At 48.0% G+C, this 143,341-nt stretch overlaps 1 protein-coding gene, 1 long non-coding RNA gene and 2 pseudogenes across 3 annotated transcripts; 2 read left to right on the top strand and 2 right to left on the bottom strand.

Annotated features, from left to right (window-relative positions):
- Positions 1 to 24,806: 24,806 nt before the first annotated feature.
- LOC147003847 (NADH dehydrogenase [ubiquinone] 1 alpha subcomplex subunit 1 pseudogene) lies at positions 24,807 to 25,208 on the bottom strand (annotated as a pseudogene).
- A 22,221-nt stretch (positions 25,209 to 47,429) lies between these two features.
- LOC147003846 (LIM and SH3 domain protein 1 pseudogene) lies at positions 47,430 to 48,352 on the top strand (annotated as a pseudogene).
- Positions 48,353 to 58,755: 10,403 nt separating this feature from the next.
- Positions 58,756 to 68,183, bottom strand: LOC147003845 (uncharacterized). Its single transcript, XR_015047572.1, has 3 exons — positions 68,120 to 68,183; positions 66,172 to 66,307; positions 58,756 to 58,807 (listed from the first exon to the last, which is right to left on the bottom strand). It is a non-coding gene; the product is annotated as an uncharacterized LOC147003845 (long non-coding RNA).
- On the top strand, positions 64,351 to 142,203 carry Rasgef1a (RasGEF domain family member 1A). Of its 2 annotated transcripts, none has more exons than XM_085840104.1 (13): positions 64,351 to 64,416; positions 132,446 to 132,649; positions 135,095 to 135,217; positions 136,458 to 136,595; positions 137,302 to 137,523; positions 137,805 to 137,879; positions 138,249 to 138,341; positions 139,356 to 139,458; positions 139,536 to 139,615; positions 140,428 to 140,619; positions 141,419 to 141,542; positions 141,748 to 141,820; positions 142,095 to 142,203. In XM_085840104.1, exons 2-13 carry the CDS (start codon positions 132,452 to 132,454, stop codon positions 142,117 to 142,119), a joined length of 1,446 nt encoding a protein of 481 aa, XP_085696230.1. In that variant the 5' UTR covers positions 64,351 to 64,416; positions 132,446 to 132,451; the 3' UTR covers positions 142,120 to 142,203. The 2 variants fall into 2 exon arrangements, with proteins under 2 accessions (XP_085696230.1, XP_085696229.1); XM_085840103.1 differs by lacking the exon at positions 64,351 to 64,416 and adding an exon at positions 118,421 to 118,508.
- The last annotated feature ends 1,138 nt before the right edge of the window (positions 142,204 to 143,341 follow it).

Here is a 143,341-nt window from a genome sequence, read left to right as displayed (position 1 = left end):
ATTTTTTTCTTTCTGTCTTTCTTTTTTTGTTTCTTTCTTTTTTAAAGATTTATTTATTTATTATATGTAAGTACACTGTTGCTGTCTTCAGACACCCCAGAAGAGGGCATCAGATTCCATTACAGATGGCTGTGAGCCACCATGTAGTTGCTGGGATTTGAACTCAGGACCTCCAGAAGAGCAGTCATTGCTCTTAACTGCTGAGCCATGTCTCCAGCCCCCATTTTTCTTTTCTTTTTAAAATAATATTTTTATATTATAAAAATATAATAATATCTTTATTGTGTGTGTGTGTGTCTGAGAACCAAAAAATATAATAATATCTTTAATATATATTAATATTTTCCCCTTCCTGGATGTCTGTGTATCACAAACCTGCCGTGACCACAGGGGCCGGAAGAGGGCGTTAGGTCCTCTGGAACTGGACTTACAGACAGTTGTGAGTTAGGATGTGGGTGCTGGGAACTGAACTCTGGTCTGCTGCGAAAGCAGCGAGTACTCTTAGCCACTGAGCCATCTCCCTCCCTCCTGATTTACTGTCCCTTCCTCCCCTTCCCTACACAGAGACTTACTGTGCATTCCAAGCTGGTTCTAGAGTCTCCATTTTCACACTTAAACTCTGAGTTGTGGGGTGGCAGGTGTTTATTGCCTTGCCCAGTTATTTCGTTTTGTTGTTCTTCAAAGACTTTTATTAGCTACCACTCATAATTCTCTGTCCTTTCCTATCTCCTCCCTCCCTTCCTCCTTCCCTTCCTCTTCCTCCCCTCCCCACTCTCAAATAATTTCTCTTATATTGTAGCCCTGGCTGCCCTGGAACTGGATATGCCCAGGATGGCCTCCAACGCACAGAGATCCACCTGCCTCTGCCTCCACAGTGCTGGGATTGCAGGCGTGCGCCACCACCTGGCACCAGTCGTAATTTATCACTGCATCTGTGTGTCTCTTAGCACAGGAGGATATTCTCCTGTTTACCAAGTGCTCGCTCTCTGATGGCTATTTCCCAGCACTGTCCTCATGTTAATACATGTCATCTTTACAGCTGATACTGTTATTCAGGGTGGCCTGCCTCTCAGAGGCCAACATCTGAGCGATGGGAGTTGTGAGAAAGGAATCTTGAGAAGGATTTTTCCCCATCAAGACTCCATCTTGGAGGTCTAGGGGCACAAGAGGTTTTCAAAGGGAAAGAGAAGAAGAGAGACGATTACTGTGAGCGCTTTATCGTTCATGCTGGCGTGTGGTTTCTTCCTTGTACTGGGTCAGGAAATGACCATAGCAATGGAATTCAGACCCCTTTAGCGTCTTGCCATATTTCCCTTCAGACAGAAGAACTAAAGGCTAAAAAGGTGTTTCAAAGGTTGGCAGGCGTCCTGGGTTTGTATGGCTGCATCTAAAGAAAGATTAACAGATGCATCTCTTTTGGTTTTTAAAGATCAGGCTTTTATTTTCTGGGTCTGGGTGTTTTGACCACATGTGTGCATTGCCCGAGAAAGCCAGTAGAGGGCAGCAGACCCCTGGACTGGAGTTACAGACATCTCGTGAGCCACCTGTGTGAGTGCTGGGAATGGAATCCAGGTCCTCTGGGAAGAGCAGCCGGGTGCTCACAGCATCCGGTCCTCTCCCCAGCCTAGCCATACACCATATCCATTTAGGTGAGCATTCATGCCCTTTAGAATCTAGAATGCTGGGCCAGAGGAAGGGCTAAGTAAAGCGGCTTCCAGATACAACTTTCCAGAAGGAGAGCCATCATCCCAGATCTAGGGTAAGAAAATGTGTTGGGGCCAGGCGGTGGTGGCGCACGCCTTTAATCCCAGCACTTGGGAGGCAGAGGCAGGCAGATTTCTGAGTTCGAGGCCAGCCTGGTCTGCAAAGTGAGTTCCAGGACAGCCAGAGCTATACAGAGAAACCCTGTCTCGAAAAACCAAAAAAAAAAAAAAAAAAAAAAGAAAATGTGTTGGAAAGGTTGACTGTTGCACCCAAGGCACATAGCTGCCTGACCCCAGAGGTGGCTTTGTGACCAGTACATGTACACTTGCACATGTAGCTTGTTTTTATTCCTTTAAAAAGATTTAAAACGTGCGTGTGTGTGTGTGTGTGTGTGTGTTGTATTGACACATCCTGAAGACAGACGTTATCAGATTCCTCTGGGGATGGACTTCCAGGTTGTTATGTGATGTGAACATTGAAACTCCAGTCCCTCGAAAGGGCAGCACACACTCTTTTGTTTGCTTCTTTTGTTTTGTTTTGGAAACAGAGTCTCATTGTGTAGCTCTAGCTGTCCTGTAGACCAGGCTGGTCTACAGGACTCTGCCCCAGAGAACCATCTTTCCAGCCCCTCTTTTAAAAAATATTTATTTATGCCGGGCGGTGGTGGCACATGCCTTTAATCCCAGCACTCGGGAGGCAGAGGCAGGCGGATCTCTGAGTTCGAGGCCAGCCTCGTCTACAGAGTGAGTTCCAGGACAGCCAGGGCTACACAGAGAAACCCTGTCTCGAAAAACCAAAAAAAAAAAAAAAAAAAATTATTTATTTACTTATTGTGTGTGTTCATGCACGCGTGTATTCAAGTATGTTTTTTGTGTGGTGGTCAGAAAGACAGCCTGTGAGTGCTCACAATATGGGTCCTGGGAATTGAACTCGGATCATTGGATTAGTGGCAAGTACTTTAACATGCTGAACCATCTCACCGTCTCTAGTTTATCTTTTTGAGACAGAGTCTCTCTAATAGCCTTGTCTCCAGTTTAACTATTTATTTGTTTCTTCCTTAACTTCGTACTGGTTCTTTGTGAGTTTCACACCACACACCCCAGTCCTGCTCACCTCCCTGTCCCCACATATCTGTTCTCTGCCTTTGCAACCACCCCACCAAAAGAAAATAAAAACATACATACAAACAAAAAAATAAATGCAACAAAGCAAAGCATAGAAAACATCTCATTGTGGAAGCTGGAGTGTGTCACAGTGTGTCCCACAGTACTTCCCTCTGTCCACACATCTTCACTTGCAAATGTTCATTGCAATGAATCATTGGTGTGGTTTGAGGTCTCTGGCTTCTGTCACACTCTCACTCCTGCATGGATCCTCACGGGGACTCTTGGTTATCCTGTTGTTGCCCTTTGTAGTGGAGATCCCGTAGCTTTGGATCAGCAGGACTGTCCCTTTCACAGGATTCAACAGTTCACAGATGGTATAGATTTTGGGGTGGGCCAACTCAAAGCCCTGGATCTGGGCCTAGGTGGTAGCTGAGCTGGTCGGCCTGCTGGATCTCCTGCCTCCGCACCACCAGGGTGAGCTCTCCAGCACTGCTCTGGCTAGGCCCCCCAGGGCCACTCTTAGCAGGAGGCAGGGTCAGCTCTCTCACTCTCATGCCTCCAGGGCAGGCTCACCTACTCCCATGCCTCCACAGCCAGTCTCACTGCACTGCCCCATTGCATGGGGCCCACTCTCCCAAGTGCTGCAACTGGGTCAGTCCGCTCATGTGTATGCCTCTTCCACCAGGGACAGCTCTACTGTGCTGTCCAGGCAAGGTGCAGGGCCAATTCCCCAAGCGTCACAGCCAGTGAGGAGCAGGGCCAGCTCACCTGTTCTCATGAGGAGCCAGGGAGTGGAGGGCATCACCCTTGTGCCCAAGCCACTTCTTGATGGATGAATGGTAGAGCCAGCTCATCTGCTCTCATGACCCCAGGGCCATGACGGCCTCAGGTGGCGAGGGGTGAGGGGGAAGAGGGCATCGCCTCCCTACCTGCACCACCCCACAGCAGATGGGTGGTGGGGTCCACTCTCTCACATTCATGCTCTTGTGGCTGGCTCTCATGTGCCCCTGCCACCAAAGCCAGGAGCTCCACTGTGCTGCCCAGACAAGGTGCAGGGCCAGGAGGGGTCAGTTCTCCAGCTTGTTGAAGCCAGTGAGGGACAGGGCCAATCCTGCATAGACCTTGGCCATTTATGTGGTCCCAGGTGGCTGCTCCAACCAGTGCCGTCCCCGTGATCTCTAGTGGTAGTATGAGCCATGCCATCGACACCAGCCCTCTCCTGCTGCATGGCTCTCAGTGGTAGCACAGGCTGGCCCTCTCCATGGCTTCAGGTGGCAGGACTGGCTACTCACAACAGGCTGCTCCTCTCCACCCTCATGTTTCTAGTTCCATCTCTCTCCATAATGCTCAACCTGTTAACGCTTCTTTTTTTCCATCTGTCCACTACATACTTGCACATTGTAGTGGCTTCTGCTGGTGGGTCTCTGGGTGACTTCCTCTGCCCTCGCAGCATGATGTGGTGGCAAGGGGCCTCTAGGTATCTACAAACTGCCTGTGTGGCATGGTGATGGGCAGGCGGGTCTATGGACTTATTCCCCCTCCCATGTCACCTGGTGTCTTCTGTGAGTCTACTGGCCTGTCCATGCTGGGTGGTAGCAGGCAGGTCTCGGACTTCTCACCTGCGCTGTCCCCAATTTATTTTTAATGTGACATAAAGACAGTTTTATTGAAATGTGATTCTAGTTGGGTGTGGCTGCACATGCCGTACTACTGGGAAGGCTGAGGCAAGAGTGCCAAAAGATCAAGGCCTGACCTGTATAGCAAGCACTAGGCTAGTACATCGTATATAGAAAGTGCCAGGCTAGTACTCTGTACACAGCAGGTGCCATGCTAGTACACTGTACACAGCAGGTGACAGGCTAGTACACTGTACACAGCAGGTGCCATGCTAGTACACTGTACACAGCAGGTGCCAGGCTAGTACACTGTACACAGCAGGTGCCAGGCTAATACACAGTAAGTAGCAAGACTTGTCTCAACAAACAACAGCCCTAAAGAAATAGAAAAATGCCTGATTCTCTCACCATGACATCACTCATTTAAACTATACAGTTCAGCCTGGAGTGATGCCATGCATTTATACTTGAGAGACTGCAGCAGGAGAATTGCTGCAAGTTTGGGGCCAGCCTGGGCTCCACGAGTTCTTGGTCAACTGGAGCAACACAGTGAGACCCTGCTTTTGAAATCAATAAATCGGACTGGGTGGGGACGCAGCTTGGTCAGTCCTCCACGCAGAACATTCCACGCAATGGGACTTTCTCCAGGAATCTCATGTTAAAAAAGGAAAAGGTGCCAGCCAGAGGTTTCCCACAGTTCTAACTGCTTGTCCAACCACCTTGCAGAATGAGGCTGGAGCCCAGACAATGAGGTGTTAATGGTGGGTGCAGCTTGAGTTGGAGTGCAGAGGTGTGGGTATCCCAGGCCCTCTGTTTAAACTGTAATCTCACGTTAGGACAGCCTGGGGTGGGTCACTGCAGCTCCGGCCTTTTCCCCAGTGTGTCCGCACCAGGCAGATCCTCCCCTTCCTGCTTTTTACAGAATTGGGCTTTTAAAATTGGCTTCTTAAGGAGGATGGGTAACGTGGCTTCTTGGTACACACTGTACAAGTCCTTAAGGAGTGGTGCAAGCCGGATACAACATTCAGGAGGTGGAGGCGGGAAGATCAGAAGTTCAGGGTTATCATTCCAGACTGCACAGTGAGGCTGAGGCCAGCCAGGGTTACACATGACCTTGTCTCAAACAATAAAAAGAGAGAAGGAAAGAAAAGTCATGGCTTTTAAGTTAGGAGCCAAGGAAGCAGGCAGACTCAGCAATGGAAGTCTTGTTGTGTGTGGGGAGGGTTGAGGGGAAAGGCTTCTACAAAGAAAATGAGAAATGGGGTGTTTAGGCAGATATTGGTTGCGGGGGTGGGGGGGTGGGGTGGGGTGGGGAGTTGGAAAGAGAAAAGAAAAGGCTGTTGTGGGTTTAGCAGGGAGTGTCTGTCAGCCCTGCATTGTGGAAGGGGCTTCTGGGGTGTCCAAGTACATAGCTCTTTAAAAGGGGATCGCTATGGGTCCTGGCTCCTTAACACCTCCTGCTTCTTTCACCTGGCTTCAGACTGTCCTTGTGAGGTTGTGAAATACAATTTATTCTTTAAAATCCTGGGCCTTGCCTGGCCAAGGGAAACCCTGGCCGTTTCTTATCAAAAGGAATGATCTAATCCCTGAGCAGGCCATTTGTAAAAGGGGTCACCGATGAATGACCATGGAATTTTAAGTTGTAAGTCAGGGCAATTCTGATACTTCCTCCTTCCTCAAAAATTAGTGTGTTGCCAAGGATACCAGGGCTGGGGAGGGAACTCATTCTCAATGGTCTCCAAGCTCGCTGGCATCTGACTAGCTAAGGACTGTCAGTGGGTAGATAAGGGACTAATAAGTCACCTGGAAAGCAGCTGCGATTGGCAGAGGCAGACCAAGTCTCAGAAGCAAGGACTGGGGCCAGATGGGTGGGGAGGGACAACCTCAAGCCACGTCAAGCATGACCTAACGCTCCAGAGATGATGGTGAGTTTCTGTCTGTCACTCCCTCCACACATCAAATAGCAGATTACAGGTGGGTAGGTGTCAGGTAAGCCTCCTCTTGGGAGTCCAGGTGAGGGCGCTATACTCTTCACTGGCCTGATGTGCTGGGCCTGTTTTGTCTGATAAGGTTGAAATGTGCTCACGGATTGCAAAGCGCCCTGCTGTGTGCCTGTGGTACCTCTCCCTTGCAGATGGGAGACCGCTTTCAGTCCGTGTCTCATGGTTGGCACTAGATAGCTTGCAGTTTCAATCGGCACAACCAGACCCAGGATCTTTGGGCCTCCGCATTTTGCATTCAGAATGGAATCGTTTGTGGCTTGTAAAACTGGAGTCTCCGCTGGGCGTGGTGGCGCACGCCTTTAATCCCAGCACTCGGGAGGCAGAGGCAGGCGGATTTCTGAGTTCGAGGCCAGCCTGGTCTACAAAGTGAGTTCCAGGACAGCCAGGGCTATACAGAGAAACCCTGTCTCGAAAAACCAAAACCAAAACAAAACAAAACAAAAAAAACAAAAAAAAAAAAACTGGAGTCTCTCGGGAATGGCCTGATTAGCATAAGCACTGTCCCACCCTGGAGGGCGGGGGTGGGGGTGTGTGTGGAGAGGGCCCAGCCTGGCTCTACTGTCCTCTGCCTTCTCTTTCTTCAGTTTTAGTTTCTGTTTTCTTTAGTTATCATCTGTGCTTGCAATTAATCCCAGAGCCAAGTATGTGCTTTACCAATGAGCCGCCCGCCCCATACCTGCAGCTTCCGATTTACAAACGTTTTAAACTCATTTTTTTTCCTTAAACACAAAATAAAACAAAAACTCCTGATTTTTCAGCAGAATGTGGGATTAAAGGCTCATGCAAAGGCAAGAGGAGCTCTGTGTGTGTGTTAGGTTAGCCTGGAACTCTGTGTGTGTGTGTGTCTGTCTGTCTGTCTGTCTGTCTGGGGATTGGGCCTAGTACCTCCTGCATGTGCTCTGCCACTGTGTTATAGAACAGAATTTGTTCTAGAGCTTCTGACTCAGGGTTTCTCTTTGTTGCCCTGGCTGTCCTGGAACTGTGTAGACCCAGCCTCAGAGATCGCCCTGCCTCTCCAGTGCTAGGATTGAAGGCACGTACCACCATGCCCAGCTGTGAAAAAGCTTTCTTATTTCAGAGCAGTGTCTTTCCTTCCAAGTACCATTCCCTAGACTTCCTTATCTACATGTAGCTTTCAGAATACATTAATTCTGAAGAGAGGCAGGGTCTGGAGTATCACCTACTTTAAGTTGACGGTCAAGAGACCTGTTTGTGTAGAAACTGCAGTGAAGAGCCAGTCTTGGTGTTCATGCCTGCAAAGCCAGGGCCGTGGACTGCACAGTGAGTTCTGTGTAAAACCCTTCCTCTCCATCCCACTCCCCCTCTCCCCTTCCCCTTCCCCTCTCCCTCTCCCTCCCCCCGCCCCCCCCCAGAGAGAGAGGTGGTAATGAATAAATGTCTATAGTTCTTTGTTAATTTTTTGTTGTTTACATTTAATTAATTAATTAAGCATGTGGAGTACAACAGACATAAGGTCAGAGGGTAATTTAATGGAGTTCTCTCCTCCCACCATAATTAATTAATTAAATGTGTGGAAGGCAACAGAGGCCGAGGGTAACTTGCAGGAGTTGATTCTCTCCTTCCACCATGTGTGCCTTGGGGATTGAACTCAGGTCTTAAGCCTTGCTGTCAGACACCCTTACCCACGAGTCATTTTGCCAGTTCTTCGGTTTCATAGTTTCTAGAAGCTTGTCGAATAAGCTAATTACACATTAACTTGTGGCCACTTGAAATCTGGACACAAGTGTAATCGGCTTGACTTTGTCAAAATTTATATTACTTTCCTAGTAGTAGCTCATTAAAAACAACAACAACAACAAAAACCCACCACCACCATAAAAAAAAAAAAGGGTGTAGCATACACCTTTAATCTCAGCACTCAGAAGGCAGAGGCAGTCAGATCTTTGAGTTTGAGGCCAGCTTGGTCTACAGAGTGAGTTCCAGGACAGAGAAACCCTGCCTCAAAAAACAAACAAAACAAAAAACCCCAAAACAAAACTGAAGGATCTTTAGTCATTTGTTTTCCTGCTTTACAATAAACAAAGGGAACAGTGTTATGTTCTCTACTTAAATCACCAAAGTGGCCCACGGGCTTCTCAAACTGCAGTTACCAACTAAAAAGACTTACTGAAGAGTTGACATTTAGTAAAGTGTGTGTGTGTGTGTCCAGTTTTGTAGCAATGGTGCTCAGCTGTGATGGAGCACTTGGGAGGTGGAGGGGCAGGGGCATCAGACTGAAGGTTGTCCTTCTCATACAGGTACAGGTTGGTCCCACCCTCATCATCCTTCTGCCTTTTTTTTTTTTTTTTTTTTTTTTTGGTTTTTCGAGACAGTGTTTCTCTGTGTAGCCCAGCTGTCCTGGAACTCACTCTGTAGACCAGGCTGGCCTCGAACTCAGAAATCCGCCTGCCTCTGCCTCCCAAGTGCTGGGATTAAAGGCGTGCTCCACCACGCCGGGCCTTTATCCTTCTGCCTTTTGAGTGCAGGGATTACAGGTATGTTCCTGGCTAACATTTTGTTTTTTGTTTTTTTGTTTTTTTTGTTTTTTGTTTTTGAGACAGGTCACAAGGTGCACGAGATGTCCTTGAACTTGCTCTGTAGCTGAAGTTGACTTTGACTTCCTGACCTTGTCACCTTTACTCCCAAATGCTGGGATTACTTCTTGTGTGCAGTGTCTCCTTCCTTCCTCCTCTTTCTCTTCCTCATGTGTGTGTGTGTGCGTGTGTGCATGTGCATGCGTGCCCATGAGTGCAGGTACACTCCCAGTGCCTGCATGTGTGCCCATGCAGACGCACTCCCAGGCCAGGGGCATTGGATCCTTTGGAGCTGCATTACAGACAGCTAGCTGAGATCCACCTGCTATGGAGGCTGGGAATTGAACTTGGGTCTTCTATAAGAGTACTCTGTGCACTTGGCCCCACAGCCATTACTCTAGCCCCATCACCTTATCCTGAGACAGTCTTTTCACTGAACCTGAGCTTGCTGTTTATGTTGGACTGGCTGACTGGTCCGAGGTCAGGCCTCAGGACCAACCTGCCTCTGCATCCCCAGGGCTCCAGTGCCCTGTCACTGGCTTTTTCATGGGTGTGATGGATCAGAACCCAGGGCCAGAGCTTCTATGGCTAACAGTTTACCCACGGACCCATCTCTCTTTTTAAAAGATAAAATCAAATACAAATATTTTGTAGTTCTTAATATATGTGGTACTTTTTGGAGAAATGATCATTATGATTTTTTGTTTTGTTTTTGAGACAGGGTTTCTCTGTGTAGCCCTGGCTGTCCTGGAACTCACTCTGTAGACCAGGCTGGCTTCTAACTCACAGAGCTCTGCCTGCCCCTGCCTCTCGAGGTGCTGGGATTAAAGGCGTGTGCTACTACCTACCACTTGGCTGGCTGCTATGTGCTCAAGCTGTCCTTGAGCCCCTGTGCTCAATATCCTTCTACCTCAGCCTTCTGATTAGTTAAGCCAATATGTGTACCACTTCATCCAGCTGACATGTAAATTCTCGAGAGCTACTAGTTGTTTATAACAAAAGAGTCAAACTTAATATCTCAACTCCTAATGAGCAGCGCTGTGGTCTTCCACGCTGAGGCTCGGAAGCTTCAGCACAGGACTGGAGAGCCATTTCTCCTGGGGAGATGGGACGAGCCCATCTTTTTCTGTTTCTTTGCTGTTTTCTTTGGCTTGAGCACAGGGTCCACAAGCCTCAGGTCCACTTCTAAGTTGGGGCACCTGCCTTGGAGAGAACAAACCAGCATTGCACCTGAAAGCTTGATGTGTTTAGACACTGTGCCCCGCATCCTCATCCCCTGTGCCCCTCAGTAACACAGTGAGGCCCGGAAGTGGGAACTGAACCTTCAGTCAGTCAAGAAGAACCTTAATAATCAACTGCCTAGCACATTATTAACTTTGTTGCCAAGGTTGACTGTGTGCTGACTGCTTCATGGGGGAGAGACTTAGAACGTGAGTGTAATTTCTACAAGAAATTATGAAAGAGAAATAGAAGTCCCAGGGTTATTCCTTTAAAAGTTTGGGTTTTGTTTGTTTGTTTGTTTGGTTGTTTGGTTTTTTGTTTTTGTTTTTGTTTTTCGAGACAGGGTTTCTCTGTATGGCCCTGACTGTCCTGGAACTCACTCTGTAGACCAGGCTAGGTTCGAACTCAGAAATCCACCTGCCTCTGCCTTCCAAGTGCTAGGATTAAAGGCATGCGCCACCACTGCCCTGCCCTTTAAAAGTTTTATTGATGGATTAGGAAATGTGTTTTTGGATTATCATTTATTATTGCTAACATGTAAAATGTTTGAATGTGGTCAGATTCAGAAAAACTAGCCCCCGGATGGTGGTGGCGTATGCCTTTAATCCCAGCACTTGGGAGGCAGAGGCAGGCAGATTTCTGAGTTCGAGACCAGCCTGGTCTACAAAGTGAGTTCCAGGACAGCCAGGGCTACACAGAGAAACCCTGTTTCAAAACAAAACAAACAAACTAAAAAACAACAACAAAAAAAGAAAAACTAGCCAAATACTGTAGAAATATAAGAAGCAAGATTCCAGGGTACTCCATGTGTGTCTGTGTAGTGCTTAGTCTAGTAGGAGATGGTCTTTAAGCATATTATTTATATCAATCCTTCATTGACCTTGGAAGAGTCCTGGAGTTTGAAGCTGGTCCAACCTGCAGAGGAGGTCTAGGCTTGGGGCCTCCACATCTGTCATTTATCAGGAAAATGCCACACAGATTTGCCGACAGGCCGGTCTTGTGAAGGCAATGTGCCAGTTGGCATCCCCCTCTTTCTAGGTGACTCTTGCTTGTGTCACTTTGACCAAACAAACGAGCCATCACAGTACCTGAGCTGGGGGAAGGGCAGCTGAGGGGTAGGTCCGGAGCTTGGGGAGTGGCCAGAGTGTGGGAAGGTCATATCCGGGGAGCTGGGATGGCAGGGGAAATGGCCTGGGTTGGAGGCTTAGGGGTCTAGAATACAGGATAGGACATTGGGGAGTGAAGGCCCTAGGCATGGAGGAGGGTGGGGTTAGGGAGGGATCAGGCCATCAGGTTGGGAGGTGGCTTTGGGGAGAGACTCTTCATGAGGGGTGAGCAAGTCTGGGAAAGGGCCTTAATGAGAGCAGAGCTTCCTGGACGCTGCCCCAGAAGCTCATGCCACAGAAAACTGATGTCCCAGAGTTATGCAGTGGCTAAAGAACAGAGTGGAGGGGCCTTTGCACACAGGTCACCTCTGTTTTAGGAGTTTAGGAGTCTCCAGATACAGGGCAGAGATAATGTGGGAGTGGAATGGGCTTAGAGAGAAGAATATTCTCGTCTTTTCTGGGACCAGGTGGGTATCTTCTAGGAACTGGGTGTTGTCTCTTTTCTTTTCATGGTTTGTTTTTAGTCATGGTGGCTGGTGGGTGTCTGCAGTCTTAAAGGGGAGAGAGAAAGAGCAGGCAAATCCAGGTTAAGTTAACCCTGCATTACAGTACTGGAGACGGGCAGTCCTTAGTGATCATTGAGTCTCCATAAGAGCTGAAGAGCTGAATTAGAGGTTAAGGCAGGGCTGGCGATGGGGCTCAGTGGATAAAGGCACTTGTCTTCAAGCCTGATAACTTGACTCCACAGTGGAGAGAACTGGCTCCTCTAAGGTGTTCTCTGACCTCCACAGGTATCTCTTGTGTGCAAACCCTCTACACTCTACACTCTATACACCCACTCACTCAATCAGTCAATCAATCAATCAATCAAATGACTTTGAAACATGGAACAAACATATTTTTTTGTTTGTTCTTAAATTTTTTATTTTACTCTTTTATCTATATGGGTATTTTGCCTCCAAGTGTATATCTGTGAACCACTTTTGTGCTTGGTGTCCACAGAGACCAGAAGAGGGTGTCAGATCTCTTGGGTCTGGAGTTACATACAGGTGAGCCGCCATGTGACTGCTGGGATTTGAACCCAAGTCCTTTGGAAGAGCAGCCAGTGCTCTTTTTTTTTTTTTTTTTTTTTTTGGCTTTTCGAGACAGGGTTTCTCTGTGTAGCCCTGGCTGTCCTGGCACTCACTTTGTAGACCAGGCTGGCCTCGAACTCAGAAATCCGCCTGCCTCTGCCTCCCAAGTGCTGGGCTTAAAGGCGTGCGCCACCACGCCGGCAAGCCAGTGCTCTTAACAACTGAACTATCTTTCCATCCCCTGCTTTTTTTTTTTTTTTTTTTTTTGCTTGTTTGGTTTTGTTTGTTTTTGAGTGCTAGAGAGGTGGCTCAGAGTTAACAGCACTTCCTGCTCTTTGTAGGACTCAGTGCTCTTTGTAGCACTGAACACTGGGCTGCTCATAACCATCTATAACTGCAACTCCAGGGGATCTATCGCCCTCTTCTGGCCTCTGTTAGCAACTGCACTTACATGCACATACCACCTCCACAAAAATATGCATAGTTAAAAAAAATAAGGCAAAGGCAGCAAAAAGGACAGACTGTGAAAACAAAAGTTGTTCAGCCTTCACGTCTTGTCCCAGGCACCCTCTGGATATCTGCAAGCTCATTGACGAGTCAGTGTGGGCCCCACAGGATGGCCTAGGTCTTTGATCCCAGCCTTCTGGGAATGGAGTCTGGCCAGCTTGGTGTACATAAGGAGTTCCAGGCCAGCCAGGGGCAACCCCATCTTCAAACAAAAAACCAAAGACTGAAGAGATGGCTCAGTGGTTAAGAGAACTGGCTACTCTTCCAGAGGACTCCAGTTCAATTCCCAGCACCCACATGGTAGCTTACACCTGCCTGTACTCCAGTGCCGGGGCTTCTGACACCCTCACATGGACATACAGGCAGGCAAAACACCAATGCACAGAAAAGAAAAATAAATTAACAAAACAAAAACAACCAACCAATTCCTAAAACAACAACAACAGCACTGTATTCCACAGAAGTGGCCTTCAAGACCATGAGAATAACCATCATAACACCTATTTTCCACCAAGCATGGGACTTACAAGTTAACTCATCTTTAAGCCAGCTAAGAGCTAGTGAGCCTGGGAGGTGCACTTAAGTTTCTCTTTAGTAACTCGGAGGGAGAGAGGTTGATTAGAAAAGCCCGCGATTCAGCTCTGATGCGCTGCATAACATCAGAGGCGATTTAGGAGCCACACCAAAAGCAGTTCATGGAGTGAGATTCCCCATCCATCCCTCGGTAACAGAACTAGGGTGTTGTCTAGCTATGTAAAGTGGCCAAGTGTAAGGGTCTGGTTGTGGGACAAGGGCTTGGCTTGGGTATGGAGGAGGATCAGGGCATGGATGTGTGTGCAAATGTGGGGGCAGACACAGAGTTTAAACTACAGAAATGTCAGCAGTATAGAAATGTTCCTACAGGGTCGGAGAGATGGATCAGCTGTTAAGAGCACCGACTGCTCTTCCAGAGGTCCTGAGTTCAAATCCTAGCAACCACATGGTGGCTCACAACCATCCGTAAAGAGATCTGATGCCCTCTTCTGGTGTGTCTGAAGACAGTTACAGTGTACTTACATATAGCAAATACATCTTTAAAAAAATCTTCCTACAAAGGGCTAGTTTGAATAGAAAAAAAGACAAACAAATAAACAGCTAAAACAATGTAAATGTGCACTAAAAGAGTGTCCGCACTGACCAGAAAAAAGATAGTCATAACTTGTCTTAGGCTAGGAGCTTATTTAACTATGAAGCAAATGGGTTGTTTCCCTATGTATTTATGGACTGAATGTATTTTAACTCTTATGTATTGATAAGGGTTAATGAAGGCGGCAGAGCATGGATGGGAAGCAGGGTGCTAACGTACCACCTATGTGGAGTTAAGACTGTCTATAGTAAAACTACCTGAAGGACTGAATAGACACAAGTTTTGTGCACAGTTGAAACTGGGTTTACCTTGATCTGCAAAAGCTGGGACGAGCGATGGTGTTACACGCCTCCACACACCTGCCACAGTGGGTCGTTCTGTCTACCGCTGCAGCCTCTTTGCCTGACTGCAGGTTAGGATGTAGGAGAAACAGAGCCAAGGCACTGTTGGCATAGCTAAGATTCTTCCAACTTTCTTACCATTTGAAGAAGCAACAGCATGACTAATTTGAGAAAAGCACAGGGCGAGGCGGGGCCATTGATGGGCAACCAGTTGGGAAGGGGGAGTGCTGGTGGTTGGAGATTTGCTGGTTGTGTGGGGAGGGGTAAGGAGGTCTCTGAAAAGCCTCCTCCCTGCTTCACATCTTCCAGGGGCTCTCAGTGCCTCTAATTAGCTGCACACACCCCAAGGGCTTAGAATACCTGTGTTGTTTAATGGAACAGAACTTGAAATTTGGACAGGATAGATTTTGAGAGGCTCATCTGGCTCCACAGCCCCAGTTCTGTGAAGGGGAGCCAGTGCTATCTACAAAGAGAGGTGCAGAGTGGCAAAGTCACCTGTTGGAAAGTGGTCAAAACACAGCTGGAATGTGGGTAGCTGGTTCCAGAAGCTGATGGTGGCAGTGTTTGTGGAGGAAGCCTGAATGTGAGCCAGGTGAATGAGGCAAATGGGTTCATGCAGGAATCTCTCCCATGAAGAATACATGGGGTTGCACTTAAGTCATTCCTCCTATGCTCCTGGTATGCATCAGAGCATGAAAGTACTCATGGGTCACCACCCCATGGGGGCACAGGAAGGCTGGAACAGCTCCTGCAGGCTGTGAGGCCTGCAGAGGTCTTTAGTCAAGCCCAGGAAGGACCTCTAGCTCACCTCCAACTTCTTCTGTCTCTGACTCATGAAGCCCAGGTTAGTCTCAAGCTCATCTTTAGTTGAAACTGGTCTTGAACTCCTGATGCTTCTGCTTCTGTCTTCTAGCTGTTGGAACTGTCGGTGTGTGATACCAAACCAGCCCCCTTCCTTTGAGACTGGATCTCACAATGTAGACCAGGCTGGCTTCAAAATCACAGAGATCCAACTGCCCCCATCTCCCAGGTGTGTGCTGTGTAACACACCTGGCAAGCCCAGCTTCTTAAAAAAAAATTCTAGTTTTTTTTCTTTCTTTCTAGAAACTAGTTGTAGGCCAGGGGTCAACACACAGTATAAGCAGGTACTCTTCCAGGTCCATAGCTCTGTTTTCTCCTGAATATGACTAACGTGATGGATATTTGTATTTCCTATAATAGAGAAGAGGCAAAGCAATACACATCTGTATCTCTTGTATGGAAAAACGGTTAAATGATGCACATCTGTATTTCTTGTACCAAGAAGAGGTAGAGCAGTGCACATTTGCATTTCCTACAACAGAGAAGAAATAAGCAATATATATATATATATATATATATATATATATATATATATATATATATATATATATATCAAGGAGAGACCAGAGGCTTGGTGCAGAGTCTGGGAAATGTATGACTGGACTTACTATACAGAGAGACAGCCTTGCTCAGTCTGGGGAAGGTCCTACAAGGCCATTTATAACAACCTGTCATCAGAGCCTGTCTCTCCTGGAGCTAGCTGTTCAGATAGGGGTGAGGATTTCCTGGAGAAAAGCTGATGGGGCTCTCCTGGCTGGAATGCAGCCTGGGGCTTGTGGTCCTGAAGTCCTGTATCTCTCTCTGCCTTCATGTCTGAGTCTCTGCTCCTCTGCCTTTCTGTGTGTCTGTTTTTTGTCTCTGTCTTCCTCTCCTGTCTTTGCATGACTTCTATCTTCATCCTACCTCTACAATATCCAGGTTTTATGGTGCCTACCTGTATTTGTTTGTTTTTTGAATTTTCTGACTCTTGATGCCCTGATCCTCTAAGCTAGTTTTAGCAACACTCTATCTCTGGCCACTCACAGTTCTACTCCTGGAGAGGAGTGCAGGACTGCCCTCTGTGGGCTGGTCTCTGAGGGAAGTGGTTCCACTTCTGGTAACCGGAATGGGGACAGTTAACAGACACAGCTTCATTCCCAGCCACTGCTGTGCTCTAGCAGGGGAAATACCCACTCCCAGGTTAGGGGGAGTAAATTCAGTGTTTACAGATGTGTCCATGCCCACAGAAAGCGCCATAGCCTCCTTTCCTTGCCGCTTTCCCGGCCATTGAACATCTTTAATTGAAAGTCTGTCTTAAGTCAGGACTAGCCTGTTGTTTTAAGATAGGGTCTGGGTAACTCTGGATGGCCTGAATCTCACTATATAGCCCAGGCTGACCTCCACGTCAGTCATGGCAATCCTCTGGTCCCAGCCTCCTGAGTGTTGGAGTTAGTTCTGTTTCTTCACTCCTCTGCTGCATCTTTGCAATTCCCATCCATCGCCCCCCTGACCGCCATCTGCTGCTGCTCCTCCTTGCCTGAAGACTGGCATGGGCTCAGCTTTCCCAAAGGACTGGATGGGACCACTCACAGCTCAATCCAATTGAAGTCTTTAGTGGGACAGGCATGTTTTCACACTATCCAGGTGCCTTAACCACTAAATGTAATTAAATATGAGGTATCGTGTTATATATTCATTGAATCATGATATATATCATTTGTATTAAAAAAATGCAAGGGCTGGAAAGATGGCTCAGAAGTTAGGAGCACTTGTTGCTCTTTCAGAGGACCTGAAATACCCAGCACCCACACGGTGGCTCACAACTATCCATAACACCAGTGCCAGGGGATCTGATGCCCTCTTCTGGCTTCAATGGGTCATGAACACATGTGGTGCACATATACAGGCGAAACACTCATAAACAGTCATACACATAAAATAAGTCTAAAAAGAAAGGAGTGGGGCCCGATGTAGTCAGTGGTAGAGACCTTGTGTCTTAGGGTTTCTTTTTTTTTTTTTTAAAACTGTCATTTTATTTTTTTCTCTCTTTTTTAAATTGGATATTTTATTTCTTTACATTTCAAATGTTATCCCCCTTTTCAGTTTCCCCTCCACAAAGCCCCTATCTTACCTCCCCCTGCTTCTATGGGGGTGCTCCACCACCCACTCACCCACTTTCTCCTCACTAAGCTGGCAATCCCCTACATTGGGGCATCAAGCCTTCACAGGACCAATGGCCTCTTCTCCCATTGATGCCAGATAAGGCCATCTTCTGCTACGTATGCAGCTAGAGCCATGGGTCCTTCCATGTGTACTCCTTGGTTGGTGATTTAGACCCTAGGAGTTCTGGTTGGCTCATACTGTTTTTCTTCCTATGGGGTTGCAAACCCCTTCAGCTCCTTCAGTCCTTTTTCTAACTCCTCCACTGGGGTCCCCGTGCTCAGTCCGATGGTTGGCTGCAAGCATCCGCCGCTGTATTTGTTAGGCTCTGGCACAGCCTCTCAGAAGACAGTTATATCAGGCTCCTGTCAGCAAACACTTCTTGGCATCTGTAATAGTGTCTGGGTTTAGTGTCTGCATGTGGGATGGATCCCCAGGTGGGGCAGTCTCTGGATGGCCTTCCCTTCAGTCTCTGCTCCACACTTTGTCCCTGTATTTTCTTTAGACAGGAGCCATTCTGGGTTAAAAATTTGGAGATGAGTGGGTGGCCCCATTCTCCAACCGGGGACCTTGCCTAACCTCTGGATATGATCTCTACAGGTCTCTCTTCCCTTTGTTGGGGATTTCAGCTAATCTTATCCCTGTTGGAGGGTTTCTTTTGTTGCAACAAAACACCATGACCAAAAAGCAATTTGGGAAGGAAAGGGTTTATGTGGCTAACACTTCCATATTTCTGTTAGTCATCGAAGGATGTCAAGACAGGAACTCAATCAGAGCAGGAACCTGGAGACAGGAGCTGATGCAGAGGCCATGGGGGGCAGTGCTGCTTACTGGCTTGCTTCCTATTTCTTTGTCAGTCTGCTTTCTTATAGAATCCAGTATTACTAGCCTAGGGATTGCACCACCCATAATGGGCTGGTCCCTCTCCCATCAATCACTAATTAAGAAAATGCCTTACAGTTGGATCTTATGGAGGCATTTTCTCAACTGAGATTCCTTCATTTCAGATAACCCTGTGTTAAGTTGATATAAGATTAGCCAGCACACCTTGCCTAGTGTGGACTATACCATATGTTCCATCCTGAGCATTGTTTTTATAAGACAAATATATATATGAGCGCGCGCACACACACACACACACACAAAATACATGCACATTCAATTCCTAGAAAGGCACTGTATTTATCTAGTCACTGTATATGCAAATGTATAGCTTTGCTAAATACAATGTATATATGTTTGCATATCTCTATATCTCTATAATTTCTCCACTTAGGATTAATTTAAGCACTAATTTATAGTTTTGTTTTTGTTTTTTGTTTTGTTTTTTAAAGATTCATTTATTTATTATATGTAAGTACACTTGTAGCTGTCTTCAGACACCTCAGAAGTGGGCATCAGATCTCATTATGGATGGTTGTGAGCCACCATGTGGCTGCTGGGATTTGAACTCTGGACCTCTGAAGGAGCACTCAGTGCTCTTAACCGCTGAGCCATTTCTCCAGCCCTGTTTTTTGTTCTTTTGATACAGGGTTTCTCTGTGTAGCACTGGCTGTCCTGGAATTCACCTTGTAGACTAGGCTGGCCTCAAAGTCAGAGATCTGCCTGCCTTTGCCTCCCAAGTGCTGGGATTAAAGGCTACCACTGCCTGGCTTCTTTGTTTTCAATATTTTTATAAACACAATTTGTCTATGATATGTATGTATTGAAAAATATATTTTAACTACTGTTGTAGTGCTGTGAAGAGGCACCATGACCAAAGCAACTCATAAGAGAGCATTTATTTGAGGGCTTGTTTACAGCTTAGGCTAGGGGATAGACAGACATCTACTTAACCATGTAGCCTCTTACAGAGCTCTTGACTACAATCTGCAGCACCCACATGGTTGTAACTTTAATTTTTTCAAACCTTATTTTTTAATAATAGGTCTTTCTTTCTTTCTTTCTTTCTTTCTTTCTTTCTTTCTTTCTTTCTTTCTTTCTTTCTTTCTTTCTTTTGGTTTTTCAAGACAGGGTTTCTCTGTGTAGCCTTGGCAGTCCTGGAACTCACTCTGTAGACCAGGCTGGCCTAGAACTCAGACATCCGACTGCCTACCAAGTGTTGGGATTAAAGGTGTGTACCGCCACTGCCCGGCGTTAATGATGGTTCTTAAACACTTTAACCTCCCTGGTAGCCCACCACCCACCAGAGATAGTGGAAAAGAAAGGATATGGAGGTGGGGGTGAGGGTGAGGGAAGTAGACCTGTTTAGAAAGGTTCTTTGGAACTCACAAACACTTCACAGATCCACCAGCAGTCCAGTTCAGTAGAATCGGGTTAGCAGTAGCAGTGACACGACTTAGCAGAGACAGCTATGCCTCAGCCTTGGCTTGAGTCAGCAGGAGGAACCAGCAGGAACACCAGGAGAAAGAAGTTCTCAGCTGTGTCTCTTTCTGGGAAGTGAAGATCAGTGAAGGCCTACAAGCGTTGCACAGCTAGCTGTGCCAGCAAGCCAAGTTCTGTCTCCATCTCTTTGTGGAGTCCTATTTATACCCTCCAAACATCACGTTTCTTCCACGTGCCTTCCTTCAGCACAGGTCTTGCCAATCAGCCCAAGATCATGGAGTCCTAACAAACGCAGCTCAACTATGCAATGTAGGGCAGACCAATACATGCATGTTGTTAGCAAAGAATCCTTCATCACGTGTCCTTTCATGTGCTTGCTTTAGCGGAACACGTCTCTCCTGTGTCTGCTTCAGTGGAAATGTTCCTTCAAGAGTTTACCTTAGCCTTTCACACCTGTGTCCACTTTAACAAAATGTTCCTTCACATGTTTGCCCCAGCAAAACATCACTCAACTGATTTCCCAAAGAACCCTTATGTTGCCACTTCACATGGTAGCTCACAACTATCCATAACTCTAATTCCAGAGGATCTGATGTCCTTTTCTGACCTCACAGGTACTAGGTAAGGTACTAGGTACATATGTGATACACATACATACATGCAGATACCACCCCCCACAACACATATGTGCACAGGTCTATCCATCCATCCATCCATCTATCTATGCTGTCAACAGTTGGCTGCTCTTTTGCTTGCTTGCTTGTTTTCGGGGTTCTTCAGCCCACCATCAGTTTCTGTAGTATAGCATCACTTGCTGAGCACCCAGACCAGCCCTTCCCACTCTGGTACTCTAACATTTGTTGGAGATACAGTTGTTGACTTGTCTTCAGCTGGAGGCATAATTCGGGGGTAGAACCTGGTATGTGTTAAGCCTGGGTTCCATCTACAGAATCAGGAAAAAAAATGGTGAATCAGGCTGAGTGGCCTGATTAAATGCATCCAGGAACCAGCCACTGAAGAAGGGAAGCAAGCAATCGTCCCTTCTGGGGTTTGATACAGAACTATTTCATAATGACGTCCTCAGGGAGCAAAACCGTGAGGACACTAACAGCCCGGGGCCCTCTAGTCACCCTGAAGAGTAAGGATTCTAGGTCATTTTTATTAATATCCTATTCTATTAATACTCTGTACATTTGCACATATAGTTAATCTTTGGACTTCACTTTCACATTTTAGAGCATCCTTCTAGCCTGTGGACCAGATAAACAGGTCAGCAGGTCAGCTCTTGAATAGTAAGCAGATCAAAGCTGTGGACCTAATTAAATGCAAAGGGTGCCACTGTGCCTGTCATTTCTAGGACTTCGTTTATGTGGGATTGCCATGCCGTGGTGGTAAGATAAAGGACAAGTTTCTGGGGTCTTTGACTGTCCAGGAGGCACCAAAATGGCTTAGAGCAGTAGTTCTCACCCTTTAATACAGTTCTTCATGTTGTGGTGACCCCCAACCATACAGTTATTTTCATTGCTACTTCATAACTGTAATTTTGCTACTGTTATGGACTGTAATGTAAATATATGATGTACAAGATATCTGATATGTGACCTCTGTGAAAGGGTCATTCGCCCCCATAGTGGGCGAGACTCACAGGTTGAAAACCACTGGCTTAGCCCATGATTTCCCTCTCTGAACTTTAATGTCTGGTCATAAGACATTAAAGTGTTTGTTGGAATAGACTGGACTCATGCCAGAATCATAAGCAGCTGGGGAGACACAAGATAGGTAGAGAGACTGGTAAAGGGCATGTAGAGGCAGCTGATGGTACATTCCTCAAGGATGTAGCATAGATGCAGGGACACAGCAAAGGTAAGAGGGAGATGATTACAAATAAGGATTAGCACAGAGCTCAGGAGTGGGTCAAAGGGCTGTACGCCCTCAAAGTGTAGGTCTAGGGACATAGGTTACATCAGAAGGAATGTGTGCTCTGCCGTAGGTATTCACTGGGAATTTATTAAAGCTTTTATGGTTTTTTCCTCATTAATAATTAATTTTTTAGCCAGGCCTGGTGATATATACATGTAATCCCAGCTACACAGGAGGCTGAGGCAGGAGAACGGAAACTTCAAGGCCTGTAGGCTTCCGAGTGAGTTCAAGGCCAGCCTGGGCAATTTAGCAGGATTGTCTCAAAATAAAAAGTGAAAAACAGTGCTTGCCTTTAACCCCAGCACCTAGGAGGTAGGAGGGAGGGGGTCTGTGGGTTCAAGGCAAGTCTGGTTTTCATACAGATTCCAGAACAGTCAGGACTATAGAGAGAGACCCTGTCACAAAAACAAAAAAAATGCTCGTAGTGTCAGTCAGTAGTACAGACCTTGCTTACCACGTGCAAGGGTCCTGGGTTCCCCTGTCTGTCTGTCTGTCTATCTGTTTGTCTGTCTCTCACACACACATATTCACATATGTTTTTTGTTTTTGTTTTTTTTTTTTTTTAATTCTGAGGATGATACCCAGTTCTTCGCACACACTAGTAAGTACTCTGTCACTGAGATCTCCGATGCTTGAGCTCTGCCCAGTGTGGAACACAGTCTCCCTCTGGCTGCCTGCCAATCAAGATGTAGAGCTCCTCCAGCATCATGTCTGCCTGAACACTGCCATGTTTCCCGCCATGATAATGGCTTGAACCTCTGAAACTGTAAGCCAGCCCCAGTGAAATGTTTTCTTTTTTAAGCTTTGCCTTGGTCATGGTGTCTCTTCACAGCAATAAAACCCTAACTAAGACAAGAATTGAAGACAGCATTACAGGGACTCTACATTGTACAGGGACTCTACATTGTATGGCCCTTCCTTAGGGGTGGTCCTTCTCCCTCCTAACAAGTCCCTCCAGCTCTGTTTTCTGAGGAACTCTGTAAGCCTCTTGGATTCTTCTCATGGATTTCCAATTGTTGCCTCTAACTTAAGCTCTTTTTTTTTTTTTTTTTTTTTTTTTTTGGTTTTTCAAGACAGAGTTTCTCTGTGTTCATAGGTTCAGAAGGCACAGAGATTTTCCTGTATACTCCCTGAACACTGTCTTTTTCCATTAAAAGCCCCACTAAGAGGGAATAGTCATTACAACTGATAGTCCTACATTGATACCTAATTATCACACAGGCTAAAGTTTGCATTAGGGAACATTGTGACATTGTGTGTTCAGGGGGTTTGGGCTTGTTTATTATGGTATCTATCCATATCACAGCATATTTTCATAGCTATGTTTTGCCTATTTGTCCCCCACTTCTCCCAATCTCTGGCAATTGCTGGTCTTTTTTCTTTCTTTCTTTCTTTCTTTCTTTCTTTCTTTCTTTCTTTCTTTCTTTCTTTCTTTTTTTTTAAGATTTATTTATTTATTATATGTAAGTACACTGTAGCTGTCTTCAGACACTCCAGAAGAGGGCGTCAGATCTCGTTACGGATGGTTGTGAGCCACCATGTGGTTGCTGGGATTTGAACTCTGGACCTTCGGAAGAGCAATCGGGTGCTCTTACCCACTGAGCCATCTCACCAGCCCCCCCTTTTTTTTTTAAGATTTATTTATTTATTATATCTTTCTTTCTTTTAAAGATTTATTTATTATTATACATTAAGTACACTGTAGCTGTCTTCAGATGTGCCAGAAGAGGGCATCAGATTTCATTATGGGTGGTTGTGAGCCACCACCATGTGGTTGCTGGGATTTGAACTCAGGACCTTTGGAAGAGCAGTCAGTACTCTTACCCACCAAGCCATCTGACCACCCCCTGCTGGTCTTTTTTCTGTCTCCAGATTTTTGCCTTTTTTTAAAGAATGCTATGTACTTGAAATCATGCAGGTACCCTTTCAGATTGACTTCTTTTGGTGAGTAAAACCCTTCTAAGTTTCCCCTCTATTTCCCTCTCCCTTCCTCACCTCTCTCTGGGACAGGGTCTCACTAGTCCTGGTGGCCTGGAACTCACTATGTAAACCAGGCTGACTTCAAACTCATAGAGATCCACTTGCCTCTATTCATACTCATGACCCATGGGAGTTGTGGGACACCAAGCAGGTGATGGCTTGGAGCATTCCTTGTAGGACACAGCTGACTTTCCTTATGAGTCAGGTTTTGGGGCTGCAAGGGTCTGGAGAGAGTAGGGGGCATGTAACCTGCCTAGGTTGTAGGAGATAAGTGGGCTGGGTCACTAGAGGGAGCCTGGTGCCTCCCTTAGCCTGAGCTGGATTTTTCAAAATGCATGTGTCTCTGTGTGGGCATGTGCATGGGACTGTAGGTACCAGTTGAGGCCAGAGGCATCTGTGAGCCACCTGATGGGTTTGGGGAACACCTTCCTCCTGCCTTGGGGTATGGGAGGTGGGTGGTCATCTTCTCTCACTACTACCCCAAACCTACTTTTGTTTGTAAGTCTTCAACCAATTCTATTCAGACAAGGTTGGCCGGACCACTGGAATGTGCACAGGCTTTCTCAGAAACAACGTGTTCAAGGGCAGGTAAGTGACAGAGTGGCATTCTCAGAGGCACAAATGCTTCGTTGGCAATTGTTTTCTTTTAAAGGTTTTAAAGTTAGGTTCATTCATCTGAGTTTATGTGAATGTTTTGCCTACATGTCTGTATGTGCACTGTGTACTTGCTTGGTGTCCACAGAGGTCCGAGTACAGGATGGGTGTGAGCCATTGTGAAGGTAGTGGAAGTTGAACCTTGGTCCTCTGCAAGAACAGCATGTGCTCTTGATGGCTGAGCTATCTTTCTAGCCCCTAGATGGCTATCTTAATGACTTAGTATATTCTATAGGGCTCAGAGCATGTGCGTTTGAGAGACGTTCTCACTCCTATTGGGTCTCCTATGGGCTGGATGAACTTGGACTCAACTCCTGGTCCCACAAGCCTCAGGGTGGCTCATGGACTCAACTCCTGGTCCCACAAGCCTCAGGGTGGCTTATGCATCCGAATTCACAGGTGCTTGAGAAACAGACAGAAGGATGATTGGAGGCCAAGATAGTTATGGCCTGCATGGGCACATTTATGTTCAACATCGAAATCTCTCTACTATCTGAATATATTCTATTGCAGGAACTCTGCTGTGGGTGGCAAATGACGCTGGTTTTTATTGTATTTTGTTTTTTTTGCTTTTGTTTGTTTGATTTTTTTTAAATTTTTTTATTATGCATTTCATAACATGCGCATAGTATATAATACGCTGCATAGCCTTCTAACAGGAACAGATGACCATAGCTGAGTAATTTTTTTCATCAGCCAGGAAAATGCTTCCTTAGTCAATGTTTTCCAGGCCCTTGGACACATAGTAGCGATTGACTCCAGAGATACGTCTATCGCGTTCCATCAGATACCACTGGTACTGAACACGAGCAACTCGTTTTTCCTTGTCCCCGTTGGTGAATTTGTGGATGTACGCAGTGGACACCCCGGGGATGACCAAGCACACCCCCATAATGGCGAGGCCAGGGAGAATCTCGAACCACATCTCCGCACCGTTACTCGCACGCCAACCCGTCACCGGCTCCTCAGAGGTGACCCGGCTTTACCTTTCTTCCGGCAGCACACCGTTTGTTTGATTTTTGTTTTTGTTTCTTTTTGTTTTGTTTTGTTTTCCAGTAAAATATGGATTGCGAGGAGACTACTTCTCCTGCTGTCAACATTTCTTAGTTAATTGTAGTTCTTTAGATTGGTGTGGGACCCTGTGAGATTTCACCTCCATGTCGTAGAACATCCACTGCTGTTGTCCTTGTTACAAAACCAGATTACTTGGAGTATCACGAGTGAAATTGCTGATTTCACATCATTCTTTAAAATTATTACATTTATTTATTGATCATTCATGTGCTTGAATTTACCTGCATATTTGTATGTGTATGTACATTTGCCTGATGTTTATAGAGATCAGAAGAGATGTTGGATCTCCTAGAACTGGAGTTATGGATGGTTGTGAACCACAATGTGGATTCTGGGAACTGAACCTAAGTTTTCTGTAAGAACAACAAGTGCTCTTACCTGCTGAGTCATGTCTCTAGCCCCAGGGAACAGCTGGGGTCAGATCTCCCTTTCCATCTCCTGGGACCAAACTTATGGTGGCAAATGCCTTTACCTACTAAGCCATCTCAGTAGCCTGAAACCTCCATCTCTTAAAAAATAAGTACAGTGTAAGTGATAGAGCTGTTCCTTTAAAGAGATTTACTGACTGCCTCCTGTGTGTGCCAGGCCTTATTCCAGATGCCTGGCTGTGCCCATGAACTTCTCATTCTGGACAGATGTGCCTCACCAGTTCTTGAGAGAATCTGGAGACAATACACAAACTGCACACAGCCCAGCCTGGCCCCACTGCTTCCTCATCATTCTCTTCTCTCTAGTGTCTGCCATGACAACAAAAATAAACTTGTTCTCATAAAGGAGGGAGCCTTTATGTGTATCCTTGAACTTATTGGCAAGAGTCGAACCTTTGGAATAAAGACAGAGGAGAAAGGCTGGGGAAGGAAGGGCTTCGGAGTGCACAATCACAGGGGGTTAAGTCAGCCATGAAATTAGCAAGGGGCTCATCAGACTTCCTTCCATTCAGATCTCTGTGTCTGGGCTTCACATTGGCTGAGATAAATGTCTCCCATGGGGGTTGCCCCATGTCTTCAAGGGAAGGATTCTTTCTTGGAGTCACTGTTGTCAATGCTAAACAGAATACAGGATGCTGCTGCAGAGCCAGCCCTAATGCCCTCTACCCCTCCCTGCACCAGAGATGCAGTCTCCCCTCCAGATCAAGAACACAGATCAACTCTTCTACCGAGCACCAAGCACAACCTGGCCTCACCCAGTTGCTCCTGTGAAAGAGCCCGAGACAAGGGACAGAACTCTTTAAGTGGCCCTGTGTCGCCCCCACCTATTGCACTTGTCCCTGATCATTGTGTCCAGCCTCAGCCTCGGACTAGAAAGCAGGCTCCTAGTTCATGTCCAAATAGCACCCTCAGCTTCCACCTTCCCCAATGGGTGCCTGAACAATCTCATCTGTATCTAACAGCCCAGAAGAGGAGGCCAGCAACTGAATTTGTTGGAAACAGCCAAGAAGCCCACTTCCATCAGCTAACTCTTTGGAGGTCTCCAGATGTGCTGATTATCTTCCTCTTGCTAGAGGGTGATGGAGTCATAGGGTCTGAGCCTCTTGGCCTGACATCCCAGCATCTTTTCCTCACCACCCCTGCACTGCATCATCCCCAGATCATGGCCTTTCTCCTCCCACTCCCGAAGGTCTTATCGCCCTGACTCTGCTGCACCTTGGGGCTTGGGTGCTTTCTCTCCCCCTCTCTGTCTCTGTCTCTGTCCCTGTCCCCGTTCCTCTCTTCCTCCCCTTCTCTCCCTCCCCCCCCCTCAGTTTTTTGAGACAAGGTTTCTTCTGCTCTCTGTAGCTGACTCTGTAGACCAGGCTGACCTCAACTCTGCCTGCCATTGCTGGGATTAAAAGCCCCCAACCCCGCCTTGGGCTTGTGCTTTCTTTTTGTTGTTGTTGTTTTTAAAGATTTATTTATTTATTTATTTACTTATAATTTATAGGAGTACACGGCAGCTGTCTTCAGACACACCAGAAAAGGGCATCAGATCCCCATTACAGATGGTTGTGAGCCACCACGTGGTTGCTGGGATTTGAACTCAGGACCTCTGGAAGAGCAGCAGTCAGTGCTCTTAACCGCTGAGCCATCTCACCAGCCCGGGCTTGTGTTTTCTAATTGCTCTCACGGAAGCACAATACGCATCCCATCCCTTAAGCAGAGGTGGAAGGAGCCTTGTACTCACACAATTCAGCCAAGGCTTGCTGATGGAACAAATGCCCTGCACTTCAGCAGCTTCTGGCCTGCAGGAATGATCTCTGCCCACATGTCCATGTCTCAGGAGACTGGAACAGTCTCAGCTCTGCCCAAGTCTGCAGTATCAGAGGCTCAAGGTGGAGATGCAGGCCACACCCAGGGCCAACGGGGCTTGTGGGAAAGGTTGGAGACCAATGGGTGACATCACCTTATTTCTTCACATTCTGCTCAGAGGAGGAAGAGGCCATCTTGTGTCTTTGGCTAAAGCAACCTTATCATCACCGTCTGTGTGGGTACGATGTTGATCCTGATGGGGAGGGGCTGCTAGGAGAATGGCAGCAACACAGATCTACTGTGTACTTCAGAGCAGGCCATTCTTGGATAAAAAAATCACCCATTATGAAGGCTTAGACACAGCTCAGGGACCAGGGGAACACTCATCCATTCCTGAGTAGTTGGAAGCAAAGTGATCTGGCCATTTCATAGTAATCAACGCTCCTTCTGGGGATATCACAGAGCTGTATCTCTGGAGGCTCTCAGAGACCCTGGGTCCATCAAGAAGGTAGGGTGGCTTCAGTGGGGGTAGGGGAAGGTCTGATGCAAGATCATGAGCAGAAGGGGACTACGACAGTTCTAATCAAGTCCCTGTAACACAGCTTGGGGTTCATCCCATGGCCCCGATAGCATCACTTCCTGACTCTACGCAGGGAGAAGTGTGCTGGGCCCTCAGGATGTCATAGGGGATGGTAAGCACTTTTCATGTGTCTCAGGGTAGCCGCAGGTCTTAAGTTCAAACCCTGCCTCTGCATTTCATGACTTTCTGTCCCTGAGGATCTGACTCATCTGAGCTTCTGTGAAATTGGGGTGACCTGCCTTCATTACACAACAGGGGGGCAAGAAGGCTCTTCCTGACCCCCGGATTCTCTACACACTGGACATTGGGTCCTGACTGAATGTTTCACACTCGTGTTTCAGGAAGGAGCATGCAGCTCTCCACAGCTATGTGGAGAGTCCTGAGGGATGCCTTTGACGGACTTGTCCTTCCTTGACCTAAGAGCCTCGACATTTTCCTCGGCAGACCCCCCCCCCCCCCAGGACAGTGAGGAAGCGAGAGTAGAGCAAGAGTACTAAGAAGTCTTGGGAATATTCTGCTGACCCTTCCTGGTCCCACAGAGGTCAGGAAAGCATGGCATCTGGCCCTCCTGAGGGGTGGGAAGAGTCAGGAGACCCCAGGGTAGGCTCCACAGTGGAGCCTTACTCCACACTCCTGCACATAGCATCGTGTGCAAAGACGCGGACACCAATGTCTCAGAGTTAGGAAGTAAGCATCAGGCTGGGTGTGGTAGCTGGGTCAAGAGGGTCATGGGTTCAAGACCAGGTCGGGCTGCACTGTGAGACCCTGCCTCAAAACACAATAAAATTACCCCCCCCACACACACACCACAATCAAGCAAAGATATAAAGTAGACACCTCCCATCCCCCATGCCCCACACCTACCCCCCCTGCTGATATTAAGAAAGTGAAACACATCTTTGGGGAAAGACAAAGTGACCAATTCTTTTTTTTTTTTTTTTTTTTTGTAGGTTTTTTTTTTGTTTTTGTTTTTGTTTTTTTTTTTATTTATTTTATTTATTATATGTAAGTACACTGTAGCTGTCCTCAGACAGACCAGAAGAGGGAGTCAGATCTCGTTATGGATGGTTGTGAGCCACCATGTGGTTGCTGGGAATTGAACTCCTGACCTTTGGAAGAGCAGTCGGGTGCTCTTAACCGCTGAGCCATCTCACCAGCCCCAAAGTGACCAATTCTTAAGCTCCAGGACAAAGTGGCTCCTGAGAGCAGACAGAACACTTCAGCTGACTCATTTCAATGCTTCCTGGGGAGTTTATGGCCTGGGAACATATCCCAGGACCCCATGTGACACACCAAGGCATGGGAGGTGCTTTGATGTTACAACCTGCATGGCTTTGGTCGTGACAAGACTGAGGTGACAGGGAATGAAGAAAAGACAGACACAGGTGATATAAAGCTGGGGCCAGTGAGCCATGTGCTCAGATGGAACAGCAGCAGCAGCAGCAGCAGCAGCAGCAGCCTGGACTGGAGACTCAGTACATTATTATATATGGCCGGATGAGGAGGCCAGTGAGCGACTCTTGGTAGGGAAGCAGTCTCAGGCTGTAGCCATCTTGGAGATGTGCACTTGGACACTGGGACTGATACTTCCTGCACACGCTGGAAGTATCCGTGCTTGGACTTGGGGAAGACCGTGCTAACCCCATAGGTCTGAGGCATTAGAATTCTTAACATGGCTGAGCTCATACCAACAACAGGCATCCACTCAGGACTTCATCAGTTCCCCACGCTTTCAAGTGTATGTTTATCCTTGGCTCCAAACCAAATCGAATCCTTTCTGCTTTCACTTGGCCATGAACAAATTGCATCGCTAATACAGGAACATCTGTTAATTAAAGGGAGGAACTTGAATAGCTGCAGAAGCCCTGCTGCATGGCCACCTGCCCCTTGACTGAGCATGAAGGGGACAAGGCCCTCCCTGAGGGGGTCAGGTGGGAGTGTACCTCCTTCTTGATGGCTTTCTGTTTAATTTGCTTTTGCATATTTTGGGCTTCATGTGTGAGTTAACACAAATGGTGTCCTACATATCCACGCTTCTGCAATATGCTCTCCCTGCTTAATATAATCAGGGAGGAGCTTTCTATCTTAGTACATATAGGGCAACTTCATTCCTAAGGAGACGAATACTGATCATTCATTTGCACTTTTCCATGTTAATAGGCATAGGGGTTATTTTATCTTATATATTCACGTTGTGATTACAGACAGTTCTAAAAGGAGCATCCTTTGTACCTCTGTGTAAGAGGTGAGAACTCTTGGTCTAGGGTTTGTACACTTTGATTTTAATAGCTATGCTCAGTTTTCCTTCAAACTCTGCCCCGACTATATCCTCACTAGTGTGCATCCACTGACAGGTCAACACTTTCTTTGTATGTTGTCGTTGCCCATGTTTTAGTGGCTCAGTGTCGGGAATTCTTCTCGAAGTCACCTGTTCTCCACTGAGCTGTTGGTTTTCCTCACTGGCATGTCAGGGTGCACTTTGTCTGACAAGTGCTCCTGTGTGGCCTCCCCGTGACTTCCCTTTTCTTACTGTAAAATTTGAAGTTAGCATTCAAAGTAATGAGTTTCATTATGGTGGCCTCATAAATATATCACTGTACTTCTTTAATTTTTAAATTTGATGTGTTAGGTGTTTTGCCTGCATGTATATCTGTGCACCACATGTGTGCCTGGTGCCTGCAGAGGCAGAAGAGGGCATAAGATCCTCTGAGACTGGAGTTACAGATGATTGTAGGCTGCCATGTGGGTACTGAGACTTGAGCCCCAACCCTCTGGAGAGGAGCCGATGCTTGTAATTGCGGAGCCATCTCTCAGCCCCTGTATACTTGACTCTTACTGTCCCCACCCTCCTGCTCCCCCTTGCTTTCCCTGTCCTTTCCCCAAATAGTCCCTCGCACTGGGATATCCTCTACTACATTCTATGTTCTCCTTGCCTTTCTCCCATCGCTCTTCCCTCGCTCGTTTGGTCTCCTTTTAAATTCCACCCAACAGTTGAATAAAACCCCCTTGTGCTTATGGATCACATTTTCTTTATACATTCACCCATTGCTGGATGGCTACCCTTGTTCTGTTTCTTCGTTATTGTGAGTAGTATTATAGTAAACATGGCTCTGGGACCATCTCTGTGGTATGTTGACTTAAGTTCTCCAGGTATGCACTGGATTGCCACATGATGAGGGAACTGATCATCATGTGGCGATCGTTCTATTTTTAGTTTTTTTGAGGCACATCCATACAGAGTTCTATAGTGGCTGCGTGTGATGGTTAGTGTTCTCCACTTGACAGAATCTAGACTCACTTGGGAGATGGGCCTCTGGCAAGCCTATGGGGATTAACTCAATTCACTGATGTAGGAAGACCTATCTTATATTTTTTAAATTTTATTCATTTTTAAGTGTGTGTGTGTGTGTGTTCACTGCCCATCTATGCTAGAAGAGGGCATCAGATTCTCTGGAGCTGGAGTTACTGATGGTTATGAGCCACCATGTAGATGTTGGGAATCAAACTTGGGTCCTCTGCAAGAGCAGCCAGTGTTCATAACCACTCAACCATTTTTCAAGCTCGCCCTGTTGTAAAACTTTATATTACTCTCTCTCTCTCTCTCTCTCTCTCTCTCTCTCTCTCTCTCTCTCTCTCTCTCTCTCTCTCTCTCTCTGTGCGTGTATGTGTGTGTTTAGGTTTGGGTGCTGTGGGGTTTGTGTGGAAGTCTGAAGACAACTTGATGGAGTTAGTTCTCTCCTTGGATCCTCGGACCAGTCCCAGCTGCTGTGGCTGAGATGTGATGAGCCATGTGAATTGAGGGCAAGACCATCCCTGGGCAGGGAATTCTGGGGATGGGCAGTTGTGTTCATTCATCACTGACTTCTGATCTCAGCCATAATGTGGCCACCTGATTCCACGTGCCTTGACTTCCCCATGATGGGTGATGGTTTGATTGTACTGTGAGCTAAAACACCCCTCCCTTCCCAAAGCTGGTTTTGTTGGAGTATTTTATCACAACAACAGAAGAGGAGCAGACTTTTGCATTTCTCCCAGTCACAGTGAGTGAGGACTCCCTTTCTTCTGTGTCTTCTTTGGCACTCGTTGCCATCTGTGGTCTTGAGGACAGTCATTTTGAGCGGTGTGAGATGGGATGCTGAAGCAGCTTTAGTTTGCATTTCCTGGATGGCTGATCACACTGAACACCTTCCCAAGTGTGTGCCCGTCATTTGTACTTTGAAGAGTTGTGTATCCACTTTACAAGGCCATTTATTGATCGGATGATAGTTTTTGAGGGTACTTACTTACATTTTGCAGTATATATATATATATATATATATATATATATATATATATAATATAAATGCCGTCCCTGATATGTAGCTAGCAAAGATTAGTTTCTCATTCTATAATCATTTCAGTGATTATTATTATTATTATTGTTATTATTATTTGCTGTGCAGAAGACTTTCAAATTCATGTCATCTCATTTGTTGATTCTTGGAATTACTTCTTGTGTTATTGAGTCTTTCAAAAAGTTCTTACCTACCATTCTACCTTTGTGCTGCTCTAGTGGCTTCCGGTCTTCAGGTCTGTCTCTAACAGTCCAGTATGTTTTAAACTGTTTTTTTGGAGGCTGTCAGGTATAGATGGAGTCTCACTCTTCTACAGAGACAATCCAGATCTCCCAGCAACCTTAGTCAAGACAGCATCATTACATCTCACAATGCTGGCCTTTCTACCTCAATTACAGTCTCTTCACTTACAAATACATTTAAACATCCTTTCTTTAATTTTACACTTTATAGCTTACCTTAAAATTGCCATAGATTTTTGTTGTTGTTGTTTGTTTTTGAGACAGAGTCTTTTTTTCTTTTTTTCTTTTCTTTATTGAGACAGGGTTTCTCTGTGTAGCCCTGGCTGTCCTGGAACTCACTCTGTAGACCAGGCTGGCCTCGAACTCAGAAATCTGCCTACCTCTGCCTCCCAAGTGCTGGGATTAAAGGCATGTGCCACCACTGCCCGGCTGAGACAGTCTTTACATATCCCTTTCTGTCCTGGAACTCACTATGTAGACCACGTTGGCATCAACCTCACAGAGATCCACCTGCCTCCATCCCCCAAGTGCTGGGGTTTAAAGTGTGGGCCACTAGGCCTAGCTTGCCATAGTCTTGTAAAACTTTAATTGGTTGTTTCTTCTTCTTCTTTTTTTTTTTTTTTGTTTTTTTGTTTTTGTTTTTTGAGACAGGGTTTCTCTGTATAGCCCTGGCTGTCCTGGAACTCACTCTGTAGACCAGGCTGGCCTCGAACTCAGAAATCCGCCCCACTCTGCCTCCCGAGTGCTGGGATTAAAGGTGTGCGCCACCACGCCCAGCTTGGTTGTTTCTTTCTTTTTTTTTCATATTTTATTTTATTTTTTTTTAATTAGGTATTTTCCTCAATTACATTTCCAATGCTATCCAAAAAGTCCCCAATACACTCCCCCCCCCAGTCCCTCACCCACCCACCCCCACCCCTTGTCCCTGGCATTCCCCTGTACTGGGGCATATAAAGTTGGCAAGTCCAATGGGCCTCTCTTTCCAGTGATGGCCGACTAGGCCATCTTTTGATACAAATGCAGCTAGAGTCAAGAGCTCTGGGGTACTGGTTAGTTCATAATAATGATCCACCTATGGGGTTGCAGTTCCCTTTAGCTCCTTGGGTACTTTCTCTAGCTCCTCCATTGGGGGCCCTGTGATCCATCCAATAGCTGACTGTGAGCATCCACTTCTGTGTTTGCTAGGCCCCGGCATTGTCTCAGGCTGTTTCTTTTTAAAAAATATGTTTTTAATTGAAATAGAATCACCTCTCCTTTTCCTCTCTTCAATTCTACCCATGTTTCTTCCACTCTTGATAGTCTCTTTTTCTTAATTATTTTTGTTACATGTGTCCATATGTATATGCGTGCACACACACACACAAACACATACACACATATAACTATGAGTATGTTTTGTTGTTAGTGTGTATATTGTGTCAGGGCTGACCAGTATGCACTGGACAACCAGTAAGGGGGCTGGTCCCTGGGAGAGCTTAACTCTCCTCCCAGAAGTCATTAGTCGCTTGTAACTCTTTGTCTAGGAGTGGGACCCTGTGAGAAATTTTCTCTTCCAGTCTTACTTATGCAACCATTTCCACGAAAGCTTGTTTCACAGCAGACTTCCTGGTATTCTGACTTTTACAGTCTTTCAGGCTCCTGACCCACAACAATATTCCTTGAACCACAGATGCAGGAGCTGTAATCTACAGAGGCATCTATTAGGACTGGGCTCCTAATGACCCATTGATCTCTGTATTGTGTCCGGCTGTGGTTTGCTGTGGAGGACTCCATTTGTTGCAAAGACAGGCTTCTTTGATGAGGGGTGGGAGCTGTACTTATCTGTGGGCGTAAGGACAAGATTAAGAATGAATTACACCCTTACACTTAGCTGCCGCAGCGAAGTGGCAGTGGTAGATTCTTTTCTAAGGCCCAATGACTACACTAGCCCCGGGGAGCTAGGGAATCTAAACGAGCTAGGGAATATAAACAGAGATCTGAAAAGAATAAATAAAAATGGTTAAGAATTAACTCAAAAAAGTGGTCATCATTCTTGCAATTAGGGAAATACAAATTTTAAAAATCCAGGCCTGATTTCTCTCCTGTTGAGTATGCCTTTAAGTTGTATTAGACAGCTGTTGAGTACCGCTGACATGTGAGTGTCACATCGCTTTATGGATACCTTGTCATGCTGGTCATTGCTGGGGTTTGTAGGGATTCTGGCTGGACTGAACTGTTTAAGTACTCCCTTGGTAACTTGCCTAGTATTTTCTGGTACCATAGAAACTAGACCACGGGAAAGAGGCTTTCAGGTTAGATCCACCTTAAATCATCCGAGACCTGTGGACCAAGTGTGTGGTACCTTCAGCAGTACGCCACCAACCAAGCTTCCCAGAGGTAGCGTCTATATTGTTTTGGGAAGGCCTTGAATTACCCTGACCAACCACTAGAAAGGAGGTTTGTCATGCCTGGTACGGGGGACCTTCTGAACAGGACTTTGCCAGAGAATTAAGGTCAGTGATTGACAACCGGGACTTCAAAAACCTCAAAAGCTTCTGTACAGCTAAGGGAATGGTCAAGGTCAGCTGTGTGGGGAAGACAGCCAGCGGAATAGGAGAGAGTCCTTGGCAGCTGGACATATGACAGAGGGTTAATATCAACAGAGAAAGGGAGGGGGAGGGGGAGGGAGAAGGGGAGGGGGAGGGGGAGGGGGAAGGAGAGGGGGAGGGAGAATGTTTATGTGTTAAAGAGTCAAATGACCCAATTAATAAATAGGATAGGGAATCTAAACCAATTTTCAATAGAGTAAATAAAGATGGTTAAGAAATACCTCAAAAAGAATTCATCTGTTTGTCATAATTAGGGAAATGGAAATGAAAAAGGTTTTGAGAGGTCATCTCATCCTGGTCAGAACGGCTAAGGTCAATAGAACAACTGGCAAGCGATGCAGCTGAGACTGTGAGGAAGGGGCCTCGCCCCCTGTGAGGAAGGAGCCTCGCTCACTGTTGGGGGTTTAAACTGGTGCAGTCACTCTGATAATCAACATGGAGAATCCTCAAAGAATATATCTACATAAGACCCACCTAGACCATTCCTTGTCACGTGCCCAAAAGGACTCCACATCCTACTCCACAGACACTTGCTCAGCCGTGGTCATAGCTGCTCTATTCACAATAGCCAAGACACGGAAACACTCTAAATATCCTTCAGCAGGTGAGTGGACAGTGGAAATGTGCTACGTGCACTCTATCGAACACCATTTGGCTGTAGGGGAACCAAACTCTGAAATGGGCAGGTAAGTGGATGGAACTGTGTGAGGTAACACAGACCCAAAAGGACAAAAGCCACATGTTCCCGCTCAGCTGCAAATCCTCCGTTGTGAGTGTATAGTATGGAGTGACCACAGAAACCAGGAAAATATAAAGGGACCATAAGTGGGGGTGAGGTGGGAGCTGGGGGGAGTTGGGGGCTGAGAAGGGAATAGCAATACACGATGATATGAGAGGTGGGAAATGGAAAAATGGGGAGGGAGGTCAATACAGAAGGAGAGAGATGAGGCCCAAGAAAAACCAAGGCTGTCTGATAAAGCCACGAGGGGGGAGAGAGAGAGAGAGAGAGAGAGAGAGAGAGAGAGAGAGAGAGAGAGAGAGAGAGAGAGAGTTAAGCTAGTTGGGCTAACAGTGCTCCTCACAATAGCCATAGACTAATTTATCTATTTGATCTGTGTACATGTTTTGCCTGCATGTATGTCTCTGTACCATCTACATACCTGATACCTCTGAAGGCAAGAAGAGGTTACCAGATCTCCTGGAACTAATTACAGATGTTTGTGGGCTGCCATGTGGGTGCTGGGAATTGAACCAGGGTCCTCTGTGATAGAAGCCAGTCTTCTTAACCTCTGACCCATCTCTCCAGCTCCAATTTGCCATAGTTTTGGTGGACACATTGAATTTTTTAGTGCTGCAAGATAGCTGTTTATTTATGGTATTACAAATGTAGTCAGTCAGTGCAGACTTTTTTTAGTTCTGAGGACTGTACTCAGGTTTCACGCATACAAATAACTGAGCAGTGCCTCCCAGTTCTTAAACAGGCCATTTTGTCCATGTTTTTGAGACAGGGTCTCACTATGCCCCCCTAGCTAGTTTATAATTCACATTGTATATCTGGCTGGCTTAAATACTCAGAAATCCACTGGTGTCTTGATCATATCCATTACAAATTCTGTCCTCACATTTTCTCTAAGAATCCACCCCCAGTTCCATAAAATGCTTCTCTTCACTTTTTTTTTTATTTTTTTATTTTTTTATTTTTTTATTTTTTTATTTTTTTTGGTTTTTTCGAGACAGGGTTTCTCTGTATAGCCCTGGCTGTCCTGGAACTCACTTTGTAGACCAGGCTGGCCTCGAACTCAGAAATCCGCCTGCCTCTGCCTCCCGAGTGCTGGGATTAAAGGCGTGCACCACCACGCCCGGCTTCTCTTCACTTTTAATCCCAGCCTCCAGAGTGCTGGGCTGGGATTAAAAGTGTGTGCCGCTACTCCTGGGCACCTTCAATTTTTAAGAAACTTTTAAATGTACAGGCTGGTTTCAGGACACTGTTCTCTTTCAAAGTGAGTATATATTTTTCCCATATCATTTCAATTATAATAGTTTATTATGTATATTATTAATTGAACTTCTTCTTTGGCAGTTTTGTACGTTTATATAGTGCATTCTGATTGCTCCTGCTTCTCCTTTACCTCCACCCCACCCTGCCAACCTCCTCTCCTCCTCTGTACAAATCTCCTTCCCCTATTCCTGACTTTTATTTTGCCACCCATTGAGTCTAACCAGGGCCAGCCATGTGACCACGGGTTTGAGACTATCCACTGGAGGCCGGTGAGCTCCTCCGTGGTACCCAACAGAAGACATTGACCACCCCCTCCCAGACTCTATTCATAGCCAACAGTTCAGTCTGGAGGGCGAGGGTCCTGCCATCTCCCCCATCCCCATCTGACTGTGGACAGGGCCAGTCTTGTTAAGGCTCAGGCAGCTGCTGTGTGCTCATGGTTGCAATGGCTGTCACACCCTGAAGGTGGCATCTGGCAGGCCCCCTCTCTGTCTTTGGGCTCTTTGGTTTTTGCCTCCTCTTTGTGATCCAGTTTGTTCCATAGTTTGTGTGTCTCTGAGTTCTTACCTCTTTGCTTTTTTCTCTTGATGACTGCTTTTACTAGTCTTGAATGTTTCCACCTTCACGTATCCATCTGTTAGTTACACAGGGGAACTTCTATTTGGTGGTAGTGGATGTTGAATTTGATGAAACTGGAAACACTTGTATCATGTTTAATCCTCCCATCAAGGAACACAATCTATTTATTTTATTTATTTATACAGTTTCCATTAAAATTCATATATATGTATGAATTCATATATGTATATATATATCATACACACATATATGATTTAGAATCTTGTCTGGGCAGGCTCTGCCCCGTTTCGATGGCTCTACCCCAGCTGTGGTGTTGAGTTGCTGTCATGATTGGCACCTGTCTTTGTGTATTATAACTCACATAGCTGATAGCTGGGAGGCTTGGTGCAGGCAGGCAGCCACTTAATGGATTTGATTTGTTTTGCTTTGTGACCTAATTTTTCTTTAGGGGTTGTTAGTTCAATTTTCTAGATACAGTGTGTATTGTTTGACAGTGTTTCAGGGTAAATCCCGACTCTTCTTACCCCATTTCCTGCCTTGCCAATCCTATCTGCTGTGGCCATCTCACTTGATTTGATTACGTTGTGTAGTTCAAAATGGATTTTACTTTAAATTTTATTATTATTATTATTGTTATTAAACAGTCACAGTCATAGTTTGTTTTTTCTGACCCTGGGGATCAAATAGAGAGCTTTGGGCAGATGAGGCCAGCCCTGTACTGAGCTACAACCCAGGCCTGAACCCAAGTTTTTCTTGTGACCTTGAGACAGCCTCTTGCTATATGACCCAGGCTGCCTCGAACTCACAGTCTCTGTTGGCCTTTTGAGGGCAGGGATTACAGGAGTGCACCTCCAAGGCAATTTTGTTGTAGCTTTCAGAACTGATATTTAAACCCAGCTTAGCGCTCTCCGATGCACTTCGTCTGAGTCCCAGTCTGCAGGTGAGGAAGGCAGTGATTTTTGTTGACTCTGTCTCTGGAGCCTGGGTTGGACTGGAAGTCCCTGCGTAGCTCAGGCTACCTCTTAGCTATGGTCCAGCTCAGCCTCCTGAGTGTTGGGATCAGCCTTTGAGGTGTTAGCCTTTGAGCCCGGCTTTACCAGTGACTTTGATGAGTCCTTTCATTTGAAGCCATGACTTGAGGTTGCCCCGGCACTGTGAGGTGGCTTTGTGAGGTTGCCCCGGCACTGTGAGGTGGCTTTGCTTCCCAACCTCCTTTGGGAATGCTGACTTCCATGATGGCTTCAAGCTTCCTTGGAGTTTGTATTGGGGTCTTTATTTCCCCCATCTCCAGTGAGATTTCTTTTCTACTTCAGTTCCATTTCTGGCTTGTTCTCTGGACCTTCACTTGAGGTCTAGGTTCTGACACTTCTGGAGTCTCTACATTTGGCAGGGCCATTCTCTTCTTGCCAAAAAGTGTGTTGGGACCACGACTCTTGTTTGGAGATCCTGGTCTTGTGGCATTCCTTCGCATTTTGCCATTTCCTTTAGCTGTGGTACTAGATGGGCCTCCATGTGCCCCTTCATCGTCTACTCTAGGTTAGGCTCTTGCAGTGAGTTTTTTCCTTCTGGGACCCAGGGTCCATCACCACTGATTTTCTGTGCCTTGTCACTTTGAAGTAAGGCCAAGGAAACCTTTAGTCTTTTGTGTCAACTTTCAATTTTTCTTCAACTTAGTTTTCATAATATTTTCTTTTTTTCTTTTTTTCTCAATGGCTTTCTTCAGACTGTGGGAAGATGTGTAGTCTTTCGTCTCAGAGCTGACAAGTGAAAAGAGGGAAGGCAACTGTTTTCTCCGTTCTCAGGAACAGGTTTCAGGCTGTGGCACTTCTCTGAAAATTCCCTGGAAGGATTTCTTCGGGGGTGGTGTCCACAGTGGTGGGAGGAGGAGTCTACACTCCTGCTCAACTGGAGAGCAGTGTCGCAAGAACCTCTTTTAGAAATGTGTGTGACAATCGCACCTACACAACTTCAGACCAATTCTTACCCAAGTTTCCAGGAACTGGAACTTTCTCTGTCTGATAGAAATGCTTCTGGTGTAGTCCAGGCTAGCCTCAGACTCTCCAGGTACCTAAGGATGACCTTGAATTTCTGATTCCCTCTCCCAGTGCTGAGATTACAGGCTCTGCCCACCATGCCTGCTTTTTTTTGCGGGGGGGGGGATAGGGATTGAACCCAGGTCTTCATGCATGCAAGGTGAGCACTCTCCTAACTGAGCCACATCCCAGACCCTTCTGTTTTCTGGTCTGTTCCGGTGCAGTCAGGGGCTGCTAGAGACAAGGCATAGGTGGTAGTGGTGGCTCAACCCAATGTGGGCGAGCCTGAACTCTCAGTTGCTCCTTCACCAGAGCAGACCCACATGTTCAGGCAGGAGGCAACGCTCCCTGTATGCTGCTCTTCATGCTGTCCTAGAATTTCCTCCTCTGTAATATATAGCTTCTAACCTCTGCATGCTACATAGACAGTGACTCACTGGGACTTACTGAACCTGGCTCACCCGTATATCGGTCAATCTTCACTTGCGTCGTTTCTGTCTTTTGGCTTCTGTGGGTGATGCTGGTGACCAAGTGTCTGTATCAACATGGACTAGAAATGATAGATGATAACAACTGTTTTCCACCCTAGCTGCCCTGCTTTAACATTCCCACCAGCACTGTAGAAAGAGGCCAAGACCTTTGAGTTTCTAATGCAAGAAATCACTGTGAGGTTCAGCGCTGAAGATCGCCCATTTTCTTCTAAGAGGTCCATAGTCTTAGTTCTAATGTTTAAATTCTAGACAACTTCCAGTTAATTTTTGATGTATGAGGTTGAGTTCCATTTTTGTCCTTTTGTACACTCATTTTCTACTTTTTTGTCATAATGTAACAAGACTATCTAAAGAGAAACCTGAGTTTTTAATTTGGTCTTGGGCCCCTGCACTTGGCTGAATGTCCCCATAGCTCCAGCGATCACGCACATGTATTGTTCATTCCTTACAACTGTCTATGTATTGGATCTGAGCATGTTTTTACTTCCTTCCTTTCCACTCTAGATGTGGTTGTTATTTGTAACTTCCTTCCTGTCTTCTATGCACACAGACTGCTGTGGAACACTAATTATGCTCCTTCTAAAGTCTTATTCTGCTTTGTCAATTACCTGTGGGTCCTTGAACGTTTCCGGGATGCTCTCGCTTCAGCTTTTGTGATGCTTGTTTCCTTGGGTGTGTGTTCAAGCAGTGGCTCAGGGCTGGGAGCTCATCCATGACTTTTCCTTTCCTGTTTACCCAGTGAAGATGCTGCAGTTCTTCCTGCCGCTCCCTCCTAGGCAACAGGGAGGAACATCTAGCCTTGCATCTATGAACCCAGTGAGGTACTTCCCAAAGTCGAACTTCCTGGTCTAGTGGGGTTTTCCGGACTCTTTCTGGCCTCCAAAGCCCAGGAGTCTTACCATTTTGCAAGGTGAGGAAGGCACAGGGCCCAAACTTCTGCTTTCAGCAGCTTGGCACCCTGCGCACCTTTCTTTGCAAACTTGAGCATAAGCTGCCTTTCACAGGATTTTTGGAATTTCTTTTATTATCTTGCCAATTGTGGTAGCAAGGAACTAAAAAGACCTCATTTGCTTTATCCTGTTCTCTGTTAAAAAAATGGGTATTTTTTTCCCAAATGTTACTATGGGGTGGGCATGGGTCATGTGGAGACAGTTCCTTGTGCCCTGAGGTCCCCTCAGGTGTCTGAGAGCTATCACATTACCTATTGGCAAGCAAGCTAGAAGGTGCCCACAGGAGCTCATAGAATCGAAATGTCCCAGCCCTGAGAGGTTTCCAGAGATTCTAGGGGCCTCATTTCTCATCCTTTCCCATCCTCTCTCCAGGAGTTTGTTGCCACTCCCTGTTTTGGCTGCGCTCCCTGTGGTAACCAGCTGTGCTGTGGGAAGACATGAGAGACTGGTTCCGGTCCAGGCCCTTCCACTGGCTCAGTCCCAGACTTGGGAGGCGAGGTTCATCTTTCCTACTGCCTTAGCTGAGGAGGTGTGGGTACATAATGAAAATAAAAAAAACCCATCAGATGCTCAGTTACAGAGGGCTCATGTGGTAGTCAGTCACTCTCTATCCGCGGAGAAGCATGGGGCTCGCCCCGCCATGTCTCATTCATTCCTGTCCAGGACCACTCCTGGGGACACCACAGTGAAGTGGTTGAATGGTGGTCATCTCTTATCTCCACTCACATTCTTGTCTCATCCTCCCTCCGTGGCAAACACTGGGACGTGTTCAAATAGGACAAGCATCATTATTAGCTCGGGATAACAGCCTTAAATGCTTTAGACAGCTAAAAGATTGCTACATGGGATTTGACTGTTCAAATAGAACAGGCTTGAGCTCTCGGGGGGATGCTAGACAAGAGCCCTTACTGTTCTCAGAAGCCAGGAGAGTGGTGCTTCAGGGGTCAACTGAGAGCACTCCCTGGCAGGGCGAGACCCTGGGAAGCAGCTCACCAAGGGGAGCAGCAGAAGTCTGCAGGGCTGGGAGCAGCAGCAGGAAGGCGTTCCCATCGGCAGCCCAAATTTTAGGGGCTGACGCAGAAATGAGTCGCCCTGCTTTGCAACTAGCTTCTGAGGCTGGCTATAGTGAGCTCTTTCTGCAGAGAGGAAAGGCTAGGCAAAAGCCTGGTGTGCAGGGAGCCTCTGCTGAGACCATCTCCAGTGAGTCTCGAAGGCAGTCTTCCTTCTCTTAATTTTGTTTCAGGACAAGTACATTAGTTGAAAATTAGTTGGGTCCTGATTGGCTAAATGTGTGTATGCAAATAAGGTGAGAAGTGAGACCAATCAGGGAAAGCGGAGCTGTCAAGAATTCCTGTCTGTTCCAGTTGCTTCATCAATCTTTGATGGCTGCTGCCTGCTTCTCCTCTTGCTTGGGGCTCTGTCAGTTTTATTCAGCTGGTTTACATTCAGCCAGGGGCTTATGTTTCTTTTGCCCTTGGGGCTTGAGAAACTTGCAGGGAGCCTCATATCAGCTAGGAAGCTCTGTATGGGGGTTGAAGGTGGGGGTGGGGGTAGCTCTCATCCCCATCCATAGGAGTGGAACTCCATCTTCAGGTCCGAAATGGAAGTTGTATGAGTACAGACAACTCAAATAAGGGGCAAGAGGCCCTAGGTTGGCCAGGTCCAGTCCAGGTCATTGGAACAAGACACCACCCTCTGTCTCCCTCTGCAAATTGGCTTTTGCCATGTTTGCAGGATGTGGCCATACTGACCAGCTAAGCAAAGAAAGTCCTTCCTCGAATTTTCTACTTCTGTCCCTGCTTTCTTTATATAGTCATCCATCCATATTCATTCACCTACTCATTCACTAATTCATTCAACTAGCATGGATGAAAGCCTGCTATGAGCCTTATCATCCAAACCTCGACCTCTGAAGACTTGGGTCACCATTCATGCCTCCATTCGTCTTCTGCAGTGTATGGATGCTCCCAGCTCAGAGCCTATGGGTTGCTCTCTCGAAGCTGACATGTCAGAGCTGAAAAGACAGAAGTGTAGACAGAGCTTTCTCTCCAGTTGAGATCTCTTGCGACAAAACAAAACATGTCCATGACATGTTAATAACCCACATTGGAGTGAGTGAGGCACATGAGGAGGACCCACTGGGTACTAGTCAGGTATAAAGCACCATTAAAATGATGAAAATCTTCCCAAATCAATGTTAGTATTCATAATAAGCTCTTAAAGATGATATGTTATGCCTCCTGACATTCATTTTCCAGTCAAGAGGCAAAGACTAAGAGATGAGGCAACTGGGCCCCCAAGGCACAGCTGTGGGACTCGCTCTTGCTGCTTTACTTTGTTGTGTATTGTTGATACAACACTGAGTAAAACCAGCTTGGGGGAGGAAAGGCTTATGTGGTTTACAGGCTGTGTCCACAGTAGGAAACTGAGGCAGGAAGCTGGATGCAGAAACTGAAGCAGCGACCGACCGTGGGGGAGCGCTGCTTACTGCCTTGCTTTTTAAAAAGTCCTTCCGTCTTTCAGAACATGCAAATGCTGTCTCTCTTAAGATCCAAAATCTTTTAACCGTGGGCTCATGTGAAATTAAGAAAAATAGTTAAATACTTTATTACTCCAAGAGAAAAGAATTTTAGCAGAACTGCAATCAGATTTTAAAGTGAAACCAACATCCAGCAATGCACATCTAATCCTGTAGCTCAGAGCCCAGTGTCTTGGACTCACTCATTAGCTTCTGGGCTCTAAAGACCTTGGGGAAGTCCCAAGGTGAGGCTCTGCTATCACAACACACACAGCTTGTTTAGTAGTCTCAGGCCGGCTTCAATCCACACCTGCTACTGCCCTTGGAGGTCACCAGACAGTCCACAATATATTGGGGTCTCCGCTGCAACCAAGGCTGTGCTTTCACCGATGGTCTCCTGACCCTCCCACATGATGGGAACCCCCTACAACCCCTTCAGTGCTGGGTTCCCACTGCAACTGAGGCTGTATCTTCATCCATGGTGACTCGATCCTTCCAAGGAGACTGTGATCCTGCCACACAGTGCCAAGCCTCAGTTGCTGTCCACGACCCTGCCATGTGTTCAAAACTAGTACCACGAAGGAGCCTCTACTACATTACCAAGTTTGCCTACCAGCTTGAGGTGCAGCTTTGCCTCCCTTGGGCCATAGCTTTGTGTGCTGACCCTGAAGTGACTCACCCCAGAAGACTTCGTCTTAGTGACACTGGTCTCTTAGCAATAACTGCAGGCTTTCCAGCCCCCAGTGACCAGCGTCCATTGTCAGTAAAGCATAGGTTTCACACCCAGATTCTTAATTAGAAGAAAAAGTTGCACAAATGGCCTCAGAAGAGTTTTTGATGGACTCTCAAGCTTCTCTCTGGAACTCAACATTCTTGTCTTCAGAGCGTCCACAACAATAGCCCATTAAGATTAAGCACGGCCAGCATCAACTTATTATTTTTTAAAGATATATTTATTTCTTTTTATGTATGTGAGTTCTGTAGCTGTCTTCAGACACACCGGAAGAAGGCATCAGATCCCATTACAGATGGTTATGAGCAACCATGTGGGTACTGGGAATTGAACTCAGGACCTCTGGAAGATCAATCAGTGCTCTTAATTACTGAGCCATCTCTCCAGCGCCCCCCCTCCCCCGCACCAAATTCTAAATGCATGATCCCCCTCTCCCCACATATCAACATGGTCATGGTCACAGCAACACCCCATGTTCCTGGTACCATTTCTGTTCCTGTTTGCTTTTCTGTCACTGTAATAAAACACTGACCAAAAACACCTTAAGGAAGGAAAGGGGAATTTTACCGGTTAAGATCCACTATCCAGGGAAACCAGGGCAGACTTCAAGGTAGGAACTGAAAGAATGCTACCTACTGGCTCACATTTTGCTTTCTTTTTTCCCCCCTATTAATTTATTCTTTATCCACTTTACATCTCCATCGACGACCCCCTCCTCCCAGTCCGTCCTCACACAGCTCCTTCCCCCATGCCCCATCACCTTCTCCTCTGAGAAGGAAGAGCTCTCTTCTGTGTACCAACCCTCCCTGGCACCTCAAGTCACTGCAAGACTAGGCACATCCTCCCTCACTGAGGTCAGACAAGGCAGCCCAGTTAGGTGAACGGACTCCACAGGCAGGCAACGGTACCAGCTAATTTTCTTATTTCAGCCCAGAGCCACCTTACCAGGGGAAGCATCACCACAGTGGGCTGGGGCCTCCTCCTTCAATTAGCAATCGTGACACTATGTCGCAGTATCCTGTGCCATCACCAAAGGAGTTGCACATTCCTCATGCCTGTCACCCCTCCTGGAGGGCTATTTGGAGCAGATAATTGCAGGCCTGCAAAAACAATTTCTACTTAGGCCACAGGGGGGTGCTCCCTGGGTGGAGAGACTGCTATGACTAGTGCTAAGGGTCAAGGCAGTGAGAGGGCTGTGAGATGCTCCTCCGTGCTACCTCCCTGGTGTTGCAAAGCCAAGTCCAGTAAAGACTTGTCTTTCCTTGGCGACTTTCACCGTGCAGGCTGAGGGAGCAACAAGAAGAGAGAACAGAGAGTGGAGGATTGTTGCATTAAAGACTACTGGAAAAGCATCAGTTTCCAGCCATGACTTCATACCTGAGGATCTCAGGGCTCCTCTGTGATGTGGCCTGGCCTGGCACCACCCTAGGGTACCCATGGCTAACCCAGACAGTGCTTGGCTTAGGATTTCTGAGGCTAGGCTCCCAAACAGCCTAGCTGGCGCTTCCAAGTCCCAACCCAGCCTCTTAGTGCAATCCATCAGCACCTACTCTTTCATGGTTGTGGGAGTCCCTGCTGGCCTGGAAGGGGCCCCCGTGGGCAGAGCCTGGTTTCCAATGCCCTGGGCTCCTAAACAGCCCTCCGTGCAACCAGGGTTGGTTTCCACTTAGCTACTGAAGAGCTACTACCTTGGACTTGCCCACCAGCAATATGTGAAGCAAGAATCTGCTCTGTGGTGCGGACAGACCTGGTGATCCTTCTTGATGACCCAGTCACCCACTAGGATCAGTCTCTAGGGGTCACAAATGTCTGCTCCTGAGTGACCCGGGCAGTGCATCCAGTTCTTGAGGGGCTCCCAAGCTGTGGCTCTTGAAGGCTGCCCCGTGAGAAGCAGGCATGCCAGAATCTAGCAGTGGCTCCCTACAATGGATGGCACCCAAATGGCCATAGCAGGGAGGAGAAGCTGAAGAGCAATGGAGTAGCGCACAGATAGAGGCTGGGAGGGTCCAGACAGGAGAGCCCGCAGACCCTGGCCACCAGAAGAGTACAAGTCTCCAGGGTACCAGGACACAACCTGAGAATTGCCAGCCTGCAACTGTAGCCCATACAGGGATAAGGCTCCCTGTCTTTGAGACCTGCACGGAGACTAAATCAAACAGTGCCACTTGCCACTGCTACTCACCCACTGCCACTGTCACTGCTGTCAAACACCAAGGAAAACAGAAGCCCTGGAGGCCAGCATGTAGGAGCTCACCTGATTTGTGACAGAATCCTTTTATCTACATGAAAACTTTTATCCCAATTATAAAGGAGTCAGTTCACCTATGAGGAGGCATAGAAACGGAACCCAGATAAGCGCCTCAACCTCCAGTAGATCAAGAGTTCTCTGCAGTTCCCCCTCAGCAGAAAGAAACGGGCCAACTTTCCTCTGTGCATGGCTTTCCTCTTCCCAGTGCAGAAAGGAAGAGAGAAGACAGGAGGAGATCTCTGCTCCACTTAACATCCCAATTGGTCCACTAGCTTCTGTATCTTTCCTTCTGGAAGAACTAAGCATCCCGACGGTGATGGTGAGCTTAGCAGTGATTCTGAGGTATCTGAGGTACCTCAGGTGGGCTTCCTACGGAAAGCTTATTTAGCTTACAGTGTTGGAGGTGAAGGGCGTGGCTTGGTTCTGGTGAGGGTCTTTGCTGTGTCTCATCATGGCAGACAACAATGGCGGGAGGATGGATGAGACAAGCAGTCAGTCACTATGTGGGAAGCAAAAGAGGAGAACTCGCAGTTCCCCAGTTCCAGTCGCCGGCGCCTGCACAGCTGCAGCCACCGCCTCCCACCAGCTCGCCCAAGGAAAAGGAAACGCGCACGAGCACGAGCACGGGCACGGGCGTTCTCTCCCCAGTCTTTCCCCCCGGAACCATGAACCCTAAGTGTGCCCGGTGCGGCAAGATTGTGTACCCCACGGAGAAGGTGAACTGTCTGGATAAGTACTGGCATAAAGCGTGCTTTCACTGCGAGACCTGCAAGATGACCCTGAACATGAAGAACTACAAGGGTTATGAGAAGAAGCCCTACTGCAATGCACACTATCCCAAGCAGTCCTTCACCATAGTGGCCGACACTCCGGAAAACCTCCGCCTCAAGCAACAGAGCGAGCTGCAGAGTCAGGTGCGCTACAAGGAGGAGTTTGAGAAGAATAAGGGCAAAGGTTTCAGCGTGATGGCAGACACGCCCGAGCTGCAGAGAATCAAGAAGATCCAGGACCAGATCAGCAATATCAAATACCATGAGGAGTTTGAGAAGAGCCGCAAGGGGCCCAGTGGAGGTGAAGGGGTGGAACCAGAGCGCCGAAAAGCCCAGGACAGCAGCAGCTACCGGAGGCCCACAGAGCAGCCGCAGCCTCACCATATCCCAACCAGTGCCCCCGTGTACCAGCAGCCCCAGCAGCAGCAGATGACCTCGTCCTGTGGTGGATACAAGGAGCCAGCAGCCCCTGACTCCATACAGCTCAGTGCCCCAGGTGGCGGTGGGATACGGTACCGTGCAGTGTATGACTACAGCGCTGCCGATGAGGACGAGGTCTCCTTCCAGGATGGGGACACCATCGTCAATGTGCAGCAGCTTGATGACGGCTGGATGTACGGGACCGTGGAGCGCACCGGTGACTCGGGGATGCTGCCAGCCAACTACGCGGAGGCCATCTGAACCCTGTGCCGCCCCACCGTGTCTTCATTGCATTCCATGGCATCACATCTGTCCTGGGGCCTGACCCGTCCACCCTTCAGTGTCTCTGTCTTTTAAGATCTTCAACTGCTTCTTTATCCCCGCCCCTCCAGCTTATTTTTTACCATCCCAAGCCTTGTTCTGCCCCTGTCATGGGCTCCTTCCTCTGGCAGGTTTTCCCTTGGACCAATCAACTGATTTTTTTCTCTCTGGATGGAACAGGCTGGGCACTCTGGGGAGGGCAGGATTGTTCTGAGCAGGGTAGGCTCCCATGGCTGGGCTGAACTAGGAGACCCACTAAGGAGATCAGTTTAGACTGGGTGCAGTGGCAGACACCCTTAATCCCAGCGAAGGGAGGCAGAGGCAGACAGATCTGACTTTGAAGCCAGCCTGGTCTACATCGTGAGTTTCAGGACAGCCAGAGCTATATAGTGAGGCCCTGTCTTGGAGGAAGAGGGGGGGTTGGTTAGCTCTCAGCTTCACTTCCTGCCTTAGGCTCCTCAGAACCCCTGGCCCAGCTCTCCCCCCCCCCCCCACCGACTCCACACATTCCCAGGAGGTAGGTATTAAGGCCTCAGTTACTAGAGAAGAACAACGTGCTGACCTTTCCCCTAGTCCATCTTCCTGACTCTCTGCCTCCTCGGGGCATCCAAAGGAGAGCAGAGTTCCTGCTTCAGGCTGAATCCCTGTCCCTCTGTGCAGTCCTCCATATAACAGAGTGTGCCCATTCTGCCCCCCCCCCCACACACACCTAAGGTGGCCAGGGAGCTCCCCAGAAATCCCAGCTTGGGTCAGATTCTTGCCTTAGTTCTAGAGGCAGCAGCAGAAAGGAAGGAACAGGGTGCTCTCCCTCCCTGGGCCTGTTTGCTCCCTGCCTCCTCCTGCCCTCCTGGGGCTCTCTTTATCTCCCTGGCTGGAATCCTGCAGTGAAGGGTAGAGCAAAGGGTGCCTTTGGGACCTGGCTGAGCTTTTTCTTCCTGCTCCCCTGAGAAAAGGTCTCCACATCTCCTGTGGCCTTCCTTCCCCGGAACAAGGCTGGACTGGCTTAGAGCTCTGCCAAGCCAGAAAATGGCCAGAGTCTTTTGGAGCCCAGGAGGCCCTCCTGCCTCGCTGGGGAGGTGGAGAAGGCTTCTGGGTTAGACATGTGCTTTCCTGTCTTTGTGTCTGAGGCTACAGAGTCCAGTACCAGAAGGGCTGAGTCACCTACACTGTGATTGGTACCTCTCACTTGAGGCTCTCCTGTCCTTGAAGCAAAGGAGAGAGTCTAGGGCTCCAAAGCTGGCGGCACCATCTCTGGGCTGGTGCTAAACTCAAGTTCCTTCTTTGCCTCTGGGGCCTGGGACAGTACTCACTCGGCTTCATTCATCTCTGGGTTTTCTTGTCCCTCCTCCTGGGTCCCCTGATTCTCATCTTTACCTTGAGCCTGATGTCAGGTTCCTTTACATACTCAGACCCTGCTACAGGTGAGGTTTGAACCTGAAGACCTTGATCAGGCCAGCAACGTGGTTGTCATGAGGGCTTGCTAGAGTTTGCCTGCCTGGTCAATCCCTTTACTTCCGACCCTCGCCTGGGTGAAGGCAGGGCGTGGTCTGGTGGGCAGCATGGGGAAGAGCCTTGCAAGGGCATCTCAGGAGCCACGGGGGTGGGGTGCCAGTTCATTCCATTTCCTCTTATCTCAAAGCACAATGTGGTTCTGGGGACCAGAAGGAGCTTGCTCTTGGAGGGCCTGTGTTCAGGAGGTGCTGCGAGCCTCCTGGTTCCTCTCAGCTGAACTTCCCTTTCCCAACATCAAGTCAACTGTTCTTCTAGTGCCCTAGAAATGGGGGAGACTTTCACACACCTGCAGAGGGGAGAGGAACTACCTAAGGTGCTGAGGACCCCAAGCCTGCTGGAGTCCATACTTTTCCAGAAACATCTACCCCTAGAAGAGCACAGAATCCCCCAAGCCCATGGTCTCTTCCTTTGTAAAGGTCTTTTCAGCCAATCCAAACCCAGGAAAGAAGGTGCCTTGGCTAGACTGTGAACTTAACTTTTGTGGACCAATCCTGTAATGCTAGAAGCCCCATGGTGAGCGACATGGATTCTCCCCCGGGCTGCTTCCTGTTCTCCCTCCTCACGTCCCTTTGGGGACATTTTATTTCCTAATAGCTGGACACAAGACAAAAAGTACCACCCCACAGAGCCTATATTTAAACAGAAACAGAAGTGACCCTGTGAAGTCCGCCTCTGTCCAGCATTTCATCTGTGTGTGAATGTGTGTGTGTGTGTGTGTGTGTGTGTGTGTGTGTGTGTGTGTGTGTGAGAGAGAGAGAGAGAGAGAGAGAGAGAGAGAGAGAGAGAGAGAGAGAAGCCACCCACTCATCTTTTATATCGGGTTGTCATCTTTCTTTGGTCCCTTCCCTCCTGGCCTTGTCCTTGGGATCAGTTCTTTCTGGCCTGTTATGATTTTGATCATTGACTTGAACCACAAAGTGAATCTTTATCCTGGTGAGTCAAATAAAAATGTAATTGAAAAAAAAAAAAAGAGGAGAACTCAGGGGTGGGGCCTCAACCCTCTTCCAAGAGCTGCCTTCATCTCTTCTGATGACAGGGTCTGTGTGATCCAGGGACCTCCTATCAGATCCCAACTCTTAAAGGTCCCACAATCTTTCCTAATACTGCTACCTGGGGAATTAAGCTCCAAGTCATAGATCTTTGGGAGACAACCAGATCATATGCAAGCTATAGCACCCCTCTCCCAAGCAAGGCATCAGCTGACTTCCAAGAAACCCTGCCAGCCTCTGGGAGTTTATTATTCTATAAAAACTACTTTATTCAAAACCCAGTTGCTGAGCTCCTGCCCTGTTTGACTGGATGAGGATGTTTTGGGACACTGTGTGGGTTTGTATTGCTGGTGGGCACTTTCCTTGTAACTTACACGTGCCACCTCCACACCCGTCTGAGGTCCACTTGACATCATTTGTTGACATTGAGACAGGTGTTTGGAGAGCCTGAGGGATGTGCCCACATTTGCACAGCCAGTGAGTGACAGGTCTGGGATTAAGATTGGCTGTGGTTAGTGCAGTCTGTGACAGTCCAGCATCTCCTTCCTAAAACTGCTCCTCTGTGTGGCCTCAGGACAGCAGTCCTGTCACCCAGGGGCATCTAGAGCTTCCAAATAAGAGAACCACGGGCCATGGAGACCCTCAAGATCAGCCTTCACAGGCTGGGGACTTGCTCACCACTGTGGGGGTGCACATTGTGTATTTCTTTCCCGGGAGGTTGTTCAGCACCTAACCTTTGTGCACACCAGTGTTTGGCCTTCTAGCGTCTTTAAGGAGTGGCAGCAGAGTTCCAGCTGTGCTGAGGAGAAAGGGACATTGTCTGCCTGCAGCATCCACAAGGCACCTGCTGCATCTTTATCTTCAGCGGGACCTTTCTTGGTGTTGATGAGAGGGTCCTTCAGGCCCAACGTCTGACCTCCAGGAGTCTTTTGAAAGGCCACCTGGTTGCTGTCCTTGGTGCTGATCAGCAGGTTGCCTGCTTGCGACTGCCTTCCAAGGACCTCAGTCCCCAGTCCATCTCCCCAAGGCAGAGTATGGGTTATCTTTTCTCTGAATAAAGCTGGATTAGACTGGCTATGGTGGTACATGCTTGTCATTCCTGCACTGGGGAGGCTGGGAAAGGAGAATGGTGAATTCAAGATCAGCTGAGGTTTCATAGTGAGATCCTGTCTAAAGAAGATGAAGAAGGAAGACAAGGAGAACGGAAAGGAGGAGGAGGAGGAGGAAGAGGAAGAGGAAGAGGAGGAGGAGGAGAGAAGCAGCTGTGGAGGTACAAGGCCCTAAGCTTAATGACAGCTGATGCTTGGCACCTTCCTAACCTTTCCTTATCTCCAGAGGAGGATGCTGAGCTCTGTGTGGACTTCCTGTGGGGCAGTTGTAAGAGTGCCTGTTGAGATAGAAGCTCCCTTGGGTAGAAGGACATTAGTGATGGTCTGAATAAGTGTTGCTTTGATAGTCCATCTCAATTTTCACATACTCAGGAGGCTGAGGCAGAAGCATCATAAGTGCAAAGCCTGCCTGGATTAGAGTTGGTTCAAGACCAGTCTGAGTGATTTAGAAAAGTTATGCCTCAAAATAGAAAGTACAAGGGTCTGAGGGTCAGGGTGGAGCCCACATTTAGAATGTGCAAAGCCCTGGATTTGATCCCTAGTGCTGTTAAACAAGCAGCCAAGTTTGGAGCTGTGACGAAAGAATGGACCATCTAGAGACTGCCATATCCAGAGATCCACCCCATAATCAGCTTCCAAACGCTAACACCATTGCATACACTAGCAAGATTTTGCTGAAAGGTCCCAGATATAGCTGTCTCTTGTGAGACTATGCCAGGGCCTAGCAAACACAGAAGTGGATGCTCACAGTCAGCTATTGGATGGATCACAGGGCTCCCAATGAAGGAGCTAGAGAAAGTACCCAAGGAGCTAAAGGGATCTGCAACCCTATAGGTGGAACAACATTATGAACTAACCAGTACCCCGGAGCTCTTGACTACAACTGCATATGTATCAAAAGATGGCCTAGTCGGCCATCACTGGAAAGAGAGGCCCATTGGACACACAAACTTTATATGCCCCAGTACAGGGGAACACTAGGGCCAAAAAATGGGAATGGGTGGGTAGGGAAGTGGGGGGGAGGGTATGGGGGACTTTTGGGAGAGCATTGGAAATGTAATTGAGGAAAATACGTAATAAAAAATATAAAAAAAAAAGAATTGAAGAAAACAAATTGTGAAAATTAGTGAGAGGACATTCCTCTCTAGCCAAGGTATTTACATTTAAGCCTTGGCTTATTAAATATCCTGATATTTATATCATTGATAGAATATGATTAAATCCCTAAAGTATTTCATAATTTTAGTTGGTATGAAAGCTTTGTATTATATATAGAAACTCATGCTTGTTTTGCTTCAGAATGTTTGAAAGCTACTTCAAATAATTTTTACAGTAATTAAACTTATATTTATAAAAATTAAAAAACAAAAAAACAAGCAGCCAAGCAAAATAATGACTGAACCCCAACTCGGTTGCCTGCACCTCTTGGCTCGGTTTTACTTTCTGGATCAAGATGACAACTGACCCTCAGAAACACATTCACCCTTCCCCCACACTGCCGCTGATGCCTGTAAACAGGTGGCCAGGGTCTGGACTGTTACTAGTGCTGATCCTCTCCTGGAGCAGTGGAGACCTGAAGGCTTACATCCACCCTCTCTCAGTCATTCAGACATCTCACACCCAAGTGCACAGCCCGAAGAAGAGCCTTGTAAAAAGCAGCTTTTCTAATGGGTCCAGGACCAGGAACTGAAATTCAGCCCAGGATATACAAAACCTCCTTTTCCTTCTAGGTTCTTCTGGCCCTGTTAATTCCTCAAAGGTACGCACTGAACACTGGTTTCATGCGCAAGCTCTTGGCCCAGAGAGAGAAAATGTGCCTTAGTTCCATGCTGTAGAGGCATGAAGAGTGTCCTACCACATTCCCATGGAAATGGCCAGTGCCATAATGAGAAAATGGGAAAAGCAGGGATCGATGGAGGAACTAAAGGCGTGGCCCAGGCACATCGGAAAATTAAAAACCTTGGAAGAACACAAAGGAAGAAAATACTTTTTAGAGACCCAGCATTAAGAATTCCCTCTGACTTCTCATCTCAGACCAGGTAAGAAGAGAGTGAAGCGGTTTCACCCACGGGGGGGGGGGGGTGTGCTCCGGGAGAGGGGGGAGGTAGAAGCCAAATAAAAGCTTCTAGAGTTCTTGTTCTTAATTACTCAGATCGACAAGTTTATTGAACAATAATATGTTTGATGATGTGTGCTTATGTGCACATGCATTCCTTTATGTGTAGGTGAAGACAATGATGACAGTCCTAACCAGGAACAGAAGAGAGGACATGCCAGGCATGGTGGGCACAGCTGTCGCACCCGGCAGGCAAAGACAAGGTTTGAAAACCCTTGGCCGTGCTGTGCTTAGAGGCAGCTTTGATGCTTTGCTTTGCTGTCAGTCGAACTTTTTGGATATGTAGTTTGCCTTCAGACATTAACTTAGGGAGTCAAAATGTCACTTTTGGTTTAAATATTACATCTGGCCCCTTCTTCTCACCCTGATGTTCCTATTACAAGTACTTACACATAGCTGTTCCACAGTTCTTAAACACTGTGGCCCAGGTTTTCATCCGCATCCCCTTTCCTTTTGGAAGGCTTGTTGTCAAAAGCTAATGAGCCCGTCACAGTCGTCGTTTGGTTCAGCGTTTTTACTCATTGGTTGGGTCAGAATAGCTTATCAACTGCGTATATGCTGTGTTGGAAACCCAGCAGAGATGGAGAACGACCCCAAGAGTCCTCTCTACCAGAAGAGGCTTGCTGTCAACACACCGCAAATCCTTCCAAGCAGTTATTGAAATTCGTGACGCTACCCGCATTTCTTTGACAGAAGACAAGTATTCCCAATTGCGGACATTAATGGAACCTTTTCTTTCTTCCTAAATGTGGTGGGAAAATGTCACTTTTCAAAGAAGGGAAAGATGCCATCAAATTTAAGTGTTTGGAATCTCTGTTGAACCATTGGCAAGCTCTGTGAGAATGGTCTGAATTCTCCTGTTCCCCGGGCCTGGGAAAAAGAAAAAAAAAGGTTTAGTGTTTAGATTTTTTAAGATTATTGGGATTTTTGAACTCTAACTGAATGCATTTGTATTATGAGATGGTCATGGGCCAGGATCGGAGCATCATGGTTTAGATGGAAAATTCCCCCTTTAATAAGCTCGCCCGTGTGTTTGAACACTTGTTTACCAGCTGATGGTGCTGTTTTGGGAGCTTGTGGACCCTTTGGGAAGTAGAGCCTTGCTGGAGGAAGTGGATCTCTGGGATGGGAGAGTGGGGGGCCTTGAGATTCATAGCCCACGCCCACTTCCTGATTCATCTGTACCTTCTGGTTTACTGAGATATAAGTAAGAAGCTGCAGTGTTCCCATGATCATGGGAGCTAGCCTGCTACCAGGATGGATGTACCCCATCTACCTATGAACCAAAATTAACTCGTTCCTTTAAAAGAATGGTTCTAATCCAATGCCTGGGTATAAGCAAATTGGAAGCTAATTTAATGTATGTATGTATGTATGTATGTATGTATGTATGTATGTATGTATGTGTTCTGGGGATTAAACCCAGGGCTTTGCACATGCATCTTGCTATTAGCGTACACCTCCAGCCCAGAAAAGGAGCCAATTCTGCATAGAAGCCCAGCTCTGAATGGGAGGATACAGACTGTACAGAAGCCGGGAGGCAAACACAGAGAGGGCCAAGGCATCTTTAAAAAAGAAAGGTTAGATGTTCAAATGGAAGAAATCAAAGAGAGACTCAAGGGAGGGTGTCTATAGCAGAATATGCCACTCAAATCACAGCTGCCTGAGACCAGACTATCACCCTCAAAATATGCCAGGGAAGAGACACAATAAGGCACTCAAAATATTTCTCTTTGGCTGGGGGAACTATTTTGAGAACTAGCAGACACAGAATGGATGTGTCTTCTTGTGTTCAGGTACAAAAGTCCAAAAGTATAGGTCCAAGGACAAAAGCAGTGTTTATATTCTGCTTTCATGGGAAACGTCCAGTGTCCACTAAAGTGGGCATGTCCATGCCCACTCCTGTCGGCTATGAGTGGAGTGCCCACTGGGCTGCTCTGTGATAAGTAGCAGACCCCTGCCACCAAGTTCTTTGTTCCATGACTCTCTATCTGCTCCCTCAGTTGCAAACTTAAAAGAGGAAATATTTATTTTGGATCATGGTTCCAGAGGTTGCTGTTATTGTCTATTATTCTGTTTCCTGCCCCTGACTCACAAGAAAAATAACTTAGAAATGGCTATTTCCCTTAGAGAAGAAACGTCTTATCATTTGCCCAATGTCTCCTTTTTCTCACCTACCCACTCCCTCTCTCTGACAACTACCACGATACTTTTGTGCTTCTATGAATTGAACTGTTTCAGATCCCACATGCCCCTTCTGTAGCTAGGCCTACCTCTTCTACACAGCCTGCCTGAACACTGGTTCAGATTTGTGGAATGAGAGTCATAAATAAAAACAGCCAAGAACTGTAACTGAATTTGGTGTGCCTTTGTCCTCTGGCAGCAGTGTCATACCCTAGTTTATCAGAAAAGTCTCTGAAGGGGGCTTCCCAGGGGAGGCTCTGGGTCCTGGTCACACCTCTGGAATGATGTGTTGGATTCATAGTGTAAGTCTGGGCTCAGATGTATGTGAGCTTTGTGTGTGGAGCCCTCTGGTCTGGAGCACAGAGCTCACCTGAGTTTTGAGTTGCTTCTATACAATCCTATTTCAGGGATAGTGAGAACTTCTAAACTTGCTGTCAGTTGACTAGAAATTAGGCCTGGGACCCCTGAGTTCGTAGCTGGCGTTGTCAGGTCTGGGTCCTTTGCCCTATGACATCTGAGAGTCACTGTCACCCTTGTGTTGCACAGACCCTCTTCTGTTTGCCTTAGTACAGCCCACACACCCTTCTTCTGCCTTGGGTCCGCCACAGCAGCTCACCCTCTGCAGGACCGCCATGGTGCCTCCCCCCCCCCCAAATCCCCATGTGGCTGTCAGCCTAGCAGTGCACGTCCCTGAGTTTGTTTCCCAGGGAGCTGTTGCCATCTTCTAATATATAACATAAATGGCCTATTTCCTTGTCACATTGTAGCCATCCACCTCTGAAATGCCTGTGCAGGTAAGGACTTTTAAGTGTTTTGACCAATACCTGGCACAAGGCAGATGTTCAAGGAATGCTAATCCAGTAGATGGCTGTTCACACAACAGTGTTCAAAATAGCAAAACCATGACAGTCCCTTAGATACCTACTAATGGTAAATTGAATATGCATATTATAGTACTGTCTTATGGTTTTTATTGCTCTGCGAAGGCACCATGACCAAAAGCAACTTGGGAAGGAAAGGGTTTATTTATCTTACAACTCTCGTGTCATGGTCCATCAGTGACAGTAAATCAGGGCAGGAACTGAAGGCAGGAGCTGAAGCGGAAGCCATGGAGGAACCCTGCTGACTGGCTTGCTATTGACGGCTTGCTCAGCCTGTTTTCTTATGCAATGCAGGACCACTTACTCAAGGGTGGCATCACCCACAGTGAGTGGGCCCACCCACCAGTGATTAATCAAGAAGATGCCCTACAGACTTCCCCACAGCCCATCTGGTGGAGCATTATCTCAAATGAGCTTCCTTCTTCCCAGATGTGTGTAGGTTTGTCTCATGTGACAAAAACCAAAAACCAACTCTTTTAAAAATTAATAAATAAAAATGGTATATAGTTATTATATACTGTTGTTTTGAAATATATTGCTATGGAATGGTTAAATTGAGGTAATTAGCATTTTTTAAATCTCACATGTCATTTATTTATTTATTTTTAAAAAGATTTATTTATTTATTATATGTAAGTACACTGTAGCTGTCTTCAGACACACCAGAGGAGAGCATCAGATCTCATTATGGATGGTTGTGAGCCATCATGTGGTTGCTGGGATTTGAACTCACGACCTTTGGAAGGGCAATCAGTGCTCTTAACTGCTGAGCCATCTCTCCAGCCCTCACATATCATTTATAATTGTTGCTTTGGTCTGTTTTTTTGAGACAGTCTGATATAGTCAGGCCGGCCTCCAACTTATCCAAAGATGACCTTGAACGTCTGATGTTCCTTGCCTTTGGCTCCTGCGTGTGAGAATTAGAGCTGTGTGTCAGCAATGCCAGTTCCCATGGTGCTGGGGGTCAGACCGATGGCTTCTCGAATGCTAGGCAACCTTACTGAGGTGCACACCCAACCCTGTTTATCATTCTTTGGTGGTGACATATTAAGGTACGCTTACACATCAGAGCACCAGACAATTATCATTGTGAATAAATTATGGCCATTTTCAAATTTGGTCTCGATAAAAACAGCTTGAGTGTGCTTTATCCAGAATGCTCGAGCCAGACATGTTTTGAATTTTGGACATTTTGAGATTCTGCAATATTTGCGTATACACAGGAAATATCCAGGGTAGGGGACCCATACTCACACACAAAACTCACTTGTGTTCTGTATATATTTTACACAAATAACCTGGAATGTCTACCATATTTTAGAGTGTCTGCTTTCTGAGTGACTGAAACCCACACCAGGAAGATAGGTGTGGAATTTGCCACTTGGGATATTTTTTTAAAATCATATTTTGGTGCATTTTGAATGTCAGCTATTTGGATTAGGGACATTCAACCTGTTCACAAATGTGATGCAGAGTTGTGACCCTATTTACAAAGTGAAAAAAAACCCACTATACTCACTGGAGTGGAAGTTCATACAGCGACAGGAGAACGATTCCCAAGGCTCACTCGAGGGAGGAGGTCTGGGGGGCGAGTCCCCACCAAGGGACCCGAGAAAGTTCTCCGAAGCAGCACTGTCCTACTTCTCTCCCCAAGAGGTGGCTTTTGTGGGCGTTCTCATTCTGATCGTCTTCAGGCTGTAAACAGACATTCACACATTCTTCTGAATGTAGGACATAGTTCACAATATAAAAAAACAGGAGAAGGGGGGTGCAGGGGAGGTGGCTGAGGGGTGCTGGTGAATTTCCAGTGGGTTTAGTGTGACCACAGAACCATGTGATCTCAACAACCCTCAGACAGATGAGGGACCATGTGGAGAAGGTGGGGCAGGGTTCATCTGTCACTGGAGAGGGAGGAATGAGATGTAGGATAGAGGTATGGGTAAAACTGTAACACATAGCTGGGCAGGAGGCTGGAGAAGTCAGAAGAGAGAGGTTAAGTGGAAATGGGAGACCAACTGGCCATGGGACCAGAGACCCTGAGAACCATAGATGCTTATGGGACCACAGCTTATGGGCAGCTGGCCAGAATGACAGTCATGGTGGCAGGTCTATATTAGAGATCTTCAGAGGAACACAAATTTTCAGGGGACATCATCTGCATATGGCTGTAACGCTGAGCAGAGGAAGGAAGAGGTAAGTGGACCCAGGAGTCTACAGGGCAGCTTAGTGGGGACTTACACAGAGCGGCAGAGGAGGGGAAACCCTACATCACACAAAGGGAGACAGGAAGCCTGCAAGTTGGGAGCACGTGGGAAGAGGGCTAGGATGGGTAAAGGTGGGCCATGTCTGGGTCCGCACAAAGCTACCTGCCGTTGTCAGCTAAACAATGAGTAGCAGGCTGTGCTTGGCCACTGTCTTAGAGAGTTTGTCTTATAGTGTTTGTGATATATGCTGTGTCACCTGGCACAATGACAGCTATGACCAAGCCTCCTAAGGAGGCTTCTTGGAGACTATTTCTCATCTCCACAGCCTACACTGTCCATTCACTCAAAACTATCCCATTTGAACTCATATGGGGGAGATCAGAACTACTTCCCAGTCCCTTGACCTAGATCTCAGCCATGGACAAGACACACACCTTCAGGAAAGTCTCACCAGGCAGCTCCACTAGGAGAGGACACTGGGGAAAGTGTCTGGCCAGTTCAAGCCCCTGCATAGGGTCTTCGGTTTCAGAATTTTACCATTGACCTGGGCTTGTATGCTCTGCTTGAGCAAAAAGATTAATATGCAATTTAAATTTGATATGAAATTAAATCGCATAGATACTCTGCCTATCTGTCCTTGGGTCCTTCTTTTCTGTGACCCAAATACTTGTGACTATGTTGGCAGCACAAGCCCAGCTGTAAACATTTTCTGTGTCTTCAGTCATAACTATCCTAGCCTAAGCTGCCTTCATCCTTAATCTGCTTATTAGAACAGGTTTTGTTTTCTTGTTGTTTGTTTTTTAGCAATTCTATAACAAAATACCTGAAGCTGGGCAGTGCAGACAGAACAGAGGGTTATTTAACTCTTTAGAGACCGGACTGATTGATCTGACCTATAGTAAGTTACTCTTCGGTCACGCAAACTATTCATCATGGAGAAAGCATCAGTGAGCAAGAGAAATCATATAACAAGACATGACGTCAGAGTCTGGGAAAGGTTCAGTAATTTATCAACAACCCTTTCCCGAGAATTAACCAGAGTCCCATGAGAATACATCAGTATTTGAGAGAAACACCCCAAATAGCCTAATCACTTCCACTAGGTTCTGTAACTGCAGTTCCGGAGGATCTGATGCCCTCTTCTGGCCTTGCTGGGCATTGCATGCACATGGTTCACAGACATACTTTCAGAGAAACACTCATCATACACATCACATAAAAATAAACCTTTAAAAAATATATTTAAAACCTACAGACAGTATCTGAAGAAAGATATGGCCAGATGTTCACATTAGAAAGACTGTTTATAATTTATAATCATTAGAAATAGTTTTAAAATAATTTTATACAGAGCAAAATGTGCTTTTTGTGTGTGTGTGTGTATGTGTATGTGTGTGTGTGTGTGTGTGTGAGAGAGAGAGAGAGAGAGAGAGAGAGAGAGAGAGAGATCATGTGACCATCACTACCAACGAGGAGGCAGCTCCAGTTTGTCACCCCTAGAGGTTTCTGGCTCGCTAGTCAAGCTTTTCCCTGCACCAACCATCACTTGGTTTTCCTCTCTACAGTCTTCTCTTTTCTAGGACATCACATAAGAAGAGTTGGGCGGATGATTCTGAGCTTAGCATCTTCTGTGTAATGCAGCCAAGAATCAGTCAAGCTGTGCTCAATACCAGCTCCTCTCTTACTGTTGGGAAGTGTTCTGTTGTCAGCTGCACTGAATGCTTTTATCCATCCATCTTCTGTACAATTTGGGGGTTGTTTCTGGTCTGTGGCCACAGTAGAAATTTTTAGAAACCCCCTTTTCAGGAACCGATAGAATACAAGATTCAATCCAGTTAACAATTTAGAAGGTTTAGACTTCTTTAGCCAACCCCACCCTGTTGGTGTGTATGGATTACTCATGCTTTGCAAGGGCATGCAGGGCATTTCCTAAAAATAGACTACACCCTAAGCTGTAAATAACGTAAGAACAAGCCAGGCATGGTGGAGCAGGCCTGTTAATCTCAGCACCTGGACACTGAGGCAGTTGGGATTCAAGTCCCCAATCACCCTGGGCTAGATAGAACCTGTGCCCATAGTGCCAACTACTCTGAGAATAAGGTGACGGTCTGCTTGAGCTCAGGAGTTCTAGATCAGCTACAGCAGTGTAGAAAAATCCCTCATCTCAGAAAAAAGATAGGCAGATTGGTGATGTAGCTCAGTGGCACAGTGCTTGCTTACCGTGTGTGAGACTCTGGGTTTAACACACACACACACACACACACACACACACACACACACACACAAAACTGGTGGTCTGTCATTGAAAGCCTCCCCACAATTAACACAGAAACTCACAGCTAGATAACGTGTAGAGAGCGAGAGACTTTGGAGCACTCAGCCCTAAATGGGATGCTTTTTTAAAAATTTATTTTTTTTATTAGATATTTTCTTTATATACATTTCAAATGCTATCCCGAAAGTTTCCTATACCTTCTCTCCGCCCTGCTGCCCTACCCACCCACTCCCACTTCTTGGCCCTGGCATTTCCCTGTACTGGGGCATATAAAGTTTGCAATGCCAAGGGGCCTCTTTTCCCAGTGATAGCTGACTAGGCCATCTTCTGCTACATATGCAGCTAGAGACATGAGCTCTGGGGGGGGGGGGTACTGGTTAGTTCATATTGTTGTTCCACCTATAGGGCTGCAGACCCCTTCAGTTCCTTGGGTGCTTTCTCTAGCTTCTCCATGGGGGCCCTGTGTTCCATCTTACAGATGACTGTGAGCATAAATGGGCTGTTCTTATATTTTTGGTTGTGAGCCTAGCCTTTAACGGCTGAGCCATCTCTCCAGCCCAAATGGGCTGTTCTTAACACATCCCATCTGCCAAGGATCAAGGATCTAGGCAGAAGGGGTGGCAGAAGTGGTGGTCGATGCCAAGGAAACAGTCTTCAAGACACAACAGGACGGATGCACACATGAACTCAGACTGGAGCAGCACCCACAGGATGAACACCAGTGCCCACCAATGACAAAGGAGAAAGTATGCAAAGTCCCACCCCTAACCAAGATTCTGTTTGCAATGGATACCTACTAGGAACAGGAAAATCGGCTTTCTTCAGCGGAATGCCAAATCACCCACACTCCAGGGCAGGCCTTATGCCCAGGAGCACCTGGCTCCTTTTGGGGGGGGGGAGGATTTTTTTGTCATTATTTTATTTGCTTGCTTCCCTCCCCTTTTTGTTTTAGAAAGAGAATGTACATGAAGAAGGTTGGATGGGGCGGGGGGGGGGATCTGCAAAGGGTTGTGGGATGGAAACTGTGATAAAAATATATTGTATGAAAAAACAAAAAACAAATGCAAGCTGAACTTTTATTAAAGCCGGGGAAAACAAAAAGCAAAAGGAGAAAGAACCACAGGGGGAAATCTCTTCACAATCCAAATTCAGGGGCAAATACCTATTAATGTAGTCACCGAGTTGCCGTATTCTTTTAAACGTCTATTGGACACACATTTACTTTTGTTTATATGTTATACTTACAAAATGTTTTAAAGTTCACATCAAATGAACAAAAAATAAAGGAAATGGTAGGAAGAGATATAGATAAATTAAAATTAGTCATAGTGAAGGTGGGCCGTTTGGAATGTTATGCCTTGAATTCTCCTCCTCCTCCTTCTTCTCCTCTTCCTCCTCCTCTTCCTTTTCTTACTCTTTCTCCTCCTCTTCCTCTTCCTTCTCTTCCTCCTCCTCATTGGAGAGCTAACTCCTAGGAGGCTAACTCTCCACCACTGAGCTTTATCTTCAGTCTTGATCTCCATTTATGGTACCTGTCTGACATTTTCCACAAAATATATTTTTTTAAAAAGTGAGGTCATGACATTATTGTGTAAAACCCTCCAGCTTCTCCTCAGCTCTCTGCGTTAAAAACTCAGTGAGTTAATGGTGACCAGGTCAGCTGCTCTGTCACTTGGCACGTTCTGGGGTCTCTTCTCCACCACACCCACTCTGGCCTCCTTCCAAGGGATCCTGGATTCCAGGACCTTTGCATTTGGCCTCTTCGGAATCAGAATGGTTTGACTCTGACAGGACTTTGTTAAAATGCCCTTTCATCAAAAGACTCCCTGGACCTCCCCAAATAGATCCTTCAACTTGACTACAACCACATTTCCTATCTCTGGATTTTGCTACTGTTCTTTCCTCCGGGGATCAGTGGTACCCGATGTTTGAATGGTTTTTGGACTCCCTCCTCCCACCCCTCTGTCTACTTGCTATGACAATGTCAACTCCAATCAGGCAGAAGCCACTATAGTTGAACGATCAATGATGACATCTAGCATATAGTAGGTGTTCCGGAAACTCGCTGAATGAGTGAAAAGGGTCTTTGGTCTCTTCAAGAGACGCGTGGGGCCCCTCGCGATCTTCCGTACACACCCTGCAACCTGTGGGCTTGCTGCGTTCTGCTTGTTTGGATCTGGCTGCCTGCCCCGGACATTCTGGATCCTGGGGCTATCTTCTCCGAAGGTTCCACTGGAAGCCAGAATGCTCCTCGTGGTTCTGGACAAATGGGAGCCATAGAATCTCTCAAGGTGACTTTGGAGCCTTGACCTGTCACTCACTGGCTCTGAGATCACGCAGGTTCATTTCACCTCCCCAGCATCAGTTTTCTCATCTGCCCAGAGGGAACCTAAAGCCTACCAAGCCCGCAGGGTGACTGGGAGAAAAGAGCACTGTCCCCGGCAGGTACCACTGATAAACATGTTCGCAGCTATCCTAGAGTCGCCAAATGGGTTTTAATGAGGCAGCCACATCATCTTTGGGGCTGTCGGCTGCCATATCCATTTTCAGAGAAAGCCTGGCCCGCCCTCTCCCGCGGCACCTTCGCCCCGCACCCTCCTCTGCTCGCCCCGCGCCCTCCCGCTCGCTCCCCGCGCTCGTGCTCCCGGGCGCCGGCTGCGGAGGGAACTGCTCTGCCCGCAGCTGGCGCAGCGCGGGGGCGGCCGCGGGTGGGCGGGAGCCGCGGGCCGGGGCGCCGAGCATGAGCCGCCGGCGCCGGCCGCGCGCTGCTCGGGGCCGGGCTGCGGCGCGAGGGCGGCGCGGGAGCGACGCTGGCGCGGACCGAGGTAGGCAGCGGCAGCCCCGCGCGCCCCTCGGCTCCTCCGGCGGGCCGTCCCCTCGGGTCGTCAGCGCGGGCGGGCGTGGATCCAGGGACGGGCGCCGGGTAGGGCGACAGGGAGCCCCGCGTGGAGTTCCTGGAACTCCGCCCTGGGCTGGACGGCGGGACCCCTGCGCCTCCTGCACCTGCCGCGCGCGGGGCGGCCGGGACGAGCATGGTGGGAGCGCACCGGGTAGCAGGCGTGGGCACCACTGGCAAGTCCACTGCCCAGGGCCTGGCGTGGGGGAGGGGGCCGGGGATCCGAGGAGCTCAGGGCTGCGCAGTTGGAAGTTTCCATTTGCTCTTCTGCGTTCTGGGTCTAGGGTGGCATCTCACGCATTTGCTCTTGGCAAGGAATTGGGATGTAAGCACTGCATTTGAGGGTAGAGAGCCAGGGGATGTGGTGAGGTGTGTCCCTCTGTCCCGTGGGCTAGGGCTAGGGTCATTTGAAGGACCGTTTGGGAGCGCACACTTTGACAGGTACAGCTGGATGATTCTGGTCAGAATAAGCGTGGTGTGTGTGTGTGTGTGTGTGTGTGTGTGTCCGTCCGTCCCGGTCCATTCTGCGGCCTGCTGATTGGGGAGGGACTGTGTGATGAGTCCCTGATGTCTCCATCTCTAGCTACCTCTGAGAGATGCAGCTAGTGGATATTGACAGCACCTGCCTCTTGGAAGCTGCCTGGGGGTTGAGACAGGTGATCAGGTTCCCTCTTTCCCTCCTCAGGACACTGAATCCCCATTTCTGTTCCCACCCCCTGCTTTTATTAGCTGTATCCCTCTGTGGGACAAGGGAGAGGCTCAGATGGCCTCCTGCCCCAGGTTTAGATTGGCACCCAGGGGCGGGCCTTCATCTCCCAGGGCTCTCCCATTTTCTTCTTGATTTGGTCTTGTCCATCCCAGCCTCAGTGGGCAAGAACCTCCCTGCTGGGCTTGGGTCCTCCAGAGCAAAGCAGCACCCCATAGCCTGGTAGAGAGTTGGGAGACCACATATTTTGACTTGTGAGCCACGGGCAGGCTGCAGACCCCTCTGAGACATGGAGTGTTTCCATGTTTGGCTTCCTCTATACTACTCTACCTCAGCCCAGGAAGAAACCCCAGAGTAGGAGGACATCAGGGACTCCAAGTTGTGTGGCCTGGGGACAGAAGAGTGGGTTCCCTGCCTGGCCAGCCTTCCCCCACCCCACTTCTACGGCTGTGGGTTGTAGTGGCCCAGCAACCGTTTGGGTGGTTGTCATCTTGAAGTGTGTGTGTGTGTGTGTGTGTGTGTGTGTGTGTGTGTGTGTGTATTTTCCTGGGCCTATAGCCTCTGCTTCTGAGAAGCGAATACCCAGATTCTATGATAAGGTGTGGAAGCTGTGTTCTCTTGTTCACGTCCCCTGGGATTTGGAAGCCCACTCAGATGTTCCCAGACAGTGGTGCCAGAGGCCTGGTCTGAAAACCACCCAGGAGTTTGTTTGTCTGTCTGTCTCTCTGTCTGTCTGCTTGTTTCTGAGATGTGCTTTCCTGTTACCAGTGGATGGCTGCCTTTTACCTGGCAAATCGTGGCAATGGAACCGTTCATACAGAACAGATCCGGTTTTGGTGTAACTTAGCAACTGCAGACAGAGGAGGAAGGAGAGGAGAGGGAGGAAGAGAGTCAGAAGAGAAGGGGGAAACGCTGGGCCCTACAGAGGCCTTGCTGAGGGGGTAAGCGGCACCTGCGTAAAGCCCTTCCCCCCAGTACCCAGGTGAGGAGCAGGCCTGCTTGTCTGATTGCTGGGTCCTGGAGAGGCAAGCAGGTAGAATTTGGAATGTGCTGGAGTGGTCTGTCTCTTCATCCAGTGGTCTGTCTCTCCATCGCTGAACTACAGCAAAGGGGCCTGCAGCAAACAGCTTAGGTTGGTGGTATTTACACGTAGCCACGACCCCGCCCCCCACTGTGAGGACCACTCTACTCTGGCTTGGGGTTTTGACCAGTGTTGTCCAGGGCAGCTGACAGGGCCTTGGAACTGTCTTAGAACTGCTGTCTCCCAGAAGCTACATTGCAAAATAGGTCGAGAGAGAAGATGCAATGCCAAGGCCGGGGTCGTTGAGCCCCTCCCTGCTATGGAGGGTCTCAGTAGACTGGGATGCCTATGTCCACATGGCCCTATGCCATATGTGAGGCCCTGCTGGGGAGAGAGACCCGGTCAAGGCATCGCTGGACTCTGCCAGGTCCCTACCTTCTGCTCTCTGAAGGGATTCCTCCCTCCCTCCTTCCCGCTTTTCCTTCTGAGGCCATCTGCTCCAGCTATGGTCTGCTCTGGCTGTTTTTCTCTCAGAGCTTCCAGAATCTGCCTTGTGTGATTTCCGCCCACTCCAGGCTGCCTCCCAGGTTTCTTTGCTCTCCAGCTTGCCCACTTCCCTCCTGCCTGGGAGTGTGCACTTAGCAAGGAAGTGGAAGGAGGAGGCAGGGGTACTGTGGGGCTTGAGGTGGGGGAATGGCCCTGATACCCTCTGGTACCCCGGCCCTTTGGGGGGCTCAGGTAGACACATAGCTCTCTTGTTGGTGATGTGCCTTTCTCACATCTTTCTGGTCTATAGATTGGGGCTGTTGATACATGTGAGGGTTAGCCACAAGGGATTTCCTGTCCCAGTTCAGAGTGGGCAAACTGTTATGAGCCCACCAGTACAATGTTGTTGGGTTGGGGTCACCAGAAGGGTTCCATACAGCAATCCTGGGACATAATTTGGGAAAGGTGGCTGGAACCAGCAGGGCTGTGATGTGATTAGAACATGTGGGGCAGGCAGAGTCCAAAGGGCCAGGATGTTGCAGCTCAGAGCTGGAAAGGGCCTTGTGTTTCAGGACCTTGTGTTCTGGGAGAGCTGGCAAGTGGCGGCCTTAGACACCATACAGTGTTACCTGTCAGTTGAGGGAGTTAGGTGTAAATGTTATCCATGACTAACCCTACCTAAGGATGACAAGGAGAGATGCTGCACAGGGAGACCCAGATGGCTATGAGTATCTCTGAAGAACCACCTTTGGTCATCCAGGTGCAATTGAGCATGATTTAGGATTACCCGTGCCCGTGCCCTGAGAAGCGTCTCTCTCATCATTAAATTGACACAGAAACTTCCTCGGGGATCCTTGGTTGGTTCTGGGATGTGAAATAGGTCACTTAAGATGTAGTCACCCTCACTACTGTGAGGACCACTTTGGCTTGGGGCTAGGCTTTGGCCAGTGATGTCCAGGGCAGCTGGCAGGGCCTGGGAAGCCAGTCTGTCCCTCTTGAGTTGCCTGTGAAGTCAAGGAGCAGAGTACTAGCTAACTCCTGGAAGGGAGGCCTGAAATTGGGCCTGTGGGACTTGCACTGACTCTGAGTAAAATAGCCTGGGGCAGGTGCTACACACACACACACACACACACACACACACACACACACACACAGAAACACACACAGACATACACCAGTGGGAGCTCTCCCAACACCAGGGACCAGCATTGGGAACATAGGGTGCTTTCAGTTCCCCAGGTGAGAGATGGTGGTCCTCAGAGGTGAAGGGATTTGCACAGGGCTCTTCTGTGCTTAAGTCCCCCCAGCTCCTGCCCACCCTCATCCCCATGCACGCTGACTTGAAGATGCGTTCTCTGCCTGCTTACTCTGCTGTCTCACCTCCCACTCACTCCCTGCCCACTCCCATCTGGCACTCACCTCTCCATCAGGGAGACCCACTGCAGAGGCTGTGGACTTTACCATCCCGGATTCCAGATGCTCTGTATCCAGGTCTGGCTGCCTGGTTCTTGGTCCTCCCTCTCCTCTGACCTCCCTGGAGGCCTCTCTATGACTTTACCTCTTGTCTGAGGTCAGTTAGTGGTTTTATCTGTCAGGACCTGGATCCTCCCTGCAACCACAGCTTTCTTCCTTCACATTGAGCTGACCCCAACTCCCATCAGCCCCCCGCTTGGACCTGGGGCTCCTTTAGCATGTGTACTGTTTGCTGACCTTCTTCTGGCTGACTGTGGGTGGGCTATCTACTGCCATCCCGCCCCAGCACCTCTCTTGCTTCAATACTGCTATCTGAGCAGCCAGCTGCAGTCCCCTCTTGCATTGAGGCAACATTCAGCCTGGCCTAGCCCGCTCCATTCTTCTCTTGAACCCCCTTCCACTTATGAAACCTCCTCTTCTGAGCCTGAACAGTTTCCATGGCTTCCTCCCTATGATGCCCTTTCCCTACGTGGGCATGGTCTCTGCTAGGTCTCCCTTGGCCCTTAACATTTTTTAAAGTGACTCTTCCTGTACAGACATGGTATACAGGTACCCAAAGCCTTTACATTGAGTGTCTCCAAGTGTCTTGTTTGTCAGTGATTCCCTAGACCTCAGTCTACCTCAGTCTTTTTGGATCCCCCCTTCTCCAGGACACTGGCCATTCTGATGAGATGTGGGTTGAATTCTCTGAGCTGTTGGGCATAGCGGAGCAGAGGTGAAGATCTGTGCCTGAGAACATTGAATACAGAGGCATAAGACATGTTGCTCTCCACCTTAAGGAGAAGAGAGAGGAATGGATGTGAGAATCCTGGGACAGGTAGAGGGTGTGGGGAGAGGACCTGTCCTGGAGGGATTAGTGGGGACAGAGCCAGGAGGCCAGTGCCCTGCCTGTCACCATTACTCCCATTTTCTCCAAGTATCACCCTCAGCCTCTACCTTAAAGAGAGTGTTCTCCCTGGATGCAGTTGCCATGACAACACTGTTAACAAAGACTAGCTTCTGTGGAGGAGGCTGGCTCACCCAGAAGCTGAGGGTGTTGGGAAAGGATGTGCATTCTGATGAGTGTATCTGCAGAGCCTTGCCTCCCCTCCCCCACCGAGGTCACCCAGATCTTGCCGACCTTTCCTGACTTTTCAGACTGTGACAATATCTGGATTATAGTCTCTGTGTGTGCCAGCCCACCTCAAACCCACCACTTCCCTGCAAACCTCCCTGTGTCCCACCTAAACCAACATGACCAAGGAACTGACTGACTGGTGTAGCTTTGTCCCTGGAGCATACATTGTACCCCCTTCCTCAGGGTCTGGGACAGCGTGGCTGGTATCCCTGAGGGAAATGGCATGCCAGGTTGGTCATGAAAGATGAGGGAGTTTAGGGGGCAGGGGTGTCTTTAGTTGGCCTGCTGTTTATCTCAGGTCCCCTTTCAGGACAGGACCTTCTTGGCATCGCCAAGAGTGGATCCCTCACATCAGGGTTAGACACACCTGCCTACTCATATATATGAGCTGCTAGGTTGAATTCAGAAGAGCCATGCCTCAGTTTCCCCATCTTTCAGTGAAGGTAAGTGTAGACATTAAGAGTCCCGGACCTCTATCACACAAAATTCCATCCCCATAGCTCTGAGATCATCTGGTAAAGATATGGGACATTATGGGCCAGGAGGACACAGTGCTTCATATCTACCAGTGAAATCTCTCCAGCCTGGCTAGCGACTAGGCTTGCGTTTGTCCACAGTGCTGAGCACCTGGCCTTCCAGGTGTGGACAGCAGGTAGAGGGTTGGGCTGAGGCATCTCAGTTGAGTCTGTCAGATCCAGGAACCACACTCTTCTTAGGTCAGCAGGGGAAGCAGTAATGAGTCCCACCAATCCCTAAGAAAATCATGTAGACTAACCTGGTGCCACACCCAGACACTGTTCCATAGTGTAAGAATGACAAACACAGGTGGATGTAGCACCAGGGCTGGCACTGGAAAAGGAGACTGTGTGTGTCCTAGGCCCGTTTCCTAATAGACAGGGGATACCAGACTGCCCTGCCCTATCTCAGTGCAGCACTGTTCGAGGAACAGGAATAGAGAATGGCCCCATCACACCAGCAGGTGCCTGAAACCCAGAGAGCTTAGTGGTGCTGGAGGGGGGTCCTCGCTCTCCATCCACTGACCAACGAGCTTCTCTTTCCTGGCTTACTTCATGTACTTACCCCACTTCCTCTCTCCCTTCCTCCCTTCTCCCTTCCCTCCCTCCCTTCATCCTTCTTCCTTCTACAACTTAGCCATCTTGGAGGCTCTTTCTCCCCCCACCCCGTTCTTTCCACCTGGCCCAGGGTCCCCTTGGCCCCTGTCATTTTCTCTAATCACAGTTGGCCCTATGATTTCAGAAGCCAGGTCTAGACCAAGAGCCAAATTCCACATGTATGACCTGCAGCCAGGTTATTATGCAAGCCCCAAACAACTCTGTCCCCTTTGCTCTGCTCCCCATGTCCCATGCCACTCTACCTCCCCTGGCCATTGCTGGGTCCCTCATCCTGCTTCTTTCCACCCTCAGACGTGGTATGCTTCCCCCCTCAGACTTTCTCTACACTGAGTCCAGACTGGCCTGGCCACCCTCTATGAGAAGAGTCCTCTTGTCCTTTCTGCTGATGTCCTCAGTGGGTGTTTGGTTCTCCTTGGGGCAGGCACACGCCACTTTTCTCATTACACACCAACACTCTCTGCCTTACCCGTCACCTGCTCTGTTCAGCTGCCTTCACTGTTCCTGCCCCAAGGACTTCAAAGCTGGAGTCCTGGCTAGGGTTGGGGAGGGGCTGAAAGCTTTCCCTGGCCTCTGGGATTGTTGGTGCTTACCCCCATGCCTCCCCATCCTACGATGTCTGGTCTTGCCAGTTTGGGCCTTGAAGCAGGCTTGCTTTCTTTTCCCATCTTTTGACCTCTGTCCTCTCAACTTCAGGTCACTGGTGACATTCTGCTGTCACATACCAACTGGCTTTCACCTCACCACAGCATGGAGGTGGATGGAGAGGCAGGAACAGAACCTTTTCTTGTGGTGGGGCCCTGGGAGCCCTTGGTGACCTGTCTTCTCCTGTGTGGTAGTAGTAACATAGTCTGTGGTAGCAGGGGGCTCTAAGCTCAGAGATTAGCAGTCTTCCAATAGGGAGTGTCATGCAAAAAGCAGGAGTGGGCAAAGCTGCACAGGAACTCAGGGCTGGTGTACCACACAGGTGCAGCAAGAAAGTCCTCTGCTGACTTTGAGCTCCAGAGAGAAGGGGGGGGGTGAAGGAGGGAGGGAGGAAGACAGAGAGAGAGAGAGAGAGAGAGAGAGAGAGAGAGAGAGAGAGAGAGATGCTATGATCCCTAGATAGAATATTAACTATGACCATTTACTTAGAGCCCTTGGCTATTTCTAAGCATAGTAAATTTGAAGTTGTGATGGTGGCAGCAGAGGGGGTGATGGAGGTGTCGGTGGCAGTGGTGGGGGTGGGAGTGGAAGAGACCGTGGTGCTGATGCGAGGAATGATAGCGGAGGTGTTGGTGATGGTGGTGGTGGTGATGGTAGTTATGGTAATGGTGAAAGCATTTGGTGATGCCGGTGTTGATGGGTGTGGGTGTGGTGGCAGAGGAGGAAGTGGCAGCGGAGGCAGTGGCGGCGATGGTGGAGGTGGCAACGGTGTGGAGGAGACAGGGGGATGGTGGGAGATGCTAGAGGGAAGTGTGATGCTTAGATGCTGGCAACAGAGCCATAAAAGCATTCTAATATCTGCTTGGTTTGAGGAGGGCCTTGCTAAGGAACAGTCAGACCTGTGCTTGTGGCACGTGGGTGTGTCTGTGGGTGGGTGCACACTTGGCTAGCTAGCTCTGCTCCCTGTCTTTGCTTCCCCTTGCCCTGGACATCTGCCCCCACATACCTGTGGGAGCTGCCTGTCTTTGGGGTGCAAAGCTGCTTCCCGGAGAACAGTGTGGAACAGACTGGCACCCGTGTGTCTCCTGGGAGCTGAGTTGGAATGGGGGGAGGCAAGAACAGGAATCTTAGCCACAAACAGAGGAAGAATCATTTAGTTTCAGCCCCAATCCTGCTGCCAATATCCTATAAGGCGTTTGGTTTATCTTTGTGCTTCTTAACCTCAATTTTCACATCTGTGAAGTGAGCTCAGGTCTTCTTGGGACAATGGTGTGTGTGTGTGTGTGTGTGTGTGTGTGTGTGTGTGTGATGCAGTAACATCTGAGGATAAGCCCTGGGAGTGTTCTCTGAGTTACTGGTGCTGGGGTAGAGACTGCCTGCCAATACAGTCTCAGCAGAGCGAAGTGCCTGGAGACGATCTGACAGGAACTGTCATGGACTTGAGTTGGCCAGGCCCAGGGTACCAGGCTGGTCTTAAGGTGAGAATCCAGGTTTAGGCTGACTGCTGTGAAGCCTGAGGATTCCTGTTACTCTTCAGTAAGGCAACCATGCTGGTCTAGACAGGAGCCCTCAAGATCGATCCCTGGGGTGGGGCACTAGAGGGTTGGTGAAGCCAACCCTGGATCTTCCTGTACTCCAGTACCAAAGGGAGATAGCTCAGCATTCGGGGAGGATGTAGCAGAGCAGGCTTGGCCTGAGTTTCTTGCGTCTTGTTCCTTCTGTTGCCATGGAAACAGACCAGCGGAGCTTCCTTCCCTATGCCTCACCCCACAAACTGATGGAAGAGGCAGTCTGGAAGGAACAGGGAAGCAGAGGGAGGGAAGCCACAGACCAGCTGATCATTGACCCTCAGATGGAAGGGTTGGAGGGGAGCAGCTTTCTCAGGGTCTGAGTACTGATCAGTGCAAAGACGGTCTGAGAGTGCAGACCCTTGTTCCTCCTCAGGGTACAAATCACAGTTCCGAATTTATTTTAATAGCCTTCAGAAAGTAACGTGGGTTCCCGTGGAAGTAGATTTTCCCTGTCTCCAGGCTGCCCTTGTGTTTCAAAGTCCCCCCTGGACATTCCTGGCTTGTGCATCCAGCAAACAGGCACACCATTTTACGTGGTATTTTATTTTATGAGGCCGTTAGGGTTATGTGACTTGATTTCACGTGGATGCATCTGGGAGCGTCCTCTCTGAGTGTGGAGTGGCCTTTTTGTTTGTGACAAAGTGACATGAAGGTGCATTTGTCATGTTGCTAGATTTTGGCAAACCGTCCGTCATCCCAGGACGAAGCCAGACTCCTTTTTCAATCTGCGCTGGGACTGTTTCTCTGCTTCTTATCCTTGCCAGTCTGATTAATGAGATATACCTTATTCCAATTTTAGTTATCATATAATTTTAGTTAACTCATGTAATGGATTGGATTTGGCATCTTTTCCTTCTTATAAGACCTTCCTGGGACCGGGGATATATAGCATACGGGAAGTCCTGGGCTCAATTGCCAGCACTGAAAAAAAATTACCTGTATTTTTTGGTGTTCTTATCACGCACAGAGACTTCAGCTGGACTGTTGGCCTCGTTTGTCTGTTTTGTTTAGACAGCATCCGCCTTGCTCTGTAGCACAGGCTGGTCTGGGATGCAGAATCTTCCTGCTCAGCCTCCTGTATGCTGGGATTATGAGGCGTGCTGATGTTTATTTGGTTGGTTGGTTGGTTGGTTGGTTGGTTGGTTGGTTGGTTGGTTGGTTAGTTGGTTGGTTGGTTGGTTGGTTGGTTGGTTGGTTGGTTGGTTGGTTGGTTTTTCAAGACAGGGTTTCTCTGCAGCCTTGGCTATCCTGGAACTCACTCTGTAGACCAGGCTGGACTTGAACCCAGAAATCCGCCTGCCTCTGCCTCCTGAGTGCTGGATTAAAGGCGTGCGCCACCACTGTCCAGCTGTAAGATCTTTGAATATTAGGAAATAGGTACTTTTAAGGATGAGTTTCAAATTTTTCCCCCAATGTATTCTTTTCATTTCTTGCATTTGAATTTTTGCAGACATTTAAAATATAGGTAGCAAGCACCATTATTTCATTCTGACTTGGAGTTTTAGAAACATTCATATCGAGTATGAACCTGCTGAAATTAGAGGTCTCAAGCCAACAAGAAGTCTTCTCTGCAGCTATGAGGAAGTCTTGTGTGATTTTTTTCATAGGCTTATGGTTTTCTTTCTCAAGTTGACGATTTGATCCTTCGGGTAGGGCTCCAGCTTCTGTTTGCCATTTGCCTGGCAACCTCCTCTTCAGGGACCAAGAGCATCGCCTTCACCCTGCACCACGATGCACAGGGCTGGCGTTACTTTTTGACTTGCCTGTTTGTGGCCTTGCTTTGGCTGTATAGTAATGTGCTAATGCCAAGTTTTAAATGGAAACTTATTTTGAGACGGGGTCTTACTGTATAGTCTGGTCTAGTCTTGAATATTCAATTCTCCTGCCTCAGCCTCCTGAATTATATGAGCTACTACTATGCCCAGCCCATCATGAGTAAAATATTAGCTGCTGAGTATGGATGTGTGTATAAGACATGGTTCTTATAGAGGAACAGAACCAATATAAGGCATATATATATATATTATATTCACACAGACACACAGACACACACACACACACACACACACCCCAAAAGGGGGTTTGCCAGTTTGGCTAGCACAGTAGGGGCTGGATAGTCCAATATGCACTCTGGAGAGACAGAGAACCTGGTAGTTGCTCAGTCATGAAGCTAGGTATGGCATCAGTCTCAATATGGTAATAAGTCCTGGAAGCCCCCTGCGGAGTGGCTGGTATTTAGTTATGTTAGAAGTCTAAAGATGCCAAGAGCATGATAGAGGTACTTACCAAGGGAGAAGTGGAGGCAGGCAGGTGACCTGAGTCACCTGATGGAAAGTGACATCCACTTCGAGGGCGATTCTTTCTTTCTCAGCTAATCCTTTCTGGAAATTCCTTCATGGACAGCCCAGAGGTGTGTCTCTCAGGATGGTATAGATCCCAGCAAGATGACAGACCAACCATCACGGATCCGTCTGTCCTTGTCGACCTGGTTCCCAACCACATTGCCTTATGTTATATTTAATTTCCAAATTAAGATAATGGCATTGTAGTCCCACTTAATATAATCTAATTATCCCATATAGGATGGAAAATACATTTTTTATTCCTCCAGAAGAGATGACAGTCTCTTGAGAAATGCTTACTCTTTTACTATTCCACAGCGTACACACTATATAGATTCAATAATACTTAAGCCTGGATCTCAACTCGATTGAAGTGATGTTACACAGTAACAGAACAGGAGGGGAAAATACAGACGTGTATCTGCTTAATATATGTGGACGATATGTGCACACACATACTCTTTAGACTTTAAATTCCTTTTTTCTTAAAAAAAAAAGACTATTTATTTATCCAATGTATGTGAGTACACTGTAGCTGTACAGATGGTTGTGAGCCTTCATGTGGCTGTTGGGAATTGAATTTTAGGACCTCTTCTCGCTCGCTCAATCCTTGCTCCCTCTGGCCCAAAGATTTATTTATTATAAAACATAAATAGTTGACTTCAGATGCACCAGAAGAAGGCGTTAGATCTTATTACGGGTGGTTGTGAGCCACCATGTGGTTACTGGGATTTGAAATCAGGACCTTTGGAAGAGCAGTCAGTGCTCTTACCCGCTGAGCCATCTCGCCAGTCCTAGACTTTAAATTCCTAATGAGATATCTCACTGACCTTTTCATGTAAAGTCCATACTTAAAATTTTTATTTACTTATTCATTTTATGTGTATGAATGCTTTACCTATGTGTATGTCTGTGTATCATGTGAATGCTTGGTAGGCATGAAGAAGAGGATATGAAATCCCTCGGAGCTGGAGTTACTGGTAGTTGTGAATCACCATGTGGGTGCTGAGAATTGAACCTCAGATCTCCCGGAAGAAAGCTGTGAGTGCTCTTAACCACTCAGCCATCTCCCCAGTTCCTACAAACAGCTTTTAAATGAAATAGAGCAGAAATATCCATGGCAACTATAATTCTCCTCTCTGGAACCAGAGCCCAGAATCTACACAAACAGAGGACTAGGATGTGGAACTAGGAAGCAAGAGCCTTGCTCCACTGACAGCATGGGGCAGACCTCCAGTGCTGCTGCCTCTCCCAGCTGCTGGAGCAGCGGTAGTGGTGCTAGCTGAGAGCATGTGCAGTGTGGGTGCTGGCTGAGAGCACGCGAAGTCTTCTGGAGAACCTTGCTTCATTCCTCCAAGCTGCTGTCCCCCAGTTGGCACAGTGACTGCATCTTTAAAAGGCCATCCCACTGATGGTGCCAGCTGCTTCAGGTTGGTGGAGGATGTGACAAGATGGGAGCATCCCACAGGCAGGAGCCCACTCTTGCGTTTATTTGGTAGTGAAGTATGTTCCTTGAAAAGGAATTCTGTAACTGCACAGAGTTTTGGTGGAAGCATGACCACCAGGAACAGAAAATCCACACCTAGAGTGTCTGTTCCAGTATGGATAAAGTGCCATCTTCCAACAACGGAGGTGGTACAATGTAGTCACCATCCCACCAAGGTCGCTGGCTTGTCACCCTGGGAATGGCACCACACCAGGAACTCGGTGTTGGTGTTTGCTGCTGGCAGACCTGCCACTCAGCAGCAGTGGTAGCCGGGTCAGCCTCGTTGAGTGGAAGCTTTTTCTTCCTTGTTATGACAGAATGACTAGAGAAGAACAGCTTAAGGAAGGGAGTGCCGACTCTGGCTCACAGGCCGAGGGTGCGGCCCACCATCAAAGGGAAGGCTTGGCAGGAGGAGCATAAGGCCACTGGTCACACTGTCTGCAGTCAGGAGGCAGAGACGTGAATGCTGGTACTCTGTCTAGTCCCTCTTTTTATTCAGTCCGGGACTCCAGCCCCTTGGATGGTGTCAGCACACTGAGGGGTAGCCTTCTTTTTTTTTGATTTTCAAAATAATTTTTTTTATTAATTAGGTATTTTCTTCATTTACATTTCCAATGCTACCCCATAAGCCCCCCAAACCCTCCTCCCCACTCCCCTACCCCCCACTCCCACTTCTTGGCCCTGGTGTTCGAGGGATAGCCTTCTGTTTTCAGTTAATCCTTTTAGGAGAAGTATTTAAGCCACTCAATAGTGTTCTAATATAAAATGGTGCCATTTTAATGTAATATTTTAAATTTGTTCTTTGAGAATTTTATATATGAGGCAATGTGTTTTGATCATGGGGACCCCCCACTCCTCCTCTTGACACCACCCAGATTCTCTCCCCTAAATCTCCACTCCCAACTTCAAGTCCTCTTTTAATTATAGAATACCCTGCAGAGTCTAATTAGAGCTTCCCATATAGGCCTGAGTGTGGGGCCATTCTCTGGGACACGGCTGACCTAAGAGAGGCCACATCCTTGAAGAAGATCTGCAACTTATATTTTCCTTGTGTAAACAGACTGGCTGTTCCTTTCCAGCAGCCGTCAACTGTCAATGGCCCTTCAGCTAGGAGGAGGGGCTCCCGGGACCCTCCCTTACACGAGTTGGAATGTTGGTTCCATTGATCTTGTGCAGGTTGTCTAAGCACGCGAGCACTGTTGCTGTGAGTCCGTGAGTTCAGTGGTCCTGTCATGTTAGAAGATGCTGTTTCACCCAAGTTCTCTCCTTAAAGTCCTGCCTCTCCCTCTTCCATGATGTTCTCTGAGTTCTGTGGGGAGGGTTCATGACATGGGTGTTCTATTTATTTAAATTAAAATTAAAACATAACCACATTACTCCCTCTCTTTCCTCTAACCCCTCCCATGTCCTCCTCCCAAACTCAAGTCCCTCTCAGGTGCATGGCCTCTTTTTTTTAAAAGCTATTGATTTTTTTGTGTGTGAATTTTGCATCATGCACCCCAATCCCACTCACCTCCCCATCCCTTTGTATCCACCTTCCACCCTTGCAACCTCCCCTACAATAGAAAGTAAAATAGGATAGAATTAAAAAAAATACAGTCTTGTTGTGGAAGCTATAATGTGTCACAGTGTGTCCCACAGTATACTCTTTGTCCACATATCTTTACTTGCAAATGTTCGTTGCCATGAGTCATTGGTTCATTTCAAGGCCTCTGGCTCCTGATACACCATCAATACTGGATCCTCACTGGGACTCCTCTGGGATATCCTGTTGTTGCCCTGTGTCGTGGGGATCCTGCAGCTTTGGATTTGCAGGACCGGCCCTTTTATGTGTCCCAGTATTTCATAGATGGGGTAGATGTTGGGGTGGGCCAACTCAAAGCCCTGGATCTGGGCCTGGGAGGTAGCTGGGCTGATCAGTCTGCCAGCTCACCTACACCCACACCACTAGGGCAAGCTCCTCAGCACTGTCTGGCACCCAATGCTGTGGCCAGCAAGGGGTAGAGCCAGCTCTCCACATTCTCATGATCTCGGCCGTAGCCACCTCTCTTGCTTGCCGTAAGTGGCGAGGAGCTACTGGAGTGCACCTCTTCCTTGGCCACGCCACACCACTGTAGACAAGTGGTGGGCCAGCTGGCCCATGCTCATCCCCTCAGGGCCATCTCACCTGCACCTGTCACCAAGGTCAGCTTTACTCTTCTACCCGGGCACGGCGGAGGGGTGGCCTCTCTTTGATGAGCATTGTTACTTACTGTATTAGTTTTCTATTGCTATGATATGACACCACGACCAAGATGATTTATAAAAGAAAGAATTTAGTTGGACTTTGCAGTTCTAGAGATTAGAGTTCATGATGGTGGAACCAAGACCTGGTATCAGGAAGAGCTGAGAGCTCACATCTCTAATATTGAGGAAGGAGCACACTGGGAATGTAGGGAGACTTTTGAAACCTCAAATTCACTTCCAAGATGCACCTCCTCCAATCAGGCCACACCTCTGAATCCTTCCCAAAGAGTTCCATCAACTGAGGGCTAAGTATTCAAACATATGGAGGCCATTTTCATTCAAACCACCACACACATATATGCCTGAATATATAAATACACCCTGCTGATCCACTTAGCATGGCTTGTGTGTATTTGATTTCAAGGCTGTCTACTTTGTATTGGTTAGATAGTTAAGGGGCACATCACAGTGAGAGATGAATTCTCTTAGCAGTCATTACTTACCTGAAGTTCTTTGTCTAGGGGTGGGACTCCATAAGATTCCCTTCTTCTGCATTAATGTGTCCATTGATATTTCCGTTGCTTAGGTCTTGTTTAAACAGCTATATGATTGAGGAATCATAGATGTAGCTTGCCTGTCATACCTAGGAGACACAGTCTCACACAGAATTCCTCTTGCTCTTCTAAACTTTCTGTCTCCTCTCTGAGCAGGAGACACCCTATGATCCATTGATCACTGCATTATGACCCGTTGTGGCTTCTGCAGTGTCTCTGTTTGCTGTAAAGAGAATCTTCTTTGATGAGGGGTGGAAGCTATACTTGTCTGAAGAGGGGTTGGGAAAATTTAGGAAGGGGCTCTAATTGGGGAGGGGGAGTAAGGTCAATACAGAGAGGAGATGAAAAACGGGACAAATAACACCAGGAAGCTTCAAAGAATTGTTTTATTTTACATTTATGTAAGCTATCTATCTGTCTGTCCATCCATCCACCTGCCCATCCCCACCCCCCACAGTAGGTTCCCATGTGGATTTTTAAAATATCCTTAGTTATTCCTCCACCTCTTCCTGTTCTCTAGCCTTCCATCCTCTTCCTTCTCATGTAAACCTCCACAGACATTGCTCCTCTCCCTCCTCATGCTACCCGTGCTCTATCTTCACTCTCTTAAGGTCTCTGTTTCTCCACTCAATGGCTCGTTTCTGGTGGGATCTCTCTCTCTCTCTCTCTCTCTCTCTCTCTCTCTCTCTCTCTCTCTCTCTCTCTTTCTTTCCTCCTTCCTTTCTGAAACAGGGTTTTAGTATGTAGACCTGGCTGGCCTGGAACTCATCAAGCTCCTCCTGCCTCTGCCTCCTGAGTGCTGGCATTAAAGGTATGTGCCACCACAGGTGGGTAAAACACGCTCCTGGATACACACAGAAGTATGCTATCTAGACGACTCTAAATGCTATCAAGGTGACAATTTGGATCAAACTTCACACTGTGAAAAGCAAGAGTAGTGGCCTACATATTTTGAGCCACCTCCTTGTATAAATCATTTGTGCCTCTGAGACCTGATAGAGCCTGTTGGTTGATTGCTATTGTGTATGTCCAACTTTATGGGTGATAGGTCAGATGAAACCCAGCTTATGGTGAGTCTCATGGTAATTTGGTGGCCCATTATCAAGCATTCAGTTTCTACTAAGGCTCAGCAGGAAGTCAAGTGCTGATCTTCAAAGGGAAAATGGTTTTCAGATGATGTCTGGGCCTTGATACAAGATCTCTAGGATCTCAGCTGTGACTCACCTACGGCAGCCTGAGAGAGGCTCCAGACAGCATTCCTACCTGCTGCTGACACTGATTCAGTGGGTCTGCCAGTTTAGATGGCCAAATGGCAAAACTGCCTACACAGCAGCCTAGAGCTGTTGAAGAGACTTTTTTTTTTTCTGTTCTAGGGTTCATTCAAAACTAGCAGCTTTGGAGACACTTGGGCTGGAGTAACACATCCAAAATAAGAAATGTGCAGCTTACCAATCCAATGCCGGCTAGGCACTGTGCTTCCTTCTTGGTGGTGGAAGGTCCTATGTCCAGCAACTTAACATGCATCCCCATACCACCAGACTCTTAGAAGTTTGTTTGTTTTTGTGATGTAGGTTTTTTGAATGTTGGTTGGATTTATTTCCTATCCTCGGATGCGCAGCTACTTTATTCGCAACTCCAGAGTAGTTCCTGACTTCTGTTCATTTAATCTGGTCTATGTAATTCCATCAGTTTACTGGCCCAGTGTGATACCTGGTGGAAGAGAAAGGTGGTCGAGATGTCAGTATCCTAAGTTATGATCCAGGGATGGAAGATGTACAGGCCCCTGAGACAGAACAATGGAAGTATACTGATGGCATTTCTAGTTGAAAGCAGATTGTTTCCTGTGTTCCTTCTGGATAGGCATGGAGGAAAAAAAAAAGAATTTGCAAGATCAGTGGCTTCGTACCAGGTACTTCGTACCAGGTACCAGTCTGGTAATCAGCCCAAGCGAGGCAGTCACATCCGGTGAAGCAACGGCAGTAGAGGTTGCCACTTGGTTAACCTTGTGAAAACTAAGTGTCGGTTTCCAAGTCTCATCCATCTTCTGTCCAGACCACAGAGGATGTAGATAGAGGTGGGGTAGAAGCCATGAAGTTTGCATCTTTCAAGTCCTTACCGTGGTACAAAAAGGGAGAGTCTGACTTTTTCCTTTCTTATTTTTCCATTAAAATTTTACATTATTACTTTTTGTTTTATGTGTATGGGCATTTTGTCTGTGCACCATGCACATTCCTTCTTGCCCAAGGAAGCCATACAAGGATGGGAGCTGCTAGGATGGGAGCTGGGTGTGAGCCGACATGTGGGTGCCGAGAATGGAACCCGGGTCCTCTGGAGGAAGAGCTGGTGCTCTTAACCGCTGAGCCATCTCTGCTGAGCCGTCTCTCCAGGCCCTTCCTTTCTATCTGTATCTTTTGTTTATTTCTCTTGTCTTACTGCTCTAGCTAAGACTTCAAGCCCTGTATGGAATGGGAATGGGAACAAGTGACCTCCATATCTTGGTTCTGATCTTAATGGGAATTTAAGTCTGTTTGTGTGGTGGAGTTTATCAATTTCCATATGTTGAGCCCTCCCTGCATCTCTGAAATGAAACCATCTTGATCATGGTGAATGATCTTTTTGATGTTATTTTTTATTTTAATTTTATTTATAATGTTTCTCATTTTCTCTATGAATGTGTGTGTGTGTGTGTGTGTGTAGTGTATGTGTGTATATGCATGTGTGTATACATGTATACCACAGAACATAAATGAATTTCAGAGGAAAAATTTTGGGAGTTGATTCTCTCCTTGCACTGTGGGTTTTGGGGATCGAATCCCAGTCACCAGGCTTGTGTGGTAAACCATCTGCTGAGCCATCTTGTTGGTACATCATATGTTCTTGAATCCAGTTTGTAAGTATTTTGTTGAGAATTTTTACTTTTATGATTATCAGAGAGATTGATCCATAATTTTATTTATTTTTTAAACTGAAAATCTCAGGTTTCTTTGGAAAGGCAGTCATAACAAATGATGTTTTGCTGGGGCACACAGGTGAAAGGATATCTTGCTAAAGCAGACACATGAAAGAATATTTTCTAAACATCACAGACAGAGGGAGTTCGAGCATTGGTTCACTTTTCTCTGCCTCACTGTCTTCACTGATGACACGCACATATTGGTTCATCTTGCAATGGGTTGCTGGTCTTTGCTTGTGGAAACTTCATAGAGAGAAACTCACCAAGGAACTTCGTGTGAGGTTCCTATGACTTCTGGCTCCTTCTGCAGACTCAGGCCAGTTGGTGAGCCTTACACTTTCTTCTGGATTGAACTGCCCTTTGTGGATTCCTGTATGGTGTCTGCCAAGTGGATTGAACTGCAGCTGTTGATTCATGTTTGGTGTTTGCTAGTGGACTGGACTGAGAACAATGAAGATTGGCATCACCCCCAAGAACTATTTCTAAACAGATCACTTCCCCTGTATTCTGGTAACCTTTCTTTCCCACTCCTTCTGGTGGGTGGTGGTCTAGAGGGGAGGTTGAATCTGTATTAAAGAAAGTTATGGACAATTTATGCCTACAATGTTTGTTGTGTCTGAACCTGGTTTTTGTATAAAGGCAATGCAGGCTTTGTAAGAAGCATTTGAAGTACTCCCTTGCTATTTCATATTTTATAGAGTGACTTGAGAAAGCTTGGTGCTGGTCCTTTGAAGGCTGCAGGACTCTGCAGTGAGCTATCTGGGTGGCACTGGGATGCTATTTTATTATTGTTTCCGTTTTGTGCTTGTTATAAGGATGCTTACAATGCTTCTCTCACCATGGTTTAACTTTGATGGGTCACATGCATCCCTAAGCTTGCCGCTTCTTTCAGCTTTTCTAACTCAGTGGACTATATGTTTTAAAGGAATGCCTTTATACGTTTCTGAATTTTATCAGTACTTTTTTGTGGTCTTGCTTTTCATCTCTAATTTTATTAATTTGGGTGTTCTTTTTCTTTTTCCACATTATTTTTTGAGACTGTGTTTCTTCTTCCCTCCCTTTCCCCTTCCCTTCTTCCCTCCTTTGTCCTCCCTCCTTCCCTCCCTTCCTTCTCTTCCTTTTGTCAAAGTTTCTTTGTATAGCCCTGGCTGTCCTGGAACTCACTCTGTAGACCAAGATCATGAGTTTGAGGCCACTCTGGGCTACATAGTAAGTTTCAAGCTAGTGTGACCTACAGACATTGTCTTGAAATATAAACATTAGGTAGCACATTTTAAAGCTTTGTGTGCTTCATCATTAACTCCAGAATATCTGATTAGTAGACTTTTATCTATAAATTCAGCCCAAGTTGGTATTAAATTCCTTCCTCCATTCTGCCATAGTCTTAAAACTCACTCCCATGTATATAGTCACCAGACCTCTGCTTGTTGGTATTAGAAAACCCAGGAAATTCTTAGGAAGTAGTGATCTCCTCATGAGTCCCCTCTAGGGATCTGCTGAAATGTGAGTCTGATTATAGGTCTATAGCCAAAGACAGTGGTGACAATGGGCCCTGGGGTCATCAGCACTTTCTACTGAGCATCTTGTTCAGAGAAGGTAATTGCTATGTCTATAGACAATGCTGCATTGATTCACTTAGGCAACAGTGATAGGCCAATAGTGAAGGTACCTACCACTGATATCTATCTCTGTCCTTACCCATATTCTTATCCATGTTGATACAGATCTCTTACTTTCTCTCTCTCTTTCTCCATCCATCCCACTACCCTCTCTTCTCCCTCCCTCCCTCCTTCCCTCCCTCTTCTCTCTCTCTCTCTCTCTCTCTCTCTCTCTCTCTCTCTCTCTCTCTCTTTCTTTCTTTCAACAGGGTTTCTCTGTGTAGCCCTGGCTGTCCTGGAACTCACTCTGAAGACCAAGCTGGTCTCAAATTCAGAGATCCACTTACCTTTGCCTCCCAAGTGCTGGGATTAAAGGCGTGTGTCACTACCATCTGGTTCTTTCTCCCCTTTTATAAAAAGTCATGTCCTCACACGGAAGTTCAAGCTTGCCTAGAACTCATTTTGTAGCTCAGGCAGACCTCAGACTTCCATTGAGATTCCTGTCTCGGGTTCTTGAGGGCCATGACTATGGGTGACTGTCATAAACTGCAGTTTTCATTTTGTGATACTCACCTTCCTTCATCCAGGTCATGCTGTGACGCTTCTCAGGCCTCCACACTGTGTTCCAGCAGCACCTAGTGTGTCAGGTCTGGTCATGGTGGGCACAGCTACGAGCTCGGGCCATGGATTCTTGTCTCCTGTCCTCAGTCTGTTCTTATAGTTGAAAGCATTGGCAAACACTGTGCAAGTTCAGAGTCACATGAAGGATAAAATGACGTCTTTCCAGTCTAGACCTCTTTCCCACGTGTTAGGGATCCAACCCAGAACCCTGCAAATCTAGACAAGCACCCTCCCAAAGATACACACACACACACACACATCCTCAGCAAGATGGAACCTTTCTAATTCTGTCCTTCCTCATTCCTTTCAAATGCACTTGAAAAGTTCCTCTCTAAATGATGTTTCTTCTTCAACAGGACTGTTTGGTTACCATGAGACCATGTAACTAGAAAGAACAGGATACACACTGAATGCTTTCCAAAGCATGGGTGGGTCCCCGGGCCCCCCCAACCCCCCCAATCTCTCCAGTTTCTGATTGTCTCCATAACTCAGCACATTCCTTCCTGTTGAGTCACCCTTGTCACCTTCCCAGGCATACCTTATCTTTCCTTCTGGTCTTCTTGTATGTGGAGACTCAGCATGCTTGTTTTCTGTACTGTGCTGTTTGTTTACTGAGGTTGGCACCACTTGTTTGCTGAGCTGTGCTGTTTACTGAGGTTGGCTCTGTGACTGACCAGCCACTAGCTCTAACATGGAACTGGAAACAGCACGGTGGCCACCTTTCTTAGTAACCTTTAAATTGCTGTGTTAAAACACCATGACCAAGGCAACTTATAAAAAAAAGCATTTAATTTGGGGTTGACTGCTGTGTGGATTAGAGTCCATGACCATCACGGCAGGGAGCATGGCAGCAGGCAGGCAGGTGTGGTGCCGGAGCAGCAGCTTTCATCTGGAGGACACAATAACTACACCAGAGGCAGAGAGAGCACACTAACTTGAAATGGAGAGGGCTTTTTGAAACTTCAGAGCTTGCCCCAGTGATACACCTCCAGCAAGGCTACACCTCCTTGTCCTTCCCAAACCATTCCACAAGTTGGAGATTTAGACTGTTCAAGCATATGAGCCTATAGGGCCATTCATATTTAAACCACCAGAGCATATAACCTGTTTGCCCACCAGTCCTGGTATATTGAAGAGTAACCTCACATTGGGAAAGGTTTTTCCCAGAAAGATAGGTATTGCTGTGACAGAAATGCTTGCACATGTGGGAGGGGGAGAAGCGGTTGTGTGGTGGGAGGCCTATGTAGGACATGGGGTTACACTCTAGCCATCCTGCCTGTGGATATGAGCTCTCTGTATTCTAGGGGAGATACTGAGGGCTTCTAGCAAAGGGTTGATGAGGGCCTATGATGGACACCAGAGGTGCCTTTTATTACTGAGAATATAGGAGCACTTCCTAGTCTGCAGATGGCTCATACTCTCAGAATTCCAGACACAGGAGACACCAGATCCAGGGCATGGAGAGGCAGGACGTACATGGGGCTGAGGCTAGAACCGAGGTTCAGATGGAAGGTGAATTTCTACTCTGCAGCTTGCCCAGTACAGTTCCCCAGGGCCCAGGCTGAGGCCTGGGGGGAGCATGAAGAATGAGCTGGCAGCACGCAGACTCCAAACCCCAGCAGAGCGTTGTCTGTCTGGGGATCTGGGCTGTGCCATACGCTGCTGTAGCCCTATGTATCAGGTGAAGCAGCCTGATGTGTGGATGTATTGTGGGTAGTTTGTAGGTATATCTGGCATTGCTGACCAGCAGGACCCCCCAGGGGCAGAATCCAGACACGTAAGAGCCCCCTGCCCCTTTCCATTAGTTGTATGGCTTTACAGACTGGTCCTGGCTGCTCTTAGGCTCACAAGGTTGGGCTTTAATATGTTCTAGTTGGAGTGAGGTCATCTCACAGGCTACACTTCCTACCTGGCCCACCCAGGCTTTCCTGGTTCTGCTGACCCGTGGCTACCATGGTGGAGTCCTGCAGGGGTGCGGGATGTTGCGTGCAGTGCCTCCTGGCCCCTGCTTTCCATGCTCTCCGGATCTCTGCTTTTAGGCCCTCGCTCCTCTAAAGATGCTGAGGACAGCGGAACTTCCACAGACTTCATGGATTATGATACCCACTAGCAGCTGAAGACTTGGCAAGAATAAGATTCTTCTAGAACTTTTCCTGACCACAGCCAGCAGTTCTATGCTTGTTTATCCTACAGAGCCTCAGGTGGGCTGAGGACAGAGGTGCAGCACCACACTCACCTTCTGGTCCTCCTCACAGTGGTCTCATGAGTGTGGCTGTTTGTTTGACTCAGTGTCTGCCCCAGAATTAAGGGGCTGGGGAGATAGCCCTCCAAGTAAAGTGCTTGCTGAGTGAGCGCAAGGATCTGAATTCAGATTCCCAAGTACCTACACAAAGCCGGGTTATATAGAGATCACTTGTGTTCCTACTCTGAGATGGAAGGTGGAGAGAGGACAAGAGCCTCAGACGCTTGTGAGCCAGCTTAACCTGGTCTGCACAGTAGCAACCAAGAAAAGACTCTGTCTCAAGCAAGGTGGCAGGACAAACACCCAAGGGCTGCCCCCTTGCATGGCCTCCAGCACTCAGGTGCATTAGGGTCTCTGATGGAGAAACCATGGTACTCCAGAAACTCTGTACATGAACAGAGAGGCAGGGTTACTGCATATAGATGAACAAGGATACAGGGTTCTTACATACAGACGGATGAGGAGGCAGAAGTTTCTTATATACAGCTGAACCAAGGAGAAAGGCTTAGAAATCTTGGGAGGAACAGTCTCTGTAGGGAGCACTTCTCAGCCTGTAACTATCTGGGAGGAGAAAGTTACGATGAATAATTCTGCATACACTTGCGATATTAGTACATGGACCAGAAGGGAAGGCTTTATGATTAGAACATAGGTCTGGGGCTTTGAGGCTGTTGACATGACTGTGCCCATGTTAACAACATACATTCACTTAGGACTTCACCCACTCAGGGCTTCTTGTGCCAGAGGTTGTCATCTGACCTCTACATATGTGCAATGACACATGTGCACACATGTACATACATACACACAAATATACATGTATACATCAGAAGTACATATACTAGCCAGGTGTGGTGGCACAAGATTTTAATACCAGCACTTAAGAGGCAGAGGAAGGCAGATTTTGAGTTTGAGTTTGAGGGCAGTCTGGTCTACATAGTGAGTTCTAGGACAGCCAGAGCTACATAGTGAGACACTGTCTCAAACAAAACAAAACAAAAAAATAAAACACATCACCCCCACACAGATTACAATGATAATGATGTGATAACAACAACAACAACACTGCAGAAATTTGAAAATATCACCACTGTATTCTTGGGGTACAAACCTTCTGTGGGAGGTCAACGATTTCTTGAGGTCCTTGTGCCTACTCTTAAGGCCACTCAGAGGTAGCATCAAGAGAGCCCTGGGTCACAGCCTGTGCTCTGTTCCTGGTTTGTCTGCATCCAGGAAGTCTAGACACTTGGTGGGGTGTGCCTCAGTGGGAAGGGCAGTTTCTGAAGTGTTGACTCTGGCTTATCCACCCTCCTTCCATCTGGTAGAGGTCATTATATCTGAGGATGGGTCTCTGTGAAGGTGATCAGTACTGACTGAGGCTCAGGAATGTCATTGCATAAGGGTAAGCCTGTCTACCCACGGGCCTGTGACCCTGGGAGACTGCCACATGTAGCGGTCAAGTGAGCCACTGAATGTCCTCTAGGAGGGTACCACCCCATAGAGCCTGGAAGGCAGACCTTCCCAGTGGAGGGTACCACCCCATAGAGCCTGGAAGGTGGACCTCACCAGTCGTCCTCTTCTTGCCAGGTGAGGCCTCCAAGTTTTCAGGGATCTGGGTAGGTGTAGAAAATCCCAGAAGGCTTCATAGTTCGTAGCTTGGGTCCAGGGTATCCTAGATGGGGCAGTGTCTGAGTCTGCCCCCACAACCCCATCTAGTAGGTGCCTCTCCACTCCTGGCTGCACACCTGGGCTTTTGCTTTCCCACAGGAAACAGGAGGGAAATGCCATGCCAGAGGGAAATGCTTGGTTCCTGGGTCCTCCGCTGAGCCCTGTCTTCCAATCCCATTCTAAGAAGCAACAGAGCTCATCTGGCATGCTCTCCTGGCCTGGCCTGACCTGGCCTGGCCTGAGCTTGACTCCTGAGAATCTGGCACTGTCAGCCTGGCCTTCTCCATGTTCCAGCCCTTCAGGTTCCAGGGTCTGAGCTGAAGTCTCATCAAGTCCCCCATGACGCCAGGCCACGGCCTGCCCAAACCATAATGCAGCCCTTGTCCTTGCTTCATCTGTCCAGACCCCTGCAGCCACACTATGTTCTACCACCCAGGCTGGCAACTCTGCCCCCAACTGTACCCCCTTTGCCAGCATTTTGGGGTAGAGGTAAAGGAGGCACAGCTCACCACATCCCCAGACTCAAGAGTTTCCCTTCAAATATTAGGGATCTCAACTTAGGACAATTCAGGATTCTTGACTTCAGTACTGCAAAAAAAAAAAAAAACCTTGAGGACTAGCAAGTTTATGAGGCAAGATTGGAAATTTTTACTAAAGATCTTTTAATATAGGTGTAAGCTTAAGGACTAGAAGAAAAGGAAGTATTCAGAGAAAGGAAGACATGCCCAAGTGTGGGTATGGGCCCTCGAGGGAGGGGCACAGCTCATTGTTCTTGGAATAGTTGTATCCAGGATTTGGGTGGAGTTGCCGACTCATCACTGGGTGGTGATGGGAAGCTTACACGGGGTACACAGGGCACAGGAGGGCTGGCACCTTTACTACAGTGTTGTTCGGGATTCCCAGGCATTATTTGGAAAAGGAATGAAGTCCTGCACAAGGTCGTATACTTGCAGGCTTAAGCCTGGTCATCAATATTTTGACATAAATCTCTATATGAAAGGAATATTCAGTTGGTGTTAGCAGCATTTATAGCACATGGTAATTGTGTTAGAATTCTCGCTTCTCAGCTGGTGAGAGGCTTCAATCGGATTCTGCAGCAACTTCCCTGTCATTCTAACACCTCACATCCTGAAAACCGCTCCCTTGCAGCTGAGCCCCTAACTCACTCCCTTCCTACGGGGAACCCAATGCCACAGAGCCAAGGAAGCTGACCTGGTGGTGGTGACCTTCCTAGCTTTGTCCTGGAGTCAGAGAAAGGAGGAAGTGACAGGGAAGACTCCTCCCCTGAAATCCTGGCTCTTCTTGCAGCACTTCAGTCCTCTCTTTGGCCCCAGGACCTCAGGAACGCAAGAGGCAGGTTGGCAGTCAGTCTTCTCATTCCAGAGTGGCAGATAGAGTTGTGAGCTCACAGGACCCATTGGAAGCGGTTCATATCTGCTCGCTTTAGCAGACTGTAAAGTTGATCTACTCAGAGTAACCTCGGATTCCAGACCAATGGGTTAGGACAGGAACTAGGTGTGGGCAAGGATGTTTATGTGCTGATAGCAACTCTGGGAGGCAAGGCTGCACCATGCCCATTTTGCCCAGGAAGCAAGCGAGGGGCTTTTGAGGAAGTCCTCTCCCATCCCATGCTTGACAGCAGAGAAGAAGGGCGCTGAGTCTCAGTTGGGAAATTATTGGTGTCCCACCTAGATGGGCTTGTGGGGAGGCTGCTGAAGGCATCAGAGGGCTGACCTAGTTTCTTGCAAGACCCTGGTACCAAAAGTGGTCTGGGACTTGGCAGAGAAGGGACCACCTGGTATGATGTGATAAGAGACTCAGGGAGGGATGTTAGGGGCTAAGTTGGCCAGTGAGGCTCCACAGGCCTCTTGCTGAAGCCTATGGTTGTTTAATGAGGCCTTTTGTCAAGGCCATCAGGTTCCATTCTCTTTTTCCTGGTTACTCTGTGGCCCCTCCCTGATGTAATGGTAATGCAGGTGGTCGGCTAGCCCCAGCCACGGAGAAAGGGGAAGTAATAGCTTTATTCCCTGGAACGGGAGAGGCCTAAGGCTGAAGTCCACTATGTACTCACTGGCTTGGATGTTTTATAGGGTTCCGGGTCCTCCCCCTTCCCCTGTTGGTCCTGTTTTGAACTCAACCCCATGCCTTCCCACTGTCTCTCCTTACAACTTCTTTCAGGATCAAGAAGGCACCGTCTTAGGGAGCCCATGTTTGTTTGCCTTGTCTACCTGTGTCGCTGCCCCGTCACCCTCTCTCAGAGATTGACACTGACTGCTGTCAGGGGATGGGGCAATGGCTGCACTGAGAGGAGGTCGGAGTCTAGGGGTGTCAGTCTGAGAGAGAGAGAGAGAGAGAGAGAGAGAGAGAGACAGACAGACAGACAGACAGACACACACACAGAGAGAGACAGACAGACAGACAGAGAGAGACAGAGAAATACTTTTTTGAGGTAGGCTTTTGGGCAAGATCTGGGGATTTTAGTAAAATTCTGGCAGGCAGACAGCCCATCTAGTGTTCCAGATGTAGGACCGTATGCAGGAACAGAGGGACTGGAGGAATGGAGAGGAGAATGGCACCACGGTAGCCCAAAGTAGGGTGACCATTCCCAGAAAAGCCCACCTAGTATCAATCAGTCCAAGGCTGGTCTTGAGAGTGATGGATCCAAGATCTACTCTCAGTTATTCCGAAAGCTACTGGATAGATGAGGTCCCTCCCAGATCGCTTCTAGAGAAGAGGACAAGATTCAGACCAGGGAATTTTACCATAATTTTATATTTAGGTTAAAACAACAGTGGGCCGTCTGACTTGGCTGCAGGTAGGTGCTGTACATGCTAGATTGAGTGAAGGTCATGACATTCTATATCTGGGTACTATTTTTCTCATCAAGAAGAAAATCCTTCTTGAGAAGCAGTTGTCTGGGCAGTGTAGGTTTGCCCTGATGAGTCTTATCACCTCTCGGAGCATGCACTGGGAACAGGGACTAACCAGCTTTCCTTTTAGAGCATTTAAGTTTTATAGGTTAGAGGCGATTGACAGTAAGTTCATACGATCAAGGGGGATCAAGCTGTCAGAGCATCTGCATTTACCAATGTCTAATGTGAGACCCTAGCTAGTACTTGGGTGACCAGCTGCGTGGAGGCCAGCAATGCCATCTGTTGTCCTTGAACTAATGAGAAAGTTCCATAAGTGTAGGCGGGTCCAAATTCTACACTATCTCCTACAAGGAAAACACCCTAAGGGGTATTGAGGCCATGCCTCTCAACAAAAGAAAACCAGCTTAGTTTTGTTTAGATATCTGAGGACCTAATTCTCTTTTTAAAAAATTTATTTTACTTTTTTGCAATGATTAAATTTTTATGTTTAAATTTAAATTTTATCCTGTTTTTCCCCCCTAAAGAGCTATGACTTTAAAACTCATGTAATCAGACTGTTATACTCATCACCCACCATTCCCCTCACCGTTATACTCATCACACACTAATGCCCTCACAGAGTGACCTGGGAACTCCAAGTTGTTTCTTTTAATTCTTTGGAGATTTTTCTATCCACGATTGCTGGTGGTCTCAACAGACCTATCAGAAGATCTTTTTATTCAGTTTTCCCTTTGATTTTAAAGTTTTATTGAAAATGCTCCCCCCCCAATATATTCTAGTTACAGTGTCTCCTCCCTATTCTCTTCCTAGTCCCTCCCACCCATCTGGATCCATCCCACTTCTCTCTCTCATTAGAAGACAAACAGGCTTCTAAGGGATAATAATTAAATAAAATAGAGTGAGATGAAACCACACCACACCACACCAAACCAAACCAAACCAAACCAAACCAAACCAAACCAAACCAAACCAAACCAAACCAAACACACCAGAATAGGACGAAACAAACAAGCAGAAGGAAAAAAACAAACAAACAAAGAAAAAGTACAAGAAATAGGTGCAGATTTAGAGACTCATTCATTTGCCTATTCTGGAATACCATAAAAACACAAAATCAGAAGCCACATCTATATATACAGAAAGACCTATATGGTTAAAAAAAGAGAGAAGAAATAAAGGTAAAAAAGATAAGCCTCTCTCTCTCTCTCTCTCTCCCTCTCTCTCCCCCGCCTCTCTCCCCTCATTTCTCAACTCCTCTTTCCCCTTCCCATGCCCTAAATAAACTCTATTTTACACACACACAAAAGAGATAAACTGTAAAGAAACGAGAGCAACCCTTGACATGATGTTCTGAAGTGAAGAACCTCCGAAGATGCTGTTGAGTTTGTTTTCTGTTCGCATCTACTGTTGGACATGCAGCCTGCCCTTAAGGGTAGTTTGTTTCCCCAGTGAGACTTCTTGGAGAAAACTAAATGTTCATTTCAAAGTGGTTATCAATTGGAGATAGCTTCTGGGTTAGAGATGAGGGTAGGAGCCCTTTTCTTGCAGGAGTAGGACTCCATCTGGTGCAGATCTGTGTAGGCCCTGAGCCTGTGTGCCTCCCGTCTTCATGAGCTCATATGTGTGTTGGTTCTGCAGTGTTTAGAAGTCCTTGTTTCCTTGGTGTTCTCCATCTCCCTTGTCTCTTACACGAATTCTGCCTTCTCCTGGGCAGGGTTCCCTGAGCCTGAGAGGAGGAATTTGATGAAGACATCCCTTTAGGGGTTAGTGTTCCAAGGTGTCTCATTCTCTGCATATTGTTTGGCTTTAAGTCTCTGTATTTGTTCTTATCTGCTGCAGGAGGATGAGCAAGGGCTGATCTGAGTATAGCAGAATGTCATTAGGAGTCATTGTATTGCTACATTTCTTTAGTATTTGGATTTCGCCTAGGTTCCTGTATTAGTCAGTGTTTTCTAGAGTCACAGAACTTATGGAATGTCTCTCTCTATTAAGGGAATTCATTGGAATGACTTACAGTCTGTAGTCCAACTAACCCAATAATGGGCAGCTGTGAACGGGAAATCTAAGAATCTTGTAGCTGCTCAGTCCCACAAGGCTAGTTATTTAAGCTGGTCTTCTGTATAAGCTGGAATCCTGAAGAAGTGGGTTCCAATAGGTGTGCTGGCAAGTAAGTGCAAGCAGGCAGAGAAGAGTGAGCCTTCCTTCTTCCAATGTCCTTATGTAGGTCTCCAGCAGAAGGTGTGGCCCAGATTAAGGTGAGTACCAGCAACTTGGACTTGGAACTTGCTTTGTTCAATGCTAGCCTTGAATTCAGAGATCTGCTTGCCTCAGTCTCTGGGATTAAAGGCGTGTAATACCTTGTCTGGGCCTAAGATTTCATGGCCACTATGCCTTAAGATCTCCACGTCAAGATCTGGGTCAGAAGCCTATGCCTTCCAGCCTCAAGATCTGGATCACAGGTGTGCCCTCCATCTCTGGATTATAGTTCACTCCTGATGTAAAGTTGACAACCAGGTATAGCCGTCACAGTTCCCAAGCTCTCTAGTCTCAGGTTCTTGGTCACCCAAGAAGTGTTGGATATGTGTTCTATCTTGTGGAGAGAGCTTTGAGTCAGATCAGATATTGGTTGGTCATTCCTACAAGCTTTGTGCCACCATTGCATTAGCATCTCTTGCAGGCAGGACATCATTGTAGGTCGAAGGGTTTGTAGCTGCTGTTTACAATTGCCCGTTGATAGCATACAGAGTACTTTCCAGTACCCAAAACACTAGCCTTTAGGAGTGAAGGTTTTAGGTACCGGCTTGACTTCTCCTTGGGTAGGAGTTGTCTTCAGCAAGAGTCTCACCTTCAGTCTGTGAAGAACAACTTTTAAGCTTTGTCAACAGCCTGGATTGTTTGGGGGTGGTTCCCATGGGATCCCTTTGGGCAACAACTCAATTAGATATAACCCATTTTCGGTACTGGAAGCTTCAGTTGGTGACAAGAAATGTCCCTTCCTGTTATTTGGCGATTCATTCAGATCACCATCATGAATGTATATAATTTAGGAGGCTTCTACTATATTAGCTTTCTGTACTGTTCGTCTCGTGGCCCTTAACTTTAGCCATCTCTCCTTGTATTCCCTCCCTCATCTCCCTCTGCCCTCCCCTTCCCCATTTGATCCTCCCATTCCAGCTCCCACCCCTGTCTATCCATCTATCTATAACTATTCTATTTCCCCATCCTAGGGAGATCTATACCTCCCCCAATCTATACTCTATACCTAACGTCTGTGGTTCTGTGGATTGTAGCTTAGTTATTATTGATCTTACAGCCAGCATCCACACATAAGTGAATATGTGCCATGCTTGTCTTTCTGAGTCCTGGTTACCTCACTTACAATTGTTTTCTCACCTCATCTATTATTCATTATTAAAATTAATTATTTTATTTTTATAAAATAAAAAATTTTAAATTCACTATTTCATTTTTTAAAAGTCTGAGTAATATTCCACTGTGTAAATGTATACAATTACATAATAATTTTATTTTATTATAAATTTATTTTATTACCCACTTATCTGTTGAGGGACATATAGGTTGTTTCCACTTCTGGATATTATGAATAGAACAGCAACGAACATGGTTATTCAAGTGCCCCCATGGTGTAGCTTTTGGGTAGATGCCCAAGAGTGGTATGGTGTAGATGGATCTTGAGATAGATCAGTTCCCATCTTCCTGCCACACTGATTTCCAGAGTGGCTCTACAAGTTTGCACTCCCACCTGCAAGGGACAAGAGTTCCCTTACCCCACATCATCATCAGCATGAGCTGTCATTTGTTTTACTGATCTGAGCCATTCTGATGGGTGTGAGATGAAATCTCCAAGTAGTTTTGATTTGCGTTTCCATGATGTCTAAGGATGCTAAATATTTTAAGTGGTTCTTGGCCACTTGTGTTTCATCTTTTGAGAATCCCTGTTTAGATTTGCACCCCACTTTATTTATTTATTTATTTATTTATTTATTTATTTATTTATTTATTTAATATATATGAGTGCTCTGTCTTCAGACACACCAGAAGAGGAAATCAGATCCTGTTACAGATGATTATGAGCCACCACGTGGGTGCTGGGAATCGAACTCAGGACCTCTTGAAGAGCAGTCAGTATTCACCACTGAGCCATCTCTCCAGCCCCTAGACCCCACTTTTAAATTGTGCTATTTGTTTTCATGATATCTGGTAACTTTTTAAAAGTTCTTTATATATTTTGGGTATTAGCTTTCTATTGGATGCAGAGTTCATAAAAAAATCTTTTCCTTTTTTGCTGGCGGCCACTTCGTCCGAATGATGGCGCCCTTTGCTGTGCATAAGCTTTTTAGTGTCATGAGATTCCATTTATGAATTATTGATCTTAGTGTCTGTGCTAATGGTGCTCTGTTCAGAAGGTCTTTTCCTGTACCATTGAGTTCAAGGCTATTCCCCACTCTCTTCCATAAGAGTCAGTGTGTCTGTTTTTTTTTTTTTTTTTTTTTTTTGTTGTTGTTGTTGTTGAGATCTTTGACTCATTTGGAGTTGGATCTTGTGCATGGTGTTAAGTATGGATCTATTTGGATTCTTCTACATGCAGACATTCTGTTTTCCAGCACCAGTTGTTGAAGATGCTGTCTTTTTTCCATTGTATATTTCTGTCTTCTTTATTAAAATTTGGGTGTCCATAGGTGTATGGGCTTATGTTTGAGTCTTTGATTTAATCCCATTGATTGACACGCCTGTTTCTGTGCCATGCTGTTTTTATTACTGTAGCTGTAGTACAATTTGAGGTTGGGGATGGTGATTCCTCCCATAGTTCTTTTATTATTCAGGATTGTTTTAGGTATCCTGGGTTCTTTATATTTCAATATGAAGCTGAAAATTGTCTTTTCAAGATCTGTGATGAATTGCATTGGAATTCTATGGGATTGCATTGAGTCTGTAGACACCTTTTGAAGCATGGCCGTTTTCACTTGTATCAATCCTACCAAGGACCTGATTCTTTTTTTTTTTTTTAACGTATTTTCCTCTATTACATTTCCAATGCTATCCCAAAAGTCCTGCATACCCTCCCCCCCCCACTTCCCTACCCACCCATTCCCATTTTTTTGACCCTGGCGTTCCCCTGTACTGGGGCATATAAGGTTTGCGTGTCCAATGGGCTTCTCTTTCCAGTGATGGCCGACTAGGCCATCTTTTGATACATAAGGACCTGATTCTTGAGAATGTACCTGAGTGGCAGCTTTGGAGGAATCTTGGAACCGATTTGTCTCATCTACAATGAGATGGAGGAGGAAAGAAAGGAGTCTTGGATGAGGATTGCCCATTTCCTACCTGCATTCGCTAGTCCACCTGGATGGACATGCTCAGTCTGTCAACAGGGAGCAGCTAGTGTGATCCAGTCTGAAGAGGCTAGACCAAGTAGGGATATTTCCACACCTACCTATGGCTCAGTCTGCTGTCATCTCTGTTTTCCTCCTTCAGTCTTCTTTAAGGCCATATTGCCATCTCATTCCTGGCCACAGGGACTCAGGCCCAGGTCTCCTATAGTTCTGTTTCTGTTCCAAGTTATTTAATGCCACCAGTCCTTAAAACACTTGGTTGGCCATAAGAGTCACTTTCTCTGTGGAGTACACAGCTCCAGAGGCTCCAGAAGCTTCACTTACTGAGTTCCTGGAGCAGCTCCAGCCTCACGTGCCCTATGACCTAAGGTTAAGATATTTCCAAGTGTTCAAGGACTCCTCCAAGGTCACAGAGGTGGAGACAGAGCTATACTAGAAAAGAGGCATTTGGGCTTCAGCTCCTTAAGCCACTGTGGAGCCCAACAGCCAAGAATTATCTGTCCCATTCTAGGACTCATCCACCTACCAATTCAGGAATTTCCCAAGTATTAGTAATTTGCAGAAACCCAAGAGCCAGGTCTGTGGGCCCATTGTTAGCAGCAGCTGACAGGTTGGTCCTCTCTCAAATGTTTGCTCTGGTGCTTACCACATTCCTATCGGGTACCCTGGTGACCAGACTTAGAGACTTTAGGGCATGCAGTTCCTGATTAGTCAAGATTCACACCTGAGACTTGACCCAAGTCTATTACCACCCAACCGAAGCAGGTCATCTGCAGCTCATGGATACCTTTAGACTCAACCAGCAAGGTTTCTGATGTTTGCTGGGCCTGCAGTCAGGCCACTGCTCTTGTCAGCTCCTTGCCTGGTTTTCAATAGAAACTGGCTGTTCCCCTCCACTTACCCTACTGCACTTCAGTACACAGTCATGAAGCTAAGGATTCAAGCTTGTAACAAGTAGCACTTGTAACATGGAAAGCCGTCGTGGAGCATAGAGAAAAGCCTAAAGCTATCCCTGATGGGGCAGAGGTGGCCTAATTGGGAGGGGAAGTAGTTGTAGTCTTGAAGATTGATCATCAGGATAAAAGGGTCCAGGGCACAACCAATGGCCCTCAATCGATTGGCAAGGGCACTCCCGGCCCCTAGGATGCTGTATCTTCTGCCTTCCTCTGGTCATAAAGACCAGGCCAGGGGCAGGCCAAGGGGGTGGAAGCAGTGAGATTTGATGCTGCCTCTCTCCTAATAGGTAGTGAGAACCTAGGAGAATCTCTCCCAGTGCTCAGAGCATGAACATGGCAGTCTGATGTAAGAGCCCCACAGCATAATCTCTTCTTGTTCTGATCCTACAAGTGCTCTCTGCTACACTTTCTGTGCATCTCTGTTGCTTCTGGGGGCAGGGCTTTCCTGAAGGTGACTCCTTCATTGACAACACTGGGCAGAAATTCTGAAGCACATGGGAAATACAGAGACAGCCTCTTAAGCTTCAGCCTGCCAGAAATGATTCCATCTAACCTCCAGCTAAGCCAGGATCTGCTTACAGCTGTGGAGATTCGTTGCTTTATTGGAGTTTACATTCTCTGATTGACTGAAGGCCACTTAAAAAATATCCTCCAGTCTATATTCAGGCAAGGCAAGCATGCAGATAAATATTAGGTGTTCCTTTCAAATCAAAGAGCTACCAATGGATAAGATTACAATTTTGAGCATCATCGTGGTCTTAGTGACATGGGTGTGGGTATCTCTATCCTATCCTTCCTCACTAGTGACCATGGAAGGAGGGGGTGGGGCTCTTCAGATGATCTGTCCTACGTCACTCTTCAATACCCTGTGACCTTAATTGAGCAAGATCCACCATTCAACTTGTTGACTGTTCCCTTTGACCCCTCTACTCAAATTTAGAATCTGTAAATAAGCCTGGTAAGCACTCAGAGTAAATCATTGGTTTCCTAGTCTAGAGACAATGTGAGATGTTCTTTTTTCCTTAGCTTGTTTATATCACAGCAACTAAAATGTAAAAACAAAAATGGGGGATGCCCAGGGCACGTGGGGGCAGAAACAAAAGCAGGAAGCAGGGAGGAAGAATAGAGACAAACAGCCTTGGTGAAAGAATAGCAGTTGAGGGCCTGCATGGCGCCCTCTTCCCCACCCCCCACCCCAGCAAGCTGACCCTGCTTTGCTTTGCAGTGTCATTGGTACCTTGAAAACATTGGAGCTGAGGCAGAGGGTCCTCTCTGTTTCCTCCGTGGATTGACTGTTGCACGCTGAGGATGGAACCCAGGGCTTCACGTGTGGGTCAGACTATGACCACAGAGCCCTACCTCCTGCCCCACAGCTATGCTCCGGCCACAGAAGAAGCGTTGTGTGGAGGGGGCATCTGTCATCCGGCTAAGGGAGACCCTTTTCCTGCCACCCTAGTCCCTGCCTCTGGGCTCACGTATGGGGACAAATATCTGGCAGAGCATTCACACGTCTCTGTTTGAGAGCTCCAAGGAAGGTAAGGACATGCCTCTGGTAACTAGGTGGGTTCCAGACAGGCAGGTGAAACCTCTCAGGGTTGCTGGCACCTGGCGATGCTTTCCTCCGCAGAGACAGAACTTTCCCCTCTAGCCCACTTCTAGCCACCTCCATTTGAGTTTCAGGTACTTCCCACCTCGCACTCAAAGCAAGCCGGGTGTTACTTTCTTTCCTCTGCACTGGGAAACTTCAAGACTACTTCAGGCTCCACTTGCATGCTAGAACAGTTCAAGAAACAGAAGAGAGTTGAGAAAAATCTTCCCTTCCCCCAGACAACCTACACTCATGCCTACACTTCGCTATTCATAGCTCAAGGGCTCGAGAGTGCAGCATGGGGTGAGGAAGCTATGAGGCAGAGGAGTGAGCTTCCCCAAGGACCTTTCCCAGATATGCCAAGTGGGGACTCCGCCCTCTTCCCTCTGTGGGGAGATGATCCGTTCTTTGGGAGCTCTGGCCTTCTCTGTTTGATGGCTTAGTGACAGCTCTGTCAGTGCACCACGGGGAGAGGGTCTTTTCTCCTCTTCCTCCCCTGTGCCAAGGCTCTAGGTAAGTTGGTGTTTTATAGTGATACACACACACACACACACACACACACATACACCTCATATATACATAAATGTTATCTCTCAAATATATATGTGTATGTATGTATATATATATATATATTTATTTATTTATCATCCTATAACACCCTAATAGAGCTAGAACTAAGCTCACAGACTGTCTGAGCCTAGCAAGAGAAGTGGAAGATCCCCACCTCAGCTTCCCCATCTTCGAAGTGGAACATCAGGTTGGGGACTCCTTAGTGGCTCTCCCTGGGGTGCAGGAGCCAATTAGGAGGCAGCAAGTGGTGATGTGAGACCTGGCCAGTGTCTCCCTGAAGAGGCCTCGGTCACCAGTGCCCTGGACCTGCTCAGGGGCTGCCAATAGGAAGGTTCAGCCCTTGCCTGTGTTTTACTGGCTGCCTGGACCCCAGAGCCTTTCTAGCACCATGCACCTGCCCTTCTTTCTGCTCCTTTGGAAAACGTGGTGACCTCAACTCTTCTCTGGTCTAAGGCTAAGAACCACCTGCCCACATGGCCATTCCCAATGGTCAGTTAGGAGGCAGACTATTGATGAGATCCAGCCCAGCTTTGCCACTTCCTGCCCTCTGCAAGGGCTGCCCCTCTGGGTCCTAGGTATGCTAGGGGTGCACCAGGGGTGGTCTGTCTGGTGCAGAGCTTCCTGACGGATACTTTCTCAGCTCTGTTCCCCAGATTCTGTGTCCAGACATTCCACACACCACTCCACAGAGGAGATGTTCTGGGCTCTTCTCTGACCCACTCCTCCTTCTTCTTCTTGTTGCCAAGCAACATGAAAAGCTCCAGTGGCATTAGGGTGGCTTTCCTCCTCTCCCTCTTTTCCTCCCTCTGTTAGGCTGACTGTAGGAGGCTCTTCCTCGCTCATGAAACACTGAAGAAGAAGGTTCATGGCAGGTGTGTGCTGACTGTCCTGGCTAAACACCTGCCTGTGTGTGTGTGTGTGTGTGTGTGTGTGTGTGTGTGTGTGTGTGTGTGTAATGCTGCTCCAGATTTATTTGGGTATCAACAGCCTCTCCCCAAGGCAGCAATGTACCTGAGCTCTCAGGAATGGCCTTCTGCCCACCAGCTTTTGTCTTTAGCCAAAGACTGAGCTTTCCTCCCACCCCTTGCATCAAACTCTGATGGGTTTCAATTCTGGTCCCGTATCCTTGGACAGTTCGTTTCACATTTCCAACCTCAGTTTGTGTTTCTGTAAAGTGGGCCAGTGGCCCTACTCATAGCGCTTACTATATTGGGCACCTGATTGTGTTGTGTGGTTTTGATCTTGGGCTCACTTGGTCAACTCCTTTGGGGCCAAGGTGAGAGCTGCAAGATGTGGGAGGCCCGCTGAGCATTCTCTGTGCTTGTGGTCTAAGAGATGCTTTGACTCTCCCAACCTTCCTATAAAGTGCAGCTTTGAGACTCAGCCAGGGTTGGGACCAGCTCTCCTATCCCAGCCTATTTGGCTCTCTGGGGCATCCCTGAAGGGTCCAGGTTTAGGGTGGGAAGTCATAAAGAGAAGTGACTGTGGGTTGGGTGAGAAGGAGCTTTGGTGAACAAGCTGGTGGGAAGACAGGAGGGTGTTGGCTGCTGGCAGGAAGCCATGGAGGGCAGTGACATTGGAGATTTTCCCAGATCTGGTGTACTTCCCTCCGGGCATTTCCACTTCAACTAAGCTTCAGTCTAGCTGGACTAGAGTGCCTGGATGGGGTGGGGCTCACCTCTGCCAGGCAATGACCAGGCAGTGGCCTTTGGGGCTTTCCAAGAGCTCTCTGAAACACACCAATGCTGACCTGTTTCCTTTGAGATGCCTGGAAGTTCTACTCCTTGGCCAGCAGGGAAGTCTCTAGGATAGTCAGGTCTCCACCCAACCCTGGGGTGACTGAGCCCGGGCCCTTCTCCCTTCTCAATGGTGAAGTGCTGACAGCCACAGAAGGGTCCCAGGTGATCAGACCCAATGTATACATGTCTAAGTAACACTCACATGATTGCTCCTCTGCCCTGAAGGGGCTGTCTCTTTTGCTTTCCCTCTTTAGTCAAGGATTCCAATGGCTCCAGACAGGCCCCCACCTAGAGCTAACAGTAGCCTTGTGCCTGTCCCACAGACACTTAGTGAACACGGCTATGTCACAGTGTGTGACCAGAGTGACCCACTTGCATTAGTATCTCCTGTAGTAGGGGCAAGGAGGCCCAGGTGTCACAAGGGTGGTTTTGAGTGTGGAGGGTCAACTGTAGGTCTTATTGACCATACACTGTGCTTTGAATGAGGGTAGATGGGCAATTGGGAGGGCAAGCAATGTGACCAGGAGCCCTGGCGCACGGAGAATAGTGGAAATGGGCAGGAAGAGCCACATGAGAAAGTCTGACTCAGGCTAACTATGGTTACTTACTGTGGGCTTCTCTCCCAGACAGTTTTCTGCCTTCCTTGGTATAGGATCTTGTGGGGGAGTCACAGCTGGACCATGTCTTAGTCAATGTTTTATTGGTGTGAAAAGACACCTTGGCCATGGCAACTCATAAAAGAAAGCATTTCATTGGTGCTGGCTTACAGTTCAGAGGCTTAGTCCATTGTCATCATGGCGGGAAGCATGGGGGCATGTAGGCAGACACGGTGATATATATATATATATATATATATATATATATATATATATATCACACACACACACATATATATATGTATATATATATATATATATCACACACACACACACATATATATGTATATATATATATATATATATATATATATATATAGAGAGAGAGAGAGAGAGAGAGAGAGAATGGGCCCATCTTTAGTATTTTAAAACCCCCAAAGCCACTTCCCAGTGACAAAGTTCCTCCAACAAGACCATACCTCCTAATCCTTGTCAAAAAGTGCCACTCTCCAGGGATGAAGTATTCAAATTTATGAACTTTGAAGTCCATTCCTATTCAAACCACCACAGACCATATCACTCCAGGCAAAGCCACTAGAAGGCAGTTTGGCACCTGAACCCTGCCCGGTGGCTAAGCAAGGTCTCACTCTCTAGTGGAAACAGTTGTTCACTAGACACACACAGGGTTATCCTGCTTAGCACTGAGACCCCCTGCCTCTCTCTTCCTCTCCAGGCAGCTTTGCTAGAAATGCTTGCAAGATGTCAACTCCCAGCTAGGTGTGGTGGCACACACCTTTGATCCCAGCACTTGGGAGGCAGAGGCAGGCAGATTTCTGAGTTGGAGGCCAGCCTGGTCTACAGAGTGAGTTCTAGGACAGCCAGGCGATACAGAGAAATCCTGTCTCGAAAAAACAAACAAACAAACAAACAAAAAAAAATATCAATTCCCATAAGTCTTGCGGCCCAGCCTCCTCCTGTTGGTATTCATCAAGATCAAGGCCTCTGTTTCCCAGACTGGTCCCCCTGCCTTCCTAGATCTGACCTATAGAGTTGGATCTGCCATCCATTAGCAATGTCTTAAGCACAGTATTAGTTACGTCTCTGTTGCTGTGACAAAACACCATCCCCATGACCAAGACAACATGTAGCAGGGCTTATCTGAGGCTTACAGGTCCAGAGGTTAGGGGTCCATCCTGGTCATGGTGGGGAGCATGACAACAAGCAGGCAGCCATGACACTGGAGCAGCAGCTGAGAGCTCACATCCTGATCCACAAAAACAGGAAGCAGAGAGTACACTGGGGACAGCAGGAGGCTTTTGAAACTTCAAACCCCACCCTTGTGACACACCTCTTCAAGGCCACGCCTCCTAATCGTTCCCAACACTGGGAAATCAAGTATTCCACCAGATGAGCCTTTGGCAGCCAACCTCATTGAAACCAGTGGAGGTACCTTGTCCTGTGTTGTGTGTCTCCCCCAGGGCTCTGAGTTATGCCCGTGGCCTGGGCCAGGGTGGAGTTCATGTCTTACCTGTTTGTTTTTGGTATGGCTGTCATCCAGGAGGACCTCCCCATCTGCCTGTTCCTAGTCATCTTGTCAGTATTGTGAGGACTCCCACCTCTAGACCCAGTAAGAGTGAGGAGGACAATGGAAACTGGTCCATGGCCACTTCTAGGCAAGACAGGCTTGAGTCCTTGTCTTGCGTCACCCTGTCCATGTCAGCTAACAAGGGGGCCCAGGTTCTGGTGTCCTGTTAGTCCCTAGAGCACCAAGTCAGTGGCCTGGACTCCTGCTGATCTTGGTAGCAATGGCCTTTCACAGCTGAAGGGACTCAGGCAAGCTCAAGCATTGTGAGTATGGCTCTGGCAGTCCTTGCCTTTCTTCCCCCATTCCTTTTGCCTTGAAAAAAAAAAAGAAAAACAAAACCATTATATTACGCTCCTAAAGCTAGTCATCAAATGCCGTTCCCTTATTTGGCCACTTCCCCCTCCTGAGGCTGATTACCAAGGTCCAGCTATAAAAGAATTAAAGTCCAGCAATCAAAAGGCCCCTTTGGCTCACCTAATTAACATGTCCAATTAAAATTAAACACTTTATCCCAACACAGGTTTTCCCCTTTACCTTTAAAAACCTCTTTTTGCCTATGGACTACATCTGTCTCCTCTCTATCCAGAGGTAGTCCTTTGTCCTCCGAGGACAGATCCCTTGTTCCCCTCCTCTTTTCCCTCATCTTTTATCCCCTGTCTTTGACTCTTATTTCTTCCTCCTCTGGGGCAAATAAATGTCCTTTGTGCTGAGAACTTGGTTTTGGTGGTCCTGGGCTGATACCATTTCCTGACACCACACTGAGCACCCTCAGCGTCTGCACAGGGCTTCCACAACTAAAGGTCAGTGTGGTCCCCTGACCCCTGTAGATGTGAGGTAGCTGGTCGCAGGCTCCAGGGCATGTCTGTCTTCACAGTTGTCTGCATCCCTCACGCACCACTGTCTCACTTAGCTATAAACAAAAGACCACTCAGTCAGTGTATGTGGCTTTATTTTCATGTGTGTAGGTGTGTTCTGGAAGGCACTCAAGCTGCTGCAGAAATGGTACTTCCTGGAGCACTCCTGGTAGCAGTCTAATCTGCCGGCAGGCCCCTCGAGTTATTGGGGGTGGTGCTGACAGGCCCAGGCAGGCTGCATGCAGACCCCTCACTGCAGGGAGGATGATGAGGGGCAGCAGGGACCTATTACCAGATGCACAGGGATGTGTCTCAGTAGTGCTTTGTCTGATCTGTTCTCCTGCTAGGCCCGGAATGGGAAAGGAAACTGAGTCTCAGACATTGATGTGCAGAGGAGTCAGCCCAGGGCCTAATCTACAGATCCGCCCCACACCATGCCTCTTCTGGGGCATTGCTGGCTTTCTGGTGCCTTCAGAGTCATTCCCTCCTGGCCTGGTACTTACAGAGGGATGCTTAGTGCATTAACCTTACCAACTGGGAACCAGGATATCCTAGAGTGTGCTCAGACTAGCCTGCTTGAAGACTGCTTCCTCCCTCCAGGACACATTCTTATCAATGCGTGGAGGAGAGGCCTGCCTGGCAGCTGTGCTAGCTGTCTTAGGTACCTGGCACCAAGCTACATTTTCCAGAAGAAGCTAAAGACTTGCACTGTCTCCTTTACCCTATGAGACCCTGCTACAGGTTTTGTGCTGTCTCCCTCAGGCGCTGCACCTGCAGAGGGCACCGAATAAGCTTGTTTAAAAATATACATTGAGTCTGCACACCCTCCCTCTTGGGAGCACCATCCCCTGGCTAAGGAACACCAAGACCTTGGTGTCTGTATCAGTTCTTGGGGTGGAGACTGATAAAGCTGCAAGAGCATTGTTTGTCCTGGACTCTGGATGGCTAGTGGAGCCCAGTGCCACCTGCCAGGGCCCCTCAGGAAGCTTTCTGAGTGACGTAGAGCTGGTCCAGCTGGCAGTAATCCCAGCTGGCCTGAGCTATGGGTGGACACTGACATACCCATTCTATGTTGGCTGTGCAGGGCATGGACAGGACCCTATCTTGCCTGTGTGCCTGAGGACAAAGTATGTTCCTGGGACCAGATGCTGAAGGCTCCAGAAATCTAGTGTAGAGCCAAGTGCTATTTTGGATATTTCCGTATATAATGGGACAGTCTGGGCCTGCCAGGTATTGCTCGTGCAAGGTCACAGATTCTGAGACTTCTTTAGAAGAGATGCAAAGACCATTAGCCTGAGGGATTCCTTTTGCTACTCTGGACAGATGGCTGGTAGCACCCTGGGAATGGGGGTGGGGGAAAGGGTACCTTCCCCACAGGGTAAACCCTGACCAACTGCCCGACCCTGACAAGGCTATACCTGGGGTCTCCCCATCTTGGACATCTCCTAGCTCTCCTGACCAGAGGCCTCCCCAGACCCATGACCTAGTCCCATTGTGGCTCACTAATAGTTGGCCCTTTCCTGGGGTGATAAACTTGTCAGTTTTTGTCAACTTGACACAAGTGAGGGTCATCTGGAAAGAGAGAACCTCACCTGAGAAAAGCCTGTGTGTGGCTACACAGAGAAACCCTGTCTCGAACCACTCCCCCCCCCCCAAAATAGTGGAGGGTAGACCACCTGTTTTCTGGAGGGGTAAGGTGGGCGTTGCTTGACAGAGGCAGACAGTTCTGGGATGATCCAAAGGCTTCTATCTGGGAAGTTCCTAGGAGGAATGGCTTCTGACATGGGAGTTCATTTAGAGTAGAGTCACCCAGGAGCAGTGGGGAGGAGGCCCAGTGGAGTCTGGGCCTTGCCGTCCATGTCAGCAGCTACATCTTCCTAGTTGAGCAGTATGAAGCCATCACGTGTTTTAGGAAGCTGAGGGTATGGGCAGAGCTTGCCTAGTGTATGCTAGGACCTGAATCCCATCCCTAGCAATAGAAAAACAAACAAACCCCACCAAGGCAGGTTAAAAAAGTGTGGCAGTCCAAATCTGCCCTGTCTGGAGCACATGGATGGGATCTTTGCAGGTGTGAACAAGTTGAAGCGAAGTCACGCTGGGTTGAGGAATGTCCTGAGTCCATTTAATGTCCGGAGAGACAGAGGAGAAGGCCTTGCTGCAAGCTGGAGGCAGAGAACAAAGTGGCAGTGGAAGTCAGAGATGGGGAAGGATCGCTCAGAGTGAGAGACTAGGGAGAGAAATTGGGGGCTGGGTCTAGGAAGAAGAGCCTGCCCCTGCCCACACTCGGTTTCAAACTTCCAGCTTCCAATGCGGAGAAAGGACATGTTCTTGTCATAAGTAAACCAATTGTGGCCCAGGGAGGCTCCTCCAGCTGTGGTTTGTCTGGTAGTACACTTTACCTAGTCACCGTCATCCTAAAAGTATTAGAGTTTCTAAACACACAATTCCTGTTTTAAGTTGCTGCCACCCTAAGAAGGGTGGAAACTGGTGCCCAATAACACCAACACCAACAACAACACCTCCACAAGCCAGTTGAATAAAGGTGAAGCCCCCCCCCCCAGAAACATTTTAAGAAAAAAGAATGACTGACTCTCATTCTCCACTAAATAAATGCAAATTAAGCCTGCATCAGGCCCTTGCTAACTATTAGTCTGTGGAGAAGGTGAGGGGTCTTGGGTTCCATCCTGGAAATGCACCGTAGCCATCAATTGATTCAGACTTGCATAGTGTAAATCTTTTAAATGGCTAATTCAGTGACTTTTAGGATATCTACAGGCTGTGGAATTATCTCCACGCTCCAGCCACCGCCCGTTCTCATACCCAGCAGCCCCTACCATCTGTACACAAGTGTTTGTGTGGGCATGTGCTCAAATGTCTTGATATATATGTAGACATGGACTTGCCAAGTCCTGTAATAACCGTTTAATGGTGCAAAGAACTAGCAGTCTGTTTTGCAAAGGGATTGCACAACCCCGCATCTTTGCCAGCAGTATATGCATGTCAGCACCATCGATATCTGTCTCTTGATGATACCTGTCTCAGCGGTTGTGAGCTACTGCCTCATTGTGGTTTGGTTTTGTATTTTCCTGACAACGAACGCTACCCAACAATTTTCATGCATTTATCAGGCATGAGCGTACCCTCTTTGGAGAAATAGACTTTCAGCTCTGTTTCCCATTTTTAATTATGATGTCTATCATTAAATTATGTTTAGCATAATTAAAAGTTTTCATTGTGCATATTTATTGTCCACGGTATTGTGCCACACAAGGGCATTCGCCACAGGTATATACTGTTTGTATAGAATATCCTTCCTGCCCCTCCTGTAGCCCACTTGGTTCTCTGGGTGACTTTTGCTTCTACTTTGATGCCATGTGCACACACAGGTTCTCTGGGTGACTTTTGCTTCTACTTTGATGCCATGTGCACACACAGGTTCTCTGGGTGACTTTTGCTTCTACTTTGATGCCATGTGCACACACAGGTTCTCTGGGTGACTTTTGCTTCTACTTTGATGCCATGTGCACACACAGGTTCTCTGGGTGATTTTTGCTTCTACTTTGATGCCATGTGCACACACAGGATTTTGTGTCGCTATAGAAAATCTAGAAACAACAAACAACAGAGTGTGTGTTTGCTTCTCTGGGATTGGCTTAATTAGCTTAATGCGATTTCTTCAGTTGCATCCATTTTCCTGCAAACCAAGTATGTGACTTCCTTTTTCTTTATGTCTGAAAACAATCCGCTGTGTACATATGTGCATTAAAAAAAATCTGTTCTTCTGCTGGACACCTAGGTTCCGTCACTGAATTCTAAGAGTTCTTTTTATATTGTGGATATTAGAGCTTTACAGAATATGGGCTATGCAAGTATTTTCTCCCATCATTTCTCCCATACTCTATTCCTCTCCTCTTTCCATGCCTTCCTTTCTCTCCTGTTCCCCTCATCTTCTGCCTCCCCCTTCTTGTACCTACCCCTCCCTCCATCCCATCCCTCCCTCTCTCCCCTCCCCCTGCTTCCCCCTCCCCTCCTTCTCTCCTTCCCTTCCCTTCCCTTCCCTTCCCTTCCCTTCCCTTCCCTTCCCTTCCCTTCCCTTCCCTTCCCTTCCCTTCCCTTCCCTTCCCTTCCCTTCCCTTCCCTTCCCTTCCCTCCCCTCCCCTCCCCTCCCCTCCCCTCCCCCCCCTCTCTCCAGGATTTCACTGTGCATCCAAGAATGGCCTCAAACCCATACTTCTCTTGCCTTAACTGCAGAGTTCTAGAATTACAGACACATGCCACCATGCCTTGGTCAATTTTAAATAGTGTTCTTTGAGACAAGGTCCAACTTACCTGTTTTGTTGTTGTTTGTTTGGTTGGTTAGTTATGGTTTGGGTGTCATATCTAAGAAAACACTGCCAACCCTAAAGTCATAAAGATTCACAGTTGTGGTGGGCCACTCTGGCCAGCTTTCTCCTTTATTTCTTTCTTTTTGGCTAGTTTTAGTGTATAAAGAATTGTTAGATCTAGGCTCAGGGGCACATGGGTTGTAATCCCTGAAGGCTGAAGTGGGAGGATCAAGAGTTACAAGCTGTTCTGGCTGTGTGATGAGTCCCTGTCCCTGTCCCAAACAAGAAGGAATGGCAGTCCTCAAGGATTGTGCTGTCCCTGCAGACATGGTCTACCTGGGGTCATGAAACTTGTGCACCTGCCCAGCCAGACAAGTAAGTCTTACCCTTTATCAAAGGAGCTTCCTTTCTGCCCAGGATGGAGACTATTAGAGCATCCACGCCCAGCTGGTCAAAATGCAGAGCACAGGTGACATGTGTGTGTGTGTGTCTCTGTACAGCCCCAATTAGTACATTTACATTGCGACCCTACACCTAAGACTCAGGGAACATCACAGAGGAGAGGATGGAAAGACTCCAAGTGCCTGAGGACCAGGACACCAGCTCATTATCTCTTCTAGTGGAGACAGGATGCTGTACCCACGAAACCCAACAATTTGATTGCCCAAACAAGACCTGTATGATGACCATAGCAGTCAACATGCCAACATGGATACATAGAATTTCATAAGGCCCACTTCTAGATGACACGCCATAGACAACCAACAGCTGCCAAGAGAAAGAGAATCAATTTCCTCTAGGGACAAGCTCTGTGGTGGGTTCTCCAACCCCAACCCAACCCAAAGCAGGCAGCCCTAAACATAAGTACATATGAACAAAACTAATATGTTCTGTGTTACAAGCACATATCACCACACCCAACTCAGTGTGTGTGATTATAATGAAGAAAAGGTCATGAATTTGGGGGGGGGTTGGGGGAGCTGGAGGGGAAGAGGAAGGGATGTGAATTATATAAATACATATTAATGTATGAAATTCTTAAAATAAAGAGGGCCTTGGGCAATATCTCAGTCAGTGAAGTGCTTGACATGCAAATATGAAAGCTCAAGTTTGGTTCCAGAAATCTGTGTGGAAAAGCTGGGTGTGGTGATATGTGCTTGTAACACGGCATTGAGGATCTCCAAGGGGCTCACTGGTCAGCTGGCCTGGTCTAATCTTGAGTTTGGGGCCAAGTGAGAGACCCTGACTCAAAACCAAAGTGGACTGCACCCAAGAAATAATGCCTGACACTGACATTAGTCCCCACACATGTAAACCCTCATATGAACACACACACACACACACACTCACACACTCATACACACACACAAACACACACCCTCACATGAACACATGCACACACAGAGACACTTACACACACACTCACCCAGGCATATACTCACCCACACACTCACACACACACACATTCACACACTCATACACACTCTCTCTCACACACTCTCACATTCACACACATGTGCAAACACACATACACACACAGACTCTCTCTTTTTGTTTGGAGATCCACATATGAGGGAAAACATGAAATATGCCATCTTGAATCTGGATTACTCTGCTTAGCATAATGATATACAGTTCCATCCACTTTCTTCAGACTTTCTTTTCTTTATAGTTGAACAGAATTATATTCTGTAACATGTCAAATTTTCTTTACCATTTATTGACAGATATCTACATTGGCTCCATTTCTTGGGTTCTGTGAATAAAGCAGCAACAGGCACAGATGTGTGAATGTCTCTGTGGTATGTTGACATAGAACATTTCAAATATTTATTCCAAAAGTGGTATAGCCGGCTCTTATGGTAACTCCATATTAGTTTCTTGAGAAATCTCCATACTGATTTCCACAGTGGTTGTACCAGTTTACAACACTAGAGAGTTCTTACATAATCGCTTTCCACATCCTCACCAGTATTTTTTTTTTTTTCCCGAGACAGGGTTTCTCTGTAGCCCTGGCTGTCCTGGAACTCACTTTGTAGACCAGGCTGGCCTCGAACTCAGAAATCCGCCTGCCTCTGCCTCCCAAGTGCTGGGATTAAAGGCGTGTGCCACCATGCCCAGCGGTCTCATCAGTATTTGTTGTTGTTTGATTTCTTCTTCTTCTTCTTCTTCTTCTTCTTCTTCTTCTTCTTCTTCTTCTTCTTCTTCTTCTTCTTCTTCTTCTTCTTCTTCTTCTTCTTCTTCTTCTTCTTCTTCTTCTTCTTTTCCTCCTCCTCCTTCTCCTCCTCCTCCTCCTCCTCCTTTTCCTTTTCCTCTTCCTCCTCCTCCTCCCCCTCCTCCCCCTCCTCCTCTTTCTTCTTTAATATTCTTTTGTGTGTGTATGAGTGCCTTTGCCTGCATGTGAGTGTCTGGTGCCCATAGAGGTCAGAAGAAGATGTTGGATCTCCTGGAACTGTTTGTAAACTACCATGTGGTGCCTGAATCTGCATCCTTTGCCAGAGCAGAAAGTGCTTTTAACCACTGATCCATCCCTCCAGGTCTTGATTTTTCTTTCATTTAAAATTTTTTAATTATCTTGTGTGTATGAGTGTTTTGACTGCATGTGTGTCTGTATACTGCATACATGCAGTGCCACCGGAGGCCAGAAGATGGCGTCAGATCCCTTGGGATTGGAGTTATAGACAGTTATGCGCTATCATGTGGGTGCTGGGAATCAAACCCGAGTTCTCTGGAAGATCAGCCAATGCTCTTATCTGCTGAGCCATTCGTCCAGCCCTTGTTTGACTTTTTGGTGCTTGCCCTTCTGCTTGCATTCTCCTTCTGGTTTGTTATTCTAATTCTACAGTGTGTGTGTGTGTGTGTGATGTATGTAATGATATGATGTATGTATAGCATCTGTACTTGTTAGTGTCGGCTTGTGCACGAGTATATGTATGTGTACATGCATGCAGGAGCAGAGGTTAACGTGAGGCGTTTTCTTCAAGGCTGCCCACCATATTCTTTGAGGTCGGGTCTCTCACTGAATCTGAAGCTCACTAGCTGGCAATGCACTTCAGGGATATACTTGCCTCTGCCACCACAGTACTGAGATTACAGGTGTGTGAACCTGGCTCTTACATGGGCACTGGACCTCACACTTGTAGGCAGGCAGCTCCCCAGTCCCTGTATTCTGTTTCTGAGAGCTGTCGATTGAGCTCGATAGCCCATTTATTGATGGGCTAATTTGAGATGTCGTCTGGAGTTTAGGTATTACAATTCTGTATATATTCTGTATATCAACCAAGCTCTTGTCTGATGTATAGTTGAGAAGTATTCTACCCCTTTCTGTAACCTGGTCCTTTCACTCTGGCAATTGTTATTTTTCCTGATGAAAGCTTTTTAATTGTGTGCAGTTTCATTTGTTGATTCTTGGGGTTGCTTCCTGTAGTATTAGAGACTTTATTTCAAAAGCCCCTTGGCTACATGATGAAATGTTGTGCCTCTATCTTCCCTTTTCCGGTTCAGAGTTTCAGTCTTGTGATAAGGCGCAGGATCTGTTTATGACGGTTTTTGTGCGGGCTGAGAGGTGAGGTTGAAGTGTCACTCCTCTGCATGTGGAGACCCCATGCTCCCTGCAGTATTGTCAGAGACGTTATATTTTCAACCTTGCGTGATACCTTTGTCCAAATAGGGGGGCTGTTACTACGTGTTTATTTCCGGGTCTTACACTCCATTCTGTTGGTCTGCCTACATCTGGCTTTGTGATAGGGCAACACCATTTTTTGTGACCGTGGCTCTATGGTGCAGTTTGAGATCAGGTACTGTCTTAGTCAGGGTTTCTATAATGCACATAATGCACAAACATTATGACCAAGAAATAAGCTGGGGGAGGAAAGGGTTTATTCAGCTTACGCTTCCCACATTGCTGTTGATCACCAAAGGAAGTCAGGACCGGAACTCAAGCAGGTCAGGAAGCAGGAGCTGATGCAGAAGCCATGGAGGGATGTTACTTACTGGCTTACTTTCCCTGGCTTGCTCAGCCTGCTCTTTTATAGAACCCAAGACTACCAGCCCAGGGATGGCACCACCCACAAGAGGACCTCCCTCCTTGATCACTAATTGAGGAAATGCCTTACAGCTGGATCTCGTGGAAGCATTTCCTTAACTGAAGCTCCTTTCTCTGTGATAACTCCAGCTTGTGTCAAGTTGACACAAAACTAGCCAGTACAGGTACTGTGATGCCTAAAGTGTCACTCTTTCTGCTGAAGATTGGTTTGTCTCTTTGGGGGTCTTCTGTATGGAAATATGAATTTGGGGATTTTTTTAACACTGGGAAAAGTATAATTGCAATTTTGATGGGGATATATTGGCTGTGTAGATTGCTTTTAGTAATATGGCCATCTCTCCAGCCATCTCTCCAGCCTCTTGCTCTAGTGTCTTACAGTTTCATTGTAGATGTCTTCACCTCCTTGGTTAGATTTATTCCTAGATAGTTTTTTGTTTGTTTGTTCTTGTTTTCACTTTGAAACTCTTGTTAATGGGGTTTCCCCTAATTTCTTTCTCAACAAGTTTGCTATTGGCAGGTGGAGAGGCTACCAGCTTTGGCGGGTTGCATTTGTGTGCTGTTGATTTGCTGTTTGCAGTTCTAGGAGTTTTCCACTGGAGTCTTCAGGGTCCTTTCCATGCAGTATCAAGCTGTCTACAAACAGGGATAATTTCAATTCTTCCTTTCCTACTGATATCTCTCTTCTTTTGTTTTGTTGCTTTCGATTTTTAGCAATATATTGTATTGTATTAAATAAGTGTGGAGAAAGCAGGCAGCCTTGACTCATTCCAGAGTTTAGAAGAAATGCTTTCAGTTTCTCCCTGTTTATGTTTGAATGTCATATGACCACTATTACTGCTGTTAAAGACTAAGCCAAATACATTGTCTTTTTTTTTTTTTAATTGGCTTTTCGAGACAGGGTTTCTCTGTGTAGCCCTGGCTGTCCTGGAACTCACTTTGCAGTCCAGGCTGGCCTCGAACTCAGAAATCTGCCTGGCTCTGCCTCCCAAGTGCTGGGATTAAAGGCGTGCGCCACAACGCCCGGCCCTTCTCCCTGTTTATTATGTCACCTGTAGCCTTTACTGTGTTTAGGTATGTTCTATTCCACATTCCTTCAGGCTTCTTTTTGTTGTTATTATTATTATTATTGTTTATTATTATTATTATTATTGATGTTGAACTTCACTGAAGGCCTTTTCTACATTGAGGTGATGATGTGGCTTCTGTCCTTATATGTAGTCAATGAAGAGCTCAGCCTTGCTCTTACTGATTCATGTATGTCAAACCAGTCTTGCTTCTCTGAATGAAGCCCATCATGGTCTTACTCATGTGTTCCTGGATTCAGTTTGCAAGAATTTAATGAATGCCTTTTGTATCTATGTTCATCGTGACTGTTTTCTTTTTTCTCTTTCTTTCTTTCTTTCTCTTTCTTTCTTTCTTTCTTTCTTTCTTTCTTTCTTTCTTTCTTTCTTTCTTTCTTCCTTCCTTCCTTCCTTCCTTCCTTCCTTCCTTCCTTCCTTCCTTCCTTCCTTCCTTTCTCTCTCTCTCTCTCTCTCTCTCTTTCTTTCTTTCTTTCTTTCTTTCTTTCTTTCTTTCTTTCTTTCTTTCTTTTTTACTATTATGTACTTACCTGTTTTTGGTGTTAGGGGAAAGCTGGCTTCACACACTGAGTTTGATAGATTCCTTCCTTTTCTGTTTTATGAAACAGTTTGAGAAATACTCATGTTGACTCTCTCTGTCTCTGTCTCTGTCTCTGTCTCTGTCTCTGTCTCTGTCTCTCCCTGGCTTTGCTTGTCGGGTGCCTTTATTACTGCTTCTCTGTGGTTGCTGAGCATGGATCTGTCTAAGTTGTTTTACCCTCTCTTGATTTAAGAAGTAGATCATGTGCGTGTAGGAATACATCTATCTCTTTTAGTTTAAAAAATAGATTTTCAAAGTATTCCCTAATTATTCTCTGGGTTTCATTGGGATCTGTTGTAGTCTCCATTTTTTTTAATATTCAACTTTATTAATTTGGTCTCCCTCCCTCTCTTTTTGAATATATGTGGATGCATCTGTTCAAGTGGGGGACACCTATCTAGAGATTAGTAGGACAAAGTACTGAAACCTCCCACTAGTATTGTGTCAGAGTGTATCTAATTTTTATGTCCACCAGTGGTTTATAAAACTGAGACCCTGGTTTGGAGAATATGTATTTACTATTGTTATATTTTCTTGATGAGTTATTCCATTTATTATTAGGCAGTGACCTTTTAATTTTTTTATGTCTTCTGATCAATTTTGATTTGAAGTCTACTTTATTGACTGTCAATAACTGCACAATGTTTGTTTTAAGCTTCTATTCACTTATGGTTTTACACCCTGTAACTCTTGGCTTGTGGTGTATGTGTCTTATGCTTTCTGTGCCTTACGATCGAAATCGTCCTTCTTCCTTGGTGTATAATTTTCCCTTAGCAACCTTCTGAGGTGATGACCAGATGGTAATGCAGAGCTCTGGTTTGTGCCTGTCTTGAAACATCCTCTGTGGAGGATTCTTGGGTTGTTTTTAGTTGGAAGCCATCAGAGACAGTGCTCATGCGTCTCTAGGTGTGAGTCTGTGAGCATTTCTGCCAAGTCTGTTTACTCCAGGTGGAGCTTTTAGATCTGCATGTGCTCAGCTCCCAGAAGACAGTTGGAGCTTGCTCTCACATGACTGCCCTGGCCATGTGGCCACTAGCAACGGACAGTTTTGCCACTTTCTTGCCAGCACTTGGCATTTTCTGCTTTTTCATTTTTGCCAGTCTGGGTGTGTAGGATTTTCACAGTGTGGTTTTAGCTTCTCTTTGGCTGATGACTAATAAACTCCAATGACTTAAACATGCTGCTATACCGTGAAGTACCTCTCCATAACTTTGTTCATTATACAAACGGGTCTTTGACTCTTTTGGCTTGCTAAGTTCTTATATATATTATAGGTTTGAGCCCTGTGTTGGCTGTCTATACCTGAATCTTCATCTATATACCATATCTATATTTATCTCTCTATCCATGTCTATGTTTTGCCCATAAATTCTATCTTTGTACATGCAGACCTATATCTTTATCCATATTTCATTGTCATAACTTTCTCAATTTCTGTTCGTATGCATATATCAGGATCAGCATATCCACACTAGTACTCATATCTAACTCCATAGCCACATCTGTATCTGCAAACAGGCAAGCATATTCGTATATATGTTCTATAGATGGATTCCACCATGCCCCTATGCACAGGCAAGTTACAATTACTGATTGAACAGTGAGCAGATAAAGATCTTCCTCTCACGGTGCTCAGATTCTTTTTAAAGCAGACCAATAAGGAGGTGGAAAGATAAGGCTGGATTGAGTAACCCAAGGAGGGAACCTGTGGTGAGGGAGATAGGCCATGATGGAAGGTGACCTCTTAAAGATGTCATTGAGAAGATGACATATAGGCAGACTCCTAAGGGGGGTGTGACCCCACACCTGGGGAAGCACTCCATGCTAAGCCAGGTTAGAGGAGCTGAGGTCCTCGAAGAGAGAGAGCATCAGAACCTCGAGGCCCTGGGACTCTGCTTTTCACTGTGATCTTTACTGAAACACTGAAAGTTAAGACCAAAGTGCCCAGACCTTACTTGGGCCCCAATGGAGTCCATCCACCCTCGGGAGCAGACAAAATGCTATAGCTTACTATTTTGTCCTGTGCTTATGAGGATGGCCCTGTCACTTTCATCACAGAGCCAGGCTTCTCTGCCTCTTTTTTCAATCACTCTCAGGGTAGTCTCTTATAGACAAGGACTGTTAAGGACAGCCCCCGCTGTCTGGAGTAAGGAGGGAAGCAGGTCCTCCCATGTGTCTTGCCTTTCCAGTAACCCCAGCAGCTGTTTACAGACCGCATCACATCTCCACTTTCCAATGGTGTCTTCGGTCGGGCACCACAAGCTCTTGCTGCGAGATAGCTTTAAGCAGGACATCTGACAGGAGTCAGCCTTTAGCCTGCCAGCTTCCCTAGGTCCCTGGACACTGGGAAAGATGTGGATTGATGCATATATGCATGCTGAGGTCAGACTTGTGACAAAGACAGCTTCATCCATGTCTGCCAGAGATGGGGCTAGATAGGCTCCCTGGGGAAAGCTTGCTCTGGAGCAGGTGGCAACTGGCTTGTTAACTGTGCATGTGGGAGAAATGCCATCACCCTCTTAGGACCCAGGTGTCCTAGAGGGTCAAGGAACAGGGCTAAAGAAGGCAGGGGCAGGTAACTTCCCAGAAGTAGAACTCCAGTTTGTTTCTCTTTGTATTAGAGCAGTCTGAAGGAATGACCTGAGCCTAGCAAGGGCCCAGCACCGGAGGGTCTAGGTGGGTCTTGACAGGATTCGCCAGCAGAGGTCGCTGTGAGCTTTGCATCCCCTGGAACAAGATGCAGGGCTGGAAGAGGGGGGCCCTGTGTGAAAGCTGATTCACCCTCCTCCCCGCTGTCTGTGGAGCTGTTCCGGGAGGGAAGAAATACTATGGGCTCTGAGACCCCTGAAAAGAAAGGTGGGGTCCAGCGACAGTGCGAGCTGGTAGAGACGTCAGGGGAGGCAGAGCCCAGAGGGCCTGGGTCCTCCTAGGAGACAAGGGAATGAGCACAGCATTCGGAGTTCCACAAGACTGAACTAACTACCCAAGAGTCCGTCTGCTGATGGATCTTTGTGCTAAGAGAGTTGATGGAGAAAGAGAGGAAGGGAGATGGCAGGAGAGAAGTGTGCTCCCTCATGCCGCTGGGCAGAGATCAGACAGGGTGGGCTAAAGTCCGGGTCATCAGTCTCCATTAGGCACCATGGCTTGCTTGTGTGCTCTCATAGGATTGTTTAATCCCCCCTGGGCATCCTCTGCCCCGTCTATGGTCTATGGTTCCAGCTGAGAGCAGCTTTGACTCCTAGAACCTGGCCCAGTTCTCTCTGCCCTCCCAGCCTCTGTCTGCTTCCTTAGTTTCAGATTCCCAGAGAGGGCATTCTTCATTTCAGCCCACCGCAGCCATCTAAACTCTCAGACCTGGAGCTGCGGTGGGAGGCACCTGACAGGATTCTTTCCTAGTGCCGGGAGTGGGGTGGGGATGGGGGTGGAGGGTGGGGGGTGGGGGGTGGGGGGTGGGGGGTGGGGTGAGACAGATCCTCAGAAACAGGCACCAGGTACGTCCCTTACTCGGATTAGCCCTTCCACGAGAGCAGCTGCTGTATCCCTGGCGTTCTGGGGATGATAGAAGGACTGAGGATTCAAGACACTTCAGACTACAGCTGTGTGGAGCGAGCTCCCGCCCGGCAGGGGAAGCATCTAAACTAAGCGCTGCTTGGGCACCTGCGGTAGCTCTGTAGTGTTCAGTCTCCAAGGAGGAGCCTGGGACCCTTCCTGGCCCTCCCCTCCCCTCCCTGGACTTCACCAGCAAGACGACCCACCTCGCCCAGAGCCTTGACCCTTACGCCATTCCCAAACCTAGCACCACAAACCCTGCGGGTGCTCACGCCTCACTGCGCCTCGCCCTGTCCCTTGCTAGTGCTCCTCCCAGGGTCTTGTTCTCTAGGCTCGCCAGCCCCGCCCCGGCCGGGAGGTGGCTGGGTCACGGGAGGGAAGTCCCCGGGCTTGGGCGGCACTGACTCAGCCCCGGAGGGTAGTTGGGCTTCTACACCGCCTGCGGGTCTGGTAGCGGGAGCTGTAGCCAGGATGTTTCTGGAACCCCAGGTAGGGTTGTGGAAGTGCGGGACTGCGGGTTAGGAGCACTCCAGGGCAGTGTCTTGACCACAGCAGGACCGCAAGGTTAAGGTTTCTGCGCCCCAGAGCTTGGGAAGCGCGGGCAGGAGGGAGCTCGCCCCCAGGACAACCAGGGCAACTCTCTCTCCTGTCCCTGCCCGGACACCTGCCGCCACTTGGGCCTCGCCCAAGGTGCAGCTGCTGCCTTCCTAGCCTCTGCTGACACCAGAGGCTCGGATGTAAAGCGCCACTTGAAAACCTGCAGGGGGTGGGGGTGGGGTGTTCCGCAGCAGGGTCGGGGTGCGGCAGAAGAGAAAGCAAAGGGCTGTCCTGGACAGAGCAGACTTGTAAAAAGCAGTGGTGATCTTGGAATTTCCCCTATCCTTGGGCTCAGAACCACTGTTTACTCCCTTAAGTGCTTGGAGTGGGGGCGGTCTGTGATGGAGTGGTTGATCATGTGGGAGGTGTGCGCTTGTATGTGCGATGTGTGGGCGGGAGAGAGGACGTGTTTATATATGGGAGGCTTAAGTGAGAGCCGTTAAGAGGAGGCAGGTGTGGGGGCTAGGCTGTGCCTGTGCATTCTCAAATGTCATGTGTTTAAAGAGATGAGTGCCTAGTGTGGGGAAGGCTGAGAATTTCCCTAAAATTAACCCTGGGCCTGAGCCACCGCTGCACCTTTCTAGCTGTTTTGAGCCATAGTGGGCAGTGGGATTCAGGACCAGTACACAGACCTGTCTAGACCAGACCCAGTGCAGACCATTGATTTGGAAGAGTGGAGATGAGGAGCCAACATTAATGGGCTGAAGATGTAGGACAGGCAATGCACATTTATTAAGCACCTGCTATGCGCTGGCACTGTGGTTTGCAGAGAACTAAGCAGGCAACAGTTCTTGTCCTCACAGAGCTCATCTGGGTGCCAGAAAATCATTGGTTCTTAACCTGTGGGTCAAGACCCCTTGGGGTTAAACGACCCTTTCAAGGGGTTGCCTCTCAGATAGCCTGCATATCAGATATTTACATTATAATTCATAGCAGTAGCAAAATTATAGTTATGAAGTATCAGCGAAATACATTTTATGGCTGGGGCTCAGCACAACACGAGGAACTGTATTAAAGGGTTGCAGCATTAAGAAGGTTGAGCACTCACTCCACAGTGAGTAATATACAGACTAAGTTACATGGCAGAAAGGACTAAAGATGAACGTAGAGGAGTAGCCCACAGCAGGAGTGCATCAGGAAGGATGAGTCTGGCATCATGCAGACGTAAAACAGTGCTCAGCTCCAGTGACTGTTTCCTCTGCTAATACCCATCCTGGGTCACTCTGCTATGCCACCTAGTTTTTGCTGGGGAACAGGTTGACAGGGTCCTAGGACAAGAAGGGGCCCTACATTGGCACCCCAGTTCTAGCTCATTGACACATCATTCTACTAACCACCAGGGGGCTACACAGCCTGCCCCGGTCTCCCCAGGGATGTGTGGCACACTTGTGCTTAGCGAGCTGACTACCAGTGTGGGGTGATGTTTGTGCCTTTTTCAGGGTAGCCAGAAGAGGCCACAGAGATGTTCTGTGGGTGTAAGGACCCCACTGAAGAAGAGTGAGAAAGAACTAGATGAGTGGGAACATTCAAGGAAGACAGGGCAGGCGTGGGTGGGGAAGCCACCTGCATGGGAGGTTGGGCTTGTGGGAGCACTAGAGACCAGCATGACAGGCTATTGTCCTAGGGTCTTGGAAGGGATAATGATGCCTGCGGCTATCAGGCCATCATTGGATGCTTCATATGGGAGGGTCAAGGACAGTGCTGGCCATGACAGGGCCAGCCAGGGAGCATAGGCATGGAGCTTGGATTCTAGTAACAGAGACAGTAGAAGATGAGAGAGAGGTGATTTGATGTGTTTTGATAGTACAGCAAAGAGGCCTTACCGCTGATAAGACCGTGGGCATTGAGGGCTGGGCAGGGACAGAAGCATCATTAGCCCCAGAGGAGACCATAGAGTCTGTAGTCTGCAGGGATGGTGTGAAATGTAGCTGGAGGGTGAACAGTCTAGAGTTCAAGGAAGCCTGATAGGCTTGCTCCATCCTGGTGGCCCTCAGCTGTGCTGCCTGTTGGTCTGCTGGCCCAAGGCTTTGTTCAAGCCTCTTCATCTTTTTACCTGTGCTTCTCGGTCTCTGGCAGCGGTGGCCTTGGGGTGCCTAGGGCTGGAAGGAAGTGGGCACAGCACCCCTGTCTATTGTCCCTGGGAGTTGCTGAGTCCCAGGACACAAAGCAATATTTCCTGTGGAGTTGGTCATCCTGGGCTTGCCTCACTGTCCTGTTTCCCTAAGTCTGCCGGTTGGCCCTGTGGTGTCTGCAGCTCTCTGTCCTTACCCCAGCCCTGCACTCATTGGAAAACAGCAGGTACTCAGGGAGAACGGATACAGTTTCACCGCTTTCTTTGCTTTCCTGTCTCTAGCTGAAGGAAGCATCAACAGTTTCTCTTGAGTGTATCCATGAGTTGACTTAGGATCTTTCTGGGCTTATTTGTCCCCACATTCCTGGAATAAATAGGTCTAGGTCAGGCTCTATTGTGTTTTAAAATGTTACTGAGTTCACTTCTTTGGTTTGATGCTATTTCCTGGTGTATTTTCCAGCTATGTGTATAGGTGTCTCACATTTCCATGCTACAGATGTTGGAGTTCTTGGCTCTGTTAACTTCACACGATGAGCAGGAAAGCAGGAAATCTGAAGGATTGAATAGCTGAATTAGTTAGTTAGTTTCTTTCTTTCTTTCTTTAGTTAGTTTTTGTTTTGGGAGGAGGCATAGCAGCTCTTCTTTTAGCCCTGGCTGTTCTGGGCTTACTATGTAACCCAGGCTGACTGTCAACTCATAGAGACCTGCGTGCCTCTGCCTCCAGAGTGCTGGGATCAAAGGCATGCACCACCACATCTGGCTCTGAGTGGTTTAAGGATCATAAAAAACTCTCTGATTCTCAAAGGCATGAAATAATTCATTTTAGGAACCCGCAGCCGGGCCTGCTTTTGTTTCCTCCCAAGGTCCAGGTGGCCTTAACATTCGCTGCACTTATTGGTGTATTCAAGTTCTAAACATGGTTATGCATGGTTAGTCTGTTCTGATTATTTGTATTTTCTAGAAAGATGCCAGTTCAAAGGGTGTTCAGCCATGTAAAGTTGCATAGTGGGGTTTGTAAAAAGCTTCCCCCCTTTCCCTCCCTCCATCTTACTTTGCTTTCGTTGCTTAGAATTGCCAGGGATGAGTGATCTCTCTCTCCCTGTCTCTGTCTCTCAGTGGAATCCAGGGTCTTGGCATGTTAGGCCTGACCTGACCACTGAGTCACACTTTCACTGAGTCTTGGGAAAATTGGTTTGTTTGTTGTTTTTGTGACTTGAGTCTCACTGTGTGGCCCAGGCTGACCTGGAACTCATGCGCCCCACCCCCCACCCCTCGTCAGACTCCCAAGTGTTAGAATTACAGATATGAAACACTGTGTCCCATTGCAAGATGTATCTTTTTAGCTGTATTTCCAAGAGGCAGCTCTTGAATTTAAGAAGTTCTATTGCCTCCAACTAAATCTATTTATTTTATCTCCTGGCAAGTCCTTCCCCCTGTTTCCTTTGCCATAATTTTGTTTTATTTAGAATTTCTGTGAGGGCTCCCCTCCCCCCTGTTTTTGTCTCTCAGGATCTAGCCACTCTCTCCAGCTTTCACCCCAGGCTGCCCCAGCCTTCCCAAAAGTCCTCTACTGTTGGCTAGGTGAGGCAGGGATCCCTAATGATGGTGGCTCCACTCACAAGTCTTAAACACTCTGTGTATCATCTATGAGCTGTAAGTTCCAGGATGATGGCTTCAGTCTTTTGGACATTTGTAGTTTTTCCTGGAAAACGATATGTAGTAATGTAAGCTGCCTTAGGGAAGGAAGGACAGGGGTGGATACGCCACTGGCCCTGGGTGGACACACAGGAACGCTGCTGTGTATGCAATACTGGGAGACTTGGACTTGTGTGCTGTCCTGTCTCAGAGTCTGCAGCCACTGGACGAGGGCCCAGCAGAGAGGTAGGTGCCCCTCCACCACCCTTCCCACTCACTGACTCACAGAAGGCTCCCTGTTCCAAGCCATATGGGTCTCAGGGATTCGTCTCTGGACATCTGCCAAGATGAAAACCCAAGCAAGTGCAATGATTTGTTTTTAAACACAAAGGAAAAAAAATCTTTACTTGGTCTAATTAGGTGTCATTTAAAATGAAAAGGACCCCTTGTTCCTTGTCTATATTCAGCATCCACAGGCAGCTATGGAGGGTGGCTGATGGCTCTGAGACACACCTGCCATCCTTCCCCTTCCATCCATTCTTCTGGTCTAGCCTCTATAGGGCCCTCACCTCTGACCCAGCCATCTTGTTGCCTCTCACATGCCATGAGCCTTGTGCAGGGCTATGGCCTGGACCAAGCTGTCAGTTGTGCACTCAGGTCTCTTCCTGTTGGATCTGTGTAAGAGTGGCTGCTGCACTAGGCTCTGACCAGCAGCAGGGCATCCTATTCCAGTGTTCTTCAGGACCCCAGAAGGTTGACTTCCCACATCACTTCTCCTCCCTCTGCCATAGCTCCCTGGGAAAACTCCTAGGAAGAGGATGGCCATTTGCTAAGATGCCCTATTTGCCTGTTGTCCATGTCTGTGGCCACTTGGGCTCCAGAAATACAAGACCCAGAAGCCAAACTGCATGCAAGGGAGGCAGCTCATTCCTACAGAGTCAGCATAAGAGGAGATGATGACATAGGCCAAGAACTGTAACTGCCCAAGCCTGGGGTTTGTAGGAGGCAAGTCGCAGCCACCCTGCCTACTGGCAGAGGCCAGGGATTCTCTGACATCCCACCTGCTCCCAGCCCACACCTCTCAGACCTTGAGAATGGGCTTAGTTATTGGTGGACAATGACAGTCTGTCCCCTAAGCAGCCACCACAAGAAGCTGATAGACGAAAAGAGGCAGTGGAGGAGGGGAGGAGGAGGAGGATGCTCAGCCGTAGCAGGATCTGCAGCTAGGAGTGCAGAGATGGCAGGATTCCTTCTGCTAATTCATAGTAAATATGGTAATAGAAAGGATTTCAGAAGAAAAAAAAAAAAAGAGCCACGTGCCCACAACAAAGCTTTAATTATCGGTGGTGTGCTCAGGCCCCGCCTTTGTGGAGAAGGACCAGAGGAGGTGCTGTGGCTTCCACTCTGGTTCCCATGGCAGCCGCCTCCTTGTGGGAACCCAGCCTGCTACCCTGTGCCAGGCCCTGGCCTGTTCTATGATCACATCAAGGCAATTGTGTCCCTTCTTTAAAAAAAAAAAAGAACCCCCAAAATCTAATGATATTTATTTATTTATTTATTTATACATGCATGTGTGAGACACCCGTGTCCTGGCATGTCTGTGGAGGTCAGAGAATAGCAAGAGTCAGTTCTCTATTTCCACCATGTGGGTCCTGGGAATCAAACTCAGGTAGGTCTTTGGGCTTGGTACAAGTGCCCTTATGTGAGGAGTCATCTTACCTGCCCCAAATGTCACCTTCCTTTATGGTGCTGTAACTATGGCTCCTTGAGGTTAGACTTATGTGGGAGCCAGTGTATGGCCTATTGACCCCTAGCTATCTCATGGCCTCTGGGCTCGGTGTTCCCGCAGATCAGTCACTGGGTTAGGGGCCAGTTCTCCCAAGAACTTGCTTGCTGTAGAGAGCACAGGTGGTCAAAGGGGGGAGAGGGTGACAACTGGAGGGGCCTATGAGCTGAGAAGGTAGCATGCTATTTCTATTTCTAGGAGGCAAGTGGTCTCCCTAGGCCATGGCCGCTTTGAGCCTCCATGCCTGGGATAGGGCTGAATAACAGGCCAAGGGATCCATCTGCCAGGAGTCAGAGTTGGCATCTGTCTTCTCCATCTTTGCCATGGGCCAACTGGCTGCCTTACAAGGTGTTAACAGGGGGCCCAGAGGCCTGGCCAGGGGAAGACCGATACCATCTCTCAGTCTGTGTCCTGCTTTTGCTGAAGCAGCCAGGTGCACCCCAGGCTGTGGGCCTCGAAGCTTCACTTCACTATCACATGTTACAGGGGAGGTGCTTCGTCTCAGCAGAATGATGTAGTTGCTATCTGGCCAGCTCAGGCCTAGGCTATGCTTGTGGCTAGACCTTACCCATCTGCTGTGTGTGGATCCAGAGGACGGGACCACAACCAGAGCTCAAAGGGGGTGCTTAAGAGCTGGTTTCACTCAGCAGTTAAGAACATTTATCTTATCTTGTAGAGGACTTGGGTTTGGTTCTCAGCACTCACATAATGGTTCACAATGACCTGTAGCTCCAGTTCTAGGGGATTCTAAGGCTTCTTCTTACCTCCATGGGCACACAGATGGTACATATATGTGTGTGTGTATGTGCAGTATATGTATATATGTGTATGTATATGTGTATAATGCATAGTGTATATATGTCTGTGTATATATGTATATGTACATGTGTGTATGTGTATATATTATATATATGTGTACATATATGTGAGTATATATGTGTATATGAATATATGTGTATATATTATGCATATGTGTATATATGTGTGTGTGTATATATATGTACACACACAGGCAACACACTCATATACATAAAAAGTAAAAAAGAAAGAAATCACAAAATAAAAGAGCATAAGGGAGACATTTTAGCTCCAACTTCAGGACCCTAACTTTGGAGGAGGGAAGACAGTCTCCAGGGGAATCTTTGAGGGAGGCTTTTGGGCTGGACAGAGCCTGAGCCGAAGACTCTCAGGCAGTAGTTCACCTGTAGCTTGTGGCATGGGCTGTATCCTGGGAAACTGAGCCATGTATTTTTCACTCAAGACTTGGGCCAGGCTCCCCAAGTGTCACCTGCTCCAAGTGATAATGGGAATGTCAGCCTATGGGAAACAAAAACCTGCGTAGTGAGGGGCAGGGGAGTTGATGATAAAGGTGTTGTTAGTGTAGGGCAGGAAGCCTTGTTTTGCCTCAGCAGATTCCTGAACCCCTACCTGTGCACATGGGGACTCCATCTGCCAGTCAGATTCCCACTGTCCCTCAATGCAAATGGTACCCCAGACCCTGAGGGTAGAGTAGTGACAAAGAGGTGCTGGTGAGGGGATGTGGAAGTTCCTGTCCTGAGGGAACTCTGGCTGGAGAGCCGCGAGGTTCATTTGTGCCCCCTGTTGGCAGGAAGGAACAGACCCTAAAGGTCGGAAGAAGAGTGTCCCCCAGTGAGTGCCTAGTAGTCTCTAAACAAGAGATGCTTGGCTCTTGAGCCTCCCCTTTCAAGGCTGAGTAGCTGAGCCTGTAGGGAGGTGTGCTCCTGCCTCACCCAACACACCGAGTCTTCTGCTTACACTTCCTCAGCGCCTGCTCTGAGTCCGGATTACAATTTAGAACCGCTGTATTGGAGAATATGGTGGCCCTGCCAGTGACCTCATGGCAGCCTTCTGGAGATGTGACAGAGGCTCAAAGCCTCTGGTGCAAATTCTCTGCCCCACTGAAGGCTTACAGAAAGGTTTGTACTGGTTCCAGGAAGCTGGTTGTGTATGTAGTGAAATCCATTAATGAGCAAGGAGTGTATTCTCTGGCATCTCTCTCCCTTCCCCAGCCCAGTGCGAGTGCTTTCTGGAAAGACTGATTGGGAGCCATTGTAGGGTCCCTGGCAGAGCTGGGCTCATGTGCCCTCCCCCTGAGTCTAAGCAGCCAGCATATCCCTGACTGTGGCCTCTGATCTGCCCTTTAGGTTTTGTGCCCTTGAGGGTAGGGGCACAAGGCTGGGCCCCAGCTCCATCCTGGAGCACCCCCGCCCAGGCAGCAGAGGAGAGACAGGCAGGATGTGTAATTTTCAGTTGCTAATTGTGATGTCCTGCAGCTTGCCGAGCTAAAAATAGTCTCAGTTTTTGTTGAGTAGGTTAAAAAATAGAAGCCTGGCGCCGCCTCAGAGAGCAGACCCCTCCCCAAACTGGCAGAGGCAGGGAGCCGGCTGATGCCCCTCCACCTTCTGGCAGAACCCTGGGTGTTTATGCAAAGTGTACCCTCAGGGCCATTTTTGTCCTAGTTTTTCAGAAATCCTGGTTGCTTTGCCTGGGGCCTAAGGACAACCCCCTGGGAGCCCCAGAGCCCCTGAAACCACGTGCAGCACGCTGAAGGAGTGTATCTATATCCTCATGTTCATCAGGGTAGAGGATCGGCCTTCCTCTCTCCCTCTCAGCCTTTCTTCGTGTTCCTGAGGAGATGTTGGGGGAGGCAAGGCTGGGCTTACCTGCACATCACTGCCAGCCTGAGCAGCTGAATGGAGGTCCCAAGGACCAGAGCTTGCTGTCCTTATCTGAGAATCCAGCTTTCTTCTATGTTGTAGGAACCACATTTATGTGTGTCGAGCTACATGGATACCCCAGCTCATGGCTTCCTCTGATTTCTAACAATAGAATTTAAAATTCAACAAGGCTAGTTGAAAGCTACTTCTACACTTCTTAGAAATTTCTAGAACCACAGGCTCGAAGCTGGGAAGGGCTCTGGAATTCTGAATGTTCTTGGCAAGCCTACCCACAACAGAGGATGCCCAACTCCTGCTTCCCAGATGTGCGTGAAACTGGCCCCTTCTTAGGCCGTTCGTTGCCCTACTCTCTGCTGGAATGGGGTTGGCTGGGTTGAAGGGCAGCCTGCTAGCTGGCTGTCCCTCTGGGACATCCAAAGTCCTTCCCTTAGTGTCTCTGGGAAGGAGAATCACACTTTATAAAAGATGCTTTGGGTGCGGTGCACTGGGAAGACTGCTGACCCTTGCCTCTTCTTGGGAAGGAGCCTGCCAGAGAGAGTTGGTGTTAGAAGCAGGTAGCTGGGCCTCAGATGTTTCCACGACCCAGAACAGGCTGCACTGCCCCCCTCTGCGCCCTCTAATGCCCCCATCTCCTGAAGGAAAATGTTCTTGTCCCAGCTAATCATTTAGAGCATCACTCTGCTCTCCTCAGTCTCCAGACTTGTTGTCTAGAACCTCTGAGGTATCAAGTTAGAGGCAGAGAGGGAAAAAAAAATAAGGGCGTGTTTCTTGAGACTATCCCCAAAGCATGCATACAGTCACAGGGTGGGGACAGGAGAGAGGGAAACAGCCTGCAGTGACTTGACTCTACCCTGAGGTCAGCATCTATCTTTCCCTGGGTCCCACTAGGCTGATTGCTGGCAGCAAGGGGCTGAGTCTTTAATGAGACCTCTAGAGACCAAACCACACCCTGGCTTCCCCACCCCACCTGGCTCTTGTCCTCCATGGACCTAGCTCTTGTCTTCCAAGGGCATCCACAGTAGAGGAAACAAGAAAAGGATCCAAGAGAGGGAGGGGACAGAAGAATGAATGGCCCGGGCCATTTACATGCAGGAGTGGATGTGAAGATGCCCACACCGTGTGTAGTGAGGAAAGGCCGTGGGTTCCTCTGGTCTGGACCCTTTGGTCTCCACTACAGCAACTGCTCTCAGTCCCAGGACTCCCCCCAGGGGGCAGAGTCTCTTAGCCCATGTAGAGTTTGGAAGCAGAGGGCAGTATTCTCCAAGTAGAGCCTCCCCACTGTGGATGCAGTGTGATCTGTGACCTCTATCCTCTGCTGCCGAGCCTTGCCCACCAAGATGGACTGAACCCTCCAACTGTGAGTCAGAACAGCCCTTTCTCATGTCAGTCAGTTTTGCTGGGTGTTTTATCACAGCCACAGGAAAAGTGATTAAGGCCCCATAGTGGCTACAGCCAGCTTGGTCTAGGCTGCTTGGCGCATAGAGGGGGCACTAAAAATCTCTGCCAGGATTGGAAGAGGGGGCCTTCTTCATGATCTGTTGCCAAATCTTGCTGCCCATCTTGTCCTTTCCCAGAGTATCTTGCAGCCGTAGACAAACTGCTAGCTATCTTATTCTCTCAGCTCTGTCTGATCCAAAAGAGTCTCCCAGCCCTGGCTGCCTGCCACTGCTGTTGTGTTGTGCTGGGGCCAAGCTCCATCACACACCTGCTGGAAGCATCTCCACATCTGGGGCCATTATCCTTTTCTGTCCTGCAGCCTGCCTGGTTCACATCTCAGTGTGCTTGTTCTGAGCTTGAAGCTATCCTTTCTTTACTCCCACCCCACCCCCTACTACATTTCCTGCAGCCAAGGGGCCATGCTGCAGTCTGTGGCTGTGGTCCTGAGGCTTACAAAGATGCAACGATTGCTCCTATCAACAGCTGGAGGGAAGCTGTTTCTTCACTAGGTGTGCGTTCCTCACCCTTCCCTCCTTACACTTCGGAGCCATCAACGGGAGCATGTTCTGGATGTTGGAGGGGCACAGGAGAGAAACAATGACTGCTATCTCCCAGGCCCAGATCCCCAGAGCTGAAGTGGAGATGTGTATGAATGCTGCACTGGGGAGTGTGGTCCCTGGGGAGCAGCAGGCAGAGTGCATAGATTTGGGAATGTGTTCGCATACCACAAGGTGTCTTTGGCAGAACTCTGTGAAGTGTGAGGAGGTGGAGTTTTCTTACGGGTCTCTGTGTCCCACAGATGGAAATGTGCATACAGAGTGTAACCGTTCCTAGGCGTTACCTGTCACAGCCCCAGGCTCTGGTGTGCGCATAGCTCTGGTGTGCTTGTCTCAGGCCTCAGCAAGAGCTTTGGTGTGTAAGATGGCTCTGTAGCCTTAGGTTAGAGGCCATGGTCAGAATCAGGGATCACCACTGAACCACGGGGCAGGGCACATCACAGGTCACAGCCATAGCTGGCACTGCTCTAGGAACACAACACTTGCTAGTTCTCGTCTTCTGACTTAGCCCTCACACGGCCCTACAGGGAGGAAGGATAAGAAACCCACCAGGCTACGTCTGAGGGGACGGGTATAGAGAAGCCTAGGGGCTTGATCACAGAGGTGGAGACAGTGAGCGAGTATGTTCTTGAATCCATGTGCCAAGCTCGCTCTCCCATGCACTGGGCCTAAGACCTGCAGTCATGGGAGAAGACTTAGGGAGATGGGGCTGGATGGTCATGGGGGGGGGTATAGACATGACCGTGGTAACATCCTAAGACAGTGCCTTCAGTGCTGGGCCGAGGAGGGGCAGCAAGCATGACTCTGGCAGCAAGGCCACCATGAGCGGCTTCTTGATCAGGAAGGAACAGGAGAATGCTGAGCAGGCTGAGCCTTGAGGGAAGGACGAGGCTGTGCAGAGGTAGTGACAGGGACGCTGGGAAGAGGCAACAGGATAGTGACAGGAAGCTCCTAGACCTGCTCCCTGTGGCTGTCTTGCCTTGGGCCACCTGGCCAGCCTGCAGCTCATCCATTTCAGTGGCTAACAAAGGGCTTCTTTCTTCACCTCTTTTAGACAGCCCTAATGCTCACCCGGACCCTGAAGGTCTCTCTGGTTCCGAAGGCAGTGGGTCATGCTCACCCAAGCTCAATTCCTTTCAGGCCAGGAGAACTCTGTCCACATAGGGAGGTGACCTTCCTCAGTGGTGGCTCCACAATGCTAGGTAAACCCAGGTGAGGAAACAGGGTCCCCAACTCTGGGGAGGAGAGATCCTCCTGGTAGCCCTGCAGCATGGTTCCCTGGACTTGCCCTCATACCACCTGGCTTGATGTGGGAATTGAGTAGCTTTTAAGACTGTCTGCAAGGAGACAGTGAGTCACTTGCTCTGTCTGGCTGCAAGGTACTTTACTGAGTTGATTAGGGCTGTAATTAGCAGGCGCTTGTTTTCTTGCTTGAACGGAGAAGAAGGGGGTGAGGAGGGTTATAGCCAGCCAGGCACAGCCTGTTCCCCATGCATGCAAGGACGGCAGCATGGCCCAGATTAGCTGCTTTTGGATTAAGGGCAGAGGCAAAGATGGGCCTCAGAAACCAGCCCACTCCAGGTCTCTCCTAGTTCCTCTGGCTGGCTTGGGGGACTTCCTGGGTCCTCTCAATGGTTACAGCCTCACCGGGGGTCTGGGTGCAGCCAGGAGCTTTGCAGGGGACTTTCTGATACTCCTCTGTACCTGGAAATGCTCAGAAAATGCCAGTGCCAAGCTTGTCCCCGGATGGTTTGAGAGCTGAGTAAGGTGGCTTTCAGAAGTCTCTGTGCTATTCCCATGTATGGCCACAGTGTGTGTGTGTGTGTGTGTGTGTGTGTGTGTGTGTGTGTATGTGTGTGTGTGTGAACCTCATTTAGCTGGCACAAGACATTGGAGGCTGGAATGTGCAGGGGATGCAGATTCCCTGGCCTTCTGTTTGCCTGCACAAGAGACATCCCTGTGTCTTGGTCAGGGACAGGTTCTTGGCGAGCCAGGCCTGGAACAAGATCTTGAATTTTAACAAGATCAGGTGCTCTTGCTGCCACGAGGGGGCACATTTAATATTATAGAGAATCCATGTTGCGTGGGCTGCCTGTGTCGTTGGTGCACATGTGACATGCAAGTGACACCAATCCATGGTACAGGTGATGGGGGTCTAGGGCTGATCTTATAAGGGGTGTTGTGGCTCCCTCCAAGACTTCAGAAGTGCACTTCCACTGCCCTGAGGTTCCCAGAGCCTGAGACTCCCCGCTCAAGCCTTCCGTCTCCTGCCTTTCCTGCCAGCTGTCTCTGCATCCTGGCCTCCACGTGTCCGTGTCCGTGAGACCAATGGCTGTGACTTGACCTCTGTGCGAGCTTTCAGGAAAGAGTAGCATGACAGTACAGAATAAATGAGATGGCTCAGTGCCACCACTTACCGCCATTTACAATACTGAGTATTGGCTTTTGCCATGTGTCTCCTCCAAGTGATTCCTGCAGACTTCAGAGTCCCACGGTAGGGTAGCCTTCGGGAACTGTGCCTGTCCCAAGGACTCCTACTGGTTCTTCAGGCTTCTCTCCTTACTGCCCCCTCAGTAGCAGCAGAATCACAGTATACGGAGACCCATGCAGCCTCCACCTGTCTGTGGTTCTCCCAGCAGACTGACTATACCAGCCTTGCCCAAGGGTCTCCACGGGGGCCATATGAGTTAGTGGGAAGTTAGAGCATGTCCCTTACCCTCAATTATACCTCCTGTCCAGAGCCCTGCTGCCTCCATAGAAGCAAAACTCCAGTGTTTTTCCAGAGGCAAACTCTGAGGTTTCCCATCCAGCGTAGGCAGTCCCAGAGTGCAATTCCACTAGGATACTGCCCTGCCTGCTTTAGCACCAATTCCACATGTCCAAAAGCCAGTTACAGACATTCCCCAGACCCTGTCTGTTACTCTGTGCTGTGCTGGTAAGTGGCTCAGGCTTGGTAAGGTGGAACTGTCCATCACCCCGCCTCATCTGCTGCTACTTGACCAGACAAGCTCTCCCAGTGTTCCAGCAAAACCAAATAATCAGCTTCCAGATGCTTCTCTGGCCGTATTTCTTAGCTTCTCTGTTCAGAGCAGACCCTAAGCTCTCTCTCAGCAGTGGTGGCAGCAGCAGCAGCAGCAGCAGCAGCAGCAGCACACTATACTCTGGCCCTACAACATACACTGATTAGCCCAGCCCTTAGACTACTGCCTCTGCTAATCCCTTAATCCCTCTGTGCATCAGCCTCAGGAGCTGGCATCTGCTGCCCTGAAGGGTGTTCCTTGGTGCTCCTCAGGAGCCGCATAGCTAATGAGCGATCAGTAGTCACACATATCCATCATTCACACTCCATCACTTTGGCTGTCTTGACCACAGGCTCCCTATACTTGCTCCTGAGTTTATTCTCTGGATACAGTTCCAGGAGGCCTATGATTGGGACACAGAGACCTTACACTGAGTCAGGGTCCCTGGAGTGAGATCTAGGATCCAAGGAGCAGGTGGTGAAGAAATTCTCATCAGAGCTACAGCATCTGGGGGACCACCAAGCTGCCCAAGCTCCTCTCCTTTGGGGCTCCTAGTCAGCCTTGCATGCACGTAGACTGCCGGCCACCTGGGACAAATCTCATACCCTTGTTCTTCTTTCCCAGGAAGCTATGCCCCAGACATCTGTGGTCTTCTCCAGCATCCTTGGGCCCAACTGTAACAGACAGGTGCAGCCTGGCATGGGGGAGAGAGGAGGTGGGGCCAGCAGCGGCTCCAAGGACCTCATTTTTCAAGATGGACGCCTCACTTCTGGGTCCTTGGAGGCCTTGATGGAGCATCTGGTTCCAACTGTGGACTATTATCCTGATGTGAGTGGCTGGGACCTGAGGGAGCTGCAGTGGCAAGTGACTGGGAGGGGAAATGTTCAGGGAGGGGAGGGAGACCCAGATGGGGCTGTAGAGTTAGATGGAGCAGAGGGATTGATGGGCAGCAGGGCCAATACTGCCTCCTGGGCTTTCATCATCTCCTACTGTGCACATAGAAGCCTGTCTAGAGGAAGCTGAAGTGACTTCCCTATGCTCCAAGTAGATTAAAAACAGGGAGGACACATAGGAAGCAGAGATATACAGAGGTCCCACCCCTGAGAGAAGGTAAGGCCAGCATCAGGCCCTATGACCTGCTAGCCCAGACTACTTCCTAGAGCTCATCCCTGAGTTGAGAAGCACAAATCCTCAAGGAAGGAGAGCCACCCCTTCTCTGAGGCATGTGGATGCCGGAGCCCTTTACCTACCCATCAATAGTCCAAAGCCTTCTTCCTCACCTCAAGGTGGCATCTGGGAACAGGGAAGACAGTCTCTTGTCATGTTTGGTCTCCTTCCACCTCTGATGGGTGACGTCTCTTAGCAAGAGTAGCTCTGCAGGCTAGTCCCAGACAAGCAGCTTTTCCCTGTCTGTCTGAGCAGCCCCTGTCCATCTGTCCCAGCCACCCCTGTCTGTCCTTCCCAGAATTCTGTCTGTCCTGGAGGCAGACTTGAGGCTCTTGGCCTTCAGAACAGGGCAGGAGGAATTGCTGCTTTATAGCTGCCTCTTTTCCTCTTCCCTCTTTCCTTCCTTTTTTCTTCTCTGTTTTCTTTCTTCCTTTCCTTCCTTCTGTTCTCTCTCTCTTCCTCCCTCCATCCCTCCCTCCCTTTCTGTTTTCTTTCTCTCTCTCTCTCTCTCTCTCTTTTTTTTTTTTTTTTTTGGTCTTTTGAGACAGGGTCTCACTATGTGGGTCTGGCTATCCTGGAATTCATTATATAGGCTGGCCTTTAATTCACAGAGATCCACCTGCCTCTAACTCTATAGAGTGCTGGGATTAAAGGTGTGCATCACTATGCCTGGCTATATTTAATTGATTGATTGATTGAATATATTCATATATTCAAATATTTATATATGAATATATATGTATATATGTATATTCATATATAAATATTTTGCCTGCATATATACCTGGAGCCTCTGGACTAGAGTAAAGAGACAGTTGTGAACTGCCATGTGGATGCTAGGAATTAAAGCTGGGTCCTGTGGAAGAGCAGCAAGTGCTCCTAACCACTGAGCCATCTCTCCATCCTCTCAAGGGCAGTGCTTTGGGCTGCTTGGCTTCTCTGTCTTTAAGGCCACCCATTCCCTCCCTGGGCTCTGGCAAGGCAGGCCTTCCCCGTGCTTCCTTCCATCCATCCAGCCTATAAGCCCTGTCAAGGACTAGTTAGGGCTGACTATGGTGCTGATGGTACAGAAATGGCTGGTGAGAGACTGGGACAGAGGAAGCCTAGGTCCAGAAGAAACCCACAGCAGGGCCACAGTCCCTTAGCTCTGGCTGTGCTGTGAATCTGTGATCTTGTACCAAAGCAAGGAAAGGTCCCTGGATGGGCTATCACAGAGAATCTCAGTCTGCTACCACCCAGTTAGTTCTCAGAACACTGTGCCCTGGGATGCCTCCTGCAGGCTCCCAGGATGGTCTAGCAGGTCAGGAAGTAGAGTGGGGTGTCCAGCAGTTCACTGGCTTGTGTTCAGAGTTTCTGATCTTCTCTCCTTGTAACTGCTGAGTACACACATACCATGAAAACATACCAGAAGCTTTCCACTCCTTGTAGAGTGGAGCTAAGAATCCAAGATGTGACCCTACTATGTTTTTCATTGCATGTCTGAGTTGCCTGGGGTGCCTGAGCACTAATGCTATACACCTTGGGACATGTTACAGGAAGCTTACAGGGTCAGAGGAAGACCTAGTGTCACAGGAAGAACTGCCTCCAGTAGTCTTGCATGCCCTATGGCACAGACATGTCCTGCTTCAGGCTGCGTGCACCCCCTGCCGACTAAGCCCAGCTGGCCTCAGATTGGAGCAGGGAAATTCCTGTCCTGTGGCTTTGGAGTTGGGACCTAGGGACCTAGGCATCCCAGCCTACATCAGCCAAATGGGGATAGACCAAGGTCCGAGTGGGGTAGAGTCCCCCAGAGAACCCCAACCTACAGTACCAACTGTCCATGGGCCTATGAAGGTCCTGTAAGAATGGACCCATGGAAGACACAGCATGTCACCTAAGAAACCCGGCAACAAGCCTGGAGGGCCACCCTCCCCTATTTTGGGACAGAGGGTACTGCAGAATTCCAACAGAGCTGTGTCTCCTAATTATGCAGACCTAGCAATAGAAAGAAACAAGGTCGTACAAGATAAAGGAAACCATGTAGGCAGAGGAGAAGCCAGGCCAAGCACAACCGAGAGTACCCATGGGAATGTTCTGGCCATCAATCACCTCCTCTCCTTCCTGCAGCGGACATACATCTTCACGTTTCTCCTGAGTTCCCGGGTCTTCATGCCCCCTCATGACCTTCTGGCTCGAGTAGGGCAGATCTGCCTGGAGCAGAGGCAACAGCTAGAGGCTGGGCCTGAGAAGGTAAGCCGCCGAAGGGGTGATGGCCGCCGAAGGGGTGATGGCCCTTTGTCTCCTGGGTCAAAGAGGGGCAGTGAATAGAGAAGATGGGCAGGGTACAGAGGGTCAGTCCTGAGGTCCAGTGCGGGCAGAGCTGCTCTGCCACACTGCAGCCCTGAGGAGTGGCCCTGCAGGCCTAACGGTGCTGCACTGGAGTTAAGCCGCTGGACTTGGAGCCCGTGAATGCTTGTACCCTCCTGTGCTCACAGTCAGCTCACCTCCTACCAGTGCTGGATTCCCTGAAATGAGGTTGTGTGGTGAAAACATCAAGGGGGTCTTAGTCACTGCTACCTTTGTGGGGGCCATGCCCTCAGGATAGCAGCTGCTCACGTAGGAACAATCAGTAGTCCCGGTAGGGCTGTGTGAGCCGTCTGGATTGAGACATTTGGGAAGGAAGCCACCATTACACTGATGCTCTGGAGGTCAGATGCCTGGGCCAGTATCTGCTGGTCCCAGTGTCCAGGACAGGTGTCAGGCTAGGCTCAGCTGGGCAGGGCCTCAATGAGCCTGCAGGTTGGGTCTGAGGAGAGTGGGCCCTCGTAGCAAGAGGGATCTGAAGCCAATACTGTGGTTTGGTTTGGGCAGTGGCGACGATGTAAACCGATTAGGGTCTGGGAGTAGCCATGGCGGTGTCAGCGGGCTTCGGCCTGTGTGGGCACAGTTGAGCATCTTGAGTTCCTCTGATCTCCTCCCTGGGGCAGAGGCTACACAGGGATTCTGAGCAGAATAAACAGCTTTCCCCAGCATACAAGTCCCCACCCCCACCCCCGCCAGACCCAGCCCTGTAGCTCTGTGCTTGGCTTCCTCCTCAGGGCCGTATCTCCTCCCAGTACCTGCCAAACTTGCCTTTGGCAGAGAGGGGCAAAACAGTTTTGTATCGATTGTGATCCTGGTTGGTTTTTTTTTTTTTAATGGGCAATGTTTAACTATTGCAAGTAGAACTGCCTTTCTGTCATGGTAGTAGTGTGTTTTGTTTTAAAAAGTAAATTTAAGTGAAAAAGTCCACTTCAGAGAAATAAGAGATAAATGAGAGCCTCATACTTTGGTGTAGCTATAGCGACACCTCACATGCACATGGGGGCTGTATGCCCAGCACAGGCCCCGGGGAGGGGAGGGGCCCTAGAGTGAAGGGCAACTTCTTACTGTTGCCTGTTGTATGGTCTCCTCTGATTTGGGGGTCTTGCGCATCCCCCCACTGTCCCAGGCCAAGCTGAAGTCCTTCTCGACCAAGATTGTGCAGCTGTTGAAGGAGTGGACGGAGGCCTTCCCTTATGACTTCCAGGACGAGAAGGTCATGGCGGAGCTGAAGGCCATCGCACACCGCGTCACTCAGTGTGATGAGGTGAGGTCCTCCTTTGGTCCTTGGCCAGGCTGCTTGGGTGTTTTCAACGGGGGGGGGGGTAGTTTCTACATGGAATATCCTTATACATGGTCCCTTTTCCAAGAGGGTAGCATGCACAGGCACTAGCTTAGCAGGCCAGCAATGGGCTAGGTGGACCTGTGTCATCCCAACAATTGCCATGGCTCTGCCTTTGCCTTCAGCACCCCCATGCCTTGGTAGGAGCGACCTGTCTGCTCTTCCCAGCTCCCAAACTTGTCTTGGCCTTGGCAGAGACAGAAGCTGGGAAACCGCATGCCCTCTTCCCAGGATGGAGAACCCCGCGTGCTTGGCAGCTCCCGTTTTCTGGGTAGTGAAGCCCAGGGAGAGACTCTTGAGAGGCCAGCGAGCCTAGGATATCCCATCCAGGGAGAAAACCCTCCCTGGTGTCTTCAGCTGACAACCTCTGGGAAAGTTACTTTTCAGACCCACAAACCAAGCTCTAGCCCTACCTTCTGTGCCCTCCACTGGCAGGATAGCCCACTATACCCATCCTTTTCTGCAGTCCCAGGAACCACTCTGGACCCAAAGGTGTACTCAGGTCTGGATAGGAGAGTGGGAGCTGAAAGTCAGAAATAGACCTAGATGTGAGATGGGGATCTTGTGTGGTGGTGGTGGCAGCCTCACTGTCAATCCACTACAGTACCTGATGCAGCCCCGACCCTCACAGGAGAATGGCACAGTGAAGAAAGCCATTGCCCAAATGATACAAAGCTTGCTGCTGTCCCTGGCTGCCCGAAGTCAGCTCCAAGAGCTTCGGGAGAAGCTCCGGTCACCCGTTGTGGACAAAGGGCCTGTCCTTAAGGCCAAGCCACCAGCTGCCCAGAAAGACATCCTGGGTGTGTGCAGCGACCCCCTGGTGCTGGCCCAGCAGCTGACTCACATTGAACTGGTCAGTACTATGCATGCTTTGGCGTTGTATGGAGTGGGGTTGGGCCACACTTGGCATTGCTTAGCCAGGGGTACTTCAAGGATACCTTCCTGCTGGCCAGTCTGGGCCATGATAGGGAAGTTGGCTTGCTAGCTCTTGCCATGACTGTCACAGGCTAGTTGTGGTTCTGTTTGGTGTTGGGTATGTGTGGCATCCTTGTATGAGTGGAAGGGGGAGGGTAGCACTGACTTCTGTCAACGCTCCCTTGAAGCTCTGACTTTTCTCCTTGTCCCCTACTGAAGGAACGGGTCAACAGCATCCGCCCTGAGGACCTGATGCAGATCATCAGCCACATGGACTCTCTGGACAATCACAGGGTACATGGGGACACTCTGGGAGGCATGGCTGGTGGCTGGCCTAGTCGAGCCTGGCACTTGTACTCCAACACAGGTTGAATGCCGGTCTCACTTAGTACATGATATGCACTTTTGAGTACTGGACAGTGCCATCCAATGGGTGTGGCTGTGGCCTTCCTGGGACTTATCATGGAGTTTAGGGATAACTATACAGAGCAGTGCATCATGAGAGAAGCCAGTTTGGACTGATGGGTTAGCCTGTCAGAACAGCTGAGGAAGATGCAGGCATGGTCCAGGCCAAGCTTTGGTCTTGACACCTGGTCAGCCATGATAAGTGGCTTGTCCAAGAAGGGTCCCCAGGGCTCCCTGTGACACACTTTGTCCCTCTAGTGCCGTGGAGACATGACTAAGACCTTCAGTTTAGAAGCGTATGACAACTGGTTCAACTGCTTGAGCATGCTCGTGGCTACAGAGGTGTGCCGGGTAAGTTTCTGCCATAGCAGACCTGGGTAAGCTGGCCCCCCCACCATCTCTGCAAGGCTGACTCCTGTCCTCACAGAACTCAAGTAAATGCACATGGTGCCCACTATCAGTACCCCAGCCTGTCCCTGTCAGCCAATTCACACATACAACAATGATTCTTTTACACGATAACCAAGACCCCATCCCTGGAGTGCTCTCTTGTGTCCAGATCTACTAAGCCAATTATAGTGAGCTTCATTGTCCTCAGCCCATGAGAAGTGGATGAAGATGGAGCAATGTTAGGACATATGCACACACACACACACACACACACACATACACACACACATATATATACACATACATATATACATACATGCATTTAATGCATACACATACATACACACATGTATGTATATATATACATGTATGTACATAATACACACATATACATATAAACACACATACATATAATGCACACACACATACATACACACATGTATGTACATACCTACACACATATACTATATACATATATACATACATACATGTAATGCATACACACATACATGCATGCATGCATACACATGTATGTACATAATACACACATATACATATATACACACATACATATAATGCACACACACATACATACATACACATGTATGTACATACCTACACACATATACTATATACATATATACATACATACATGTAATGCATACACACATACACACATACATGCATACACATGTATGTACATAATACACACATACCTATAATGCACACACACATACATACCTACACATGTATGTACATACCTACATACACATACTATATACATGTATACATACATACATGTAATGCATACACACATACATACATACATACATACAATACATATACATAATACATACATACATACAATACATACACACACACACACACCTGGCAGCTGAATCTGATGCCCTCCCTGCGGTCTTTGCCCAGTGGCCCCTCGTTGGTTCCACATTGAGGCAAACCCACTGTTTCCAGGTGGTAAAGAAGAAACACCGGACCCGCATGCTGGAGTTCTTCATTGATGTGGCCCGAGAGTGTTTCAACATCGGGAACTTCAACTCTATGATGGCCATCATATGTGAGTGTCCAGGCACAGGTGGGGCTGCTCCTGTCACCTGCTTCTCCCTGGCCTGACCTCTGCCCATGTCCCTCCAGCTGGCATGAACCTCAGCCCAGTGGCACGGCTGAAGAAAACGTGGTCCAAAGTCAAGACAGCCAAGTTTGATGTCTTGGAGGTACTGGTGTCTGACCCTCCCCCATCTCGGTCCCAGGCAGCAGGGGTGGGATCTTTCCTGTCACGATTACGCACACGGGACTGGCCTCCTTGGTGCTGGACACTTGAGCTCTCCTGGGCCCTGTTGCTTTGGATTCAACACCTAAAATGAACAAGAGCAGGAGATGAACCAAGGGATGCCGGCCACTGAGCCATCACCATCTCCTGATCCTGGGCCACCTGTGTGTCCCCAGAGGCTGGCAGACAGGTCGTCTGGAGCTTTACATAGATGTTTTTGGCCACAGACTACTTTGTGTTTAGAAAACTCTGATATTTATTCCTCATGGAGTGGGGCGAGGCCTGAGAGGTGTTGGTTTAAGTAGTGGAGCAAAGGAAGACTTTACAGCAGTGGGTCTCAACCTTCCGATGGATGCTGCAACCCCTTAGTAATACAGTTCCTCGTATTGTGCTGATCCCCGACCATAAGATGATCCCATCGCTACATCATAACTGTAATTTTGCTACTGCATATGAATCGTAATGTAAATATCTGTGTTTTCTGATGGCCTTGGGCACCACCTGTAAAAGGGTCTGTTGGTCCAAAGGGGTCGCGACCCACAGGTTGAGAAACATTGCTTTAAAGGCAGGCCTGAGGCCTCCAGCAGGGCGCATAGGGATGTGCCACTCCTGTATAAGTCTCCAAGGACTGGGGATGCTTTGGGCCTTTCCTCCCCCTGTTGGCTGTTGGGCTCCCAGGACTACGCCTTCCTTCTCCGTTTGCTGTCTCATACTCTGCAGAGGGGAATCCTCACTCTATCTTCCCTGTGCCTGCAGCATCACATGGACCCCTCCAGCAACTTCTGCAACTACCGGACAGCCCTGCAGGGGGCGACACAGAGGTCCCAGACAGCCAACAGCAGCCGTGAGAAGATTGTCATCCCCGTGTTCAACCTCTTCGTTAAGGACATCTACTTTCTACACAAAATCCACACCAACCACCTGCCCAATGGGCACATTAACTTCAAAGTGAGCCTAAGCCCTCGAGGTCCCAGCATGGGTGGGGCAGCCAGACCCTCCTGTATGACTGCAGCCACAGACAGTGACTTTATAGCAGGGGGGTGGTTTCCAAGTCCTGCCTGAGGTCTAGAAGGTCCTTTAGGGCCGGATGAACCAGGTGGGTCAGGGCTGCTGTTTAGTCATAAGGTGCAGCTCAGGTCTTTTTGGGGGGACAGCAGATCTCTGAGCTTGTGGCCACAGGGTCTGTATTTATCTGGGATCCCGGTATCAGTGCTGATGCCACTAAGGAGGCAGAGGAGGAACCATCCTTAGGGATTTGGGGTTGGAGAGGGACTTAGGTAAAGAAAGAACTTGAGCAGGATTCCAGATAAACTGGGGAACAGAACAAAGGTACCTTGGGAAGTGTAGTGTACATCAACTAAGGGATAGTTGGATACTGTGCATTCATACCGGTGCCCTGGTAAGGGAGACTGTGGCTTGTCCTGCCGGTGCCCCTCCTGTGCTGGGTGTGGCTGGGGAGCGCCTCAGGCAGGAATCACAGATGGGGCCTTCTGGGTCTCCTGTGCAGGAGAGACACAGGCCTTGCTGTAAGCCTAGTCGCCTGGGCAGGGGTGCAGGGCAACGTGGCCTGAGGGATTTCTGCCATCTCTGAGGCTGTACACGCTGCCGTAGTCCAGCCAGGTTGGCACGCTCCTCTTCCTCCTTCTGGGACTAAGAGCAGCAGCAGCAGATACAGGAACGAGGCCCTGGCTCAATGCCTTGAAGTTCATTCAGGCGAGCACACCGCTGGTGGGTTTTGTCCTTTCAGAAATTTTGGGAAATTTCCAGACAGATCCACGAGTTCATGACATGGACACAGGTAGAATGTCCCTTTGAGAAGGACAAGAAGATTCAGAGTTACGTGCTCACGGCGCCCATCTACAGCGAGGAAGGTAAGGGTGTGTCTGACAGCACACCCATCTCCCCAAGAGCACAATTGTTCCCATGCCCACCCAGGCTCCTTGACCTGTTGAGGTGGCCCAAGAAGTCAGTCAGGGCCCAGTTAGAGTTCCTAGTCCTCTTGTCCTGGGCCCCAGTGACCCTGGAAGGGCAATCCACCTGTGGGGATGCTGGCTCTCAGGGGCTCTCCATCCTCAGCTCTCTTCATCGCCTCCTTTGAAAGTGAAGGTCCTGAGAATCACATGGAGAAGGACAGCTGGAAGGCACTCAGGTAGAACATGCCAGGAACACCTGAGCCTGGGAATGGTGGAGGGTGGGGTGGGCCAGGTGCACCTGAGCCTTGGGAGGGGGATGGTGGGCTGGGGCAGGGGAACCTGAGCCTGGAGAGGGAGGGTGGGGGTGGCAAAAACAGATCTGGCCCTCCCAAGGATGGCTTGGTAAGATGCTGAAGACAGGGCTGGCCTGGGCTTTCTTCTCACAGAGATATGGGCCTGCTCTCTGCCTGCTCAGAGGAGCCTGAGGCAGCCCCTTCTGTCCACCTGCAGGACCACTCTCCTTAATAGAGCCTGAGGACACGGCCTGCAGATGCCAGATGAAGCAGAAAACACGAATCTTGGTGACATTGCGACAGATGCAGGATAAGAGCAGTGAGGCCTCACTGGCTGGGGTCCATTTTGTATATAACTTTTATGAAAAAGAAGATGGTAATTATCTCACGCATCAGCCTTTGGCGCTTACACAGTCCTTTTTTTGTTGTTGTTGTTGTTATTTATTTTAAACGGGGCAGGGCCCTGTTTTGGGGAGGGGCGGGAAAGAGTATCATGGGAGATGGTAACCATGGTAACATCTTATTCTAATGAAATGTAGATTTTTATTTTCTACTTTTGATGATTAACATCCTATAAAAAAAATTTTAAGAGAACCCAACCAAAACTAATGTGAGCCCTGCCTGCTCGGACGCCTCTCCAGCCAGTGTCTCTGATGTTGGGGTTAGTGCCTTAGAGGGTACTGGGAGTCCAGCCTTCCTGTTCCATTGTTGGAACTGAAGCCAACTCTGTCCTGTGCCACAAGGAGCCCACCCTCAGCAGCCTGGGCCACCAGGTTCCCACAGGAAGGGCTGGAGTGGCCAGGAAGTCTCGTGTGCACACTTCTGGAAGGGAACCTTTACATACGGGCTTTCCAAAGTTTACATTTTCATTTTCCTTTATCAGGGATTTATGGGGTTGGGAGGGGACAAGGGGATGCCTGACAGCATATTTTCTGTGAGAATATGTTTGGCAAGTCGTTCTTCAATTGTGGTTTAGAAGGGAAAAAAAAAAAAAAAGAAAGAAAGAAAAACCACCACCACCAACCCGACTCTGCCAATCTAGGGAGGGTATTGTAGTGTTGTCAGTCTTCCGGGCGCAGAGGCACTGCAGGGAAGAAAACACAAAAAAGACGCAAGGATGGCAAGGCTGTCTGAAGCTGGTACACAAAGAGAAGGAAAAGAAACATGGCTATGTGGCAGACAGTCTCCCCTCCCTCTGGTAGGAGCCCCCCCCCCTGCCCCATGGGTATCTGAAACTCAATTAGCCAGGCAGCCCCCACCACCAAAGCACTTCCGGATCAAAGTGTCTAACACGGAGCAGTGTATTTCTGATCCAAACAGGGGATTGCGGTTCATCTTTCCTGTCTGACTTCCCTGCGTGAACCCTGGGTCCTGGGTGGGATGGCTCTGTCCCTCAGACAGCTGGAGACATCTACACTGATTTGCTTGGCTTGGGTGGGAGCTGCCTGTCTAGAGGCCCAGTAT

This window comes from Mus caroli, unplaced genomic scaffold (genome assembly GCF_978045245.1).
Source record: "Mus caroli unplaced genomic scaffold, Mus_caroli_1 scaffold_7, whole genome shotgun sequence".
NCBI lineage: Eukaryota > Metazoa > Chordata > Mammalia > Rodentia > Muridae > Mus > Mus caroli.
Note: the sequence above shows the minus strand (reverse complement) of the source record. Positions and strands in the feature narration are given on the sequence as shown.

Coding starts and splice junctions, on each gene's coding strand:
- Rasgef1a (XM_085840103.1), top strand. Junction 139,616..140,427: donor CCAAGTTTGATGTCTTGGAG/GTACTGGTGTCT, acceptor CTGTGCCTGCAG/CATCACATGGACCCCTCCAG. Junction 140,620..141,418: donor ATGGGCACATTAACTTCAAA/GTGAGCCTAAGC, acceptor TTGTCCTTTCAG/AAATTTTGGGAAATTTCCAG.